The sequence below is a fragment of the Mobula hypostoma genome, chromosome 19 (assembly GCF_963921235.1).
Source record: "Mobula hypostoma chromosome 19, sMobHyp1.1, whole genome shotgun sequence".
Classification (NCBI taxonomy): Eukaryota; Metazoa; Chordata; class Chondrichthyes; order Myliobatiformes; family Myliobatidae; genus Mobula; species Mobula hypostoma.
This window is the reverse complement of record NC_086115.1, coordinates 58,544,680-58,688,858: the sequence shown is the minus strand read 5'-3', so window position 1 is coordinate 58,688,858 and position 144,179 is coordinate 58,544,680. Positions and strand designations below refer to the sequence as shown.

Here is a 144,179-nt window from a genome sequence, read left to right as displayed (position 1 = left end):
CTAACATTATCCAAATGAGGTAGAGGAATGAGTCTGTGTCAGTTACACGCTCAGCAGAGGTGATCTGTTGTTTCGCTATGTCCCAGAAGAGCTGCTGACTTTCTGTCCAACAGTTAAATGTATACCCCTAATCGTCCAATATTTCCAGAGATGATGGAAGTTACAGGCCTCAGATTTGTCCCACCTACCTGGAGCGTTGATGGTAATGCAGAATCAGGTTTATTATCACCGACATATGTCATGATTTTTTTTTTCTTTTGTAACAGCAGTACAATGCAAGGCATAACAAATCTGTAAGTTGCAATAATAAATACGTAGATAGATAAATAAATACATAGATGACTGAATGAATAAACAGTGCAAGAAAGGAGTAGTCAAGTAGGGTTCATGGGTTCACTGTCCATTCAGAAATCTGATGACAGAGGGGAAGAAGCTGTTCCTGAAATGTTGAGTGTGGGTCTTCAGGCTCTTGGATCTCTTCCTTGATGATAGTAATGAGAAGAGGCCGTGCCCTAGCTAGAGACGGTACTTAATGATGATGTGGTCTTCTCGAGGTAGTGCCTTTTGAAGATCTCCTTGATGGTGGGGAGAATGATGGCGATATATTCAATTTGATAAATTTATGGAATGAACTGGCTGAAGCTCATGTCATTAGCTGTTGAATTTCCGTCAGTGGCGGAACCTGGGAAATCCAAAGTGCACAATTCCCATTTGTTGATTGTACGTTGGGACTTGCTTTCGACAGCGGACCCTCTGTAATTGCAATTCAAAGACCAGATTCTCTGATGGACAGCTTGACAGGTTCGTCACTGGTGAGTTTCATTCTGAAATGGCCCAGCAGCTGATGCCTCCCTTTGTTTGGGGACACCACAGTGTGAAAGTTCTTTCAATAAAAGTTCCAACACTAGAGTTGATGAACTTGGGGAAGAAGCTACCTGAAGTCTCGGACCCTCAAAAGTTTGGCTTGGTTCTGCAGGAGACAGATGTCTACATGATTCAAGAGTCTTCACTGCATGTCAGAGTCAGAAGCAGGTTTAATACATTGTGGAATTTATTGTTAGAGAAAGTGCTATGAAGGTTTTCTATTTCAAACCTCCAGGAATTAACTAGTTTCTCACAACCTCCTTCTAAATGAGGTGGGACCTCTTTTCTTCAGAGGAGGCTGAGGACAAATTAAACGAGGCCTTTAATTAAATGATAAGGCAGCAGTAAATGTATGTTTTCACTTGCCAGGCAATTCAAATCTGAAGGAACATGAATGTTAGAATGTTTTAAACATTTGAACAGGCACAAGGGTAGGAAAGGAAATGGGCCAAATGGGATGAGCTCTGGTAGACAACTTGTTCAGCATGGCTGAGTTGGGCCAAAGGGCCTGTTTCATGCTATAGTACTGTATGACTCTGAAATAGTTGCAAATCAATCCAGAAAATAATTCAGGAGAAGCTTTCCTAACAATTTACTAAAATGCAGCAGAAACAATACATGGTACAATTCTTAAGCAAAACTGGTTTTGGCCCAGTCTGTCACCGGTAAAGCCCTCCGAACCATTGAGCACGTCTACATGAAACACTCTTGCAGGGAAGCAGCATCCATCATCAGGGACACCCACTACCCAGCACAGGCTCTCTTTTCACTGCTGCCATCAGGAAGAAGGTACAGGAGCCTTGGGACTCGTACCACCTGGTTCAGGAACAATTACCACCCCTCAACCATCAGGCTCTTGAGCCAGATGGGATAATTACACTCAACTTCACTTGCCCCATCCTTGGAATGTTCGTGCAACCAATAGACTGACTTTCAAGGACACTTCACCTCACGCTCTCGATATTTATTGCTTATTTATTTATTGTTTATTCTTTCTATATTTGGTTCCTTAAGGTTCTTATAGTCAGGGTGGTAATAAGGATAAGCTCCCACTACCTATTAAATGCTTCCAATGGCGTGCACCTCCAATAGCTTCTGGCAGCCATGTCCAGCTCTTGGCCTTCACATGTGGCTTAGCTACTGAGCCTATCAGAACCATTTCTACTGACAGGAGAAGGGGCAAAGGCCGGTTATTGGCACCTTAAAAGCAGTCACTTCAGGCAGATGGGGCTCGTCAGCCATGGTTAGCAGCTCATATAGGAGCAGAAAAACTCTGATCTCAAACCTCTGCTGCCTTGCAGCTTTACCCACTGACAGGGAAGGCCTCAGGAGTAATCCCTGAGGGAAAAGTACGGAGCAGGAGTCCCTAACGCAGTCCTACATTGAGTTCAATGCTGACTGGCAACTCCTGCAACACTGTTGGTACCAAACTGCATCAGTCTCTGCCTTTGGGTTCATCAGATGCATGGAGAGGGGAAGCCTGCTACATGGGCAACAGCTTTCTCCCCATATTGTACTGCCCTGGCTCGAGTATCTAGACAGCTAGGGTGCCACATCCATGGTCGACCCTGACCGACGAAGGCCTCACCCACTCTTTTTGTATTTGCACTGTTTGTTGTCTTCTGCCCGCTGGTTGAATGCCCTGGTTGGGCAATCTTTCATTGATTCTGGTATGGGTATTATTCTGTAGATTTGTTGAGTATGCCCGCAAGAGAATGGGTTGTATATGGTGTCATTTATGTACTTTGTAGTAACATTTACTTTGAACCTTGAACTTAGAAAATAATTCAGAAAAAAATTTCCCAATAAGCAACTAAGATACAGCAGAAACAATGCATGGTAGAATTCTACAGTAAAACTGGAACATTCAAAGGTTTCAAAGGTACATTTAATGTCAGAGAAATGTATACAATATACATCCTGAAATGCTTTTTCTTCACAACCATCCATGAAAACAAAGGAGCGCCCCCAAAGAATGAATGACAGTTAAATGTTAGAACCCCGAAGTCCCCCCCCCCAGCTTCCCTCCCTCCCACGCATAAGTGGCAACAAGCAACGATCCCCCACCCCATCGGCAAAAAAAAAGCATGGGCACCCACCACTGAGCACTCAAGCATCAGCAAAGCAACAGCAAAGACACAGACTTGCAGTACTCCAAAGACTACTCATTCACTCTGTATTTAACATACCACAGGCTCTCTCTCCCCCTAATAAGGGAGAAAGGGATGTCTCCGTTTCAGAGTGAGAAGGGAGACATAACAAACAACTCATTGGTTTACGATGTTAAAAGTCCATTGCGTAACTTTTTCTGAGCTCTGTGCCCAAAGATCTTTCGGTCTCTGGGCACACGGCCTTAGATCTTCCATCTTCCACAACACACCAATCTCCTGCCTGGACACCAACGTCAAATCCCCCCCATCTCCACAGCCACGAAATCTTGGACCTCTGAAGGTGAGCGAAGCTTTTAGGTTGTGCCCTTAGCGAGCCGAATAACAGCCAGTCATTAAACCCTGAGGGCGGGTCCCATTCCCGCAAAGAACATAGTCAGTGTGTAACTCCAGGGCAGGGTCTTCAAAAGAACCCTGAAAGGGAAAAATAGAGATATTAAAGATGAAAATAGAGCTGCCAGTAAAGGAGTCGCTGTTAGCCGTCGTTTTGGAGATAGTCAGCAATTAGGCAGCACCTGGGGAGGGAAATGTAGTCAGCAATGCAAGTTTGGAAGTTTTTGTTAACCCTGTTTCTCTTTCCATACACAGTAGCCTGACCTTCTGTGTGGTTCTGGCATCTGCTAATGTGGAAAATTTCAAGTGGCCTTTTCATCAGAACAGGAAGCAATTAGAGATAGTTTATGATGTGAGATGTAGAAGACACTAGTGAGGCTGCACTTGGGTATTATGTTCAGTTTCGGTCACCTTGTTATAGGCAAGATGTCATCAAGATGGAAAAAGCACAAGAAGAGAATGTTGCCAGGATTCAATGGCCTGAGTTATGGAAAGGTTGGAAAGGTTGGGCCTTTATCCCTTGGAATATAGGAGACTGAGGGGCAACTTTACTCTGGTGCATAAAATCACAAGGGGCAGAGACAGGATGAATTCACAGAGTCTAAGGAAATGGAACTAAACACTAGAGGGCATAGTTTTAAGATGAGAGATTAACAATTTAAAAGGGACCTGAGATATAACTTCTTCATGTAGAGTTTGGTGCATTATGAGGAACGAGCTGCCAGGGAGAGTTATTGAGGCTGGTATAATAATGACATTTAAAAGACCTTTAGTAATTATTGGGTTTGAAAAGGTTTAAAGCGGGGGTTCCCAGCCTATTTTATGCCATGGACCAATACCCTTAACACGTGGACCCGAGATTGAGAGCTCCTGGTTTGGAGGGATATGGGCCACATGTGGGCAAATGGCACTAGCCTAAATGGGAACATTGGTTGGCAAGAACAAGTTGGGTCAAAGGGTATATTTCTGTATTGTACTATTCTATGATTCTATAATGACAGATGCAAAGAATGAGGGAAGAACATGAAAGAACTAAAAGGGAGCTGTAGACAAAATGACAACAGAATTTTGTTAGTGACAGTTTTCAGTCATGGAGACATGCTGTAGTTATCTGTTATACGCTGTGGACATGTAGCAACACTGATCTCTACTGGATTCCTTTGCTATTGAAGGTCATGGGCTCAAGCCTGCAAGAAGCTCTCTTGTCTGCATGAGAGTCATTGAAAAGCACAGCACAGAAACTGGCCCTTTGTCCCATCTAGTCTGTGCCGAACCAGTTAAAATGCCCACTTCCATAACCTGCCCCGGGACCAAAGCCACTCATACCCCTAACATCCATACAATTATCCAAACTTCTCTTAAACATGGAAATTGAGCTCGCATGCACTGGCAGTTGGTTCCTCAATCTCATGACCTTTAAGTGAAAAAGTTTCCCCTCATGTTCTCCTTAAACCTTTCACCTTTCACTCTTAACCCATGACAACCTGTTCTTGTCCCACCCAACCTCAGTGGAAAAAGTCTTTTTGCATTTACCCTATCTATACCCCTCATAATTTTGTATACCTCTGTCAAATCTCCTCTCAATCTTCTATGTTCCATGGAAAAAAGTCCTAATCTATTCGATCTTTCCTTATAACTCAGGTTCTCCAGACCCAATATTCAGTAAACTTGCAACGTTGTGGAAAAGCCCTGAAACAGGGACTGACATATCTTATTTTGCTTCAGAATGATCCCCACATCTATGAATAAACACACTGGGAAAACCTCTAACAGCAATAGGACAGCTGGAACAGAGCGAACAATGCTCCTATGTTCTTTGTCCTGTTGATTCTTTATCTCTGACTAATCTTGCTCTTCTTTAAGCGGGATTTGGACAGGATTGACCAGTCAACATATCAAAAACTTAACAATCATTTATAGTACCTTCTCTGACAGTGGCATCAGAGGAACAAAGAGCTTTCAGAGTAATTTGGTTCCCATCCCATCTAGACCAATGCATCATGTTCTCATAGGGTGAATGACTTATAATTCATAGGCTGAAGTTACTATTCTATAAATGCGTTGAGTATGCCTGAAAGAAAACAAATCTCAGGGTTGTTCATGGTGACATTCATGTGCTTTGACAATAAAATTTACTTTGAACTTTGGTTGTTTGTGTGTAGTTTTGTGTTTCTTTGTATCTACTGTGAATGTCCTTGGAAAAATGAATCTCAGAGTGGTATATGGTGACATATGTATATTTTGATAATAAATTTACTTTGAACTTTGATATGATCTCTAACACATTTTTGAAATGGACAGAAGCTTCATGAAGGCATATATGCATCATTTTTCATATTCAACAGCAGATCTGCACTGAAATCAGATAGAAGATGATTTGGGCAAGACTGAAATTTTACAGGGTAAAACCAGTGTGTTATTTTGAGTATTGTATTCAGTGTGTAGGGAGTCTGGAAGTTCGACATGTGGTAAAACTCCAGACTTCAAAGGATGATTTGCTGCTTTGTTGCCTCTTAATAGTCTTTGAGCAATGTTTTGTTAATCGTTTCCAAAGTTCGAGAGTTCTATTCTGTGATGGTGACCTTAGGTTAATAGGGCTTCATGTAAATGATCCATAGCCAACAATTTTCATTTAATTTTGAACTACATCCTTATAACCATATAACAATTACAGCACGGAAACAGGCCATCTCGGCCCTTCTAGTCCATGCCAAGCGCTTACTCTCACCTAGTCCCACCGACCTGCACTCAGCCCATAACCCTCCATTCCTTTCCTATCCATATAGCTATCTAATTTTATTTTAAATGACAACATCGAACCTGCCTCAACCACTTCTGCTGGAAGCTTGTTCCACACAGCTACCACTCTCTGAGTAAAGAAGTTCCCTCTTATGTTACCCTTAAACTTTTGCCCTTTAACTCTCAACTCATATCCTCTTGCTTGAATCTCCCCCACTCTCAATGGAAAAAGCCTATCCATGTCAACTCTATCAATCTCCCTCATAATTTTAAATACTTCTATCAAGTCCCCACTCAGCCTTCTACGCTCCAAAGAATAAAGACCCAACTTGTTCAACCTTTCTCTGTAACTTAGGAGATGAAACCCAGGTAACATTCTAGTTAAATCTTCTCTGTACTCTCTCAATTTTGTTGACATCTTTTCTATAATTCAGTGACCAGAACTGTACACAATACTCCAAATTTGGCCTTACCAATGCCTTGTACAATTTCAACATTACATCCTAACTCCTATACTCAATGCTCTGATTTATAAAGGCCAGCATACCAAAAGCTTTCTTCACCACCCTATCCACATGAGATTCCACCTTCAGGGAACTATGCACCATTATGCCTAGATCCCTCTGTTATACTGCATTCTTCAATGCCCTACCATTTACCTTCTTTAATCTTCTGTCATCTATGTTTTTGGCACTGAGACAAGAGGGAGAGAGCTGTGTGAAATGGCACTGACTGTAAACTGTAACAGGTGTTGAGAGTGAATGCTATAAAGGACTTTTAAGGCTTAGTTGCCTCTCCTCAGTTATATTATAGGTTGCCTTGGTAGCTTAGCAGTTAGCTTGATGATATTACAAGTCTGAGTGTCAGAGTTCAGAGTTCAATCCCAGCATCCTCTGTAAGGAGGTTGTGTGTTCTCCTCATGGAATGCATGGGTTTCCTCCCCGTTCTCTGGTTTCCTCCCACAGTCCAAAGATGTACTAGTTGGTGGGTTAATTGTTCATTGTAAATTGTCCTATGATTAGGCTAGGGTTAAATCGGCGGGTTACTCAGTAACACGGCTCAACAGGTCTATTCTGCACTGTGTCATGAAAAGGCAAATTAAATAAATGAGCAGAGATTGCCATATTCCATCTTTATCAAGCATGGTGACAGGATTGTGAAATAATGAAAACAGAAGGAAGTTGCAGTGGATGCCTTGTGTTTTGGCATACCACTAAAGCAATTCAATAGATAACCCTGAATTCAAAATCACATAAATTGACAGTAACTTTTTGGACCCCATATCTCAGAAAGGATGCGTTGTCATTGGATAGAGTTCAGAGGAGGTTCACAAGGATGAATCCGGAAGGACGAGGTCAACATATGAGAAACGTCTGGCAGCTTTGAGTCTGTACTCACTGGATTTTAGAAGAATGTGTAGGGATCTCATTGAAGCCTACCAAATGTTGAAAGGACTAGATAGGCTGGATGTGGAGAGGATGTTCCCATTGGTGGAGGTATTGAGAACTAGAGGGCACAGCTTCAAAATTGAGGGGCGACCCTTTAAAAACAGAGGTAAGGGAGGAATTTTTTTTAGCCAGGAAATAGTGAATCTGTGGAATGCTCTGCCATAGACTGTGGTGGAGGCCAAGTCTGTGGGTATACTTGAGGTAGAAGTTGATAGTTTTCTGATCAGTCAGGGCATCAAAGAATATGGGGAGAAGACGGGTGTATAGGGTTGAATGCGATCTGTGATCAGCCATGACGGAATGGCGGAGCAGACTCGATGGGCTGAATGGCCTAATTCTGCTCCTATGTCTTATGGTCTAACTAAGACTGAGAACATTACGTTCAGGGTCACTTAGACTCATTTTGAACCTTTTTGCAGGGAACACATAGGAATTGACAATTAGAGCTGATTCAGACATAAATCTTTTTATTGTAAAAGTGTTCATATTATGCTTACATTACATGTTTTGCAATATGCAATAACTGTGGCATCTACTGGAGATTAGGAGAATTACAAACAACTCCAACACCTTAAAAGAGTGCAGATACTTTTTGGGAATTACTTCCTTCAGTTGTCTTTCTTGGTAATTCTGTAACGAAAATCACAGGAATTCATGCCAGTCAAGCTGTATTCTCGCATGAATGATATAACATATTAAAAGTATGCAAAAAAAAGGATTGACAATGATTTGGCAACATACACCTGACCGGAGACATTATCAACAATGGATGCAATTGTGAAATTAAAACCTGTAGAACAGAGTATTAAAAATCTCTGGTGAGCAGCAGGTACTGTGAAAGACCTGATCTTTGAGCCTTTAACGTTTAGCAGCTGTGCGTTAATGTGCTATAATTATCAGCATCCAGCTGGTGACTTGCTACTTCAGCTGCATAGCAAACTCCAAGCATTCGGCTGCTAGAGTACTGGTCCCACGGAGTGTCATCCAGCCTGCTGGTGGATTAAGGTTGGAAGCCCAACAAACCAGCACCCCACTAGTTGCAATAAGTACAGCAACATTAATCTATACCAATTGGGGTTCTTTTGACATCTAAATCAGGCCACTAGAAAAAAATCCAGAATAAATAAAAATGATAAAAGGGCATAATCGATACAATGGCTCAACTAACTAATTTTAAACTTGTAACTGCTGGAGTGTGTGTTAGCCTCTGCCCTAAATGAAATTTTGAAGTCTGAGGAAAGAATGTGCTACAGATTATATCCAGCACAGTGCTTCAAATCACTTGAGCTACAATCTGTCTAAAGATAAACATACAGCAGTACCTTTTCAAAAACTTTTGACTGTTCGTTCATGGTTCTCAATGATGTTAGTGTTCAATTATATCATTTAAAGACATAAAGCAGGGGTTCCCAACCTTAGTTAAGCCACGGACCAATACTATCAAGCAAGGGGTCCATGGGCCTCGGTTGGGAACACCTGCATAAAGCATAAATGTCACCAACTGTGTACTCAAACGTGCAGTGTACATCAACGAACAACCATTACGTTACATTTCAAGTGTAGGAAGGTCAGATATGAATTACCATTAAATCTTGAAATATCTGATTGATATCTCAACTGATCACTGAGCTCGAAGGGAGCTCGCAATGATCTGACATTACAATTATTTACAAGGTGCCATTTACAGACATTGTGTTTCTTTTAGAAAATAATACAATCCATAGAAATCATGTCATAATACTAGATTAATTTACCACTACAATATATATAAAAGATTTGAAACTGTAGATTCAAATTCCTAATCTTCATATAAAATCAATGCTTTAAACATCCACTGACTGCCTGCCTAAATTACAGTTATACATATATACGTCATTGCAATATTTACACTCTGGTGCAACTTGCAAGAGACAATTATAATCGATTGTATTTTCTATAGGCTTTATGCTATATATATAAAATCACAGTTTAAAGTTACAAATCTTGCTGAAGATTTCAATAGTGCTGTTAACATGCTGTTTGTTCTATAACATTTCCTGTATACTTTTAGAATATTGCTTTGGCATACAGTGGCAGTGAACACATTTTTTATATGTTTTTCATGACATCGGGATATCTTGCAGCGTTTCACCACAACTGAAGTTCTTTTGTTGTTTTGTTCTTGGCGTCGGAAGCTACAGCGCTCAGTGTGTGAATTGCAAAGTTTGGTATACTGTGCAAAACAAAGCTGAGCAGATAATTTGTTTGAACAACATCGGGTAAAGACACTGCCACGAGAGCTTTAATTATCTACGTAAAACAGCAGATGGCTTTCAACTTGTCATTTAAACAAATGGCAGCTTTACGCCTAAGTGTCAATTTCAATCACGGATTCAAAAAGACACAGAAAACATGCAGAATTCCAAACTAATGATTGGGTTGTTAGCTAATAAGTTTTGCTGCTTATTAAATTCCTTGATTTGGAGGATTTTCACAGAGCAATTGGATATCATCAAGATGCACGTTATTGCCCTAGCAGTCACCTTTTCACCAAATTGCTATCAGGGAGACGCTACAAGTCCATCACCAGGACTGCACATCATCTCTGAAGCTTCTTTCCTGTAGCTACCCAGCTTCTCAATAAAACTCACTCCGGTGTAATACCTGACTGTCCCTGCACAAAATCCGTGAAATGGTTCCTCCTGCTCTCCTTCTTTTGTTGATAATTGTTGAGTCTGTTCATATCTTCATATTTTTCAGTTTGATTGACACGCGCTAATTGCCAATTGCTCATGGCCGTTTGCACGATCGTCTTATTGACTGTTGTGTTGGCTGTTATGGTTTTGCCATCATCACTGAGACCTGACATCGTCATCCTGTCAGGAACCTCAAGGCAGGTGGTCATGGCAGGACTGACAGTTCTTTGGGAAGACCAGATCGAGGAGGCATTTGAGGCTGTTTGCACTGTTGTCTTGGTTGCTTTGTGTTGCCTGTTCTGTTATTGTCCTGTGTTTGATGCTTGGTACCGAACCACAAACAATTCTAGTTTGTTTCAGGGAGAAGATTCCAGACGGAGATGAGGAGAAACTGTTTTTTCCCAGAGAGTGGTGAATCTGTGGAATTCTCTGCCAAGGTAAGCAGTTGAGGCTTCCTCACTAAATATATTTAAGAAACAGTTAGATGGGTTTTTACATAGTAAGGGAATTAATGGTTATGGGGAAAGGCAGGTAGATGGAGCTGAGTTTACGGACAGATCAGCCATGATCTCATTGAATAGCAGGGCAGGCTCAGTGGGCCGGATGGCCTACTCCTGCTCCTATTTCTTATGTTCTTATGTTTCACATACTGGCAATAAAGTGATAGTAATTCTGAATGGGTAAAACAGCACCAAGGTCAGATCATCTCGGAACAGATCTAGGGCAGCAAGTGCTCATTACTACCAAGTCAGTTCTGTACTACATTTCAACATGAAAATACACTATTTTATCAACTACACCCTGGGAAATCATTTATGAAGGACAGTGACTATTAACTGTACATTTGCCAAGGAGTTATTGGAGGGAAAGACGCTGAGCAATTAAGCATGATGCTCCTGCTTATAATGATGTAAAGTGTCTTAGAAATGAACAGCACCTTTTAACAGCAGATATTAACACAACTTCTTTTGTTCTATTAAGTAAATGACATAAACTGCAACAAAGTGTTAAAGAAAGATTCCTTATTTGTCAAAGGCATACTGCCCAGATGTTGCACATTATTCAAAGTGGAACTTGCAAGTGGTGTCAATGAACTCAGACCGGGTGGAATGAAAGGACGACAAATGTTCCCAGAACTAAACGTTGCAGACGTGTTCATCATTAAATCAGTAGTGATCCACAAGATTCAGAAGAGTCTACCAGTTCAATTAATACTGATGAATGTCTGCTGGATAACATAAGGTAATTATTTCTGGCTTTGATGATGTTTTCATGGTGATGAGCTTGTGGGTGGTTCTTTGTGTAAATTAGCACTTTGTACAACCTTGCAAAAAGAAATTAAATATAATTAATTTGCATTAACATTCCTTAAACATAGTTTCAAAAACATCCATAAGATCGTAAAACCATAAGATATAGCAGCAGAGTTAGATGTTTTGGTCCATTGAATCAGCTCGGGCATTTCATCATAGCTGATCTATTTCCCTCTCAGTCCCAATCTCCTGCCTTCTCCCTGTATCCCTTTATGCCCTGACTAATCAAGAATCTATCAAACAGATTTCAGATGTTTTTAAACTTTCTCTTCAGCTGGATGATATTTGTTTTTCATTTCCTAGTCATTCAACGCACATCTTATTTGCTTTCTCACGAGTCCTGTCCCAATCACGGCCCTTCAGTAATGCATATGAGGTATGACTCTGAGGCTATTCCCATGGCCAGGTTTTAAGGACACAGACCAGTCCTGTACATCCATGGGTGGAAATGGTGTAATTCAAATAGATTACTTGCTTGGTGGAATAAAAGCAGGAAGGATGCACAAATGAAAAACAAAGGAAGCTGAAAGGAAAGTGCTTTCAGTCCAATAAACTTGTAACTCAGTGTCAATACTACTAAACACACACACTCTTCCCTGCGCACTAACGTTAAATGTGTGTGAACTTAGCAACACACACAAAATGCTAGGGGATCTCAGCAGATCAGGTAGCACATATGGAAATGAATAAACCGCTGCTGTTTCAGGCCGAGACCCTCGTTCGGGACTTAGAAGGAAAGGGGGAGAATACCAGTGTTGGGGGTAGGGAAGGAGGACAGCTAGAAGGTGACAGGTGAAGCCAGGTGGCTGGGAAAGATAAAGAATCAGATAGGAGAGGAGAGTGGACCACAGGATAAAGGGAAGGAGGAGGGGATCGGAGGAGACAAAAGGCAGGTGAGAACAGGTAAAAGGCCAGACTGTGTAATAGAAGAAGAGGGGAGGGGGAAGGGAAAAAAATTTTGTTAACTTATTAGTCTTTGGTTATACACTTGTTTCCATTGCCATAAGTGGAGCCATAGGTATGAAAGTAACGATAAGTGTCAGCCAAATCTAGCAAATGCATTAAACAGCAGCAATCAAAGGTAAACCTCTATCTTATAAATGTACCTTTGTTTATTTTCACTCAGACCGGGGTTCCCAACCGGAAGACCACGGACCTCTTGCTAATGGTTTTGGTCCATGGCATTAAAAGGGTTGGGAAGCCCTGATTAAGAGATAGAGCACAGTAACAGGCCCTTTTGTCCCATTGAGTCTGTGCTGTCCAATTACATACAATTAATCTTCAAAATGGTACGGTCTTTGGAATGTGGGAGGAAACCAGAGCACTCGGAGGAAACCCACATGGTTACAGGGAGAACGCAAGAAGAAATTGGTGGAAATTGAACCTGGGTCGCTGGCACTGTAATACTGTTAGGTTGCCTACTATCCCCAATTTCCCCTAATATTGTCCCTTCTGTATTAAGCAATGCTTCCACTTTTTGGGGAACACAGTACCTGGCAAAAATCTTAGGTACGTATATACGCTGGGGTGCCTAAGACTTTCGCAAAGTACTGTATTTGTCAAAATGGAGTGGAGAGCAAGTTTGTAAATCTGATAGGAGCAAAGGATGCTTGGAATGGTGAGGTCAAGTACCATGGGAGGATATGGGACTGGTGGCAGAGGAATGCCAGGGGCAGGGGTGGCACAGGTGCAGACACACCCAGCCCTGACATACCAAGCAAGGTAATTTGATTCCAAACTATTGGATTATTATTCATTACAGAATGTCTCTCCGGTACTTCCCACTCCATCCCCTCTCCCTTCCCCTTTTCGCAACCGTGATTCCCTCTCCCTGTCCCCTTCCCACTCTCAGTCCACAATAGAGATTCATATCAGAATCAGGTTTATCATCACTCACACGTGTCATGAAATCTGTTATTATTTTACAGCTTCAGTACAGTGCAATACATAAAATTATTACAGTCCTATGCAAAGGTCTTAGGCACCCTAACAATACATATATGCCTAAGACACTGTACTGTACATCCATTTTAACTAAACATACGAAAATTGCCACAAATAACACAATAGTTTTCTGGACAATAAAGTTCAAATGAACCAATTCCACTGCAGACAAGACATAGACACTTACTTTCATTAGTTCCTTCCTTAGATTTTCCTTATTTTTATTGTGGTCTGATGGAGCATCAGGCATTCGCAATATGGTGGCAAGCACCTAGGGGGAAGAAGCATTTCCTTTAACTTCCAGAAGAACATCCAACTTATTTCCCAATTAGCACAAAACAACATCTTTGAAGGTGGTTTAACTTCACACAGTTGAATCCTTTTGTCATCTGACCCCATTCTAATCTTCACCCTCCTGCACACTTAAGGCATAAACCCCTTTTTCCCTTTTGCTGATCACAATTCAATCTCTAGAAATCCTTTGTCAAAGGTTCCTCTGAAAATCTTCTTAACCTTCAACTCTTCTGGTAAGCTTTTGATTACCCAAATTTATCTTTCTTTGCTATAGGCATAGGGTTTCCATTTACCTGTCTGTGAAATTCTTCCAGTGAGTGGTCTCTCCGACCATCTTAACCCACTTGGCAGCTTCTCAGCTTCCCACACGGGGAAGCCTGGATGTACATATATACCCCTGTGCATTATCTAAGAGAAGATAGAACAATCTCCAGTTGTTGCACCAGTATGAACAATGACACCAGAAATCTCTGGATGTTTCAGTGCATCTCTGCCTGAGTGAAGGCACATCCATGAAAGGAGTTTAGGAGAAAAGACCAGAACTTGGAGACACCAGGCTTCAGCCTAATGAGACGGAACCTCCCTCTGGAACCTGACAAAGTGTAGGGCTTGTTCATACTAAGTACCTCAGGACACCTTCTCTGTGTGAGAGTAGACCACCTTAACAGCCTAGACCATGGGAATGCCTCCGGTCCCTGAAGATTGAGATGTCAGGGGCAGTTCCCTTATCCTACTGGAGAAAAAGTCCACGTGATTCTGTTTATTGTTTTCCAGGGATGAGGGTCATGATTTCCAAATTGGCATAGAGCGATGCAGTGTTCAGGAACCTAGGATATGTGTGTACTTACAACGAGGAACCACAAGCATACTGAAGAGGTCAACATTTTACAGTAGGATCAGACAGGAAAGGCCTGGTTTTAGGAGTGGAATGGTGGTGTTGGGATTATCATATTTTTCAAAACTTACTTCATTTTTACTAAAGCAATATCCAATACATAGTTTGACTGAAGAACAACCATTATTAAATCCACATAAAAAATGCAACATACCTCCTCTTCCATTGACTTGTTTAATAACATCTGCAGTTCCTCCACATTCTGGATCTGAAGTTTGTTAATTGCCACAATTTGATCTCCATGTTTAAGTGCACACTTCTCATCTGAATATGCGACACTGTGGGCAAGATGAAGAATTTATTAGGAGGCCTTTATGACACACTTGACAAAGTGACTGGCTAAAAAAGGACCATTAGGATTGGAGAGAAAATGTATTTGGGGGGCTGGTGACTTGTGTGAAATCAGCCACAAGGTGGCACCATTGCTCAGTTTCCCAGGCCATGATTCACCCTGGCTTTGTGTTGATGCTGTACATTGGGCATAGAACTATACAGCGCAAGAACAGGCCCTATGGCCCAGTGTGCTGAATCAATTAGATTAGTTATCAAATAGCCAACTAAAATAATTCTTTATGCCTACACCACCCCGCCAGCACTTTTCAGGCATCCGCCACTCTCTGTGTAAAAAAACTTGTCCCTTACATCTCCTTTGAAAATACCCCCTCTCACCTTAAATGCATGCTTTCTCGTATGAGACATTTCAACCCTGGGGAAAAGATACTGTCTGTCTACTCTGCCTGTGCCTTTCATAATCTTATAAACCTCTGTCAGATCTCCTCTCAGCCTCTGCTGGTCCACAGAAAACAACCCACATTCGTCCAACTGATGCACGATCAATTACTCCAAAAGACTGGAGGTAGAGTAAATACTGAAAGGCTTTTATTAACAGTAAATGGACCAACGTCCCTGCTGAGTATCTGTCCTGGACTGGGGGAGGAGCGATGGCACAATCGCCTTTATTCAGGGGTCTGTGGGAGGAGCCACAGGAGCAGTCAGCAGAGGGGCGTGTCCAGACAGGTAACCCAGTTACAACCTATATATATGGTTTACCACACCGATCTCTTGTTATAGCACATGCCCTCTAATCCAGGCAGCATCCTGGTAAATCTCCATGCACTCTCTCCAAAGCCTTGACATCTTTCCCATAATGGGGTGACCAGAACCGTACACAATACTCCAGATGTAACCTAACTAGAGTTTTATAAAACTACATCACAACTTTCTGACCTATAAGGCATGAGTTTATGGAACACTAAACTGCACTTTTTCCCTTGTTGTCTTGGAGACGTATGTTTGCCCGAGCAGAATGCACAGAGGAAAACTGAATAGGGTGAAGCAGCCTTCTACAAAAAATCCTGAATTTCGCTGCATTCATCTCAAATGGATGGAAAATCATGCAAATTTTATTGCGGCTGTACCTCTTATTTCCTGATTTCTTCTTTATGCAGAGTGTTGTGCACAAGAAGAACGTCTGCCACTTCCACATAGTCACTTACTTCATCTACAGTCTGCGCACAAGTCTTAGGTACATATATATAGCTAGGGTGTCCACGACTTTGGCACAGTACTGTGGTAATTTAATATATTGCTCTGTACTGCTGCCATTAAAAAAACAAAATTTCATGTCATATGTGATAAACCTGATTCTGATCTGGGTCTCTAACGTGGACTGAGAGTGGGAAGGGGGCAGGGAGAGGGGAGTCATGGTTGGGAAAAGGGGAAGGGAGAGAGGAAGGAGCGGGAAGCACCAGAGCGACATCTGTAATGATCAATAAACCAATTGTTTCGAATTGAATGACCTTGCCTGATGTCTCAGGGCTGGGTGTGCCTGTCCCCACACAACCCTCCGCCCCTAACGCTCCTTCTCTGCCACCTGACCCACACCCCGATCGTGGCACACCACCCTCGCCATTCCTTTGCACCCTGCCAGTTTTACAAACTCGCTCTCTGCCCCATGTTGACGATTACAGTTCTGTGAAAAAATCTCAGGCATCCTAACTATATACTAAGACCTTAACACAGTAAAACCCAAGACTTTAACACAGTACAGCATGTTCTTCATCCTTGACAGTCTGTCAAGCTGAAGAATGACAAATTATCAGTGTGAGCAATTTGCAGGTCGTATGAATGTCTTGTAACAAGAAACTTAACGGTATTCTGGTTGTCAGCACTGAAGCTAAACAGGAAATGAAATGTGCTGTTGCAAGCACATTTTGTAACACTCACAAAACAATATTCTGTGGACTGAATCTGTACTCCAATGGCATCAAATATTACCAAAATGCATAAGACTGCCATTGAGTCAGCTTCGTTCAAAACACCAATGCAGTCCAGGTCTCTGTACAGCTTTTCCCTCTTTGTACGCTGCAATATGGAAATATCCTCTTTTCTGAGCAATTCTGAACTACCATTTGTTTTAACCAAGTGAATATTATATATCTTTATTCATACCTTCATACAAAGTATTTTGCAACAACTTAGAAGGAACAATTTTTTTTATTTCATGACTTAGTTTGTGTTGGTCTTAAAAATTTCATGTTAGAAGAAGAAAAAAATCAGAAGTGACTTACCAAACTTTGTTCTGCACTTCTAAAAGTGAAAGATTGGTTTTGAAGTCCTGTTGGCAAACAGCAACGTTCAATTTTAGCAGCTTGGTTTCTTCTGTAATTTTGCTGAGAAATAAAGATTTGTAAATATTGAGAATAATCTAGTGCAAATATCATCAAAATAAGTTTGAGATTCGTGTTGACCTGAGAAAGCTAAAATCTGTTTTGAAAAGTCTCATAGATCATGTGTCCAAGTAATTAATTGTTGGACAATACAGTTCTGTAGTCAGCCACTGGGCGTACAGAGGAGTATGCACGACTGACTCATGTGATCTACAGATAGCTGAAGGTCGAGGTCCCTACATGCCTGTCTTGGAATTAGAGAACAAAGAATTTCATCAGTTACTTTTGTCAGGCGTGGATCCTGCCAAACATAATTAGTCCAATCTTGGCTAAAATTTACAACACGGTAGGAGGCAGTTCTGTCCATTAGGTCCAAGACACACCCGCCGCTATCTGCAAGGAGTTTGTGCATTCTCCTGGTATCTGGGTGGGTTTGTTCCAGGTGCTCCACTTTCCTCCCATAGTCCACAGTTCACAAGTTAATTAGTCATTGTAAATTGTCCCGTGATTATGCTAAGGTTAAATCAGGGTATGCTGGGCAACAGGATTAAACTACTCATAAACTACTCTTTCTTGCTTAGTCCTTTGAGAGAAATTTTTCATCAGAATCAGGTTTAAAATCACTGGCACATAGCGTAAAATTTGAGAAATTGAGCTTACTGCAAAATAGCAACATTAGTTGATATGAAGACAGTGGGATCAAAGAGGCTACCCTCATCTTAAATTACCCAACCTTTCCCAGGCAGAGAGAATTCCAACCAAGTGATATTACACCATTGCTGTGGAGAATTTGCGCCAGGGGAGGAAGGAAGAAGGCTTTCTTACCTAATCAATGCTTCCAAGGCCTCTTTGGTAGATTGTTTTCCCTTGTTTGATTCTTCGAGTGGTGACTGATAACAATGTTCATCGAGGGAGCCACCTGGAAACGCGTCATCGCTGAACGAAGAAACCCACCTGTCAGTCACATGTTCATAATGCACCGAGCTGCACTAAGTTCAATACCGTCTTAAACAATACATTAAGCCAGGGCTATTCCTTGCTAAATAAGCAAACTAATGTAAGTACATTCATCCCTACACACAAATATTTCAAAGTAAGCAATATTTGGAAAAGTGTAAATAATATTACGTTTCATTAATTTTGTACTTTGATGTTTAATTTTGTGTCTTTTTCCCGTTTTTGCGACTTGTTCTTTTTTTTGCATGTTGGAGATTTGATGTTTTTCTTTCAACGGGCTGTATACAGTGATAATAAATGTACTTTGAATCTTTGAATTATGATCTTCTAGGTTTTACCTTAACCATATACAAATTGTTGTGTGTCTGTTTTATTTAATGTCCTGTCATGTTCAAAAGAAATTTATTTATTGAGATACAGCATGAGATAATCCCTTTGAGCCAGCGGCAGGGCAACCCACCGCTTTAACCCTACCCTAAGCCAGACGGTCACAGGGCGAACGTGCAAACACCTTACAGGCAGCTATGGGAATTGAACCCAGGTCACTGGCAAAGTGTTGTGCTAACCACTTTGCTACCGTGCTGTGCCAAGGTAAGTGTTTTTGCTTACTGAGTTATGTCACAGCTGGGGTATTGCATTCATTTCTGGCCACCCCATTCTAGGAATGAATTTGAGGCTTTGGAGAGGATCTGGAAGAGGTTTACCAAGTTGCTGCCTGGATTAGAAGGCATGAGCTATAAAGAAAGGCTGGGTAACTTGCGGTGTTTTCTCCGAAGTAGTAGAGTTGAGGGGAGATCTGATAAAGGTTTAAGGTTCTGAGAGGCATAGTCAGCCCACGGTTGAAATATCTAATACTAGAGGTCATACACACAAGGTGAGAGAGGCTAAGTTCAAAGATGTGCAGGCCAACTTTAAAAAAAAAATTAAACACAGAGTGGTGGGTGCCTGGAATGCACTGCCCAGGTTGTGGTGGAGGGAGATACGATCGAGGTGATCAAAAGGCTCTTAGATGGACACCTGATTATGGAGCAAATGGAAAGATATGGCCATTGTGCAGGCAGAAGAGTTTAATTGGAAATTTGATTACTAATTTAATCAGTTTGGCACAGCATCGTGGGTCAAAGGGCCGGTTCTTGTATTGCACAATTCTACATTCTATGCTCCAAAGTCTAAAGCTCCAGGAGGTTTCACCAGTCCTGATAAATTATCACAAATCTGAAATGTTGAGTATTTCTGACAGTGTTACTATTTGTTGCAGATTTCTGACATCTGCAGTGTTTCTCTTCGAAAAAAAATGATAAAAACTTGTGGAAATATTAATTTCAATGTCATCTCACCACTGGGGTGCACAGATGAAGAAAGCAGTATTAAATCCGATATTTTCAAGGGTGATAAATGGTTCACACCCACACCGTGCAACTCCCTAGCATTCAATTGCAAACTTGCCTCAAATTAGAATGCCTATTGAAAAGTATCTCAAGTTATTTGCAAAGTATAAAATTATAACATGGTTTTATTGGTTATACAACTTGGATGGAGTGGCAGTGCTGGTAGTTTCTACAAGTAAACACTGATTACAAACATTATCAAAGTTCATTTATGTTGCCTTTAAGTACAATAAAATTGATGTAGAACTATCTAATGAATTTAACAGACTTGTATCAAAATGTTTCCTGGGATCTATCCATCATATGTATAACAGAGTAGCAAATGCAATTTGTGTTGTGTTTCAAATTTATTTCCATTAATAACTTTTGTTCCTGAGAATTTTCCATTGTCATACCCAAAAAGCCCAAATCTAATCTATTGCCCGATCCTGTACCATGATTTCCTAACTCATATCAGTTGTGCATTCTGTGCAGAAAGGAAAGTAATTACATCTCATTATTTACTGGAGTTTGAAACCAATTTACATATGAGTACTAAAAGGCATAAGATAGAGAACAGCCAAGTTGCTTGTAAATTGCATTTAGGGAGGCTGACTGCCCTCAAAGGTAAACAATGACTCTTAAGGTTGGGATCAATCTTGTCAGATATAATTATGTTAGAAGTACATACATTGCCTTGAGATTTAAATAATTGCTTTCATCAGAAGATCCAAGAGAGCTGATAGATGAAACCGAATCATGCCAGGCTTTACTGTAATAATAAAAACATTGAAATGTAGTTGGCTTAACTTTCAAAGTCTTAACCCCTATTTTTAATTTTATTTTTCACATAATCATCATCATCATGTGCCGTGTCATAGAAAAGTTTGCCAAGAACAATCATGGTCATGGAAAGACCATGATCGCCCATGTCATACGACACGGTACATAACAAACAAGTGGTTGCACTGTACTGCTGCCACAAAGCAAGCTAGCAAGGTACGTCAGTGCTAGAGCTGATTGCCCAACAAATGTTTAACTGTCACATTTGTTTGAAGATGAGAAAGGCCTCAAGCCCATTTCAGGAACAGGAGAAAATCTGCAGATGCTGGAAATCCAAGCAACACACACAAGATGCTGGAGGAACTCAGCAGGCCAGGCAGCATCTATGGAAAAGAGTAAACAGTCGACATTTCGGGCCCAGATCCATCAGCAGTACTGGAAAATAAAGATAAGGAGTCAGAGTAAAAAAGGGAGGAAGGAAGAAGGTGATAGATGAAACCGGGAGAGGGGAGGGTTGAAGTAAAGAGTTCGGAAGTTGATTAGTGAAAGAGATACAGGGCTGGAGAAGGGGTAATCTGAGAGGACAGAAGTCCATGAAAGAAAGAAAAGAGGGATGAGCACAAGAGGGATGTGATAGGCAGGTAAGGAGATAAGGTGAGAGACGGAAATGGGATTGGGGAATGGTGATGGAGTTGGGGGGGCTTTATCAGAAGTTCAAGAAATCGATGGTCATGCCATGAGGTTGGAGGCTACCCTGGATGGAATATACTGTGTTGTTTCTCCAACCTGAGTGTGGCCTCATTGTGATAGGAGAGGATGGACGGTCATGTCAGAAAGGGAATGGGAAGTGGAATTAAAATGGGTGGCCACTAGGAGATCTACTTTTTCTGGCGGACGGAGTGCAGGTGCTCAACGAAGTGGTCTCCCAATCTGCATAAGGTCTCCCCGATATACAGGAGGCCACACCAGGAGCACCGGATATAGTATATGACCCCAACAGATTCATGGGTGAAGGGAGGTGTAGGGGCAGGTGTAGTACTTATTCCGCTTGCAAGGATAAGTGCCAGGAGGGAGATCAGTGGGGAGGGACGAAAGGACAAGGCAATTGCGTAGGGAGCGATCCCTGTGGAAAGCAGAAAGTTGGGGGGGGAGGGGGAGGGAAGGATGTGCTTGGTGGTGGGATCCCGCTGGATATGTATGGCAGAAGTTACAGAGAACTATGTGCTGGACACGGAGGCTGGTGGGGTGGTAGGTGGTAGCCTATTTAAGGTATGGTCAGTGCTTTGAGATTTTATTTATTTTTGCTAATATGGCAGAAGGTGAACTTCCAACTTATGATGAAGTCGATCTTACAACAGGAAGGGCAAAGACAGAAGAGATACTCTTCAGAGATAAACAAAACGTAGTATGGTCATATTTTTGTTACTAATCAACTCAATTTTTAACAGTATCTTATATACCTGTTAAACAAGCACATTGTGATCTCCAAAACAAAGAACAAAGAAGGTGCTTGTTAGAACAAGAGACAACCTGCAGATGCTGGAAATCTGAGCGACACATACAAAATGCTGGAGGAACTCAGCAGGCCAGGAAGTACCTATGGAAAAAATTCCTGCTGAAGGGTTTTGGCCTGAAACGTCAACTGTACTTTTTTCCATAGACGCTGCCTGGCCTACTGAGTTCCTCCAGCATTTTGTGTGTATTGTTAGAACATATATATCTTTCTAATTACAGAGGCCTATTATGTTAACTACCGAAATTCTTTGATACTCACATTGTGGACATGGACTCATAGATCCCCGAGTCAGCCGATACCACTTTATTATTTCTCCAGTTCTAGATTTGTGTCAGGAAAAAAACTGAATTAGCTTCTAAAAAGTTAATAAAAATTAGCCACATTTTGCAAATATACTGTTAGCTTTTAAAATCTCCAACTATGTGACAAACCCAGAGACGTTCATATTCAAAACTGCTTGTTTAAGTGTTTTGAGTTTGGGCTAGTTACAGCGTTATGTCGATCAATCTTTGTTGAGTGTTAAGATATTGCCTAATGAATACATTCACCTTGGTGATCTGGTTTTTTAATGTATCAGTTTCCTGGCATAAATCCTGCAAAAAGAAATGCTATTTTTAAAATTTCTTGTGCAATGGATCTGAAGGAATTTTGGCAACTTCTAAGTAAGATGAGATTAAATATGGGGACAGGGACAGGCAGAGTTGTTGTGAAATGTTTCCTACGGAGGTATCAAATACAGAGTCACGGTGCTATCATTTAGCCTAATCCCAAATGGAATTAGAGAGGATAGTCTGTCCTCTAATTTCACTTTATTTCATCTGGTTTAACGCATTAATACAGTTTTCCCAGATGACAGAAATGATAGTCGACTCCTCCTGGTGGGGCTCTACCACCTCCTACCTGCAGGTGACTAAAGGCAACACAATAATGCCTCATTAAACATTAGTGGCAATTTACTCCCCATGACGAGGCGTACAAGAGCAAGATAGATCAGCTGGTTGAGTGGTGTCACAGGAACAACATCAGTAAGACCAAAGAATCGACTGTGGACTTCAGGCAGGGGAAGCTGCAGGAACACACATCAGTCCTCATTGAGGGACCAGCAGTGGAAAGTGTGAACAATTTCAAGTTCTTGGATCTATCCTGGGCGCAGCATATGGAAGCAGTTATAAAGCTGGCTTGACAGCAGCTGTACTTCACTAGGAATCCGTATATCATCGACAACTCTCAGAAACTTCTACAGACGTACCGGGGAGAGCATTCTAGCTGGTTGCACAGGAATGGAAAAAGCTGCAGAAAGTTGTAAACTCGGCCAGCTCCATCATGGGCACTAATCTCCCCAGCATCGAGGACATCTTCAAAAGGTGAAGCCTCAAAAAAGTTGGCATCCATCATTAATGACCCTCATCACCCAGGACCTGCCCTCTTCTCATTGCTACCATCTAGATGGAGGTACAGGAGCCTGAAGATACACCCTCAACGTTTCAGAAACAGCTTCTTCTCCTCCGTCATCAGATTTCTGAATGCGCAATGAACCTATGAACACCACCTCAATATATTTTCCTCCTTTTTTTGCACTATTTATTTGTTTATTATTGATTTTATTATTTGTATTGCATTGTGCTGCTGCCACAAAACAACAAATTTCATGACCTATGCCGGTGATAGTAAACCTGATTCTGATTCTTGCACATTTCAAATGTGTTGGGGCACTTTACATCTTTTACAATACATTTTGCAAATAATAAATTTTGAACCACAGTTTTGCCATTTAATGTTTCCAGATGACAGGATTTGGTAGTTTTGTAGATTAAGTAATTAATGAATATTAGTGAGAAGCTTCTATTGCTGTCATCTAATTGACCTGGAAGTGATTGACTTACCAGGCCTTTCCTGAGGGCAAAGATGTGCTGATCAGTTTGGTGAGCTGGAGTTGTGAATAAGCACTGACCAGATTGGTGAGGTGGAGTTATCAATAAGAACCATCAAGTAAGGATTGCTAATGTCCCTCCTTTGATACTTTGATGCTGATAAGCCAGTTGTGCTTTAACAACAATCCAGTAGCTTCACAGCCACAATTACAGACACCAGTTATGATTATTATTACTATTGCTTTTTCTTTTTGTGTTTGCAGTTTGTTGTTTTTTTACACACTGGTTATCTGTCCGAACTGTTGGGAATGTCTTTCAATGATTCTATTGTGTTTCTTATATTTACTATGAATGCCCACAAGGTTGTGTATGGTGAGAGATATGTACCTTGGTAATAAATTCACTTTGAACTTTGATTTGTTTTATTTAACTGATAGACGCAAACTCAAACTCAGGTTTCTGGATTGATAATTCATGGCTTTGGGTACTGGTTCAGTAATTTAACAGAAGTGTTAATATAACCACAGTGGGGGAAAAAACAAGTAGGTAAGGAGCAACATTTTTTTTAAGAAATCTGTCAAACTTACAGCGGTTACAATCTTCCTGGGTACATCATAGTGGGATGGTGGCTCTGAGGTAGGCAGTGAATAACTACGTAGCTTTTCTCTGCTGGCTGGTTCGGGTGTGGGCTGCAAGTAAGAAAAGATGAGAGAAGCAACTTATTGTTTTGATACCTTTGCAGAGCATATAGAACATTACAACATACGACAGGCTCTTTGGCCCATAATGTTGTACTGACCTTTTAACCTACTCCAAGATCAACCTAACCCTTCCCTCCTCCACAGCTCTGCAATTTTGTTTCATCCAGGTGCCTATTTAAGCTACTCATGTTATCATTTGGTGAGCTGAGGCCTGCGTTGGTCAGGGTTGACTATGGATATTGCCTCTAGCCGTCTAGATACACAAGCCAGCATAGAACGATATGGAGAGCAGGCTGTTGCCCATGTAGCAAGCTGCCACTCTCCATGCATCTGATGAACCCAAAGGAACGGCAGGGACCGATCCAGTTTGGTACCAGCAACGTCACAGGAGTTGCTAGTCAGCATTGAATTCAATGTAGGACTGCCTTAGGGACTCCAGTTCCGGATTTTTTCCTTTGGGTTTACTCCTGAAGCCTTCCCAATGGGTGGGGACAGCCGCAAGGCAGCGGAGGTTTGAGATCAAAGTTTTCCTTCTCCGAGATGAGCTGACAAGCCCCACCTGCCCAAGGTGACGGGTTTTAAGTTACCAGTAACCTGCCTTTGCCCTTTTCCGGTCAGTAGAAATGGTTCCACTAGGCTTAGAAGCCAAGTCACAAACGAAGGCCTTAAGCTGAACCTGGTTGTCAGAGGCTATTTGAGGTGCATTTACTAGGTAGTGAGAGCTTGTCCCATTACCACTGATTGCTATAACAACCTTAAGGAACCTGTAATCATTTAAGATAATTTCATAATTTAATACAATTGTCATCTTCTGTAACTGGCCTGTCATAGCAAAGCCAGCTGCTTTTGCAGAGTCCTCTCAACTTGGAACAGAACTTATAGAGTCACCGTACAGCATACAGATTCTTTGGCCAACCAGATCTATGCTGACCACTCACCTGTACTAGGGGCAATTTACAGCTGCCAATGAACCTTCCAAACCACACATCTTTGGGGCTTGGGAAGAAACTGGTGTGCCCGGGGGGGGGGGGGGGTAATGTGCAAACTCAATGTAGACAGTACAGTGGTCAGTCTTGAACCCTGGTTACTGCAGATGTAAGAAAGCAGATTCTACCAGTGCAGCACTGGCAAATGTTTAGAAAGAGGACAATTACACTACCTGTGATAACCTGTGTTGGGCACTCCTGGGAATGTCATAAGGTTGGTTGGAGTCTTCATTGAAAGTATATTCAACAAATGGTTTTGGATTATTTGTGGCCTTTTGTTGCTTGCATGCCTGAAAACAAGGATACATTAGTAATCTTTCAATGAAGTCTGTCCAGTGCTTCAAATTCATTCAAGTCTGTAGCACCTTCTGTGTTTTCAGCACCTGGTCAACTCAAAATGCTTTTACTGCAAGGTATGCTGTCTCAAAAGTTCAACACATTTCACCACATCTTCACTTCCAAAGAACTGCAGATTGAAATAATCAATTATCTCTAAATCTGTGCAAAATATGTCCATCGTTCATGCACGTAGAAGTGCTTCAGATACGAACATCTTAAAACATTTTTATAATTCTATTTTAGAGATATGGTGTGGGACAGGCCCTTCCCGCGCCACCCGGTAAACCACCTATTAAACTCCAGCCTAATTACAGGGCAACTTACAATGACCAATTAACCTCCCAACCGGTACGTCTTTGGAATGTGGGAGGAAACCAAAGCACCCAGAGGAAACCCACACGGTCACGGGGAGAACGTACAAACTCCTTACAGATGGCGCTGGAATTGAACACCAAACTCTGACACGTCGAGCTGTAATAGCGCCGCACTAACCACTATGCTTTTCGATGCTGAGGTATTTTTTGGTCTAAAAGGTAAATTGCCATTTCGGTCTTTGTAATATCTTTATGGTATCTATCTGCTGTTGTTAAACTGCAATCTGTTCACAGTGCACAAAGTTGACTGCAGACAATGTGCAAGTTATATATAATTTATGTTAACTTAAATGTATAACTTATATTTACCCTCATCTCGTAATGCTGCAGCAAAAAGATACTTTTCATAGCATGATGTAAGCATATGACAACAATAAACTTGAACTTGTGTTTTGAGTCCCAAACACAATGCTGTGGATGCTGGAGATTTTGAGCTGCACATACAAAATGCTGAAGGAACCCAGCAGCAGGTCAGGCAGCATCTATGTAGGGGAATATTTCCAGCTGAGATCCTTCATCAACCACCAAGAGGACCACAACCTTGTCGTTGGGTTTGGAGGCTTGTGTGCCTCAATGACCCGGAGAGCGATGTTGGCTGGAGTCAGGGCTTTATGCTTTGGCTCTTGGTAGGGTCACCCATGCCAAACAGGGCAAAGAGTAGAGGGTAGAGGCCAGACTCAGAGTGGTCCACCGTTCCTCCAGGTTTGGGGGGGGGGGGTCAGCTCAGCCAGCCCCATCACCGGCACAACTCTCCCTACCGTCGAGAACATCTTCAAGGGGGTACCTCAAGAATCCATTACTGAGCACCCTCACCATCCAAAACAAACTTAATGATACTGTCAGTGACATTAAACCCCATTCTGATTCAAGGCAAAATTATAATTGCTTCTAGAAGCATTCTAGAAATGTCTACTCATCACATGCAGATTTTACATTACTGAAAAGAGCCTCTGGTCCAACAAATTCATGTCACTCAAGCCTTCTTGCATCTTTCCTTCTCTAACCCTCTCACCCCACTCCTCTCTTATGATCAACCAACTTCTCCTTTAATGCACCTTTGGCATTCTTCTCATCTAAGTTCTCTTGAAGAAAATTCCATGTTTGCATCACTCTCAGTAATGAAGCTTCCTACGAATTCCTCAGGTAGGACGATGATGATTATTATGTGGGTTTTACTATTCTTTTTCCCTAAAGTGAAAAGCACCCTGAGAGTCTGCTGTTTGACCAACTTCATACACTCTGACAAGATGGAGTATGTTATCAAAGTAAATTATCCAGTTAATCAAATCATTGAGAAACACCTTCAACTAACTGGGTTAATATTAAAGAGCAACACCAAGTTACCCATTACCTTTTAACCTATGTATACTTCCTTGATACCAGTCACTTTGGGCAGATGGGGCTTGTCAGATGTGATTGGCAGCTCATCTGGGAGAAAGAAAACTCTGATCTCAAACCTCTGATGCCTTGGGGCTATATCCACTCACGGGGAAGGCTTCGGGAGGAAACCCCAAGGAAAAATACAGAGCTGGAGTCCCTAATGTAGTCCCATGTTGAGTTCAATGTTGACTGGCAACTCCTGAGATGCTGTTGGTGCCAAACTGTATCGGTCTTTGCTGTGCATTTGGGTTAATCAGATGTGTGGAGAGGGGAAGCTTGCTCTCCATACTGTACTGCCCTGGCTCGCATACCTAGACAGCTTGGATCCAACTTCCATGGTTGACCCTGAGGCCTCAGGTTTCCTTCCCAATGGCCATCAAGTAAGAAGTATCAGCACCATAGAATGCACAGAAATATACTGCATTGCCTGCTCTTGCTGCAAAGCTTCATCTATTGAGACACAGATTTCTTCAGCTTCATTTGGTGGTGTAAGTTGTGATTGTAAGTGTAAGTTCAGATTGGTATTCACAAGTTCACAGGAATTATTCTGTAGATAAGCATTATTTAAAACTTGAAAACCAAGCATCCTAGAAATCTAAAGTTTAAGCCTAGTTCATGTATTTATTTATTTTTCAGTTGTATAAAACATTGCAAAATCCCACAACCCTTGGCACTGGTTTCCTGGATAATAAAAATACCACCTCAGAGTGTTGGTATAAAATCAATTTAAATATACTTTAACCAATAATCATATCACTACTAGTTCATGCTAAATTATAGATACAAGTTGCACACATTATGGAAGCACCTGTAGCATTTTAATTGGTGTTAAGATGATTCTAAATGAAGAAGTGCATTTGAAACTTTTCACCACAGTTAGCTTTGCATGTGTCAATTTTTTTTTACCTGGATTTGGCTTTCACACATCTGAAGCACACTTGCAATTACTTGATGCAGAAGTTCTAAGGATACTCTGAGAATGAAAAGACACAGTTAAAAGAGGTAATCTACAGGAAATTCTCACCGTTACACATGTAGCGATACCATTCCACAGCCCTGGTTATTGCCAGTCTTCCCCTAACTTCATGACCTTTAAAAGCTTAGTTGATGGAAACTTCTGTGAACTTCCAATGACTTCCCCCATATATATGAGCCCATAATTCTGTCACTTTAATTCCAGGTGCGTATGCCTTGGAATTATTTACAGTCCACTTCTATATCAGTTTCTTTCTTTATCTATTTATTTATTTAGCGATACAACACTGAACAGGCCCTTCCAGCCCACTGAGCCAAGCTGCCCAGCAACCCACCTTTTTAAACCTAGAATAATCACAGGACAATTTACAATGACCACTTAACCCGCCAAGCAGTACACCTTTGGACTGTGGGAGAAAATTGAAGCACTTGGAGGAAACCCACACAGTCCTCGGGAGAATGTATAAACTCCTTACAGAATCTGAAATTGAACTCTAAACTCCAATGCCCTGAGCTGTAATAGTGTTGCACTAACCACTATGTTACCATGGTGTCTGGTTCTACTGTCACCCCAGTCCAGGGACCCAAGTTTGGGTCATGTCTGTCTGGCTCTTCATCTCATGTTCTCAATATTTCTTTTCTTTTTTTCTTTTTGTATTTGCTCAATTTGTTGTCTTTTGCACACCGGTTAGTTGTCTGTCCTGTTGGGTGTGGTCTTTCATTTATTCCATTGTGTTTCTTGGATTTATTGTGCATGCATGCAAGGAACTGAATCTCAGGGTTGTATAAGCTGACATATTTGTACTTTGATAATAAATTTAAGCTGTATTTTGAAGTTTGTTCATTTTTCTTGGAACCACATTGGTGCACTGATTTCCTTCCAAGTGGCTAATATAAATTCTGTCGTGTGAGAGACAAAAGAACGAAAGGTGATGTTGGAACAAAAAATAGCAAGTTGGAACTGCACTTGATAGAAGCTCTGTTAAGCAATGTCAGAGATGAAGCTGAAGGGCATTACTATTGTGTGTAAAAAATCTCCAAGATGTATTGGACCTGTTTTCAGTGTCATACTTAGAAAGTCACCAGCAAGTTAATTGGAGACAGGATCAAAGACATCGAGCAATATGATTTATTAGTACCATGGTTAACTGGTAAACTCGGATAAATTCTTAAGCTTCAGAATATTAGTCATGACAATGTTCTGCTGCACTGTATTTATATAATATTAGTTATATTATAAATTTTCACCCAAGTTTCTCAGAACATTCTGCATTTGTTGATATCGAAATGCAATCATTTTAGTTCTCAATACTCACCCTTCTCCGATTAAAAAGTATTCTCTTTCTTCGGTCTGCACAAGCATAACATTTTCAGAAGAACATTTAAAAAGTTTCTGTAGTGTATTCCATTTTGGATGGTAATCTGGTCTAATGCAAAACTCTTTAATGCTGTTTAAATAAAGAGAAATATATTAAAGATTACCAAATGTGGTTTGAGTGTTAGCTTTTGAACACATTAATAAAACTTTAATAATTAAAACAGCAATTAAATGTTAAGCAACACACACTAAATGCTGAAGGAACTCTGCAGGTCAGGCAGCATTAGTGGAAGTGATGTCAATACAGTCAACGTTTCTGGCTGAGACCCTTCGTCGGGACTGGGAGGGAAGGGGAAGATGCCAGAATTAAAAGGCGGGCGGAGGGGAAGGAGGACAAACTAGAGGGTGATAGCTGACGCCAGGTGGGAGGGAAAAGTAAAGGGCTGTAGAAGAAGGAATCTGATAGGAGAGTGGGCCATGGGAGAGAGGGAAGGAGGAGCGGGATAGGGAGTTGAGAAAATATGAGAGACCAGAGAGGGGAGTAGAAGAATTGGGGAGATGGGAGGGAAAAATTACTGGAAGAAGAAATCTATGTTCAGCCAATCAGATTGAAGACTACCTGGACAGAATTATGAGGTGTTGCTCCTCTACCCTGGGAGTGGCCTCATCATGGAACGATGTTGGAAGCGGAATGGGAATAGAATTAAAATGGTTGGCCACCGGGAAATTCCACTTTTGGCGGATGGAGAAGGTATTAAATGCTAAGGAATAATCTTGAGTTTTACCCTTCTAATTAAAGGTCAGTCATTCATCATCTTCTTCACATTTGCAATGGTGGACAGAATTTGAGAGGGCAGAAGTTAATTCTTGTTTTGTTATGTACAAAGTCTCTTCTGTCTCCGTAATAGCTATGTTGAAATATTTGTACATTAATGGTGTTTTCCAGGACATTAATTGAAGAGCATTTGCTAACACTGAAGGCAAGAGTAGTAGATTGGGTTTTCCTTAGCTGGAAATTTCTGTCACTTATCAGCCCAAACTTGTGTGTTACCAGATCCTGTTTTAATTAGGCATGGTTCTGTGCACAATAGAGAATCATGACATGGCTGGTGTACAGATTATTCCTGAACTAATGACAGTAGAATGGTCATTAATGTGGCAACTAGAAAACACTGTGCAATGGTCACTTCCCTGAGGAATTCTACACATAAACTGAGCGGTCACTTTATTAGTACAGCGGCTGGGAAATATAAATATATAATCAGCCAATCACGTGGCAGTAACTCAACGCTTAAAAGCGTGCAGGCATAGTCAAGAGGTTCAGTTGTTGTTCAGATCAAGCATCAGAATGGGGAAAGAAGTGTGATCTAAGTGACTTCGACCGTGGAATGTTTGTTGGTGCCAGATCGAGTGGTCTGAGGATCTCCGAAATTGCTGTTCACTTTCTGGGGTTTTCACTCACAAAAGTCACTAGAACAGGGGTTCCCAATCTCTTTAATGGTTCTCTACCAGAGGTCGAATGGCCCGTAGACCCCAGGTTGGGAATCGCTGCTCTAGAGTTACAGAGAATGGTGCAAAAAACAAAAAAAAAATCCAGTTCTATGGGTGAAAATGCCTTGTTAATGAGAGAGGTTAGATGAGAATGTCCAGACTGGTTCAAGCGGACTGGAAGGTAACAGTAATTCAAATAACCATGCATTACATGAGTGGTGTGCAGAAGAGCATCTCTGAATGCACAACACATCAAACCATGAAGTGGATGGGCTAGAGCAATGGAAGACCACGAATGTACACTCAGTGGCCACTTTATTAAGTAGGAGGTACAAATAATGTTACCTATTTTTCATGACACGAAGTGGGATGTAACACAGTCATTTCTCTTCAGCCTTTTCCAATGGCTTTAGGTTTATTTGGGCTTTCCAGTGTCAGGACCGAGCAAAAGATAGCAATACCCTTTCCTCCAACACTTTTTTTTTAAAACTCATGCATGTACTTGGGTCAGGGATAGCCAATCAGATTCAATATAGCAAGGATACTCCAATGGACTTACAGCTTTGGAAACTGTACTTAAAGCTTTTGAAAAGAAAGATGAAATATATCACAAGAGTACTAACTTTAGGATGCATCACTTGATCTAGAAATGGAGGATGGATTACATATGGAACATGTCTTGCAGTGAAAATAATATGTAGATCGGGATTAATAAGTTCTACCATGGATAGTCCCAAGCCAAGTTGTGAAAGGAGGAGGGTTAGGTATGCAGCTAGTAACCCCATCCCATAAAAACCCAGAGCTCCAGAAATGTTAACAGAAGCTCCAAAGACCTCATCTCTGGGAGAAGATGGGCTACACTTGTGATAACTTGAGAGACTGGCCCAGGACAGAGAACTCTGGTGAGTTGCTGATGGCAGCCTATGCTCCAGAAGGGGATGATGGCTTAAGTAGATAAGTCAGAATTAATACTGAAAACTGTCGGAGGAACCACTCTCAACTAAGTCGAAACTGAGAGTGCTGTCTCTGAGCAAAAGTTGATTGAGTAGCCACTTCAGGTTCAATCATCAAAATTTACCAGACAAATTAATAAAAGACAAACTGTTCTAAAGAGAACTTGGTATAGATATTCTATAAACCACAGCAGAACTTCAAAGCATGAAAAATAAATTAACTTTAATAACGTGTTCTTACTCTCTTATAGGTATCTTGCCCAGAGGCGGTGACTTTCGGCTCACTTCCTTGTTTTTGAAGTAACTCAGAACATGTTCTTCTTTTGATTTTGCCAGTATGAAATATCGTTTTTTCCATGATGACTAAGAAAAGAAAATAATGACTGAGTAAAGCCCAATCAACTCCGAGAGCAAGTTGGCTAGAAGCACACTTTGGTTACTTGGTGGCATTGGGGTAACAAGCCCAAGGTTTGCTCCTCACAGAGATTAATTTCAGAAAATGCAAATTTTACATCATGCTGTGGTAAATAAATGCTATACATTCACAATTTTGTCTCTTAGTTCTCCTTCTATGACAGTCCCCTGGAGTTGAGGATGACCTGCTTCCAGTGAGGTTCTGTCTTCTGAGGTGGGTGATGAAGACTGTTGTAAACTGCAGACCCTTCCACGAATAGGCAGGAAGTGACTGAGGGGGCGAGGTTGTAACATGCCGTGCTCTTTCCCCTCTAATACGGGGATTCTGCGCGCTCCTGATATATATCCTCCAGGTATTCAATGCAAACCTGAATGCTCCGGCACTTCGGGTGGTCATGGGCCGATGGTTCCCCAGAATCAGTGGGAATTTTGAACTTTATGGAAACTTTGAGCACATCCTGCAGTCCTTTTCTCTGTCTGCCTGCTAACCTCCTCCCACAAGCTCAGAATAAGGGTCGTGTTTTGGGAGTTTGGTGTCAAGCATGCAAGTGATATGGCCAGTCCAATGCTGTTGGTTTAGTGCTACAAAGGCCCCAGAGCTGGGGGTGTGGTTGGGAGAAAAGGCTGACACCGATTCATTTACCTTTTCAGGGAATTTGGAGGATTTTGCTGAGTGTTACTGGTATTGATCACATGCATGCCAGGGATTCCCAACCTTTTTTATGCCACTTACCAATAGCATTAAGCAAGGGGCCTATGGACACCAAGTTGGAAAGCCCTGCAGGTGCTTCAAGTATCAGAAGCCTAGAGGCCATCATTCACTGAAGCCAGACAGACCAACAGTCTTGTGTCAAGTAAGATCGTTTAACTTAGTCAACCAAATTTTCATAAACATCATATACTGGGTGAATGTTAAAACTGTACTGATATGGAAGTCACAAACAAGAGAAAATCTGCAGATGCTGGAAATTCAAGCAACACACACAAAATGCCAGAGGAACTCAGCAGGCCAGGCAGCATCTATGGAAAAGAGTACATTCGACGTTTCGAGCCCAAACCCTTCAGCTGGACTGGAGAAAAAAAGATGAGGAGTAGCGTTAAAAAGTGGGGGGGGGGGGAAGTGGAAGGAGAAACACAAAGTGATAGGTGGAATTGGGAGGGGGAGAGGTGAAGTACAGAGCTGGGAAGTTGATTGGTGAAAGAGATACAGGACTGGAGAAAGAGGATCTAATAAGAGAGGACTGAAGGCCCTAGAAGAAGGAAAAGAGAGGAGGAGCACCAGAGATGGTGAGAGAGGGTAAAGGGGATGGGGAATGGTGAAGGTGGGGGAGCCCATTACCAGAAGTTCAAGAAATTGATGTTCATGCCATCAGGTTGGAGGCAACCCAGACAGAATATAAGGTGTTGTTCCTCCAGCCTGTGTGGCCTCATTGTGACAGCAGAGGGCGCTGTGGATAGCCTTATCGAAATGGGAATAAGAAATGAAATTAAAATAAGTGGCCAGCGGACACCACCTCAGAATAGAGGGGCATCTTTCTAGAACAGAGGTGAGGAGGAATTTTAGCCAGAAAGTGGTGAGTCTGTGTAATTTGTTGTCACAGATGGCTGAGCAGGCCAAGTCATTAAGTATACTCAAGGCCACACTGGGAGCTCCAGATACAGTAGATGACCCCAACAGACTAACAGGTGAAGTGTCGCCTCACCTGGAAGGACTGTTTGGGGCCTTAAGTTGTGTTGAGGGAGGAGGTGTATGGGCAGATGTGGCACTTGTTCTGTTTGCAAAGATAAGTGCCAGGAGGGAGAGCAGTGAGGAGGGATGAATGGACAAGGGAGTCGCGTAGGGAGCAATCCCTGCAGAAGGCAGAAAGTGGGGGCGAGGGAAAGATGTGCTTGGTGGTGGGATCCCATTGGAGATTGCGGAAATTTCAAAGAATTATGTGCTGGACACAGAAGCTGGTGGGGTGGTATATGAGGACAAGAGGAACCCTATTCCTGGTAGGGTGGCGGAAGGATCGGGTGAGAGCAGACTTGCGTGAAATGAAAGAGATGCTGTTGAGGGCAGTGTTGATGATGGAGGAAGGGAACCTCCTTTCTTTGAAGAAGGAAGACATCCCTTTTGTTCTGAATTGAAAAGCTTCATCCTGAGAGCAGATGCGGCGGAGATGGAGGAATTGAGAGAAGGGAATGGCGTTTTTACATGTAACAGGGTGGGAGGAGGTATAGTCCAGGTAGCTGTGAGAGTCCGTAAGTTTACAAAAGACATCAGTAGATAAGCTATCTCCAGAGATAGAGACAGAGGAGATAGAGAATGGGGAGGGAGATGTTGGAAATCAACCAGATAAATTTGAGGGCAGGGTGGAAGTTGGAGGCAAAAGGAATGAAGTGAACGAGCTCAGCATGGGTGCAGAAAGCAGCACCAATGCAGTCATTGATGTAGCTATGGAAAAGTGGGGGACAGTTTCAAGTGTAGGCTTGGGACATAGATTGTTCCATTTAGCAAACAAAAAAGTAGGCATAGCTGGGACCCATGTGACTGTCCATGGCTACACCTTTTGTTTGAAGGAAGTGTTTTTGGTTATCAATATATTTTGTTGAGATTTTTTTGCAGAAATATTTAAAGACACCTTGTATGAAGGGGGAGTCTAAGACCAGATGACACAGCCTCAGAATACAGCAGCATCCTTCTAGAATGGAGACGAGGAGGAAATTCTTTAGCCAGAAAGTGGTGAATCTGTGGAAGTTGTTGCCACAGGTGGCTGAGGAGGCCAAGTCATTGGGTGTATTTAAGGCAGAGGTTGGTAGATTCTTGATTGTTCAGGACATGAAAGGATTTGGGGAGAAGGCAGGAAACTGGGGCTGAGGGAAAATAGATCAGCCATGATGAAATAGCAGAGCAGACTCGATGGGCCAAATGGCCTAATTCTGCTCCTGTATCTTATGGTCTTCTGGTTATTTTGTAAATTTAAATTCACTCCCTTCACCCTGTATTAACAGACATAACTGTTGCTGAAAGGCCAGTTCCTGTGCTGTACACTTCTGTAACTCGTGAAAGTGACAGGACAAAATTGGATAACTCAGGTAATATTCATTTCAGGTAATATTCCTGATTTTGCTGTGTGACATTGTGCAGTAGGTTATTCAAATTTAAGTTAAAAGTGGAATTCTGGCGCATATAATTAGAGTACATCAGAATCAGGATCAGGATTGTTATCACAGATTTATGTCCTGAAACTTGTACAGCAGTACAGTACAATACACAACATGTGCAATAAATTACAAGAAATAAATTTTTAAAATTACATCAGTAGTGCAAAAAAAGAGCAAAATTAGTGAGGTAATGTTCATGGGTTCTTTGTCTGTTCAGACACTCATATGGTGGAGGGAAAGGAACTGTCATTTCACTAAACTTTTTGTCCCTTTGTTTGATAGGACAACTTTTTCAATGGCTGTTCACTAAATTTTTAAGCGCATTGATGGGATGTTTTGCTAAAAGGTAATACTCTCTTCAATTTAAAGAAATATTTATTTGTTGAATAGGCTCTTCCATGCCCTTCGAGCCACACCACCCAGCAAACCCCTGATTAAATCCACGCCTAATCACAGGACACTTTACAACGACCAATTAACCCACCAACCAGTAAGTCTTTGGATTGCAGGAGAAAACAGGAGCACCTGGAGGAAACCCACGCGTTCACGCAGATAACATACAAACTCCTTACAGGCAGTGGCAGGAATTGAACCTGGGCCATCTGTACTGTAAGGTGTTCTGTTAACCACTACACTACTGTGCCAGGTTTTATGTATGAAAAAAAAAGATTTTTAAGTTTAAGAATACAGATTTCTACCGTATCACATTATACTCACATGGATTTTTGCTTGCAATTTAGCTGTACTTTCAATACCAGAAATATATTCATGAATGCTTAAAAAGCTGTCAAATATAACATCACAGTGAATATTTTGAATGTACCTGTGTTGCAAATTGATTCATAGGTGGTGACTTTATCAAATAGTCCTCATAGCAAATGTCATCCTCCTTGATGTCATTTCCCACGTAAAATGCTGAACTACCTATTTTGAAACATTGTAGCATTAATTTAACTGTATTTTATAAGATAACTATGTATTAGTACCATATCAAATAAAAAAATATTTTCAGCAGGTTTCACACTGGTTTACTTTCATGATAGTGCAGTCCAAAGCAAAGGAAAAAATAGTACCAAATTTCTAAACTTCTAAAATAGCATGGAATCTGTAAAATTTTAAGATCATGCCAAATCCCTTAAAGATTCAAAGTAAATTTATTATCATGCAGAATACTACTGTCAGAGATTCGTTCTCCCACAGGCAGCAGTGAAACAAGGAAGCACCATGGAAACCGTGTGATAAAACACCAAACACCCAATGTGTGGAAAAAAACCAAATTGTGCAAGTGGCCAAAAGCGAGCAAGAAATCTGGCCAAGTAGCACGAATATAATGCTCAGATTGTAAGAGTCTGGAATTACTAATGCAGACAGCAAAGTTTTTTTTAATCCCATCCCCAAGTGAGATTCTCAGTTCATTTTTGAAACGTTAGTCATTTTCAATGAAAGAGAGCAACAGTAGTTTTGGTGAAAATAGCACACGGAAAAGGTGGTGGTGAAGAAAGGATTCTCTGGTGTTCTCAGGTAGAATAAAAGTTTTCGATTACAATGCAAGCTAAATAATGTGATCAAGCATTTTTCAATGTGAGCCGAAGGGTCTGTATTGTGCTGTAGGTTTTTTAAGCATTTTTCTTTGAAAAATGGAAACCATTTAAAAATGTACCATAATTACCTTTTTTATTCATTTTTAAGAAGATTTTTACTATTCAAAATGATCTGGTGGGAGAAGAATAAAATGTGTCAGCAAACTCCAAGAATGTTAAACAGAAATATACAGTAGTTCTAAAAAAAATCCCAAGATCCAGTCAGTGCCAATATTTCAGATTGGTTCTTTACTAACAACAAGAACACAGTGAATTGAACTTGGTAACGTTCAACATTTATGGTTAAGTATTATATTTTATCAGTTTATACTATTTCCGATGGCGGGGTGGAAATGTACCTCTACCAAAGGAGGTGTAGTGGGCTCCTTCCCTCCATTAGCCTGCAGGTCACCCTTGGGCAAGGTGTAGCACCTGCTTCACCCCCCAGTCAGGGTCACGTGAAGTGATAAGAGCAGGTGGTGGATGGTCATACAAGCAGTTGGCACGTATCACAAGTCCTGGTTATGTGACAACTGATATCAGGCTGACAAACTCTGAAGAGTATTGATAAGGGCTGGGGTCACCTGTCCTGTAAAGACACTGCCCAGAAGAAGGCAATGGCAAGGCACTTCTGTAGAAAAGATTTACTAAGAGGAATCATAGTCAGGGACAGATAAAAGAATAAGAACAACAGTATGCAGGGGTCGTCCCCACAGGCAACAATCAGATGGAAGATCATGATTGCCCACATCTCAATTTCCCTCGGGATCAATAAAGTATATCTATCTATCTATATGACAAGGCACATAATGATGATGATGATACTACAACTTATACAAAGTCCAGTTAGGGTCAGAAATACCTAATTTAAAATACCTAACCTAAAATACCTAAGTTCAGAAGGGGGAAATATAGTCCGGGTGCTTAAAACACACCAGCCCAATTTGACGTCATTGAAAGGTGCAATCTTTTGTGTTGAACAGCTGCAATAATGATGCACAAGGTGTTACTGCTTCCACAGCAACATTGTGGACCAGTGTTGCTGGGACACAAGCCAGGGTCTGATCAACCCTGGCTGGATCGCTTGGGCAAGAGTGTCTGATGTTGGAAGAACTGAAACACCCGATGACCCCAGGTTACATCACTGATGATGTGTCCCAGTGCATATTTATATACATACATACATGGACATCTCTTTAGAACCCAGATGAGGAGGAATTTCTTTAGCCTGAGGGATTTTTATAGGAAAATGATAACCACACAGAAATGCTGTGAAGCTTGCAAATCACAGCAAGTAAACATGAACACATAGGAGAGCACAGAATCTTATTCTGATATTGTTTAGTTTTCCTGTTTTACTTCTTTTCCTACAAGAAAGCAAAATTCCTTCACTCAGGTCTCACCCAACGAATTTAAGAGTCCTAGTTGCGTGAAACAATTGTGATGATCGAGTGTGAGAGTGAGAGTGAGAGAGTGAGAGAGAGTGAGAGAGTGTGAGAGAGAGAGTGAGAGAGTGAGAGAGAGTGAGAGAGAGAGAGAGAGAGAGAGATGCAACTGACCCTCCTACTACATCGTTCAAGGTTCATGGTACATTTATGATCAAAGTATTATTCAGTATACAACTCGGAGAATCGTCGTCAAAACAAAACAGCCACAAAACAGTGAAAACCATGGAAACCGTTCAAAGAAAAACATCAACAAACCACCCTGCCAAAAAAAAATTAAGCATCGTTCGAACGATTTGGCCCTGGCCTGGAGGGCACCTGACAAGCAACTGGGTTTCCCAAACCACCATACAGCATAGACTGCTTAGAAGGTCGATCCAAACACACTTTATCGGCGCGCAGTTGTTAACATCAGGACACTAGAATACGATCGGCCGTGACAGCTCCCACTGTCCGAACACCACAGGCTTATTCTCTTCAGCTCCTGGCGCAAATCCCGAGCGAAGGTATTTTATTTCGTATTCAAGTGGACCGAGAGTGCCTGGACGAAGGAACCTCATTCTAGCCGCTTTATGCCACAGTGTTACAGCAATTGTTGCGGCACAGTCGGTGGGGTAGGTGCTAGGGTGTAAATTCGGCCCACTTAGTCTGTGCTAGCTGTCTGCGAAGCAATACGTTCCCTTACTCTTTCCCTGCAGGCCTGCAAGTTGTTTTTATCTCTACTGTCTTTGCAAATGTCTTTCGTTTCCAGCACACCTTGTCTTGCAGAGAAACGGACTGTTCAGTACTGAGTCTCACCTGGGATCAAACACATCGTTATGGAGAAACTCCCAACATTTTTCCTCAAGTGGGGGAGTCGGGAACACAAGGTCGTCTCCTTAGAATAGAGATGCGGAGGCATTTATTTACCAAGGGGCGATGAAACTGAGGCGGACAAGTCACTGGATGTGCTAAGTATATAGTTCTTAGTTAGGGCGTCAAAGGTTACGGAAAGAAGGCAGAAGAATGGGGTTAAGAGGGATAATACATCAACCATGGCGCAGCAGGCTCGATGAGACAAACAATTCTGCTCCTATGTCTTATCGTCAACACATCATCAGCCACTTTCTGATTTTGCACTTTCCCCGTTATTTAACCTGTGCAACATATACAACATTTAAAAAAAAACCTCTTCCCTCAATTTTCTGAAGAATTCTATAAAACCCCGTAAAGCCTCTCTCTGTGTTTAACCCCGTTTCGGGAGGCGGACTTGACAGCACTTACTGTACTGCGAGCTTTCCGCTCCCTCCGCTGAAGCCGGTATATTCCGTGCGTTGCAGTTCAGTCCCGAGCGATGCCGTGCGTACACCTCGCTAGAACTCTCGCTGCTCTTCTGACTGCGAACGAGCTTTTTAAGTTTTCTCAAAGGGGCATTCCACCCGGAAATCACACACCTCGGTGCTTTTTCTTTCTCCCCTCTCGGTCGACGTCAACTTGTAATCATTAATCAAATTCTGCAGCCCCAGGGCGTGACCGTCTCCAGTGACTTTGTCACAGTTAACAAGGGACCAAAAATACAGCTGGGGTTTGTTGGGCCACATCCAATAACCACACGGGAAAGAAGGGAATTTTTTTTTTAAAAAGTTTCTTGGTTCTACACATAGTTTGAAGTTCTCGGTATCGGTCAGAAGCCATTATGTCAGTCAACGCAAGTGTGGGAAATAGAGACAGTACTCGGGAATTTCATTTCCTTTGGCTTTTGGCCAATATGGATTGTATAATCCTGGCAATTCTGGACAATGTCTCGCACCTTCTGCACGCCACCTTGGCTGAACAGAGGAGCACTTTTAGTAACGCAAACACGAGAAAATTTGCAGATGCTGGAAATTCAAGCAACACGCATCAAAGTTGCTGGTGAATGCAGCAGGCCAGGCAGCATCTCTAGGAAGGGGTAAGTCGACGTTTCGGACCGAGACGCTTTGTCAGGACTAACTGAAAGAAGGTCTCGGCCTGAAACGTCGACACTACCTCTTCCTACAGATGCTGCCTGGCCTGCTGCGTTCACCAGCAACTTTGATGCGTGTTGCAGAACTTTTAGTTATAGACTAAGGCAACTGCGCTACTCCGAAGAGCACTATATGAGGTCATTCTTACCCTCAGCCATTAGGCTTTACAATGAGTCAACTTATAGCCGGGGAAGTGAGGACCGCCCCCCACCTCTTGTTAGATTGTTTCTGGTAACTTATTATTTTTATTCTTTCAACGTACAATATTTATAGCTGTGCACTTGTAATGCTACTGAGACACTGTAATTTCCTTTGGGATCAATAAAGTATCGACCTATCTATCTACTCTTCAGAGGTTGTCTGCCTGGCGTCAGTGGTGTCGCATAAGGAGGGATTGTGAGATGCACCGGCTGCTCACACGACCACCCACCACCTGCTCCCATGACTTCACGTGACTCTGATGGGGGGGGGCTAAACAGGTGCTACACCTTGTCCGAGGGTGACCTGCAGGCTAGCTGGGGGAAAGGGTGCAGGGGTGCCTTGGGCTTTACACTTTACACCTTCTTTGGTAGAGACTATCTGCACCTTACCACCCAAATTGCACTGTGTGTGTGTGTGTGTATCTAAATACGTAGTGGGAAAAGAGAGGAAACATGCTGAGGTGGTGTTCACGGGGTTCATTGTCCATTCAGAAATCTGCTGGCAGAGGGGAACAAGCTGTTCCTGAAATGTTGAGTACGTGTCCTCAGGTCCCTGAATCTCCTCCTTGGTGGAAGCAATGAGAAGAGGCCATGTCCTGTCCTGGTGTCCTTAATGACAGATGCTGCCTTTTTGAGATCTGAAATAAGGGGAAAAATATAGAGAACTCGGTGTTAATTTTTTCTCTCTCTCTCTCTCTGGATATGCTCCTCAGCTGCCGAGCACATCGAAGTTGAAGATGTTTATTGTCATATGCAGAGTGGTGGGGTGGAGATACGTCTCTGCCAGAGGTGTGAAACGCTGTTTCCCTCTGCTAGCCTTCAGGTCACCCTTGGGCAAGGTGTAGCACCTGTTTAGCCCAGATCAGGGTCACGTGAAGCCATGGGAACAGGTGCTGGGTGGTCGTATGAGCAGCTGATGCACATCACAAGTTCTGGTTATGTGACTGCTGATGCCAGGTAGACAGTGTCTGAAGGGTGTTGATAATGGCTGGGGTCACCCATCTTGTATGGACACTGCCCAGAAGAAGGCAATGGCAAACCACTCCTGTAGTAAAATTTACCTAGAACAATCATGGTCTTGAAAAGACCTACGTCATAAAACATGGCATATAATGAACAAACGACTTGTCATATGTACAAGTGTATGTGTGCACAGGTGCAATGAAAAACCGACTTGCAGCAGCTTCACTGACATACAGCATTCTTTAAGCAGCATTCATAAGTAAAGCATAAATTAAACAAAAAGAACACAATTAGATTTTTAAAAATATCCAAATGTAGTGAATAAGGTTTTGCAGGTTTGTTCAAGAACAGAATGGTTGTGGAATGTGGTGTGGGACTTCAGGCTTCTTTTCCTCCTGCCTGGTTATCGCTGTGAAAAGATGCCATGGCTGGATGCTTCCATAAGCAGCATACTCCACAAAATGATTTTCACACTGATAATCTTCCTTTGCACGTTAGATATTTTCAAAGCCCATGGTAGAAATAGAATATTTCACATGAAATTGTTGAATACCATTTTGACTGCTGCTGAGAGGAGTACTGCCTTTGAACCAAAAGATTATCAGTCCAACACTATTCTAGGATATAACTATACCAAATGTTCTCTTATTGTAATGATGGTATACTGATATCCATGAATTATTGTCTGTATTGGTATCTGGTGTGAAAGCATGAATGTCAGCCATATGATAATAGTCAAAAGGTAATAGTCTATGACGATGTATCCTTTTGATTTTAGTTGTGTGATAATATCTAGGACATGATGGGAGTTTCCAAAGGTGCAAAAAAAAAGCCTGATCCACCTTCTGGAATTTGCAACTAGCTCATTCTGTCCAGGTACTGCAGTTCAGGAATTGCTCCAGTATGGTCAGTGATGGCATCTTTGTGTGTGGTGTGTTTGTTGATGAGTTGAGACTGCTCTGAAATGAGACGTATTGTTGGGTGTCTCTCCCACAGTAGATTTTGAATGGACCCATCATTAGGTCATGTCTTCCATTTAGTAGTAAATTGTTTTAATGGGGTTGTGACATGCTTGATGAAGATTTCCTTTCTCTAAATCTGAGGGAACACTGTTCACCAGCTTTGTTAGCCAGCTGATGGTAATATAGACATGGCTTGTTATAGCTCTGCGTGCAGAGCCTTGGCATGTTGACTATCTATCTGTAAAAATCCCACACTCAAGGTGCAGAAGATCAAAGACATATGTTTTACCTCTCATTCCATTTGGTTTGTGGAGCTTCTTCAAGAAGTTTGTATTTATCTTCATCCTTTCCCTGGTTTCAAGTGCTGCTGGCAGACCCTGACCTGTGGCCATTGCCTTCCTTCAGTTGTAAACATGTGGCTGATAATGGAGCAAGGGACTGGAGCCACAAATGTTCATTTTCTGCTTCAGTATGTTGGCACTCTTAAAAAATTATTATTAAAAAATGTTCTATTAGTTTAAACATTAACTTGGAGATCTAGATAATATGGTGCTGCTTTAACAGATACCACCAGACACTACATTATCGATAAATTCCTGTTGAATTGAACTTTCTGGCTTTTATATATTTTGTGCATACTTTGATATCATAAGCAACAAAACATATATTTTTCTGGACTTAAAATATAAACCTTTAGACTTTTCTTAGGGCAAAATATTATCTATATTTGTTTTAACTTTAATTGTTTTGATATGGAGATATGCTGAAATCTGAAGGGGACTATTCTGAGCCTGGCCATTTTATGGAAAGCAAAACAGTATTTTTTGCTTCATGTCAAAGACTCTTCATCAGAACTGTGAAAGAGTGGAAACAAATTAGTGTTAAGTTCTGGAGCAGATGTCCATGGAGCTCTCAGTTAATGGTAGGTGTCCAAAAAGGTTGGGAACCTCTGTTCTAGAGAATGTGGGCAAAGGATGGGTAGGATGAAGGAGACATCTGTGACAAACGGGAATCCATGTTGCTCAGCTCTTGATGAATGATTGTGTTATGGTTGATGAGGACAGTCAGACAGTGTGAAAACCATGGAACATGTAAAAGCTGTGAACTGTGAGTCAGAGTGCAGGAAATTCCCAGCATATTAGGCATTCTTATAGTGAAGACATTCACCTTTAACTTTCTCTGGATCAAATGTCCAAAACTACACCTGTCTTCTTGTGGGAAACATGAAATAGTCCTTACTACAGTTCTGCACTGTCCCACTCAGCTTTGTTTCTGTATATTCACAAGTCTATTGGTATTACTTCCTGCACTTCTACAGAACTAGAAATTATTATTATTTCTCTACCAATGTCTATACCTGCTCATTCGTATGCTTCATCTCTGACTCACCCCATTCTCAATCTCTTTGTTTACACCATGGATGATCAGTTTAAAAACAAATATTGATCAATAGGCCCCAGGCTCCCTCAGCTAACCAGATTTCCCCTGAACCTGTCAACCTGTTCATTCACCCATTTTATCTCCATTATATCTGCATCAGTGATGAGATTTTGCTCGAGGGTGACCTGCAGGCTAGCAGACAGAAGGAGTGCCTTACACCTCATCTGATAGAGGCATATCTCCACCCTGCCAGCCTGTAATGTAGGCTGGCTTTTTTAAATTAATTAGATAAATAAAGCAAAGCAATGACAGAATACCTCTACTTGTCAGGATGAATGGTTTCCTAACCATTTGAAGAATGTTGAAAAGCCAGTCCTGTCTGCCAGGAACAGTGTAACAGTTACTGGCACTCCACTTTTTTTGTTCCTTTTGAAAACCTCGGACGTGAGGTGGCCTTTAAAATAATGTGTTTAAAACCTTATGGCCTTTCATGATTTTATTTAAAAACATGACCTGCCCAAATTCGTTCAGGGCGTGTGTCCTCTGACGACTTACTCCAGCTTTCTTCTCCAAAGTTACTGGTAAACACAGCAGATAGTTGCTGTGAAAAGCAAGTCAAGTAACTTAAACTCTTTGTTGATGAAGGATTAAGAAGGAAATTACTGAAGATCTGTAAAGAGGATGTGTAATGGGAAATAAGCAGATTTCAAGGATTCAGACCAATGAGGGAGAAAGAATACTTCAAATTTGCTATGGGGTATTTATTTAAAGGAGGGGTTCCTAACGTGAGGGTCCGTGGATGGATTCCTGGGTCACTGAACATAGGAAAAACTGCATTTTTTGCTTCACTAACCGCTAACTGAAAATTATAATTTCCTTCAATTATGAATGTAGGCAACAAACCACAGTAATATTAGCAGTATTTTATCACCAGTCACCAGATATTTTATATCATATGACATTTGTTACAAATATCTCAAATATCGTTAACTCATCACTACTTTGAAATCATGGTAGTTATTAGACCTGCCACTAAATCGAACGTAATCACAGTCCTCCTGTCTGCAGATGCTCATACGCAACACAGCTGGGCAACTATCGGGCAGCCCTGTGCCTAGTCCTTGTTCAACCACCAAACGGTGAAGTCGTGTATGGTCACATTTGCGACCCAGACATCCACGTTACTCTCCCAGTATTCCCTATTTACAATTGCTTGTTGATCAATGCGTAGAAGGAGGTGAGTCATTTTTTACTGTTTGTTAAAGTTTTGCCAAACCGGATAGTTCAAACGAGAATTCTTAACTCTCCGTAAGGCCGCGCAAACTTTTGTAACTCCAAGCGACTCCGTGGGCTTCGATAGCCAAATTCCAGAAAGGACTTGACGCCTGGGCTACCATGGTAATCCCTCTGTGTATCCGAGTTTCTAAAGGCCATTAAAAGTGTTAAAAGTTAGTATAAATTGTAAAACCTGCCTTATTTTACTTATCTGGCATACAAATTTCTTGAATATCCTTCACTTTGCTTAATTAACATACAGATTACTTACTTCTTTGCAGATTTATCAAACAAATTACTTGAAAACCATACAAAAATATTGAGTTTCAAAACATGTCAATTAAGTACATTGTTCTGAGAAGGTGTCCATAAGCTTCACCAGACTGCTAAAGGGATCATTGCATGAATAAGGTTAAGAGCTGCTGATTTAAAGTATATCAAGAGATAAGAAGGTAAGAAGAGTAAGTCTAAAACACAGTGTAGAAGGATTGATGAAAGAACAAGTTACATGCCCTTCTGTGTGGATTCCAATTTGATGACTAGTCGGGAGGATACCAAAGATCCTTGGAACACTCACAACACGCTGGAGGAACTCAGCAGGTCAGGCAGCATCCGTGGAAACAATCAGTCAATGTTTCAGGCCGGGACCCTTCATCTGTCCTGACGAAGGGTTCCGGCCCAAAATGTTGACTGATCATTTCCGCGGATGCTGCCCGACCTGCTGAGTTCCTCCAGCGTGTTGTGAGTGTTGCTTTGACCCCAGCAACTGCAGAGTATTTTGTGTCAAAGATCCTTGGCACTGATCCCGATTCTGTTCCGAAGAGAAGTCCAGTGAAGCTGTTCATTACTCACGCTATATACCTGTACGTCTTTTTTAATCTATGCATTCTGGTCAGCTACAATTCTTAAACTGGGCAGTTCAAATGAGAGATTGATGAGGGTAGGGCAGTGGATGTTGCCTACATGGATTGTAGTAAGGCCTTTGACAAAGCCCCTCATGGGAGGCTAATCCAGAAGATTAAGATGTATGGGATCCGCGGCAGGTTGGCCCTTTGGATTCAGATCTGGCTTGCGCATATAGTAGACAGAGGGTAGTGTTGAAGGGACCTGTGCTAGCTGGAGATCTGTAAATAGTGGTGTACTGCAGGGACCTGTGTGGGGACCTCTGCTATTTGTGATGTATGTTAATAACCTGGAAGAAAATTTAGATGGGTGGGTTAGTAAGTTTGTGGATGATACCAAGACTGGTGGAGTTGTGGACAGTGCAGAAGACTAGAAAAGGATACAGTGCAATATAGATTACTTGCCGATATGGGTGAGAAATGGCAGGTGGAGTTTAACCCAAATGCAAGGAAATAGTACATTGTTAAGGGCAAGATCCTTAACTGTGTTGTTGAGCAGATGGATCTTGAGATCCAAGTTCATAGCTCCAGGAAAGTGGCTACACACTGTTGATAAGGTGGTGAAGAGGCCAATGGAATGTTTGCTTTTTGGTCAAGGCAATGAGTCCAAAAATCAGGAGGTTATGTTGCAACTTTACAAGACTCTGGTTAGGCCACATCTGGAGTAATGCGGACAGTTCTGGTCGCCCCACTGTAGGAAGGATGTTGAGGCTTTAGAGAGGCTGCAGAAGAGGTTTACCAGGAAGCTGCCTGGTTTAGAGGGCATTTTGAATTTGTATTTATTTTATTTCTTACATCCAAGGGCGTAAAAATATTTTATGTTGCATCTCTGTCGCAATGTACAAGCAATAAGGAAGGGAAATATGGGAGGATGTTGCCCAAACACTAAGATTGTGTACATATTGTTTTGTATATGTGCGTACAGTCAGATATGCAATCAGATCAATGTGTATTGATTGATCTGGTGGCCTGGTGAAAGAAGCTGTCTGGGAGCCTGTTGGTCCTGGCCTCAATGCTGTGGTACAGTTTGCCAGATGGAAGCAGCTGAAACAGTTTGTGGTTAGGGTGACTGGAGTCTTGATGATCCTCTGGGCCCTTTTTACTCACCTGCTGCAGTAAATGTCCTGAAAAGAGAAAAGTTCGCATCTACAGATGCACTGGGCTGTCCGTACAGTGCCCTGCAATTGAAGGTAGTACAGTGCCTGTACCAGCTGGTGACACAGCCAGTCAGAATGCTGTCGACGATGCCCCTGTAGAAAATTCTGAGGATATGGGGACTCCTGCTGAACTTCCTCAACCTTCTGAGGTGAAAGAGGTGCTGCTGTGCTTTCTTCCACCACACAGCTGGTACGTACAGACCAGGACAGACCCTCGGTGATGTGTATACCGAGGAACTTGAAACTACTTACCCTCTCAAATGGTTGGTTGGTTGTTCGTCCATCGTTGGCGTCGATGAGGACCTCGACACCATTATGATGGTGTCGAGACTAGCGTGTGATTTGGATTTAAGTGAGGGAGAGTTGTGCAGCGTCAGCCTCACTCTCTCTTCCCAATTCCCGTCTGGATCCAGTGGCAAGACAGAGTCTAGACGGCTGGAGATGGGACTAGGCGCAGTGGATGACCAGGTCGTCTTCTGTGTCTTGTCCTGCTCTACACATTCCACGACACTTGCAGAGACCGCCTTCTTGACCGTTGAGCCTTCCATTGGTCTCGTCCGCTCAATCCGCCGGAGTCTGTCTTCACATGCTGGGATAGACAACTCCCTATCTCACTGAGGGTTTGAGACCCGTCGGCTACCCTCACCTGGTTTAGCCGGCTTGTCGAAGCCGTTGCCCGGGGCGTGGCCACTGTCTCATGCAAACAGCTACCCTCTCAAATACAGTCCCACTGATGTCAATAGCCTGTCTCTGTTCTTCCTGTAACCCATGATCAACTCCTTCGTTTTTTCAACATTGAGGGAGGGGTTCTCCTACATGTCTTTCTTTAGATAGCACTTCAATATATTGTTTAAGGAAACTTTCCTGAACACATTTGATAAACTCTATGCCTATCCAGTCCTCCTAAGGTATGGGAGTCCCAGTCTCACCATTATATGCCTCAAGGACTCAAGGACCCTATGAATCAAGACCCACTAATGCCTGTAAGGAGATCGTACGTTCTCACCGTGACTGCGTGCGTTTCCTCCGAGTGCTCTTGTTTCCTCCCACAGTCCAAAGACATACCAGTTATTAGGTTTATTGGTCATTGTAAATTGTCCTGTGATTAGGTTAGGGTCAAATAGGTGGGTTGCTGGGGGGGCGTGGCGCGAAGAGCTGGAAGACCTGGAGTAGATTTTAAAGGTCTTGTAAATTTGAAGAGTCTTATATATTGCAACACACACAAAATGCTGGAGGAACACAGCAGGCCAGACAGCATCTATGGAAAACAGTACAGTTAATGTTTTGAGCTGAGACCCTTCTTCAGGACTGGAAAGGAAGGGGAGAAGTCAGAGTGAGAAGGTGGGGGGAGGGCAGGAAGAAGTACAAGGTGGCAGGTGACAGGTGAAACTGGGAGAAGGGGAGGGGGTGAAGTAAAGGGCCGCGGTTCGTTGGTGAGAGAGATAAAGGGCTGGAGAAGGTGGAATCTGTTAGAAGAGAGCGGGTGACCATAGAAGAAAGGGAAGGAGGAGGACCATCAGAGGTAAGGTGATACAGTGAAAGACGGAGTCAGGAATGGGGAATGGTGAAGGCAGACGAGGAGGCCATGGACTGATGTGTCAGAATGGGAATGGAAAGTAGAATTGAAATGAGTGGCTACTGGGAGCTCCCACTTTTTGTCACAGATGGTGGCAAAGTGCTCAGCAAAGCGGTCTCCCAATCTACGTTGGGTCTCCCTGATATACAGGAGGCCACACCGGGAGCACCGGATACGGTAGATGACCCCAGCAGCCTCCTATACTGATCAGCTGAATAAATAAAATACCATATTTGGAATAGTTGATTTTCAGTATGAGAGTAATTGATTGTGAGTAGCAATAAATCATATTTACATTTCAGATCAATACTCCAGAGTACTTACAGTGAGTTTAGTTTGTATCTCACAACATTTCAGTTTGAAGGCCTTTCAGCAGATTTAGCATTCAGAGCTTGTTTTGATGAACAGTCTTCGACCTGTACATTTTAAATCAGTTTCTCCTTCAATTGATGCCTTCTGAGTTGCTGAGAATTTGCCCTTTATTGATTTTCAACACTTGTTCATATGCTGTGCACGGAAGAATAATAAAATTCCCCCAAAAGATCCCAAATTCAGATGGCTCACATTTCTGCGGCAGGTTTACATCCTCTTCAAAAATTAGGTCAGCAGCACTGGAGCAGAATTTGTTACTTAACCATCAGAGATGCTGACACTGCTTTATGTTATTTATAAAAACATGTCATAGCAATTTTGGATAAAGCTCAGATATGCAGAGGAGTGAAAATATCCGAAGGTTGTTTGCTGAACCATGTCGCCATCTTCTTGTGATCTTCCAGAAGTATATGAGATCACAGGAGGTGTAGATGGGGTGAATGCACGCGCCTTCTCTCAGAGTTGGGGTATCAAGACTAGGTAGTGTAGCGGTTGGCACAACACTCTTACAGCACAGGGTATTCCGGAATTCAGAATTCAATTCCAGCGGGGTTCAGTAAGGGGTCTCTATACGTCCTCCATGTGGAATGAATGGGTTTCCCCAACTGCTCTAGTTTCCTCCCACAGTCCAAAGACCTACCAGATATTAGCTGGCCATTGTAAATTGTTCTGTGATTAGGTTAGGTTTAATTGGGGTTGCTGGGGTAGGCGTGTCTCAAAGAGCTGACTCCGTGTTGTATCGATAAAACAAACAGACGGCATAGGTACAATATAAGGTGAGAGGGGAATGTTTTAATAAGAACATAAGGAGCATTTTTATTAAACCAGAGTTGGAAACAAATATGGAATGAGCCAAATCTGAAGATTAGCAACACTAAGTATCATTAATGTTACAAAATTTACAAAGTCATTTTACAATTTATTATAACTTATTTTATAGAAATAACTGCTATAGTTCAAGTTCTGCAGTAGCTCTGTCAAATAATACGGGTGCATGAAATCTATCCACCAATTCCTGATGGGTTCATTGTTGTAAACCAGTGATATCCTGCTGTCAATATTGCTGGAAGTGGGGAAAATATTCTGTGACAAACAGGAGAAAATCTGCAGATGCTGGAAATCCGAGCAACACACACAGAATTTTGGAGGAACTCAGCAGGTCAGGCAGCATCTAGGAAAAGAGTACAGTTGACGTTTCAGGCTGAGACCCTTCGGCAGGACTGGAGAGAAAAAGCTGAGGAGAAGATTTAAAAGGTGAAGGGAGGAGAGAGAGAAACACCGGGTGAGAGATGAAGCCTGGAGGGGGAAATTGATAAAAGAGATAGAAAGCCATGGAAGAAAGCAAAGGGGGGAGGAGCACCAGAGGGAGGAAATGGGTGGTCAAGGAGGTAAGGTGAGAGAGGGAAAAGAGAATGGGAAATGGTGAAGGAGAGGGGGGTGGGGCCATTACTGGAAGTTAGAGAAGTCGATGTTCATGCCATCAGGTTGGAGGCTACCCAAACAGAATATAAGGTGTTGTTCCTCCAACCTAAGTACGGCCTCATCACGACAGTGGAGGAGGCCATGATTAGACAACACACACAAAATGCTGGTGAACGCAGCAGGCCAGGCAGCATCTATAGGAAGAAGTACAGTCGACGTTTCGGGTGGAAACCCTTCGTCAGGACTAACGGGAAAAAGAGCTAGTAAGAGATTTGAAAGTGGGAGGGGGAGGGGGAGGTCCAAAATGATAGGAGAAGACAGGAGGGGGAGGGATGAATCCAAGAGCTGGGAAGTAGATTGGCAAAAGGGATACAAGGCTGGAGAAGTGGGAGTATCATGGGACGGAAGGCCTTTCGAGGAAGAAAGGGGGAGGGGAGCACCAGAGGAAGATGGAGAACAGGCAAGGAGTTATTGTGAGATGGAAAGAGAGGGAAAAATTAATAATAAGTAATAAATTGGGGATGGGGTAAGAAGGGAAGGCGGGGCATTAACAGAAGTTAGAGAAATCAATGTTCATGCCGATAGGTTAGAAGCTACCCAGACGGATTATAAGGTGTTGTTCCTCCAACCTGAGGGTGGCTTCATCTCAACAGTAGAGGAGGCCATGGATTGACATATCGGAATGGGAATGGGACATGGAATTAAAATGAGTGGCCACTGGGAGATCCTGCTTCCTCTGGTGGACAGAGCATAGGTGTTCAGCGAAGCGGTCTCCCAGTCTGTGTCGGGTCTCACCAATATATAGAAGGCCACACCGGGAGCACCTGACACAGTATATCACACAAGCCAACTTACAGGTGAAGTGTCGCCTCACCTGGAAGGACTGTCTGGGGCCCTGAATGGTGGTGAGGGAGGAAGTGTAAAAATCCTGAGCATGAGAAGTGTCACGAACATAGGTGGGAAGGGATTGAACAAGGGGGGATAAAACAGTGTCAAGGTATGCAGAAATGAGTTCGGTGGGGCAGGAGCCCTCGTTCAATCCATTCCAATGCATGTTCATGACACTTCTCATGATCTGTATTTTTTCAATAATTTCAAGTTCCCTGGCCCCCATCGTCTTATTTACACCATGGATGTCCAGTCCCTATATACCTCCATCCCCCACCAGGAAGCTCTCAAAGCTCTCCGCTTCTTTTTGGATTTAAGACCCAACCAGTTCCCCTCTACCACCACTCTTCTCCATCTAGCAGAATTGGTCCTTACTCTCAATAATTTCTCCTTTGGCTCCTCCCACTTCCTTCAATCTAAAGATGTAGCCATGGGCACCCGTATGGGACCCAGCTATGCCTGCCTTTTTGTTGGCTATGTGGAACAGTCTATGTTCCGTGCCTATACTGGTATCCGTCCCCCATTTTTCCTTCGCTACATTGATGACTGCATTGGCGCTGCTTCCTGCACGCATGCTGAGCTCGTTGACTTCATCAACTTTACCTCCAACTTCCGCCCTGCCCTCAAATTTACCTGGTCCATTTCTGACACCTCTCTCCCCTTCCTTGGTCTCTCTGTCTCTGTCTCTGGAGACAGCTTACCTACTGATGTTTACTATAAGCCCATGGACTCTCACAGCTACCTGGACTATTTCTCTTCCCACCCTGTCACCTGTAAAAATGTTATCCCCTTCTCTCAATTCCTCTGTCTCCGCCGCATCTGCTCTCAGGATGAGGCTTTTCATTCCAGGACGAAGGAGATGTCTTCCTTTTTTAAAGAAAGGGGCTTCCCTTCCTCCACCATCAACTCTGCCCTCAAACACATCTCTCTCATTTCACGTACCTCTGCTCTCACCCCATCCTCCCGCCACGCCACTAGAGATAGGGTTCCTCTTGTCCTCACCTACCACCCCATCAGCCTCTGTGTCCAACATATAATTCTCTGTAACTTCCGCCATCTACAACGGGATCCCACCACTAAGCACATCTTTCCCTCCCCCCCCTTTCTGCATTCCGCAGGGATCGCTCCCTACGTGACTCCCTTGTCCGTTTGTCCCCCCCACATCCCTTCCCACCGATCTCCCTCCTGGCACTTATCCTTGTAAGCAGAACAAGTGCTACACCTGCCCTTACACTTCCTCCCTACCACCATGCAGGGCCCCAAACAGTCCTTCCAGGTGAGGCATCACTTCACCTGTGAGTCGACTGGGGTGATATACTGCGTCCGGTGCTCTCAATGTGGCCTTCTATATATTGGCGAGACCCGTCGCAGACTGGGAGACCGTTTCGCTGAACACCTACGCTCTGTCCGCCAGAGGAAGCAGGATCTCCCAGTGGCCACACATTTTAATTCCACATCCCATTCCCATTCTGATATGTCAATCCATGGCTTCCTCTACTGTTGAGATGAAGCCACACTTAGGTTGGAGGAACAACACCTTATATTCTGTCTGGGTAGCCTCCAACCTGATGGCATGAACATTGATTTCTCTAACTTCCGTTAATGCCCCTCCTCCCCTTCTTACCCCATCCCTAATTTATTATTATTTATTATTATTATTTATTTTTTTCTCTCTCTTTCCCTCTCACAATAACTCCTTGCCTGTTCTCCATCCTCCTCTGGTGCTCCCCTCCCCCTTTCTTCCTCGAAAGGCCTTCCATCCCATGATACTCCCCCTTCTCCAGCCTTGTATCCCCTTTGCCAATCAACTTCCCAGCTCTTGGCTTTATCCCTCCCCCTCCTGTCTTCTCCTATCATTTTGGGTCTCTCCTTTCCCCTCCCACTTTCAAATCTCTTACTATCTCTTTTTTCTGTTAGTCCTGACAAAGGGTCTCGACCCGAAACGTTGACTGTACTTCTTCCTATAGATGCTGCCTGGCCTGCTGCGTTCCACCAGCATTTTGAGTGTGTTAATTGAATTTCCAGCATCTGCAGATGTTCTTGTGTTTACATGATTAGACATATCGCAATGGGAATGGGAAGTGGAATTAAAATGGGTGGCCACTGGGAGATCCCACTTTTTCAGTAGATGCTTGGTGAAGCAGTCTCCCAATTTTCTTTGGGTCTCACTGATATAGAGGACGCCACACTGGGAGCACCGGATACAGTAGGTGACCCCAACAGACTCACAGGTGAAGTGTTGCCTCACCTGGAAGGACTATTTGGGGCCCTGAATGGTATTGAGGGAGAGGTGTAGAGGCCGATGTAGCACTTGTTCCGCTTGCAAGATAAGTGCCAGGAGGGACTTATTCTGTGAACTTAGACTGCCATAAGTACACAATTATATTGCCAAGTTTGGCAATAATGTGAAATGGTCACTGATTAAGTACATCTGCGTTTTGTTGATCAACACTATAAAGGGTAACTCTTCTGACATATCTTGCACTTGAAAGTTGCAAAAGTAAACACGTAGCCAGGATCCAGATTTCATTACAAGCTTGATTTTATTTGGGATAGTTTGAAGAACCTGGGTTTTGCATACAATACTTTAATTATGTACCTCGAATTCAAGTTTTTCACACAGTTCCATGTATCATGTGCTGGATGCATCTGCGCCCTTACCAGGATCAGATTAGTAATTGCTGAGATGAGAGACTCACTGGACCTGAATGTTTATTTGGTTTGATAGTGTAATGGTTAGCACAACGCATCACAGTACCAGCAACCCTGGTTTAATTACTGCCGCTGGCTGTAGGGAGTTTGTACCTCCTCCCCGGGACTAAGTGGGTTTTTTCTGGGTGCTCCGGTTTCCTCCCACAGTCCAGAGACCTGCCCGTTGTTGGGTTAATTGGTCATTGTAAATTGACAATTTATTAGTTTTTAATCATCATCATAAATCAATAATATTTAAGAGACTTTGATAGGGCGACGTTCTGTCCCAACCTTCTCTCCCATCAGAGGTCACCAGGCTTCAACAGTATGCAGAGGTCTAGTCATCTGAAGTCTTGCCATATCTCACCTCTTGATTGTACGATCAGGAGACACAGGATGACTGGAGCGATACATCTATACCTGGTTAGTATTTGCTTGGAGAAAACATGGGGATTATTCTGAGCAGCAAGTGTATATCAAATATTCACATTACTTGGGTATCATTATCGTCATTATGTGCCATGTCATATGACGTGGGTGATCATCGTCTTTGACCATGATTATTCTTGGCAAATTTTTCTACTGAAGTGGTTTGCCATTGCCTTCTTCTGGGCAGTGTCTTTACAAGATGGGTGGCCCCAGCCATTATCAATACTCTGCCTGGTGTCACTGGTCACATAGCCAGGACTTGTGATGCACACCGGCTGTTCATATGACCATCCACCGCCTGCTCCCATGGCTTCACATGACCCTGATCGGGGGCTAAGCAGGTGCTACACCTTGCCCAAGGGTGACCTGCAGACTAGTGGAGGGAAGGAGCACCTTACACCTCCTTTGGTAGAGACGTATCTCCACCCCACCACCCTACTTAGGTATAGAACAATTAAAAATACCAAGCAGATTGTTTTGTATTAAAGTACATTTTTATTTGATTTGTTTTTACTTTGCTGGCTCCACCCATTGATAAATATTGCAATCATTATAAAGTCTTGTACGATAATGATTTTTGTTTCAGTACAATCACGGAGTTAGTGGGAGCCAATGACTGAAGTAGCAATCTACCTCACAAAGCCCATTCTGCAGATAATAAACTTAAGCAGAAGATATTGGAAATCAAAGGTCATAACTGATCTTCCCACCTATCCTAACTATCCCCTAATTTCCCTTGGTCTAAAATGGAATGAATTGGTAATGTGTTCAATTGGCAGTGCATCGTCCATTCGAGCAGCAATTCAGCTCCTCTCCACTCCAACATCACCAGATGAAGAAATGTCTCTGTTCCTGTTCTGAGACTCTATACCTAATTCCAAGTGCCCTCAGCCAGAGATCGCCCTTGAACACTAAATATTCCTTTTCAGCTCAACTCTCATTCATCTAAACTCCAAAAATTGGCAGGGTATTCCTGATGCAAATCTCTTGTGATTTTGAGCAGCATTGTAACATAATACTCAAAAGTATTTCATTAGAAACATAGAAAACCTACAGCACAATACAGGCCCTTCAGCCCACAATGCTGTGCCAAAGATATACTTACTTTAGAAATTACCTCGGGTTACCCACAGCCCGCTATTTTCCTAAGCTCCATGTACCTATCCAGGAGTCTCTTAAAAGACCCTACTGTACCCTATCGTACCATCGCCAGCACTCACCATTCTCTGTGTAAAGAACACCCCTGACTTCTCCTTTGTACCTACTTCCAAATTCTGTACCTTAAAACTGTGCCCTCTTGTGTTAGTTATTTCAGCCCTGGGGAAAAGCCTCTGACTATTGTGTGAAATGCCTTATTGTTGAAATTAAGTTCTGTATAAAAATCAATAATACAATCTCTTACTGGTATGACATCCTACTGATAATATAGAAACACAGAAACATAGAAAATAGGTGCAGGAGTAGGCCATTCGGCCCTTCGAGCCTGCACCGCCATTTATTATGATCATGGCTGATCATCCAACTCAGAACCCTGCACCAGCCTTCCCTCCATACCCCCTGATCCCCGTAGCCACAAGGGCCATATCTAACTCCGTCTTAAATATAGCCAATGAACTGGCCTCAACTGTTTCCTGTGGCAGAGAATTCCACAGATTCACCACTCTGTGTGACGAAGTTTTTCCTAATCTCGGTCCTAAAAGGCTTCCCCCTTATCCTCAAACTGTGACCCCTCGTTCTGGACTTCCCCAACATCGGGAAAAATCTTCCTGCATCTAGCCTGTCCAATCCCTTTAGGATTTTATATGTTTCAATCAGATCCCCCCTCAATCTTCTAAATTCCAATGAGTACAAGCCTAGTTCATCCAGTCTTTCTTCATATGGAAGTCCTGCCATCCCTGGAATCAATCTGGTGAACCTTCTTTGTACTCCCTCTATGGCAAGGATGTCTTTCCTCGGATTAGGGGACCAAAACTGCACACAATACTCCAGGCGTGGTCTCACCAAGGCCTTGTACAACTGCAGTAGTACCTCCCTGCTCCTGTACTCGAATCCTCTCGCTATAAATGCCAGCATACCATTCGCCTTTTTCACTGCCTGCTGTACCTGCATGCCCACTTTCAATGACTGGTGTATAATGACACCCAGGTCTCGTTGCACCTCCCCTTTTCCTAATCGGCCACCATTCAGATAATAATCTGTTTTCCTGTTTTTGCCACCAAAGTGGATAACTTCACATTTATCCACATTAAATTGCATCTGCCATGAATTTGCCCACTCACCCAACCTATCCAAGTCACTCTGCATCCTCTTAGCATCCTCCTCACAGCTAACACTGCCGCCCAGCTTCGTGTCATCCGCAAACTTGGAGATGCTGCATTTAATTCCCTCATCCAAGTCATTAATATATATTGTAAACAACTGGGGTCCCAGCATTGAGCCTTACGGTACCCCACTAGTCACTGCCTGCCATTCTGAAAAGGTCCCGTTTATTCCCACTCTTTGCTTCCTGTCTGCTAACCAATTCTCTATCCACATCAATACCTTACCCCCAATACCGTGTGCTTTAAGTTTGCACACTAATCTCCTGTGTGGGACCTTGTCAAAAGCCTTTTGAAAATCCAAATATACCACATCCACTGGTTCTCCCCTATCCACTCTACTAGATAAATCCTCAAAAAATTCTATGAGATTCGTCAGACATGATTTTCCTTTCACAAATCCATGCTGACTTTGTCCGATGATTTCACCGCTTTCCAAATGTGCTGTTATCACATCTTTGATAACTGACTCCAGCAGTTTCCCCACCACCGACATTAGGCTAACCGATCTATAATTCCCCGGTTTCTCTCACCCTCCTTTTTTAAAAAGTGGGGTTACATTAGCCACCCTCCAATCCTCAGGAACTAGTCCAGAATCTAACGAGTTTTGAAAAATTATCACTAATGCATCCACTATTTCTTGGGCTACTTCCTTAAGCACTCTGGGATGCAGATCATCTGGCCCTGGGGATTTATCTGCCTTCAATCCCTTCAATTTACCTAACACCACTTCCCTACTAACATGTATTTCGCTCAGTTCCTCCATCTCACTTGACCCTCTGTCCCTTACTATTTCTGGAAGATTATTTATGTCCTCCTTAGTGAAGACAGAACCAAAGTAATTATTCAATTGGTCTGCCATGTCCTTGCTCCCCATAATCAATTCACCTGTTTTTGTCTGTAGGGGACCTACATTTGTCTTTACCAGTCTTTTCCTTTTTACATATCTATAAAATCTTTTACAGTCAGATTTTATGTTCCCTGCCAGTTTTCTCTCATAATCTTTTTTCCCCTTCCTAATTAAGCCCTTTGTCCTCCTCTGCTGAACTCTGAATTTCTCCCAGTACTCAGGTGAGCCACTTTTTCTGGCTAATTTGTATGCTTCTTCTTTGGAATTGATACTATCCCTAATTTCTCTTGTCAGCCACGGGTGCACTACCTTCCTTGATTTATTCTTTTGCCAGACTGGGATGAACAATTGTTGTAGTTCATCCATGCAATCTTTAAATGCTTGCCATTGCATATCCACCATCAATCCTTTAAGTGTCATTTGCCAGTCTATCTTAGCTAATTCATGTCTCATACCTTCAAAGTTACCCCTCTTTAAGTTCAGAACCTTTGTTTCTGAATTAACTATGTCACTCTCCATCTTAATGAAGAATTCCACCATATTATGGTCACTCTTACCCAAGGGGCTTCTCACGACAAGATTGCTAATTGACCCTTCCTCATTGCTCAAAACCCAGTCCAGAATAGCCTGCTCTCTAGTTGGTTCCTCGACATGTTGGTTCAAAAAACCATCCCGCATACATTCCAAGAAATCCTCTTCCTCAGCACGTTTACCAATTTGGTTCACCCAATCTACATGTAGATTGAAGTCACCCATTATAACTGCTGTTCCTTTATTGCACACATTTCTAATTTCCTGTTTAATACCATCTCCGACCTCACTACTACTGTTAGGTGGCCTGTACACAACTCCCACCAGCGTTTTCTGCCCCTTAGTGTTATGCAGCTCTACCCATATCGATTCCACATCTTCCCGGTTTATGTCCTTCCTTTCTATTGCGTTAATCTCATCTTTAACCAGCAACGCCACCCCACCTCCTTTTCTTTCATGTCTATCCCTCCTGAATATTGAATATCCCTGAACATTGAGCTCCCATCCTTGGTCACCCTGGAGCCATGTCTCTGTGATCCCAACTATATCATAATCATTAATAACAATCTGCACTTTCAATTCATCCACCTTGTTACGAATGCTCCTTGCATTGACACACAAAGCCTTCAGGTGCTCTTTTACAGCTCTCTTAGCCCTTATACAATTATGTTGAAAAGTGGCCCTTTTGATGCTTGCCCTGGATTTGTCGGCCTGCCACTTTTACTTTTCTCCTTACTACTTTTTGCTTATACCCTCACTTTACACCCCTCTGTCTCTCTGCACTGGTTCCCATCCCTCTGTTGTGAACTAACCTCCTCTCGCCTAGCCTCTTTAATTTGATTCCCACCCCCCAACCATTCTAGTTTAAAGTCACCTCAGTAGCCCTCGCTAATCTCCCTGCCAGGATATTGGTCCCCCTAGGATTCAAGTGTAACCCGTCCTTTTTGTACAGGTCACGCCTGCGCCAAAAGAGGTCCCAATGATCCAAAAACTTGAATCCCTGCCTCCTGCTCCAATCCCTCAGCCACGCATTTATCCTCCACCTCATCGCATTCCTACTCTCACTGTCGCGTGGCACAGGCAGTAATCCCGAGATTACTACCTTTGCGGTCCTTTTTCTCAACTCCCTTCCTAGCTCCCTATATTCTCCTTTCAGGACCTCTTCCCTTTTCCTACCTACGTCATTGGTACCTATATGTACCACAACCTCTGGCTCCTCACCCTCCCACTTCAGGATATCTTGAACACGATCAGAAATATCCCGGACCCTGGCACCAGGGAGGCAAACTACTATCCGGGTCTCTGGACTGCGTCCACAGAATCGCCTATCTGACCCCCTTACTATCGAGTCCCCTATCACAACTGCCCTCCTCTTCCTTTCCCTACCCTTCTGAGCTACAGGGCCGGACTCTGTGCCGGAGGCACGGCCACTGTCGCTTCCCCCGGGTAAGCTGTCCCCCCCAACAGTACTCAAACAGGTGTACTTATTGTCAAGGGGCACAGCCACCGGGGTACTCTCTATTACCTGACTCTTCCCCTTCCCCCTCCTAACCGTGACCCACTTGTCTGCCTCCCGTGGCCCCGGTGTGACCACCTGCCTGTAACTCCTCTCTATCAGCTCCTCACTCTCCCTGACCAGACGAAGGTTATCGAGCTGCAGCTCCAGTTCCGTAACGCGGTCCCTTAGGAGCTGCATCTCGATGCACTTGGCGCAGATGTGGATGTCCGGGAGGCTTGGAGACTCCAGGGCCTCCCACATCCGACACCGAGAACAACAAACTGCCCTCACACTCATACTGCCCCTCTCCTCAAATAACAACAGAAAATGAATACCAAACCTTCCTCGCCTCGCCCGTTTCCGCCTAAACCCGTTGAGCCGAAGCCCTTAAGTCTTCACTCTGCTCCTGGCTCACTCCGCCGCCCGCAAACTACGCTGCCCACTGTATGAGGCTCTGTTCCTTTTAAATCTGCCGCGCTGCACTGCCCAACGTCACACGCCTGCGCAGTCCCGCCTCTCTGAACGCCAAGAATATTCCAAGAATTTATGTTGCCATGTTTAAAACCAGGGGAATCTTTAGAAATGGATATTTTAGATCATGGATTTGATAGCACTAAGGGCTGCTTTCTCAACAAACTTCTATCTATGCAGAAATAAATTTATGCTCACCCAAAACAATCCCAATAGACTTTGAACCCAGATTGGCTTAAAAGTAGAATGAGTATACTTCTCTGCAGACGTAAATGTATGATTAGTATTAGAAGTACCGCTGACCATCACTATCAATAAAGTCTTTATTTTATATGCAGTTTTTTCACAAATGTTTTATTTATTGCAACACTTGGGAAGTACAAATTGCTTAAAATGCACTGTACTGGAGATAATAGTTATCAATTCTGTAAAATGGAGGCAATGTAGATGGCTGTCATAGATAACCATCCTTACACCTCTGGAGAAGGAGGATGCTTATGTGAGGATGCTGTTCTTGGATTACAGTTCAGCATTCAACACCATAATTCCATCCAGGCTCGACAGGAAGCTCAGAGACCTCGGCTTTGACCCTGCCTTGTGCAGCTGGATCCTGGACTTCCTGTCAGATCACCAGCAGGTGGTAAGAATGGGCTCCCTCACCTCCACCCCTCTGACTCTCAATGCAGGAGCCCCTCAGGGCGGTGTACTAAGTCCTCTCCTTTACTCCCTGTATACCCATGTCTGTGTCGCCACCCACAGTTCTAAACTGCTAAATAAATTTGCCGACGACACTGCATTGATTGACCTAATCTCAAACAATAAGGAGGTAGCCTACAGGGAAGAAGTCATCTCTCTGACATAGTGGTGTCAAAAAAACCTTTCCCTCGACATTGCCAAAACACAGGACTACAGGAGGTATGGACACAGGCTAACCCCTATTGACATCAATGGATCTGAAGTTGAGAGGGTAAACAGCTTTAAGCTCCTCGGCATCCACAGCACCGAGGACCTCACATAGTCAGTCTGTACACACCAGCTGTGTGGTGAAAAAGGCACGACAGTGCCTCTCTCACCTCAGATGGTTGAGGAAGTTTGGAAACACAAACACAAGGAAATCTGCAGATGCTGGAATTTCAAGCATCACACATAAAAGTTGCTGGTGAACACAGCAGGCCAGGCAGCATCTATTGGAAGAGGTACAGTTGACGTTTCAGGCCGAGACCCTTCATCAGGAGTCGAAGGGTCTTGGCCCAAAATGTCGACTGTGCCTCTTCCAATAGATGCTGCCTGGCCTGCTGCGTTCACCAGCAACTTTTATGTGTGTTGGTTAAGGAAGTTTGGTATGGGCCCTCAAATCCAAAGAACTTTCTACAGGGGCACAACTGAGAGCATCTTGACTGGCTGCATCACTGCCTGGTATGGGAACTGTACCTCTCTTAATTGCAGGATTGTGCAGAGTGGTGTGGACAGCCCAGCACATCTGTAGATGTGAACTTCCCACTATTCAGGACATTTACAAAGACGGGTGTGTAAAAAGAGCCCAAAGAATCATTGGGGACCCGAGTTACCCCAACCACAATTATGAGTACCACAGCAGAAAAGCCAGGACCAACAGGTTCCCAGTCAGCTTCTTCTACCAGGCCATCAGACTGATTAACTCACGTTGATTTGAGTGAATTTCTATGTTACATTGACTGTTCTATTTATAATAAATTCCTATGATTGCATGTTGTACATTTAGATGATGTAATGTAAAGATTTTTACTCCTCATGTATGTGAAGGATGTAAGAAATAAAGTCAGTTCAATTCAGTAAGTTACTTCTAAAACATTAGTTGTGAAATCAAAGTAAACTAAGTAAGTATGTCATGGATTTGTGGATAAGTTAGGTTTGCTCATGCTGTTTTTTTCTTATATATGTTCTAATTGAAAGCATTTCAATATCTGAGAACTATTTGTCTATATACTGTATGACAACTTGCTGTATTTAAAAATATTGTGCACAATGTGTTAAATGAAATAGTTACCACAAACATGAGAGAATATGCAGATGCTGAAAATCCAAAGGAAATCCAGTCGTGATGAAAGATTTTGGCCTGAAACTTTGGCTGTTTACTCTTTCCCATAGATGCTACCTGACCTGCTGAGTTCACAAGATCTCAAGACAAAGGAGCAGAAGTAAGCCATTCGGCCCATCGAGTCTGCTCCGCCACTCCACCATGAATCCTTCAGCATTTTGTGTGTGTTGCTCATCTTAGTCTCCTTCCCTTCCGCCATCAGCTTTCTCAATGGCCCACAAGCCCATGAACACAACCTCATCATTCCTTTATTTATTTATTTTGTAAATTTATAATTATATTTAAGTATATTTATAATATAACTTATTTATAATTATATTTATAATATAACTTATGTCTTTGCACTATACTGTTCCCACAAAAACAAATCTCATGTCATAGAAGACAGTGATAAATTTCCTGATTCAGCAATCTGTGTATGTGTGTATACAATTAGTTCAATCATCTGGTGATTAGGCAACAAAAAAATTAGCCATAAAAAAGAAAATATGAAATGCACGTCTTGGGTTTGTTCTTGAATGCCTGATAATTGACTAATAGAAAAGGATTGTTATTTATTAACTTCTCAATGGGAAGACAAAGTGGCTGGCTGCTGTCAATTGGGCTGCAGTTAGTCTGTACATAACTTGGCTGAAGGCCATCTTCAAGCAGAACCAAGACCATTCTCAGAGGTCGAGTACTTGAAAATATTTCGCATGACATGAATCTCAAAACACGAGTGAACGAGCTGATCCAATCTCCACACAGAAATACCCAAGAAGATACAGAAATGCTCTGGTAATGTTGCTGTCATAATCAGAAGGTGGGGCAGCACAATGCTTTACTGTACCAGTGACACGGGTTCAATTCCCACCGTTGCCTGTGAGGAGTTTGTTTGTTCTCCCCGTGACCACATGGGTTTCCTCCAGGTGCTCCAGTTTCCTCCCATAGTCCAAAGATGTACTTAGTGGTGGGTAGGTTAATTGGTCATTGTAAATTGTCCTGTAATTAGGCAAGGATTAAATTGGCAGAGGACTAGGTGGCGTGGCTCGAAGGGCTGGAAGGTCCTATTCCGCGCTGTATCTCAATAAATAAATAAATTCCCTTTTCCAGTGATCTGACCCTGAAGTTTGGGCTGAAGACACGAGAAACAGCAGGTACCGGAATCTGGAACAAAAAAAGCCAAATTGCTGGACGACTGCTGTGGGCCAACGAGGCATCCGTGGAGGCGAAGGAATGCTGATGCTGTATCAGACTGGCACTGACAATGCTACCCTTTTATGAAACTGAAGGCCTGTCTGGTTCTTTTCTATGGAAGTACAAGTTCTACAATCTCTAATTACCTCAGGGTTACCAACCTAGGGTCCATGGACCCCTTGCTTAATGGTATTGGGCCATGGCATAAAAAAAGGTTGGGAACCCCTGAATCTACCTCAATAAAGAGGAGTTCTCTCTGGTTTCCAGAATAATGGTTATCCCTCAACCAGTGTCACTTAAAAACATTATCTAATCATTAGCACATTAATAGCAAAAGGGTAGTTATTTTTCTTGAATTATGACTGACAGGACTTCATAGATTCAAAATACGGAATATACAATTCAAAGTCCTCCTATGTGTTTCATGTAATCATCAAGCATGCAGCTTCAAATTCATTAAAAATCCTTGATAATAAATATCTTTCACAAACCAGAAATTAATGAACTATACTATTTTCTCAATACAAGCATTTTGAATAAGACTGTAAGACCTCCCGTAAGAGCAGAATGAGGCCATTTTCTCCATCATGGCTGATTTATTATCCATCTCAATACCTTTCTCCTGACTTGTCCCGTAACCTTTGACACCCCGACTAAGAGCTTATCAACCTCCACTTTAACTATACCCAATGACTTTGTCTGTGGCAATGGAATTCACAGATTCAGCACCATGTAGCTAAAGAATTTTTTCCTAATCTCTGTTCCATATGGATATCTCTCGATTCTGTGGCTGTGCAAAAGAGTGGTGGGGTGGAGATACTTCTCCACCAAAGGAGGTGTGTAAGACACACCTTCCTTCCACTAGCCAGCAGGTCACCCTTGGGGCAAGGTGTAGCACCTGTTTAGGCCCCTGATCAGGGTCACGTGAAGCCATGGGAGCAGGTGGTGGATGGTCGTATGAGCAGCTGGTGTATCTTACAAGTCCTGGTTCTGCAACCACTGACAGCAGGCAGACAATCTCTGAAGAGTATTGATAATGGCTGGGGTCACCCGTCTTGTCAAGACACTGCCCAGAAGAAGGCAATGGCAAACCACTTGTGTAGAATTGCCAAGAACAATCACGTTCATACGACACGGCGCATAATGATGTTAATGCTAACGATTAGGACAAATAACTAGCCTACTTCTGGGAGAAGAGATGAAATCTCAGTGCCTACACTATTGTTTGGCGGAACACAATCATGTTTCAAAACGTATGGCTACTTTAGATTTTTTTTTCATGACGTCTCCATCCTCAATGCAATATGGAATACCAAAGAAACTTGGCTCCCCTGTAATAGTTTGTAAGATTTTAATTTAGCAGTTTCAGATTGTGGTAGCACTCATAACATTGACCTGGGAGAATGAAATTATTCATATAACTTAAAATGGCCAGAATAAGTACACAAATTTTGTTAGACTGTCTATTAAGTATGTACGGCTTCAACCAACAGGCTCCTGAACCAGTGTGGATATCTTCAATCACCACTGCATGAACTGATCATTAGACACAAAACTACTGACACACTTTCAAGGACTCTACAAGTTGGATAGGTCACTGGGACCGGACAAGATGTACCCCAGGCTACTGTAGGAGGCGAGGAAGGAAATTGCTGAGACTCTGGCGATTATCTTTTGCATCATCAATAGGGATGGGAGAGGTTCCAGAGGATTGGAGGGCTGCAGATGTTGTTCCCTTATTCAAGAAAGGGAGTAGAGATAGCCCATGAAATTATAGACCAATGAGTCTTACTTCAGTGGTTGGTAAGCTGATGGAAAGGATACAGAGAGGCAGGATTTATGAACATTTGGAGAGGCATAATGTGATTAGGAACAATCAGTATGGCTTTGTTAAAGGCAGGTCGTGCCTTACGAACCTGATTGAATTTTTTGAGGATGTGACTAAACACATCAATGGAGGTAGAGCAGTAGATGTAGTGTATATGGATTTCAGCAAGGCATTTGATAAGGTACTCAATGCAAAGCTTATTGAGAAAGTAAGGAGGCATGGGATACAAGGGAACATTGCTTTGTGGATCCAGAATTGGCTTGCCCACAGAATGTAAAGAGTGGTTGTAGACGGGTCATATTCTGCATGAAGGTCGGTGACCAGTGGTGTGCCTCAGGAATCTGTTCTGCGACCCTTACTGTTTGTGATTTTTATAAATGACCTAGATGAGGAACTGGAGGGATGGGTTAGTAAATTTGCTGATGACACAAAGGTTGGGGGTGTTGTGGATAGCGTGGAGGACTGTCAGAGGTTACGGCGGGACATTGATAGGATGCAAAACTGGGCTAAGAAGTGGCAGATGGAGTGGCAAATAAGCGTGAGGTGGTTCATTTTGGTAGGTCAAATATGATGGCAAAATTTAGTATTAATGGTAAGACTCTTGTCAGTGTGGAGGATCAGAGGGATCTTGGGGTCTGAGTCCATAGGACACTCAAAGCAGCTGCGCAGGTTGACTCTGTGGTTAAGAAGGCATACAGTGTATTGGCCTTCATCAATCGTGGGATTGAGTTTAGGAGCTGAGAGGTAATGTTGCAGCTATATAGGACCCTGGTCAGACCCCACTTGGAGTACTGTGCTCAGTTCTGGTTGCCTCACTACAGGAAGGATGTGGAAACTATAGAAAGGGTGCAGAGGAGATTTATAAGGATGTTGCCTGGATTGGGGAGCATGCCTTATGAGAATAGGTTGAGTGAACTCAGCCTTTTTTCCTTGGAGTGACGGAGGATGAGAGGTGACCTGATAGAGGTGTACAAGATAATGAGAGGCATTGATCGTGTGGATAGTCAGAAGCTTTTCCCCAGGGCTGGATGGCTAGCACAAGAGGGCACAGTTTTAAGGTGCTTGGAAGCAGGTACAGAGGAAATGTTGGGGTAAGTTTTTTACACAGAGAGTGGTGAGTGCATGGAATGGGCTGCCGGCGACAGTGGTGGAGGTGGATACGATAGGGTCTTTTAAGAGGCTCCTGGATAGGTACATGGAACTTAGAAAATAGAGGGCTATGGGTAACCCTAGGTAATTTCTAAGGTAAGGAAATGTTCAGCACAGATTTGTGGGCCGAAGGGCCAAAATTATGCTGTAGGTTTTCAATGTTTCATGTTCTCAGAATTATTTATTTATTATTACTTGTTTCTTTTTGTATTTGCATGGTCTTTACTTGTGTGTACTATTTCATTGATTCTATTGTACTTTGTTCTACTGTGAATGCATCAAAGAAAATGAATATTAGGGTAATATTTGGTGACGCATACGTACTTTGATAATAAATTTGCTTTGAACTTTGAACTTTTGACTTTGAATTGAAACCAGATTATCCATTGGCATTTCCTGCTTTTACCAAGATAAATCATGCTCCCTGTTATGTTCTTTTCTAGTTATTAACCATAATAATAATTAAAATAAGGCAAACCTCTTTGCACAATTTTTGAAGCAAGTTTTTAGCATATTAAGAAAACAGGGCAGCATTCTATATTAGCAACATCAAACGACTGCGAGATAAAAGAACAGTTTTGTGTGCGTGTGTCTGTCTGTGAGTTCTATTTCCAATCCATTATTTGATGTTCATTAGTAAGTTCTGATATGGAGGGAAATTCTGTCAAGAAGTGTTCACATGCAATTAGATGAAGTAATTTGACTGTTTCAGATTCTGGAACAAAATATGTAAATTCTGGCAACATTAATGGGGTAAGAGATACTCTGCACGTTCTGGTGGATGGAAAGGTTTCTTGGTTTCTTGTGCTTGCAGTGAACAGCACTCGAAGGAACAGTGCAGGATTGAGATGTAAGAAACAGATTTCCCAACAATTCACTTAAAGAGTTCAACCTTGAGGTAAAGTCATAGAGCACCATAGCCTAGAAACAGGCCTTTCTGACCCATCTAATCCGTGCTGAACTGTTATTCTGCTAAATCCCATCGACCAGCACCTTGACCATAGCCCTCCCTACTCCTCCCATCCAAGTACTGAACCAATGTTAATCAAAACCACATCCACCAAACATATTAATTGAAATATTTCTAGAAGTTTAAAATTCGCAGCCCATTAATAAGTCTGTACTGTAAATCATACTGCTGACTTTGTCTAAAGTACTTTGGATCTTTAAGCAAAAAGTATAACAGATTAACGAGACAAATTCATGAGTCAGTTTGCACTATTCAGCTATATCAAGTGGCCATTTATAAACTGCATTGTGAAGTGATTCAGACAACATCAGAGAAGAGACATCATCAGTTTATGTCCCAATGTATGAAGTCCAGGTGAGAGAGAGAGAGAGAAAAAATAACCGATAAATTCACAGAGATAGCAAGTGTTTTCCCTGAATCTTACAGTTTCCTACAGCTCAATTTTAAATTATCACTCGAAAGAAAGACCTAAAAAGCAACTTAAATTTTACAATTCAACATTTCCCTGAAATACTAATGGAAAAATAGAGCTTCATTTCTGCTTAAAGTACAGTTCTTTTGTCAGCATGGAAACAATGCAGGGGATCTGCTTCTTCTCACTGAACCGGGGGTCTTCAGACCAAGACTCAAAGTGCATGGCCACCATGTAGTTGACCCTGGTTAAAATTTGCATGATCTCAAAATCCTTCCCATATTCTCTGAATGCATTGCACAGAGCCTGTGCAAACCAAGAGCCCTTGCCCGGATTCCTCCACGAGTAGTATCCTGCAATGATAGATAGGCATCATTCTCAAAAATGCTTCATACAAAAGTACAATAGTGTGAATTTTATAGACAGACAATTAACGAAACTAGCTCTCAACTGGATGATTAGAAAATATTTAAAAATATACTCATTCTCTAGATAGTAGTACAAGTTAATAATTAAAAATTCAGGCTCCTGTACCACCTCACTAATGGTAGCAATGAGAAGAAGGCATGTCCTGGGTGATGGGGGTCCTTAATGATGGATGCTGCTTCGCTCCTTGAAGATGTTCTGGATACTATGCAGACCAGTGCCCATGATGGAGCTGGCTAAGTTTGCAACTCTCTGCAGCTTTATTTCGATCCTGTGCAGTAGCCCCACACACCAGAGAGTGATGTAGGTTTGTACATTGGTTGTTCGCCAGTCTTCACCTCTGTGTAGTTTTTTGATTTTTTAGTATTTCTTTGTTCTACAATGAATGACTGCAAGAAAATGAATCCCAGGGTAGTTTTTGGTGATGCACATGCACTTTAATAATAAATTTACTTTGAATACCCCGACCTTAGCATCGGTAGTGTGGGGAATTCATCAATATAGTCCTTCTAATGCTCATGGTTGACTTATGAACCTACAAATTGGGAGCAGAAGTCCATCAATTGTTCCCTCATATCTGGTCTGGTCTCTTTGCAACTTCAATACTACATTGTATACCTGTATTCCTTAAAATCAAGAATTGATCTTAGACCATAAGGTACAGGAGCAGAATTAGATAGATACAGTGCCTATAAAAAGTATTCACCCCTTCCAGAAGTGTTTTGTTGTTTTACAACATTGAATCACAGTGAATTTAATTTGGTTTTTTTGGCACTGATCAACAGAAAAATACTTCTGTGTTAAAGAGAAAATATATCTACAAAGTGATCTAAATTAATTACAAATATAAAACACAAGATAACTGACTGCATAAGTATTCACCCCCTTCAAGTCAGTATTTAGTAGATGCACCTTTGACAGCAATTACAGACTTGAGTCTGTGTGGATAGGCTTCTATCAGCTTTGCATATCTGGATACTGCAATTTTTCCCCATTCTTCTTTACAAAACTGTTCAGCTCTGTCAGATTGCACAGCGTTCTTAAGTGATCAGCCCTTTACAAGGCCAGCCACAAATTCTAAATTGGATTGAGGTCTGGATTCTGACTTGGTCACTCCAGGACATTAACTTTGTTGTTTTTAAGCCATTCCTGTGTAGCTTTGGCTTTATGCCTGGGGTCATTGTCTTGCTGGAAAACAAATCTTCTCCCAATTTGCGACGCTCTTGCAGACTGCATTGGGTTTTCCTCCAGGATTTCCCTGTATTTTGCTGCATTCATTTTACCCTCTACCTTCACAAGCCTTCCAGGACCTGCTGCAGTGAAGCATCCCCACAGCATGATGCAGCTACCACCACGCTTCATGGTAGAGATGGTGGGTTTTTGATAATGTGCGGTGTTGCGCCAAACGTAGTGTTTAGTCTGATGGCAAAAAGCTCAATTTTGGTTTCATCAGACCATAGAACCTCCTTCCAGCTGACTTCAGAATCTCCCACAATGTCTAGCCAAGATTTCACGTGAGTTTTTTCAACAGTGGCTTTCTATTTGCTACTCTCCCACGAAGCTGTGACTGGTGAAGCACCCGGGCAACAGTTGTTGTACGTGCAGTCTCTCCCATCTCAGCCACTGAAGCTTGTAACTCCTCCAGAGTTGTCATAGGTCTCCTGGAGGCCTCCCTTACTAGTCCTCTTTTGGCACGGTCACTCAGTTTTTGAGGACATCCTGCTCTAGTCAGATTTACAGTTGTGCCATATTCATTCCATTTCTTGTTGATTGACTATTCTTGACCCATCTCCTGACCTGTGCATTTCAATAACCTTTTCACTGAGTTGCTTGGAGTGTTCTTTTACACAAAATACTCTGCAGATGCTGGGGTCAAAGCAACACTCACAACGCGCTGGAGGAACTCAGCAGGTCGGGCTGCATCCGTGGAAACGATCAGTCAACATTTTGGGCCGGAACGTTGGTCCTGACGAAGGGTTCCGACCCGAAACGTTGACTGTTCGTTTCCACGGATGCTGGCGACCTGCTGAGTTCCTCCAGCGTGTTGTGAGTGTTGGAGTGTTCTTTTGTCTTCATGGTGTAGGTTTTTCTAGGTGTAGTCCTCACCAGCAGTTGGACCTTCCAGATACAGGTGTATTTTTACTACAATCAATTGAAACACCTTGACTGCACATGGTGATCTCCATTTAATTAGTTATGTAACTTCTAAAATGAAGTGATGATTTGGTGTGTCATACTAAAGGGGGCGGATACTTATGCAATTAATTATTTTGTGTTTTATATTTGTAATTAATTTAAATCACTTTGACATGAAAGAGTCTTTTTTCTGTTGATTAGTGTCAAAAAGCCAAATTAATTTCACCATGATTTAATGTTGTAAAGCAACAAAATATGAAAACTTCCAAGGGGGATAACTACTTTTTATAGGCACTGTCGACACATTATTGATCCCAAAGGATATTACAGTATCACAGTAGCATTACAAGTGCACAGATATACAAATATTAGAAGCTAAGTAAGAAAGAATAAAAAATAAGTTCCCTCAAACAGTCTAACAGGAGGGGGTCAACACCTCCCTGGCTATAGATTGACTCATAGAGCTAATGGCCAAGGGTAAAAATGACCTCATATAACATTCCTTGGAGCAGCGCTATTGTCTTAGTCTATTACTAAAAGTGCTCCTCTATTCAGAGTGTGAGTAACATTGTTCGGATTTGCCAGGATTTTCCATAGGATCCCTTGTTCTACCACAGCCGCCAGTGTGTCCAGTTTGACTTCTCTAATGAAGCCAGCCTTTCTAATCAGTTTATTCAGCCTGTTGGCATTGCCTGTGTTGATGTCATTGCCCCAGCACACCACCACACAGAAAATTGTACTGGCAACAGTTAGGCCATTTGGTCCATTCTTAATCTTTCATTCCCTAATCTTATCAAGAACCTTGCTAGATTTTTCTTAAAATTATTCAAAGATTCTTCTTCCATCAGCCTTTGGGCGAGGGAATTCCAAAAACTCACGACCTTCAGATACAAAAAAAAAATTCGCCTCATCTCTGTCTTTAATGGGATCCACGCCATTGTTAAGCAGTGGTCCCTGGTTCTGTATTCTCTCACAAGAAGAAATATTCACAGCCATCCTGTCAAATTTTTTAGGGGCCTCTGTACTGGAGGGGGAAGAGTGGAGAATCCCCAGGGGTCTGTCTGGGTGGAGCATTTCAGTTACGAATAGAGACTGGGTAGAGGGTAGGATGTGTTTTCCTTGGAGTGGAGGCGGCAAGTTGTAGGGGAGGGAGGGAATGTGAGGGAGATATACAAGATTATAATAGGCATGAATATGAAAGACGGTAGGAAGCATTTTTCCATAGAATCAGTGTCCAAAACCAGTGGGCATAGATTTAGGATACAGAATAAAATTTCTAGAAGGGACCCAAGGAAGATTTACATCACCCAGCAGGTAGCTGGTATCTGGAAAGCCTAAATGGGTGTTGGAGGCAGGGACTTTCAGATGATTTAAGAAGCATTTCAGTTAAGCAATTGAATCACTAAGGCACAAATGGCTACATACCAACTGCTGGTGACTGGGATTAGTAGAGATAGGTACTTGAAGGTCAAAGTTCAAAGTAAATCTACTAACAAAGTACATATATGTCACCATATACAACCCTGAGATTCATTTTCTTGCAGTTATACTCAACAAATCTATGTTAGAATAGCAATCAATGAAAGGCTGCGCCAATCTGGGCGATCAACCACTGTGCAAAAGGCAACAAACTGCAAATATAAAAAGAAAGAAAAAATAATAATAATAAATAAATGAGCAATAAATATGAAGAACATGAGATGAAGAGTCCTTGAAAGTGAGGTTGTGGGAACATTTCAGTGATGGGGCAGGTTAAGCTGGTTACAAAGCCTGATGGCTGAGAGATAATAACTGTTCCTGAACCTGGTGGTGCAAGTCAGTATGGACTACTGAGCCATAGGGCCTAATTTTTGTGCTGCATGACTTTATCTTGTACATTTTAGCAAGTTCCCTCTCACAAACCCAGCCTGTACAATATTTCTTCACAAAATTGACTATGCATGGATATTGGGAGTGGCCAAAGCAGTACAGGTATTAACCTAGACTATTACTTAAAATCTAATGCATAATTAACTCTAGTACATGCATTACCTGGTACAGTAGAATATGCATACAAGAAGTCAGCCTCTACTGGGATTTTATATCGAGGATTTGCATCCGTTTCTACTTCGCCGGCGGAACCTGAGTCCGTTTGTACTCCCTCATCAAATTCTGAACCTCTACAAGCCTGAAACAAGCCAAGAAAAGCAGCGTCCATAATAATTTTACATAGTAAATTATGTAATGTAATTGACATGAAACTTCATCATCATTATGTGCCGTGTTGTATGACGTGGATGATCATGGTCTCCGTGACCTAGGTTGTTCTGGCAGATAAGTGGTTTGCTATTTGCTATTCTTCCGGGCAGTGTCTTTACAAGACGGGTGACCCCAGCCGTCTTCAATACTCTTCAGAGATTGTCTGCTTGGCATTAGTGGTTGCATAACCAGGACTTGTAATATGCACCTGCTGTTCACATGACCATCCGCCATCTGTCCCATGACTTTACGTGACCCTGATCGGGGGTGGGTGGAGGGCTAAGCAGGTGCCACACGTGGCCCGAGGGTGACCTGCAGGCTAGCAGAGGGAAGGAGCGCTTTACACCTCCTTTGGTTGAGACATAGCTCCATCCTGCCATTCTGACATGATACTTAGGGCTTCCAATTACATTGTACGAAGACTAACATACACATCCTAATAGGACTGAGAGTAGAAATCACCCACTTGCCAGCTCTAAAATATTCTGAAGTCAGTGAAACAAATTTTATTTGTTTATTTATTGAGATACAATGCGGAGCAGGCCCTTCCAGCCCTTCGAGCCACATCGCCCAGCAACCCCCTATTTAACCCAGGCCTAATCACGGGATGATTTACAATGACTAATTAACCTAACTGGTACGTCTTTGAACTGTGGGAGGAAACCAGAGCAGCGCGGGGAAACCCATGCAGTCACGGAGAGAACGTACAAACTCCTTACAGGCAGTGGTGGGAAATAAGCTGGCTTGCAGCTAACCACTACAATACCATGCTGCCCTTTGCTTTAGAGGCAAAGCACACGTAGCACGCAAGAGAAAGAACTTCTAGTACTTCTGTTCAAATGCAGTTTTCTCCATGTCAAATTAGCATAATTGAGTAATTTTAAGTACAAATTACTTTCAGTAGAACTAAGGTTCTGGCAGCCTCTTCCTACAAGCCACTTGCAGCAGGGACAGCGGCAGAGGCAGATACACTAGGGACATATATGAGACCCGTAGGTAGGCACACGGATGATAGAAAAGTGGAGAGCTATGTGCAAGGGAAGGTTTAAATTGATCTTGGAGTAGGTTAAAAGATTGGCACAACATCATTGGCCAAAGGGTGTCTACTGTACTGTACTGTTCTATGTTCTACATAAAGCTGGAAAGGTTCCCTTTCTAAATTCAGAACAATTGGGAGTTTTGGCTGTTCATCTTAGATCAACATTTAGTGTGTTCCAAAAACTACGCTGGAGCTTTTGCGCACAAAGATATTGAAAGGATCTGTGATGTACTGTACTTAGGATTACCAATGAAATGACCACTGCATACCAATCCATCCATAGAGTACACTCAGAGGCCACTTTAGTAGATACACTGGCTTATTAACACAAGTACCTAATCAGCCAGTCATGTGGCAGCAACTCAGTGCGTGCAGACAATGTCAAGAGGTTTAGGCATTGTTCAGACCAAACATCAGAATGGGGAAGGAATGTGATCTAAGTGAATTGGACTGTGGAATGGTTGTTGGCGCCAGACGGGGTGGCTCGAGTATCTCAGAAACTGCTGATCTCCTGGGGCTTTCATGAACAACAGTCTCTGGAGTTTACAGAGAATGGTAGGAAAAGCAAAAAAAATCCAGTGTGCGGCAGTTCTGTGGGCAAAAACACCTTGTTAATGAGGGAGGCCAGAGGAGAATGGCCAGACTGGCTCAGGCTGACAGGAAGGTGACAGTAATTCAAATAACCAAGTGCTACAACAGAGGTGTGCAGAACAGCATCTCTGAATGAACGACACATTGAACCTTCAAGTGGATGGGCTACAGCAGGGAAGACCACGAACATACATTATGTGGCCACTGAGGGTAGTTCAGTATGGTTTTTTTAAAACACACACCCAGTTACAGTTCTATATTGAGTTAATTATTAGTACTATGGTTTGAAAATCATACTGTATTATTTGCGATTAAACCAAATTCCAATTGAATTAATCAAGCACTATCAAGTTATAACTCAAGTAGTTTCTATTTTGAAATTAAAACAAATTTATTTTCTATAATGTCACCCAATTGACAGCAAATTTACTGATCTAGGGCTTACAGATGATTTTAAGTGTAAGTTCTGGGTAAGAGACCAAGATATAAAGTAGGTACAATGTGTGTCAGAGTCTCTATCATGCCCCAGACAATATATCCTTTGAAAGTCAAATTAAATTACTCTGTGACTATGATGTACATACTGGAATAAGTGGGTGACAGAGTGGAAATACGTCTCTACCAAAGGAGGTGTAAGGTGCTCCTTCCCCCCACTAGCCTGCAGGTCACACTTAGGCAGGGTACCATACCTATTTAGGCCCCCCACACCTAGATGGGGGTCAGGTGAAGCCATGGGAGCAGGTGGTGGATAGAAACATACAAACATAGAAAATAGGTGCAGGAGTAGGCCATTCGGCCCTTCGAGCCTGCACCGCCATTTATTATGATCATGGCTGATCATCCAACTCAGAACCCCGCCCCAGCCTTCCCTCCATACCCTCTGACCCCCGTAGCCACAAGGGCCATATCTAACTCCGTCTTAAATATAGCCAATGAACTGGCCTCAACTGTTTCCTGTGGCAGAGAATTCCACAGATTCACCACTCTCTGTGTGAAGAAGTTTTTCCTAATCTCGGTCCTAAAAGGCTTCCCCTCTATCCTCAAACTGTGACCCCTCGTTCTGGACATCCCCAACATCGGGAACAATCTTCCTGCATCTAGCCTGTCCAATCCCTTTAGGATCTTATAGGTTTCAATCAGATCCCCCCTCAATCTTCTAAATTCCAACGAGTACAAGCCCAATTCATCCAGTCTTTCTTCATATGGAAGTCCCGCCATCCCAGGAATCAATCTGGTGAACCTTCTTTGTACTCCCTCTATGGCAAAGATGTCTTTCCTCAGATTAGGGGACCAAAACTGCACACAATACTCCAGGTGTGGTCTCACCAAGGCCTTCTACAACTGCAGTAGTACCTCCCTGCTCCTGTACTCGAATCCTCTTGCTATAAATGCCAGCATACCATTCGCCTTTTTCACCACCTGCTATACCTGCATGCCCACTTTCAATGACTGGTGTATAATGACACCCAGGTCTCGTTGCACTTCCCTTTTCCTAATCGGCCACCATTCAGATAATAATCTGTTTTCCTATTTTTGCCACCAACGTGGATAACTTCACATTTATCCACATTAAATTGCATCTGCCATGAATTTGCCCACTCACCCAACCTATCCAAGTCACCCTGCATCCTCTTAGCATCCTTCTCACTGCTAACACTGCCACCCAGCTTCGTGTCATCCGCAAACTTGGAGATGCTGCATTTAATTCCCTCATCCAAGTCATTAATATATATTGTAAACAACTGGGGTCCCAGCACTGAGCCTTGCGGTACCCCACTAGTCACCGCCTGCCATTCTGAAAAGGTCCCGTTTATTCCCACTCTTTGCTTCCTGTCTGCTAACCAATTCTCCACCCACACCAATACCTTACCCCCAATACCGTGTGCTTTAAGTTTGCACACTAATCTCCTGTGTGGGATTTTCAAAAGCCTTTTGAAAATCCAAATATACCACATCCACTGGTTCTCCCCTATCCACTCTACTAGTTACATCCTCAAAAAATTCTATGAGATTCGTCAGACATGATTTTCCTTTCACAAATCCATGCTGACTTTGTCCGATCATTTCACCGCTTTCCAAATGTGCTGTTATCACATCCTTGATAACTGACTCCAGCAGTTTCCCCACCACCGACGTTAGGCTAACCGGTCTATAATTCCCCAGTTTCTCTCTCCCTCCTTTTTTAAAAAGTGGGGTTACATTAGCCACCCTCCAATCCTCAGGAACTAGTCCAGAATCTAACGAGTTTTGAAAAATTATCACTAATGCATCCACTATTTCTAGGGCTACTTCTTTAAGCACTCTAGGATGCAGACCATCTGGCCCTGTGGATTTATCTGCCTTCAATCCCTTCAATTTACCTAACACCACTTCCCTACTAACATGTATTTCGCTCAGTTCTTCCATCCCACTGGACCCTCTGTCCCTTACTATTTCTGGAAGATTATTTATGTCCTCCTTAGTGAAGACAGAACCAAAGTAACTATTCAATTGGTCTGCCATGTCCTTGCTCCCCATAATCAATTCACCTGTTTCTGTCTGCAGGGGACCTACATTTGTCTTTACCAGTCTTTTCCTTTTTACATATCTATAAAAGCTTTTACAGTCCGTTTTTATGTTCCCTGCCAGTTTTCTCTCATAATCTTTTTTCCCCTTCCTAATTAAGCCCTTTGTCCTCCTCTGCTGAACTCTGAATTTCTCCCAGTCCTCAGGTGAGCCACTTTCTCTGGCTAATTTGTATGCTTCTTCTTTGGAATTGATACTATCCCTAATTTCTCTTGTCAGCCACGGGTGCACTACCTTCCTTGATTTATTCTTTTGCCAAACTGGGATGAACAATTGTTGTAGTTCATCCATGCAACCTTTAAATGCTTGCCATTGCATATCCACCGTCAATCCTTTAAGTGTCATTTGCCAGTCTATCTTAGCTAATTCATGTCTCATACCTTCAAAGTTACCCCTCTTTAAGTTCAGAACCTTTGTTTCTGAATTAACTATGTCATCCTCCATATTAATGAAGAATTCCACCATATTATGGTCACTCTTACCCAAGGGGCCTCTCACGACAAGATCGCTAATTAACCCTTCCTCATTGCTCAAAACCCAGTCCAGAATAGCCTGCTCTCTAGTTGGTTCCTCGACATGTTGGTTCAAAAAACCATCCCGCATACACTCCAAGAAATCCTCTTCCTCAGCACCTTTACCAATTTGGTTCACCCAATCTACATGTAGATTGAAGTCACCCATTATAACTGCTGTTCCTTTATTGCACACATTTCTAATTTCCTGTTTAATACCATCTCCGACCTCACTACTACTGTTAGGTGGCCTGTACACAACTCCCACCAGCGTCTTCTGCCCCTTGGTGTTACGCAGCTCTACCCATATCGATTCCACATCTTCCCGGCTTATGTCCTTCCTTTCTATTGCGTTAATCTCTTCTTTAACCAGCAACACCACCCCACCTCCCCTTCCTTCATGTCTATCCCTCCTGAATATTGAATATCCCTGAACGTTGAGCTCCCATCCCTGGTCACCCTGGAGCCATGTCTCTGTGATCCCAACTATATCATAATCATTAATAACAATCTGCACTTTCAATTCATCCACCTTATTATGAATGCTCCTTGCATTGACACATAAAGCCTTCAGGCGCTCTTTTACAACTCTCTTAGCCCTTATACAATTATGTTGAAAAGTGGCCCTTTTTAATGCTTGCCCTGGATTTGTCGGCCTGCCACTTTTACTTTTCTCCTTTGTACTTTTTGCTTCTCCCCTCACTTTACACCCCTCTGTCTCTCTGCACTGGTTCCCATCCCTCTGTTGTGAACTAACCTCCTCACGCCTAGCCTCTTTAATTTGATTCCCACCCCCCAACCATTCTAGTTTAAAGTCACCTCAGTAGCCCCCGCTAATCTCCCTGCCAAGATATTGGTCCCCCTAGGATTCAAGTGTAACTTGTGAGATGCACCAGCTGCTCCCATGGCTTCCCGTGACCCTGATCGGGGGGCTTAGCAGGTACCACACCCTGCCCAAGGATGACCTGCAGGCTGGCAGAGGGAAGGAGCGCCTTACGCCTCCTTTGGTAGAGACGTATCTCCACCCTGCCACCCAATAATTTTGATTTCATTGCTGGATATCAAGAGACATTTGATCAAAATAAAAACCGAAACCAGCCTCCAATTACTGTAAATACCCTTCCAAAATGGTTCTCTATTGATAGAATCTTAGAATTCTTCCTTCTGTCTTTTATTAACCTCAAAGCACCTCGCAGCACTTGCAGGGACACTTAAAGGCCCTGTGGAAGTTTTAGTGAAACTTAGGCTGGTGAATGCCGGATTCATCTTTGCTCTAATCTGTAAATGGGAAATTCCAATTCCTTTTCTGCACTACAGGAAGAATTCAATCTCCTTCTGGTAAACAATTTTCCCCCTCTCTTTCCTCTATTCCCCACTCTGACCTTTTACCTCCCTTCCTCCTATGGTCCACCCTCCTCTCCTATCAGATTCCTTCCTCTCTAGCCCTTTACTTTCCCACCCACCTGGCTTCAACTATCACCTTCTAGCTAGCTTCCTTCCCCTCCCCCCCACCTTTTTAGACTTGTACCTTCCCCTTTCCTTTTCAGTCCTGAAGAAGGGTCTCGGTCCAAAACGTCAACTGTTCTCTGCCACAGCAAACTGTTGAGGCCAGTTCATTAGCTATGTTTAAAAGGAAGTTAGATATGGCCCTTGTGGCTACAGGGGTCAGGGGGTATGGAGGGAAGGCTGGGTTCTGAGTTGGATGATCAGCCATGATCATAATAAATGGCGGTGCAGGCTCGAAGGGCCGAATGGCCTACTCCTGCACCTATTTTCTATGTTTCTATGTTTCTATGTTTATTCATTTCCATAAACACTGCCTGACCTGCCGAGTTCCTCCAGCATCTTGTGTGTGTTGCTTTGGATTTCCAGCATCTGCAGACTTTTTGTGCTTATAGTATATCATACACCATTCCTACCACAGTAACAGACAATTTAAACACGTTCACTCAATAAATGAGTAAGGTCTTTTTGCAATGAAACTTATGGACATTAGTGTTACCTGAATGAAGAACAGTTTTGGTTTCCCTACGAGGGTCTTGCACACATCACCTCGAAAGAGAGAAGTGAGGGTCTTGATGGGCATTGGTCCATCGGTGCCGTAGATCTTCCCTTCATCGCCGTGGCTCAAAAGGATACAGGCAAAACATGCATTGTTGCTGTGGTTTTCCTGAGAAACTACAGATGCAACATATTTAGCTCCAAAAGTCAGGCACTCCAGAAGATGCTTTTTCTTTGGATAACCAAGTACCATTTTTCATACTGATCAGCATAAAATTAAATAGATCGTGTGGAATTAAAGGAGAAAAACAATCATATTATTGGCCCTGCTTTCCACATTGGACATGTCAGCATCAGTACATCCCAAATGCCTGATTACCTTTCTCAACAATCAATACTAAGGACAACTGCTACCCTTTAAAAGACCATCACAGACCACTTGCGGAAAAAGATTAGCTTATTGGTATCATAATTATTATACGGTTCCTTAAGGTTGTTATAGTCAGGGGAAGCAGTGGGATAACCTCCCACTACATATTAAATACGCTTAATGGTGTGTACCTCAAATAGCCTCTGATATTCAACTTCTCCACTTTTACGTGTGGCTTAGCTACTAAACGCAGTGGAGCCGTTTCTAGTTAGTGGCTCCTTAAAACCAGTCTTTTCAGGCAAATGGGGCTTGTTGGCCGTGGTTGGCAGCTCATCCAGGAGAAGGAAAACTCTGATCTCAAACCTCCACTGCCTCGCGGCTATAGCCACTCATAGTCGAAGCTGGAGTCCCTAAGGCAGTCATACATTTACTCACCATCCTGCAGTACTGTTCTCATCTGAGAACAAGTCTGGTCGTTTAAAACAATAACGTGGAAACCCAAAGAGCTAAAACACTTGAACAGATTTCCAGCGTCAATGTCGGTGCCGTTACGCACGTTCATTTCTAGAAAACACAACACATATGACCAGAATAGCTTAAGTTTTCAGAGTGCAAGATAACAAAGCTGAAAGTAATTTTATTATCAAAGTACATATATAACACCATATACTCTACAATCCAGAGATTCATTTCCTTGTGGGCATACTCAACAAATCTATAAATGAATAATAACCATAATTGAATCAATGAAAGACTGAACCAACTTGGGCTTTCAACCGGCGTGCAAAAGATGACAAACTATGCAAACATAAAAAGGAAGAAATAATAATAAATAAATAAGCAAAAAATATCAAGAACATGAGATGAATAGTCTTTGGAAGTGAGTCTGTAGGTTGTAGAAATATTTCAGTGATGGGGCAATAACTTACAATGGATAATCTATATTATAATAATTGTTATTTAATAAATAACTTACAAGGTGGCTATGCTATGTTGCCACTGAAATGTGTGACAACACTTGTGGGATGACCCCTGCACACTCTCAATGTATTGGTTGCTAACACCGCACTTCACGCTATGTTTCAATGTACTCTTGAAAACAAATTCATATCTTCGATCTTGAACTCCAAAAGTTATTGTGATTACGAGTATGATTGATACTAATCTTTGATCTTCAAGGAAGTGAAGTCTATGAATTTCAGCATAGCTTAAGCAGCCATTATTTAGAGATAGAATACTTGAGATAGGACCATTCAAAATAAGTTCATTACATTCAAAGAAGTGTTCACTAAACTCAAAGAAAATATAGTTTATAAAGCTACTGGACAGTTTGACAGCATGGTCCTTGTAAAGGTTATGAAGATTCTTTTTATGATTTTACTTTACTGGAAGCATTGCGGGCAAGGAGTTTCAGTTGTTTGTTTGGTCATGGTTTCTATTATAGGTAATTTAAACACAAACTTGAAATCTATCCAGAAGAACGAACACAAACAAACAGACAGACAGACAGACACACACACACACAAAATGCTGGCAGAACTCAGCAGGTCACACAGCATCCATGGAAATAAATAAAAGTCAACTTTTCGGGCCGAGACCCTTCTTCAGGACTGAAAAGGAAGGGGGAAGAAGAAGGTGGAGAGAGGGGGAGGAGGACAAGTTAGAAAGCGATCGGTGGAACCAGGTGGGTGGAAGAGAGGGGGATGAAGTAAGAAGTTAGGAGGTAATGGGTGGAAAAAGTAAAGAGGTAGAGAAGAATGAATCTGATAGGAGAGGAGTGTGGATCATGGGAGAAAGGGAAGGAAGAAGGGCCCCAGGGGGAGGTGATGGGCAGGTGACGAGAAGAGATAAGAGGCTAGAGTGGGGAAATGAAGAGGAGAAATGACCGGAAGCTGGAGAAATTACATTTACCAACCTTATTGTTATTTCTAAGTTATGCATGTTCTGGTTTTTCCTACTTATTCAACACAGTCCTGGGTTTGTGGGACCCCGGGATATGTGTACATTTTGCAAGGCATAGAAATATACAACATGGAGACAGGCTCTTTGGCTGAACTTGCTCATGCCAATGAAATGTCGTGTTGAACTCGTCCCATTTGGCCCACATCTCTCTAAACTTGTCCTAACTGTGAACTAGTCCAGATATTTAACATGGCATTTGTTCTTGCCTCTGGTGGTGGCTCACCACCCTCTGGGTGAAAAACCAGTCCTTCAGATACCCTTTAAATTTTTCCCATCTCACCTTCAACCCATGACTTCTAGTTATAGGCTCCCCCACCCTGTGTAACAAAAAACGTGACCATCCACCATTAGAATTGTTTTCTACAGAGAGGCAGGAAAGGTTGAAAACAGCTTCACGCACACACACACCCCTGTGGGTTTATTTACCTATTCTGTGACTTGCAGAACTGTGCAATAATCTTTGAATTTGTAATATGAACATTATGTAGATTAAAAATGATGACATTAAAAAAGCTGGCATACAAACAAAATCTCATTTACATAACCGGAAAATAAATTTATAATTATTTGCCTAATACGACGTGACCAATTTTTCTGCTCTAACAAATGGGGATTTATTTTCTCATTTCCATTTCCAGAAGCCAATGATTGGAAACAGTGAACAACAGGAATACTACACCTCTTATCTACAAGATAAAGTTCCAGTGCAATATCCCAGTGGAAGGTTCCTCCACCGTTCATGCTGCCCTGACTTGCATCTTCTCCATTTCCCAAACATTAGCACTCACCCCACCTTTCTGCTGCCTTATCAGTGATAGAGTTCCTCTTGACCTTACCTGCCACCCCATGAACCCCCACATCATCCTCTACAACTTCTGCCATCTCCAAAGTGATCCTACCACCAAACATATCCTTACCTCACCCTCTCTCTGCACTTTCCACTGGGATCGCTTCCTCCATGGCTTCCTTGTCCATTCATCCCTCCCGGCACTCATCCCTGTAAGCGGCCAAAGTGCTACAGCATCTCGCTCACCTTCATTCAGGGCCCCAAAAAGTCCTTCCAGGTGAGGCAACAATTCACCGGCCAACCTGCTGGGGTTATCTATTGTGTCTGGTGCTTTCGATGCGGCCTCTCTACATTGGTGAGACCTGTTGTAAATTGGGGGACTGCTTCATCGAGCACTTCTGCTCTATCCATCAAAACCAGAACTTCCTGGTGGCCAGACATTTTAATTCTGATCCCCATTCCGACTTGTTGGTCCACGGCCTTCTCTTGTGCCAAGATGAGGCCACCCTCAGGCTGGCCTCCACCTTCCCTTTTTCCTATGCTCATCTCTCCTCTCCTATCCTTCTCCAGCCCTTTATCTTCCCTACTCACCTGGCTTCACCTATCACCTTGTAGCTGTCCTCCTTCTCCTCCCCCCATCTTTTTATTCTGGCGTCTTCCCCCTTCTTTTCCAGTCCTGAAGATGGGTCTCGGCCTGAAATGTCAACTGTTTACCCATTTCCATAGATGCTGCCTGACCTGCTGAGTTCCTCCAGTATTTCCTGTGCGTTGCTAATGTAAGTACCAGGTACATGCATAACTCCATTTCACTATCCTGTTACTTTGCCTAGTGAGGCATTTAGACTTTGCTTGTACCCTCTTCACTAACTGGATGGCTCCTTTAGTCAAGTTTCATTTTCCTGGCATCAGGCGTTTTGGAGAAGAAATTGAGAGGATTTTCTTGTGGGAAACCTCACCACACAAGGTGATGCTGTGATTTAGGCCACACAGTCAAGCCTGGATATTATGCCTCGCTTTGCCTTAATTGGCTACCAAGTTACAAGACTCTATTTAAAAGATATACAGAATCATATTACCTCAAGTTTCAATGCCAATATTTTCAAGATCCAATTTGCTGTTTTTTCTCCATATCTCTGAGCAAAATAGTAAACCCTCTTTTCGAATTAAACCAAACCAACTTGAATGCAATTTCTGGGTCAGAAAGTTCTATACTTCTAACTGCCACACCACTCTATATTTTCTGAACTACTTTGGGAGAGAATCACATTTCAGAACAAAGTTCTATTTTTTTTTACATCTGCACAAACCAACCACTGCTCCGAGCAGGAAATTTTTACGTGGCCTGAAAACTGCACGACACTTTATATGTTTTTTTATATATATAATAAGTATTCTATGAATATTTAGAATTTAGAAAAAACACATTTTGATTTTATTTATTAATTGTGGAGTATAATGAAATACAGTACAACAAAGATAATCTTCCATATTTTGTAAATGTGTTCACGTCTGTCCTTATTACAAATCCTGTCTATTAACACTGTCCAGATTAATTTCGCATCCAGATGAAAGTTACATCTTAATCCTCATTAGATCACCCAAATGTTCCACCTCTAGTCTGTTCCTGGATTTAATTATTGTTACAATTTGTAACAGAGTTGTAACTTGAAACACTGACAATGTAAATATGCTGAAGCTCTGAAATGTTTCAAAGTAAAGGCGTGGGATATTTATTATTTAGAACATTTATGGATTCTATTCATTAACACATAATTCATTTGTTAGTCATGTGCTGTGCCGTATGACGTAGGCGATCATGGTCTTTCCATATGGTCTTGGCATATTTTTTCTACAGAAGAGGTTTGCCATTGCCTTCTCCTGGGCAGTGACTTTACAAGATGGGTGACCCCAGCCATTATCAATACTCTTCAAAGGCTTTACACCTCCTTTGGTACAGACATAGCTCCATCCTGCCACCCAACATGCAATTATTAACAGGGTATTTCACAATTACATTAACATAATTCCAAAAATTACATTAGCATAATTTGAAATTATATGATCATTACACAATAGCTGTGCTGTAATAAAAGCTACGTGCATGGGAGGATTTCAGTTACTGTGCGGCCCAGCTTAGAGGGAAGAGTGTTTGGGAGAGGTTCAGTTCTCAATTATTTTATGCTCTATATTTCTGAAAGGTAAGGATGAAAAATTAAGTTTGGAGTCTTTCATTCTGATATAGATAAGGATAGGTATGGCCCTTGTGGGCACATTTTAAATTGGAGTAGGGCAAATTACAAGGGCATTAGGCAGGAACTAAAAAGCGTTAATTGGGAACACCTTTTTGGGTCCTAGTTTATATTAGGGAAGTTGACCACAACCCTTTTATTTTTACACATTACCTCAATCTGATTGCACATCTGTTCCTCAGTGTCCCAGTGGTTCTTAGGGGTGAGGGGTGGGCTGTAGTACAATCCCACCAGTGTGATTGCACCTTTCCTATTCCTGAATTCTACCCAAATGGACTCAGTGTCCGACCTCTTCATTATGTCTCCCGAGTGTATCAGAAGTGTACTCTATTAAACCTGATTAGTAGTGCAGCTCCCCACTCCCTCTCTTATCTCCCCCTCTACCTTTTCTAAAACTGCAAAAACTTGGTACATTAATCACCCATTCCCGTCCTTCTCTCAACCAAGTTACAGTAATGGCGGCAACATCGTAGTTCCATGTAGTGATCCATGCTCTAAGTTCATCACCCTTACCCATAATAGTCCTAGCATTAAAATATACACACTTAACATTCCAACCCATCATACCCATTATTTCAATTTTGCTTTTCAATACTTTTCCTGACATCTATATTCTGGTCCGATCTTTCCCTTACTGACCTGTGGCTCCGGTACCCAGTCCCCTGCATAACTAGTTTAAACTCTCCCAACTAGTACCAGCAAACCTCCTGGCCAGGATATTGGTTTCCCTCCAGTTCAGGTGCAACCCGTCCCTTTTGTATAGGTCACTCCTTCCCCAGAAAAGATTCCAATGCTCCAAGAATTTGAAACTCTGTCTCCTGAACCATCTCTACAGCCTCTCATTCAACTGAGCTATCACCCCATTCCCCACTTAAAACCAAAATCTAAAACTTCAGGAATATGCTTTATATGTGTTAGACCAGGTCAGATTATCCAGTAGTGATACTGACTCTGTTTTTCTCCATCAGCACAATCTGATTTGACGGGCACGACCTGCTGCCCCACATTTTGCAGCTTCCAGATTACTTTGTCTATGTCAGGCATTCCCAATCTGGGGTCCATTGATTCTTTGGTTAATGGTAGGGGTCCAGGGCATAAAAAAGGTTGGGAACCTCTGGTCTAATTTTATATCCCTCAAGAACAAAGGATCATTAAAACGTCAAGATTTTTGTGATTTTATGAAAAAGCAGATTCAATTTTTTTTGGATACAAATTTTCATTCAGTGGAGGATAAATTTATATTATGGGATGCGATGAAAGCATATCTTAGGGGACAGATAATAAGTTATACGTCTAAAATTAAGAAAGAATATATGGCAGAACTAGATCAATTGGAAAAAGAGATTACAAGAATAGAAAAAGAATCACAAAGATATATGTCAGAAGAAAAACGAAGACAACTTGTCAATAAGAAGTTACAATATAATACGCTTCAGACATATAGAACAGAAAAAGCAATTGTAAGATCTAAACAAAGGTATTATGAGTTAGGTGAGAGAGCACATAAAATTCTTGCCTGGCAGTTGAAAACAGAACAAGCTTCCAAAACAATAAATGCAATTAGAACAAGGGCAAATAAAATATCTTATAAACCTCTTGAAATAAATGAAACTTTAAAAATTTTTTATTCTGAATTATATCAATCAGAATCCCAAAACGATGTTAATGAGATAGAAAGGTTTTTATCACAAGTTTCTCTTCCAAAATTGAATTTGGAAGAACAGAGGGGATTAGATATGCCTTTTACATTAAAAGAAGTGTAAGAAGCTTTAGGATCACTCCAAAGTAATAAATCTCCAGGAGAAGATGGTTTTCCACCTGAATTTTATAAAAATTTTTTTTTTTTTTTAACCTTTTCCATTTTTTTATATGTATAAAACTACAATTATTTATACATTCTTAAGTACACATTGAGATGATATAAAAGCAAAATAAACATTTAAATAGATAATTATGTACTGTGGTAAATCTAACCTATTAGGCTAAGTAAAGAAATTAGTTGTTAAGAAAAATGGTAATAATAGTTTCCATACAACCCTTCTGGACCATTTCCACTGGTCCAAAATGTTGCATACAAGCCTATATACCAACCATTGTAGGTGTTTATATCCCAATTTGTTCGTGCTTGTTCCTGCCCGCAGACATAATTATCCAATCCCTATGTACTTATTTACTTAATTTTTTCATTTTTTTTTATCCCTTTCCCAAATCTTTCCCTTTACTTGTGTTAATTCTCTATTTTCCAAAAAAAAAACAACAAACATTTAGACTAGGGGTGCTTACGTTAGCAATATTACTGTGTTGATGAGAAGAGCAATATAAATCATTAGGAGAGTCATCTAAAGTCTGCTCGCATTGGGGTTATATATTCAATCCATTTATTCCAGATTTGATAAAATGTTTCTTTTTGAGTTCTCAGGGAGTAGGTCAACTTTTCCATTTTAAATATTTCCAAGATAATTTCGTACCAATCTTCTAATGTAGGTGGTATTGGATTTAGCCATTTTCTAGTGATTGATTTCTTACTTGCCGCTAGGAGGGCCTGCAGCAACTTTATATCTTCCTTCTGTTCAAGGAACAATACATGCCCCAAATAGAGCGTCTCAAAGTTCAGAGGTATCTGGGACCTAAGTACCTTAACTAATGTTCTATGAATACCTTCCCAAAATAGACTTAGTTTAGGGCAATCCCAGAAAATATGAAAATGATTTGCCTCCTTGGAGCCGCACCTTCTCCAACACATCACATTTGTATCTTTATATTTATCCTGATATGGGGTCTTGAAGTATCTTATAATGTTTTTCCAACAATGTTCTCTCCAAGTCAAAGAATTAGTCGAGGACCATTGAAAGCTGCAGATTTTCCCCCAAGCCTCCTCTGAAAGTACCAACCCCGCTTCTTTCTCCCACTTCTCTTTAATATACAGTGTATTTACATTTTTAGCATGGGAGAGTGCATTATATAGGCGAGAAACTGATTTACTAGGTATTGAACTGCAAGCCGAATTCAGAATCTTGAAAAATTCTAATTCTACTGTTGATAGGTCTGTATATCTACAACTCTGGTTAACATAGTTTCGTATTTGAAGGTACCTAAAAAAGTCATTATGTTCTAGGCCATGTTTGTCCTGCAGGATTTGGAAACTTTGTAATACTCTTTTATCTATAAATGAGAGGTAGGTTGTAAGACCTTTCTTTATCCATAGCTCAAATCTTTTATCTCCTCTGTTGGGAAGGAATTCGGTATCGTATGCACACCATCTAAGAGTTTTAACATGTTATTAATTTCACATGAATTAACCACCTTCTGCCATACTTTTAATGTAAGATTATCCAAGCATTATTAAATTTTTCCAACTGGGCCATCAATCCTTTGTCAGCTATTGAGGCCTGAAGAGGAAAACTGTCAACTAATCCAAATTCTATTTCCTTCCATCTAGCCTTATATTCCCTATTACACCAATATAACAGAGGGGTTATCTGTGAGGCATAAAAATAATTTCTCAGGCAAGGAAGAACCATACCTCCTCTTTCCTTCCCTAACTGTAAGGTGTTATATCGAATTCTAGGTTTCCTTCCTTGCCAAATGAAGCGGGAAATCCATTTGTCCCATTCCCTGAATTGATTATCATCCACCTCCACTGGTAAAGTACGGAAAAGATATAATAACCGAGGAAGAATATTCATTTTTATAGTATTTATCCTTGAATTTAAACTTAAAAAGGGGATAAGATTCATCTATGCATATCTGCTTTTATCTCTGAGATTAATGGCCCATAATTTACCTGTGACAGTGTTGAAAGATCCTTCGGCAGGGTTATTCCTAAATATTTTAATGATTTAGCTTCCCACTTAAGATCGTATGTATCCTGCAATTTTTTGGATGGTGTATAATTTAGGGACATAACCTGCGTTTTCTTTACATTTATTTTATAACCTGATATTTTCCCAAAGTCATCCAACAGTGTAAACAATCCTATAAATGATTTTTCTGGTTCACTCAGATAGACCAAAACATCATCTGCGAATAACGCCACTTTCTGTTCAATCCCTGCCACCTTGATACCTTTTACGATTTCGCTCTGTCTTATTAGTTGGGCAAGTGGTTCAATATATAGCACAAAAAGGAGAGGAGAAATTGGGCATCCCTGTCTAGTGCTTCTCTCTAAAATGAAGGAGTCAGAGAGCTCCCCATTTATCTTAATTCGGGCTGTTGGGCTGTCATACAGAGTCTGAATTACTTTAATAAACCTTTCTTGAAAGCCGAATCTTCCTAACACTCTGTATAGGAATGCCCAACTAACCGAATCAAAAGCTTTCTCAGCGTCCAATCCTACTACCATTGTCTCTGTCTCGTTCTTATTAACCTGTTCTAATATGTGCAGAGTTCTCCTTATGTTGTCCTGTGTTTGTCTTTGTTGAATAAATCCAGTCTGGTCTAAATGGATTAGGCCAGGTAAAAGCTTTTCCAATCTGCGCCCTAATATAGATGTAAATAGTTTGTAATCTAAATTAAGAACACTAATTGGCCGATAATTGCCACATTCTAGTTTATCTTTACCCTCTTTAGGAATAACTGAAATAATCGCTTCTCTCCAGGAAGGTGGAGTTTCTCCTCTCTGCAAGATCCAATTAAAGGTGTTAAGTAGTAATGGGGCTAACTGTGTCTTCAGGGACTTGTACCACTCTGAGGTAAACCCATCAGAACCCGGGGACTTTCCAGCCTTTAACCTAGAGATGGCCACGTTCAGTTCTTTGACAGTTACTGGTTCTAATAAACTTTCATTTTGTAATCTGTAAGTTTAGGTAGATCTAAAAAATTCAATACACTGTCTATATAGGGCTCATTGGGGGCCCGGGGTTGGGAGTACAGCTCTCGATAATACGTTTCAAAACTCTCTTGAATTTTCCCTATTGTACTCTCCACAAGCTTTGTCTTTGGATTCTTTATTTTATGAATTGTATTGTCTGCTTGTTATTTTCGTAATTTATATGCTAATAATCTAGCTGATTTACCTCCTACTTCATAATTCTTTTGTCTCAGGTAAAGAAAATTTCTTTGAGTTTCCAACGTATAAATATCATCAATTTCACTTTGCAATTTCCTAATTTCCTGTTTTCGATTTGAATTACTTTTGTTGCTATCTCCAACTTGAAGTTGTTTTAACTTTCCTTGAAGGTCTGCTAATTTTTGTGCATTGATTTTTTTCATGTGAGTAGTAATGGAAATAATTTTCCCTCTCAGTACAGCTTTCAATGTATCCCATAAAATCACTGGTGATGTTTCTCCCGTGTCATTAAGGTCTAGATATTCTTTGATTTCTCCCCTTAATCTCTGCATTACTTTTGGGTTATTAAGTATATGTGAGTTTAGCCTCCATAGTGTTTTCCTCATTTTCCTTTCCAGGATTAGAGACATAGAGACTGGGCTATGATCCGACAGATCAATTGTTGCAATATTACAGTTTTTTATCCTGAGTCTATCTGTATTAAAGATAAAGAAATAGTCTATCCTTGAATAGGCTGAATGAGGGAAAGAGTAATATGTATAATCTTTACTAGTAGGGTGTAATTCCCTCCAGACATCTATAATTCCCAACTCCTCCATCAATGAATTCACTTTCCGAGTCAGAGGTTTATTCTGAGTAACTATTCTTGAAGAATCTAATATAGGATTTAATCTAATATTAAAATCCCCTCCACAAATTACTACCCCTCGAGAACTGACCATTAGGTCAAAAATGTGTCTATAAAATGACCATTCACTACCTGGAGGAGCAGAAACATTCAGCAATGTTATTTCTGTACCTTCTATTCTTCCTGTGATTTTTACAAACTGTCCTTCTTTGTCTCTAGTCTCTGAAATATGTTCATAATTAAGAGTACTTGATATTAAAGTAGCTACCCCTCTTTTGTGACTCAATTTATATGATGAATAAAATACATGCTTAAAGCCCATTCTTTTTAATTTTCCATGTTCAGATTGGCTCATATGTGTTTCCTGGAGGAAAGCTATTTGTGCCCTCTCTTTTTTCAATTTAGACATAATCTTATTTCTTTTAATTGGATTCAAAACCCCATTAACATTATAGGAAATTATTTTTACCAATCCAGTTTGCATTTTTCTCTAGTAGAAAAAAAGCACTCTCCTTTTCTAACCAAACAGTAAGCAATCCCTTCTCAACAGTAAACCAAGACATATAACCACACCCTAGACATTTCTGAACGTATAACATTTGAAAATTTTCCCCGACTTCCCACAGTGAGGCCTGAGCACCGACCCGCCTCAGTTCAGAGGGATAACCTCTATCTTCACCCTGTGTTAGAGGGCCCTCAGCAGTTTGAATAATCATAGAGAATTTTCTCCTATTTATGTCTCGACCATATTGCTATCATTCAAGTCATTCCGCCTAGATTATTTTCAGTTACCAGTTTTCATTTTACTTTTAAGTCCGATTTACTCTTTTCAGTCATTTCTCTTAATTAATCTGTATTCTCTGTACATTCGCGTCTGAATATTTGCAGCTTTTCCTTGTAGTTTGACGCTCTGGTTCGAGTGGAGCGTCCTCGCCCCACTAACTGCCACGACTTCTGCCGAATCCTCTCCAGTAGCGACTCCGGTTGGGTGATAACTTTAATAGGTAGTCCCTGGTCCGCCAGGTCCAACGTTGCCTCCCCCACCGTAGCGTAAGTTTTTGTCCCTTCGTCGTAAAAGACTCTCAGCCGAGCTGGATACAGGGTCTGGAATCTGATGTTGTTTTCCTTCAGGACTCTCCGTGTTTCCGTATATTCCTTCCATCTGGCAAGAATCCCCGGTGCGTAGTCGTGGTCTAAACTGATTTTACAGTTGTTCCACATGAAACCTTTCTTTTGCCAGGCTCTTTTAAGCACCTCTTCCTTCGTTCTGTAACTGAGAAATCTGATCAGAATCGATCTGGGCTGGGCGCCTGCCGGGGGCTGTGGTGCCAACGCGCGGTGAGCCCTTTCTATCTGTAGGTCTTTTGCGGCCGGTATATCAAGGTTCTCTCTAAGCAGCTTCTCCACGAAGGGAATCATCAATCCGGGTTTACCTTCGGTTCCTTCGGGAACTCCGTAGATCCTCACATTTTCCCTTCTCGAGCGGCCTTCTTGATCTATTAGTTTCCACTGGGGTTGGTCTTGTAGCTTCAGCATTTCTGCTATCACTTCCTCTGCATTTTGTAGCTTCTCTTCAATTCCAACAATCCTCGCTTCGGCTTCATCTATCCGCGAGTTAGTTTTTACTATTTCTCCTTTAATATCTTCCAGCTGTTTGCTGTTATCTTGTCGGAACTCGCGAATCTCTCCGAGAATCAAAGACAAAGTCACCGATTTCCCCTCATTATCTCCGTCCTGGCTTGCCGTGGGAGAGCTAGGCCCTTCGCCTTGCTGCGTCTCTTTATGTTTATCAGCCTTCGGAGCGGACTTTTTATTCTTGTTCTTAGACATCATCCTTGCCCCTTTTATTAATATAGTTATGCAATATTAAGTATTTGTCTAAATTCGATTTTGGGGCAGTTTACCTTCTTTTTTGTCGAGAGACCTTTTCCTTACGCCGCCATTCCCTTGATGACCCGGAAGTCCTCCGAATTTTATAAAAAATTTAAAGATTTATTATTTCCTCTTTTTATGGAACTAATACGTCAAGCAGAAAAAATACATAAACTTCCAGAATCTTTTTCAACAGCGATTGTAATAGTATTGCCAAAAAAGGACAGAGATCCTATGAAACCAACATCATACAGGCCTATTTCTTTATTGAATACGGATTATAAAATAATAGCAAAAATTTTATCGAATAGATTATCTAAGTATTTACCAAAATTAATGCATATGGATCAAACAGGATTTATTAAAAATAGACAACTGGCAGATAATGTAACTCGGCTACTCAGTATAATTCATTTGGCACAAAAAAGGGATGAGAAGAGTATAGTAGTAGCTTTGGATGCAGAAAAAGCATTTGATAGATTAGAATGGGATTTTTTATTTAAAGTATTAGAAAAATATGGGTTAGGAACATCTTTTATAAGTTGGATTAAAACTTTAAATTCTAACCCTAAAGTTAAAGTAGTGACAAACTCTCAAATTTCAACACCATTCCAGCTAAAAAGGTCAACTAGACAAGGTTGTCCATTATCACCTGCTCTATTTGTATTGGCGATAGAGCCATTCGCAGAACTAATTAGATTGGATCCAGATATTATGGGTTTTAGAGTTAACCAAGAGGAATATAAAATTAATCTTTTTGCCGATGATGTTTTGATCTATTTAGCAAACCCACAACATTCGTTACATAAATTATCTTCTAGATTGGATGAATATGGGAAGGTATCAGGTTACAAAATAAACTGGGATAAAAGTGAAATTTTATCTCTTACTAAAGGAGACTATAGTCAATGTCGATTAGTAACCCAATTTAGATGGCCGGTAAATGGTATAAAGTATTTAGGTATAAGACTTGATAGTGATGTAAAGAATTTATATAAATTTAATTATTTACCACTATTGAAAAAAATTCAAGAAGATCTTGACAAATGGATGATACTACCAATAACATTAGTAGGTAGAGTCAATGTTGTAAAAATGAATATATTTCCGAGATTACAGTATTTGTTTCAAACATTACCAATATAATTGCCACAGAAATTTTTTCAAGAGTTAAATAAATCTGTGAGAAAATTTCTTTGGAAAGGTAAAATGTCAAGAAAAATTGACATGTAAATTTAGGTTAGGAGGGTTACAACTTCCAAACTTTAAAAATTACTATAAAGCAAATCAACTTAGATTTATTGCATCTTTTTTCGATGATCAAAAACCAGCATGGATTAAAATAGAACTAGACAAGATAGGAGAAAATAAACCTGAAGATTTTATATATAAATGGGAATCTAAATGGATACGGGAAAAGAAAGAATCTCCTATATTAACACACTTGATTGATCTATGGAATAAGATAAATGTTGATAAGGAAACACAGAAATCTCTATTAGCAAGGAGACCTTTGTTTCAAAACAGACTTATTCCTTTTACAATGGACAATCAACTTTTATATAATTGGTACCAAAAAGGGATTAAATTTATAGGAGATTGTTTTGAGCGAGGTATATTGATGTCATTTGAACAATTAAAGGATAAATATAAAATATCTAATAATACTTTCTTTTGTTATTTTCAGTTAAGGGCTTACTTGATAGGTAAGCTGGGTCAAACAATGTTTTTGCCAAAAGCTAATGAAATTGAAATTTTAATTCAAAAAGGAAAAATTAAAAAATTTGTTTCTTGTATGTATAATTTGATTCAAGAACAGACAATTAAACAAGGAACCCATAAGTCAAAGCAAAAATGGGAAACAGATCTGAATATTAATATTGATGAAATAAATTGGTCAAGACTTTGTCTGGACAGTATGACAAATACATTAAATGTTCGACTTAGATTAGTACAATATAATTTTTTACACCAATTATATATTACACCACAAAAAATAAATAGATTAAACTCAAATCTATCTGATAAATGTTTTCGGTGTAATCAAGAAATTGGTACTTTTTTACATTCTACTTGGTCTTGTTTTAAAATTCAACCTTTTTGGATAAATTTAAGAATCTTATTGGAACAAATTACTGGAATTCAACTTCCACATAACCCTGTATTATTTCTATTAGGTGATATTGAAGGGATAAAACCGAAACTTAAATTGAATAAATATCAGAAAGAATTTATAAAAATTGCATTGGCAGTAGCTAAGAAGACTATAGCAGTTACTTGGAAATCTGATTTGTATTTAAGTATGGATCGTTGGAATAATGAAATGGCTAGCTCTATTCCACTTGAAAAAATTACTTATAATTTAAGAGATAATTATGTAACATTCTTGAATATTTGGCGCCCTTATTTACAAAAGATAGGATGTCATATTTAAGTGCTCCGACAAAGAATTTGGTTACTTGGGGAAAGTAACGAATAATTATACCAAATTTATTTTGAATCCCATGGAGCATGTGGAAACCTTCCAATACCCAGGCGGCTCTTATTTTTTTCTTTCTTTCTTTTAGGTAGGACTACATACGGGGGGGGGGGAGGGTTAAGGGGAGGGGGGGTAGATTTTATCTTTTCATGTATTCTTTTTGAAAATTTAATAAAAATTATATAATAAAAAAAGAACAAAGGATCATGTAACAGTTAGTCTGGCAGGGAGGGAGATGGAGAGTGGGAGGGAGAGGGATGGAGAGAGGGAGGGAGAGGGATGGAGGGAGGGAGATGGAGAGTAGGAGGGAGAGGGATGGAGATGGAGAGTGGGAGGGAGGGAGATGGAGAGAGGGAGGGAGAGGGATGGAGGGAGGGAGATGGAGAGTGGGAGGGAGAGGGATGGAGAGAGAGAGGGAGGGAGATGGAGAGAAGGAGGGAGGGAGATGGAGAGAGGGAGAGGGATGGAGAGAGGGAGGGAGAGGGATGGAGAGAAGGAGGGAGAGGGATGGAGAGAGGGCAGAAGAGGGAGGCAGAGGGATGGAGAGATAAATAAATAGATAACTTTGCTTACCAAATTCAGTTAATGCAACTTAGCAATCTCTCAAAACACAGTGAAATGTTACAAAAGTAATACCATACCTGTTACATCATCAAAATGCTTATTATTAATAATAATGCATTTTCCTAGTGTTTTGTAGTTCATATCGTACAGATGTGTGGGTGCAACAATCCGTGTGTGACGATCAGCTATTTCAGGATCCTGCCGTTGTTCATCTTTTGTTTTTTTCTTGCTGTATGGAAAATAGAGAAAATCCATGAGGAGAAATCACACTAACATGCTGTTTGTCCAGCCCCTCTTCGTACTAATTGACCTTGTTGCGATTGAGATATTTAGCTGCTATGATGAAGGTACATTTAGCCTGGCCCATTTGAATGTTCCGCTTCGCCACATCATGAGGCTGGTTAATTGCACTTCAGAATGCTTGCCCCATTTGCTCTACTTATTCGTTTCTTTAGGGAAAGGCCATGGTAAAAAAAAAGAAAATTAACTGGCATAACTCCTACACCAAAACGTTGATTTGATTTTATGTGAAATTACAGCGATGAGGAGGAATTTCTTTAGCCAGAGGGTGGTGAATCTGTGGAATTCGTTGCCACAGATGGATGTGGAGACCAAGCCATTGGGTATATTTAAAACAGAATTGGATAGGTTCTTGATTAGTCAGAATGTCCAAGGTTAAAGGGAGAAGGCAGGAGATTGGTTTGTGAGGAGAGTATAAATCAGCCATGATTGAATGGTGGAGCAAACCCAATGAGCCAAACTGCCCAATTTTTCTGCTCCTATGTCTTATGGTCTGCATTAATCATGAGCTTATCACCTGATTCGCTTGCCAATTGCATTGAGGGAAATAATGCCAAGAGAATCCAGTGTGCCCTAATATTAGGGGTGGAGGTGCTGTGGAAGGGAGGAAGGACAATGGCAATCCGAGTTCTTGGACATAAACGGCAAACTTTAGAAGCGTCTATATTCAAAGTGATCAGAATGCCCAGTACTCTGGTCTCAGTGGGGTTGTGCTGCTGAAAGAGTGTGGGGATCATAGCCATAGTCATAGTCATACTTTATTGATCCCGAGGGAAATTGGGTTTCGTTACAGTTGCACCATAAATAGTAATAAAACCATAAATAATTGAATAGTAATATGTAAATTATGCCAGGAAATAAGTCCAGGACCAGCCCATTGGGAAGAGTTGTAAAGTTTGATGGCCACAGGCAGGAATGACTTCCTATGATACTCAGTGTTGCATCTCAGTGGAATGAGTCTCTGGCTGAATGTACTCCTGTGCCCACCCAGTACATTATGTAGTGGATGGGAGACATCGTCCAAGATGGCATGCAACTTGGACAGCATCCTCTTTTCAGACACCACCATGAGAGAGTCCAGTTCCATCCCCACAACATCACTGGCCTTACGAATGAGTTTGTTGATTCTGTTGGTGTCTGCTACCCTCAGCCTGCTGCCCCAGCACACAACAGTAAACATGATAGCACTGACCACCACAGACTCGTGGTACATCCTCAGCATCGTCCGACAGACGTTAAAGGACCTCAGTCTCCTCAGGAAATAGAGACGGCTCTGACCCTTCTTGTAGACAGCCTCAGTGTCCTTTGACCAGTCCAGTTTATTGTCAATTCATTTCCCCAGGTATTTGTAATCCTCCACCATGTCCACACTGACCCCTGGATGGAAACAAGGGTCACCGGTGCCTTAGCTCTCTTCAGGTCTATCACCAGCTCCTTAGGCTTTTTCACATTAAGCTGCAGATAATTCTGCTCACACCATGTGACAAAGTTTCCTACTGTAGCCCTGTACTCAGCCTCATCTCCCTTGCTGATGCATCCAACTATGGCAGAGTCTTCAGAAAACTTCTGAAGATGGCAAGACTCTGTGCAGTAGTTGAAGTCCAAGGTGTAAATGGTGAAGAGAAAGGGACACAAGACAGTCCCCTGTGGAGTCCCAGTGCTGCTGATCACTCTGTCGGACACACAGTGTTGCAAGCACACGTACTGTGGTCTGCCAGTCAGGTAATCAATAACCTATGACACCAGGGAAGCATCCACCTGCATCGCTGTCAGCTTCTTCCCCAGCGGAGCAGGGCGGATGGTGTTGAACGCACTGGAGAAGTCAAAAAACATGACCCTCACAGTGCTCGCAGTGAGAGGCATCAGAACCTAAGAATACTTGGGTGAAGAACAAATGCTGGGAGATCTACAGAGATTAATACTGGAGATGTGTTAAATCATGGGACAGTGCATTTGTAAATGAAAGTCCCTTTATATCCTTCAAAACCCTTAGAATGGTACTTTCCATGCATTTGGTACCTGCCCCTGCACAACGTCCTTGTCTTCCTGTGGGAGAAAAAACATGCTTTTTCCTGACAGCATCACAATAGATGTAGGCGAAGGAAGAAGCGATCCATTCCAATACTCTGCTGGAAAGAGTCTGGGATTGCCGTCCAAGTTTCTATGCACTGTTACAGAGGAATGTTGGACAGGGAATGACATTAGGAGCCCAAGGTTAAAGGAGTCCTGATGGTGAATCTTGACCCGAAATGTCGATTATCCTCTCACTGCTTGACCCACTGAGTTGCACCAGCAGTCTGTTTTGTGCTCCAGATCCCAGCATCTGCAGTCTTGCATGTCTCCAAGGGTAAAGCATGGCCCAATGTTACATGGTCCAGTTCTCAGAGCGAGGCAAGGCAACCCAGAAATGGTCCATTATCAGTCATGATAATGCAAAGCAAACACAATATGAACTTCAAGTAGTAAGTTCCTTGGAAGTATTTCCTACATTTCCAGATGTTGCCGGGTGTATAATGTCCAATAACATTAGACAACAAAGATTTTGCTTCCTGAATACTTTTGGGAATATCTTAATGGATTTTGGGCTGCTGATCGTGAAAATCACCATGAAGTTTCCTTATCATGCACTGTTTAAAAAAATGCCTATTTTTTTAAAAATATAGAAAAATATATTTGAATTATGAATTCATAATTCAAGTCAATTAAAATGTTGCCCACAATGTAGGCTGAAAAGTTTTCTATCTTGTCCAGGCAAGCATAGGTAGGGTGGATACTACATGGCAGGACAGATTTTAAAAAGGCTATAATTTTCCGTGAAGGATTTTAATATTTGAGTACTGTAAATGTTTTACAGAACAACTGATACCAAGATGAAGAAAGGTACTTTTCTTCCACAAATCAAACAGATCATCAGTGATAGGCAATTTGACAAATTTTTAGTGGGGTGGAGAAAAATGCATGGAAGGTATTCAAGGATGTGGTTGAAAGTTTTCTCGGCAGCTACAGAGCACCTGTACAAACTATGTGCAGCTGTTTGACAACATGCTTCAAGCATATAAAACCATGAAGTGCAACATGTCACTAAAGATTCTTTTTCTGCATTCCCATTTAGACTTCTTCCCTGCAAATCTTGGTGCTCTCAGTGATGAGCATGGTGAAAGGTTTCACCAGGACGATGCGGTCATGGAGAAACGATATCAGGGCAACTGGAATCCATCAATGCTGGCTGATTATTGTTCAAAACTTAAGCGAGAAGCCTCAGACACTGTGCAAATGAAAATCATCAACAAAGCATTTTTAGCTGAGTTGAACTATTGCAAAGCATCAGCAGTGTTATGCAGTTAAAAGCAATATATTAATAAAAGTTATTGTCTTGTTTCTCCAAATTTCTACATGATACAAGTAGTCTGAAATTATATTTGTGTTTGGCTTCAAGCGGTCTATCACAAACAAAAAACAATTCTGAGGAAGTGACAGTTTCGAAAAACATGTTGTCTAGTGTTATTGGACATGGTTAGAAGTGTTTCTGATTCCTGGTTACTCCTTTGTTCATTGCTATTTTGTGATTTTGATCAGTGCAGACTGGCTCTGTGGCTTGTAGTCACTGAACAACACAGCACTAAACTGAACTGAACTGAACATTCCCAAACTGCTTCAAGGATTCTGTGTGCTTTTCGCTTGTTTTTTGCCATTTTCTCGATTTGTTCATATTTGCGTGTTGAGTGTTTCAGGCTTTCTTTCAACGGGTTCCATGGTGTTTCTCTGTTCTGTAACTGTCTGTGCGAAGATAAATCTCAGGTTTGTATACTGCATACATTGATAATAAATGTACTTTTGACTTTGAATTATTAGGTCAAAGAGCTTGTGTGAAACAAATAGCAGAATTTTTTTAAAAAATGTGATTCAATTTTTCAGTATCCGGGCAATGATAAAAAAGACCGTATTTACTGTTTGTCCCTAACTGTCTTTGAGAACGAGGCAGTGAGCCACCTGCCTACATTGCTGCAGTCCCACAATGCTGTTGAGTAGAAGGTTCCAGAATATACACCCAGTGATGATAAAGAGTAGGTGACACATTGGTAAGTTAGGGATGGCTTGTAACTTAGATTACACAAAGAAACAGAGCAGTGTAATACTGTGGCCTCAGAGGAAAGAGACCAAGATGAAAGCTCTTAAATTTTATCATCTGTTCCAGGAAACCTGCTATGATCAATTTCCACTCCAATATTGGACAGTCGACTAGGTTGATAATTTGTCTTGATTTCTCCTGATGTAGTCCGATGTGGAACAATAACAGGGCTTTCCAGAAATATTACTGTATTGGAAAAAGTCCAAATTAATCTTCTCTTAAGTGACCTTATTCCAAAGTAAGAACATAAGAGTGGAATTACTGATGAGGAAAAACTTGACATTTCATATCTTTTCATCTTGAAATAGTCACTCCCCACATGGAACAAGGAAGAAATTTCTCCTCCCCAGTCCTAAGTTAATGGCTGTGACATTCTGTTTTTTATTTTTAAGACCACAAAGCAACACCAGAGGGGATAACTTCACTCAACATCAGGGGCTCACCCCCTTTTTTATGGCATGGAGCCTTACCATTAATGAAGGGGTCTGTGGACCCCAGCTTGGGCACCCCTGACCTAGATGTTCCCAGAGTCTATGGACTCACTTTCAAGGACTCTTCATCTCACGTTCTCGATATTTTTTGCATTTTTCTTTTTTATTTACACAGTCTGCTGTCCAGTGCACGCTAGCTGTTTGGCCGTCCAGTTAGATGCAGTCTTTCACTGATTCTATTTAATTGCTTAGATTTACTGTGTATGCCTGTAAGAAAATGAATCTCAGGGTTGTGTCTGGTGACTCATATGTACTTTGGACTTTTGAGTGCCATTCAGTTAGATCATGCCGTGCATAAGCCTTTCACTGTATCATGACAAAAATAAACCAATACAAACACAAGGGAGTTGTGAGGAAAATTATACATAAAAAAAACTCCTGATCTCGAATTTGCTGCCTCAAGACGATGGCGGAAACAGAATCAAAAAGGGATCTGAAGAGGCAGATAAAAGACTGATTTGCAGTACAATAGGGAAAGAGCAGGGAAGTGGGGCGAGATGGATTGCGGTGTATATTCGGCATGGATTGGGTAGGCTGAATAAAATCCTGCATTTTAGCAACTCTGGCATTCTTTTCTTCCATTGGAACTAAGTAATGATTCCTTGCAGCCTTTTCCAAGGTCATTCTATGAATCGAGAGCAAGTAAAGCGGTCCAGCTCTTTTTGACATACAGAAATCTGAGATGAAAATGTGGAAAATGTGGTCCTGACGAAGGGTCTCGGCCCGAAATGCCGACTGTACCTCTTCCTAGAGATGCTGCCTGGCCTGCTGCGTTCACCAGCAACTTTGATGTGTGTTGCTTGAATTTCCAGCATCTGCAGATTTCCTCGTGTTTGAAAATGTGGAATGTTTTGCCAAGAGGCAGGAGAGCGTATAGTCCAGTTGTTTAGGATTAGGATGAAGGGATAACTTCATTCAACACTCGTCCCATCATTGAAATGTTCGCACTCTCTTCATCTCATATTCTCAATATTTACTGCAATTTATTTATGTTTGCATTTGCAACTTGCTGTCTTCTGCACTCTGGTTGAACGCCCTAGTTGGGCAGTCTTTCACTGATTCTGTTATAGTTACTATTCTATAGATTTGTTGAGTATGCCCATAAGAAAATGAATCTCAGGGTTGTATATGGTGATGTATATGCATGTACATTGAACTTTGAGAAATCTCTTTAGTTACAGGACTGAGTTTTGTACCACAGAGCCCAGAGAATGCTCAATTCCACAGTGTAGGCTGATGCATACTGGACACTGTGGGGTGATTCAGGGCAGGCTTAACGAGCTGTATGACTTCCTCATGGTATTATGTTTCCAGACAAAGCATTGTTTAGAACAGTTCCCAGTAAAGCAATGCATTCCTTATTCCTCCACTTCCAAGCTCTCTCCAGGGATCTATAAATATACACACACCATGATCCTCCAAGTGCTCGATAAATGTTTTACATGACAGAAAATCATGGATTCCGACTGCAGTGGTTCAAGAGAGCTTCAGTATCAGCTTGGGGTAGCAATTACAGAAAGGGATTCCCATGTCTGGTGTATAAATAAAGTGAATGAAAAATATTCCTGTTCATCACATTGGACACTGTTATATCCATATAACAATTACAGCACGGAAACAGGCTATCTTGGCCCTTCTAGTCCGTGCTGAACTCTTACTCTCACCTAGTCCTACCGACCTGCACTCAGCCCATGACCCTCCATTCCTTTCCTGTCCATATAGCTATCCAATTTTTTTTTAAATGACAAAATCGAACCTGCCTCTACCACTTCTACTGGAAGCTCGTTCCACACAGCTACCACTCTCTGAGTAAAGAAGTTCCCCCTCGTGTTACCCCTAAACTTTTGCCCCTTAACTCTCAACTCATGTCCTCTTGTTTGAATCTCCCCCACTCTCAATGGAAAAAGCCTATCTACGTCAACTCTATCTATCTCCCTCATAATTTTAAATACTTCTATCAAGTCCCCACTCAGCCTTCTACGCTCTAAAGAATAAAGACCTAACTTGTTTAACCTTTATGGAGCACTTTAGTCACAGAGAACAGCCACTTCATCTTCACATGACATCTGTTTCAATGGATTTTCAGGAAAACTATGAGCAATGGGTTCTCGGAATGGCCATGTGGCCTGGTGTTTCGATATCTCCAGGTGCAGTCTGGAAGACGTGTGCCTTCGATGAGACCCGGTCTTTTGCTGATGTCACCGATAGAAGCGTCATGGGAAACTAAAACTTCGAGACAGCAGGCAGCATGTTTGCTAATCGCTAGCCGCTGTTGGAAGAAAACCTTTGCACTCGAGCAGTCCTCTCTCTTCCGATGGTGAGTGAGAGCCTGTCGGTCCTTGTGTTGGGGAGCTCAGAGAAGCGACTCAATAGACAATAGACAATAGACAATAGGTGCAGGAGTAGGCCATTTGGCCCTTCAAGCCAGCACTGCCGTTCACTGTGATCATGGCTGATCATCCACAATCAGTATCCAGTTCCTGCCTTATCCCCATAACCTTTGATTCCGCTTTCTTTAAGAGCTCTATCCATCTCTTTCTCGAAAGCATCCAGAGACTTGGCCTCCATAGCCTTCTGGGGCAGAGCATTCCATATATCCATCACTCTCTGGGTGAAAAAGTATTTCCTCAACTCCGTTCTAAATGGCCTACCCCTTATTCTTACACTGTGGCCTCTGGTTCTGGACTCACCCATCAGCAGGAACATGCTTCCTGCCTCCAGCGTGTCCAATCCCTTAATAATCTTATATGTTTCAATAAGATCCCCTCTCAGCCTTCTAAATTCCAGAGTATACAAGCCCAGTCGCTCCAATCTTTCGACTTATGACAGTCCCGCCATCCCGGGAATTAACCTCGCACTCCCTCAATAGCAAGAATGTCCTTCCTCAAATTTGGAGACCAAAACTGCACACAGTACTCCAGGTGTGGTCTCACCAGGATCCTGTACAGCTGCAGAAGGACCTCTTTGCTCTTATACTCAATTCTCCTTGTTATGAAGACCAGCATGCCATTAGCTTTCTTCACTGCCTGCTGTACTTGCATGCTTGCTTTCAGTGACTGATGTAGAAGAAAACCTAGATCTCGTTGTACTTCCCCTCTTCCTAAGGCAGAAGATTGTTGCATCAGAACAGTGCTCTCATTGTTGCAGGAGCATTTTCTCTCTCCCTCTCTAGTGAGGGATGGACTGTTGTTTTTGCTGGACTGCAGATCAAAGTCTCTTTCGGGGCTTTTGCTATTGCTTGCATGGTGGGGGGCGGTGAGAAAATCGGTGCTTTTACTGGTGCAAGTGGATTGAGGGGAGAGGGAGGGTAAAGGCTTCTGCTGCTGCTTGTGTGGGGGGGAGGTGGGGCTTTGGGGTTCTGATGTTTCTGCCATTCATTCTTTGGGTTTTTTTTTGTTTGTGGGTGTCCGTGAAGAGTAAGAATTTCAGGTTGTATTCTGCATACATTCTCTGAAATTAAACTGAACCATTTGAACCGCCAAGTCATGCGTCTTGCTGCAGTGTTTCCCACCTCCCATTTCAATTTCCTCACTGGAATTTAACCTTTAAATCTCATTGGTAAAGCTTCTCATTACAATCCACAGTTTGGTTAAAAATGATAAACATCCATGATTTTCTGTCAAGTATAACATTTTGGAGCACTTGGAGTCTATACTTGAAGAGAGCTTGGAAGTGGAGGCACAAGGAATGCATTGTTTTACTGTGCACGATTAAGAAATAAAATGCCAGTTAAAACACAGTAGCCTTTGATGATCCAAACAAAACTCACTGGAAAAAGCAATATGCAATGGGTTTGCACTGAGTATAGATTTTATTAAAATATTCATGTTAGAATTGTGTTGGTCTAAGTTGACCCAGGTTAGAATTATTGCATGTGCGCTGTGCTGTTGATCAGTATTTGGTATTTCATTCTCAGACAGTTCGATAGCATATTTGACACCGTTATTTTATTGGTATTGCTTGTCCAATGTCCAAACTGGGAATGGCTTCTTTGGTTAACTAAACAAATAATTGCTGGGAAGAGACGCATGGAAATGAACTTTTCAGGCCACAAAGTGCATGCCAACTATCAAGCATCCACTTACACAAAGTTTATTCTCCCCACTGATCTACACGTCAAGGCAAATTTGCTATTTAACTGACCAACATGCATGTATTTGGGATTGGCAAGACTTACTGTCCATTGTAGAGAAATGACTACCGAAGCGATGTGCATTTGTGGTAATTGGCAAAAGAATTTAGAGATAGTGGCGGAGGGAATACGAAATCTGAAACTGGGTTGGAAAGGCGGGGATCACCATTGCATTTATAAAGCCCTTGAAGGAGCATGATTAACTTTTACAGTACAATGTTGAAGGTTTCCTACTCTCTAATAAACTTCTGCAAATCTGTGGGAAATATCTATTTCTGTCTACTATTCAAACAAATTAATTAAACATTTAGCTCTGTATTTTTAAAGGATCAACTAATTGAGAAGATTCCCCCCTCCTCCCACAGGTAATGTGCTAAAGCCAAATGCACTAGACCAACTAAGAACCACCCAAGTATCAGCTTGACACATCTATGAGTGTATCCTGGCTTCCTTTTCCAAACATGTAATTGTTTGACAAATTTGACAAAAGCATTAAGATTTTAAAAAGAAACCAGTTTAACTTAATCAACTGATCCTTTTAACACCAGTCTAACATCATGACACAGGCACAAAACACAACTTGGAAAAAATATTAGCAGGGATCTTCAATATTTTGTACTAGAATTCACACAGGGACTTTCTCATTTTCAACCTTTTGCACAGTTGCTAGATACATTATTTCACAAACATTCAGAACTTGCACTTCTATAGAAAAGGCAACCGGCACACGGAACCACCGAGTCTTCTCAGTACAGAACCAGGATATTGTGTTATATTTGTGACCAGAAACATGGGAATGGAATTGGCTATCATTTCTGTGATGGAAATGAAAGCCTTCAGGCACAGGGACTTGCTCATTTTTGAAGTTTGGCAAAGCCGCTAAATTAAATGTGTTAGATATATTCTAAAATGGATCAAAGAATACTTCAGCAATAAAACACTACAGATGACCTCTTACACTACTATCGTAGACCTGTCCCTCATGTTGTCTGTTTTGTAGTAATGACTTGTTTCTGAAATCTTTTTGTCTCCCAGTTCCTTTATAGCCTTATATAATTTACACTTGTGTTGTCCTACCTACATGCCACTGATGCTGCTATGCAAATATTTTACATTGCAGCCATACCTCACCCTAGTTATACAGGTGACAAACACAAATTAACTCAAGGGAATTCCACAGTATTATTGTACAGGAAGTTAATGTACCAATGTCGAGTGACAAAAGATGAAAGCAGTTAGGTGATCCAATTTGAACAGCCAGGTAAAAGGCTAACTCAATACGAAATCACATAAATCTAGTGGAGAACTAAGAAGTCTGTTTTTCAAATTATTATTTAAGATAATACACTCAGAAAATTTACAGTGTGGCAAGTCTTTTTTTAATAACAGAAATCCTACTGCATTACTAACTGTTAACTTCAGAAAAGGTAAGACGAGGGAACACAAACCAATCCTCAGAGGAATTAGAAGTGGAGAGTGCGAGCAATTTCAAGACCCTGGTGTCAATATTTCTGAGGATCTAACCAGGTCCCAACCTATTGCAGCTAAAATGGTGGCAAGACAGTGGTTATATTTCATTTGGTTTGTCACCTAAAACACTCAAACTTCTACAGATGTACTGTGGAGAGCATTCTGGCTAGCTGCATTACTGTCTGATGTGGGGCGGTGGGGTGGGAGGGGGCTACTGCACAGGATTGAAATAAACTGCAGAGAGTTGTAAACTCAGTCAGCTCCATCATGGGCACCAGCCTCTGTAATATTCAGGACATCTTCAAGGAGTGACTCCTCAAAAGGACAGTGTCCATCGTTTATGACCCTCATCATCCAGGTCATGCCTTGTTCTCAGTGCTAACATCAGGGTGGAGGTACAGAAGCCTGAAGGCACACACTTAACGATACAAAAATAGCTTCTTCCCCTCTGCCATCTGATTTCTTAACGGACATTGAACCCATGAACACTACCTCACCACTTTTTTTTTGTTTTTGTACTACTTATTTAATTTAAACATTTAATATACATGTATATACTTCCAACAATTCAGTTTTTTCTCTCTATATTTATCAAGCATTGTACTGCTGCTGCAAAAGTAACAAATTGCACGACATATGCCAACGATATTAAACCTGATTCTGACATTGCTGTATTTAATGAACATTGCATTTATTCAGATAATGGGTCCATGATAGATTGGAGTTGAGCCTCCACATGATTGAAAACATTCACTGAAGTTTATGAAGAGGTTGGGCCTAACACTCGGAATTCATCATAAGTATGTTCTCCACAAACCTGATCTCAATGTAAAACAATGAAGGTCCACAGCAAGCTCTTTGAAAACATGCATCTACTCCCACAACACTGTCTCTGAAGAATCCTCCACATCTATTAGAAAGATGGTTGAACCAACGTCAATGTCCAACATACACAGCCTTCAGTCCCTAGTTGGCTCCTTTGGATGAGAAAACTCATTTCCAAGTTTGGCACTAGGCTCCCAAAACAGATCTTCCATTCAGAGTTCTGGCAAAGGGCAAAATTATCAAAATAAAAATAAGGATCTTTTCAAAGTCTTTCTTGTAAGATTTAAAAAGCAACACCCGCATTTATCCCTGGAAATCCTTAGCCCTTGACTGTTCAAGGCAGCAGAGAAGCATTTGAAATATTTCAAAGAGCTTCAAGAATAAGGAAGCTCAGGGTAAATAACAGAAACCTCATTTATTTACCTGACCTCTACATACACACACACCCACACACACAGTGCCAAAAAATGTATTCACTCCCCCTTGAAAGTTTTCATGTTTTATTGTTTTACAACATTGAATCACAGTGGATTTAATTTGGGTTTTTTGACACTGATTAACAGAAAAGGGTTTCATGTCACAGTGAAAACAGATCTCTACAAAGTGAACTGAATTAATTAAAATATAAAACTATATATAGTTAAAATAAAATTAAGTAGTGCAAGATTCAGAAATAAAACAAAAGTAGTGAGGTAGTATTCATGGGTTCAATGTCCATTTCGGAATCAGATGGCAGAGGGGAAGAAGCTGTTCCTGAATCGCTGAGCGTGTGCCTTCAGGCTTCTGTACCTCTTTCCCGATGGTAACAATGTGAAGAGGGCATGTTCTGGATGGTGGGGATCCTTAATGTTGGACACTGCCTTACTGAAGCACTGTCCCTTGACGATGTCTTGGAGGCTAGCACCCACAAGGGTTATTAAATTAAATTTTCTTTTAACATATTTACTTTTTATTGCCATTCATAGCTTTTATTGTGATGTATTGCAATGTACTACTGCCATAAAACAAATTTCACAACACATGTCAATGATATCAAACCTGATTCTGATCTCAATAGGCCACCTAAGAATATGATATTGCAATCCAATATATAATGAACGTTTTTATTAAGCAAGTGTTACTGCTTTTAATTACTCACCACTTTGCAAGCCACAAAGTAACATTTTTATAGTGATACTCGCTCAAATTATTTCTTTTGATATTATAGTCACAAAATCTTGCGGGAGAAGTAGATCCTTCTTCCTGTCATGTCAGGGGCCCATTGACCCTAATGCTCTCTCAATCACATTTTTCATTCTTCTCATCAACTAACTCTCCAATTCTACCAATTACTTGCACTACTGGCATTTAGGGCAGCAAAGAAGGTTCTCCATCTCTGGCAGTGTTCAGGGCTTCCTTCATCGTGTCAGTAGCTCTGTTTTCACTGCTGTCAATCATGCAAGTCCCAGGTAGATACTCAGGAATACTGTCACACTCAGATGTAGAAGGGTTCTTCATTGGTAAAACAAAATTGTTATGGAAACAGCAGTCAGGGTCATTAGCCCTGAGATGAACCCCCAAACCTGGAGGACCAGTGGACCACTCTTAGTTTGTCTTACTGTTTGACCTGTTTGATATGGGTGACCCCACCAAGAGCCAAAGCATAAAGTCCTGGCTCCTACCAGCTCTCCGGGTCACTGAGGCACGCAAGCCTCCAGACCACAACAAGGTTCTTGAAGGAATCACCTAGATTTTGGGTGTCATTTACAATGGCTATGAAGTAGTCAAACCCATAATTAGTTAGCCTACTCCCCCAGACATCTATCCAATAGGACTGCACTTTCCTCAATGTAATTTGCCACTATTTGGTCACAAACTTCAAATCATGTTAAATGCTGTTGAAAAGACAGTATACCACATTTTGCCTTTATTCACTGAACAACCTATCAAAGTTAATATGACCATTACAGATGGCCAGTACATCAAATATTCAAATTATTTCTGGGTATTTAAGTATTTTCTGCCAAGTTAGATATTCAGTGGGTGGAGCTGGGAATGACATCAAAATAATCTAAACCCAGGTAAGGAATTGTTCCGCCCCACTGACTCAGAGTAGTCTTTACCTCCTAAACTACAAAGTGGAGTATCAAAACAGCAGTGCTTCCTTTCAAATTGTAAAGAGAGTCCACAGATTTATTTATGTACTGAGCCACAGCCCTTCCAGTTCTGCCACCCATCAACCCCCAGTTTAATCCTAGCCTAATCTCAGGACTGCTTATGGGGAGAACATACAAACTCCTTCCAGGCAGCAACAGGAACTAAACCTGGGCCACTTGTATTGTAAAGCTCTGGGCTAACCACTACGCTACTCTGCCATCTGCAGATGCCGGAAATCCAAAACAACAAGCAGTTGACGTTTCTGGCCGAGACCCTTCTTTGGGACCGAAAAGGAAGGGGGAAGACACCAGAATAAAAAGGCGGAGGGAGGGGGAGGAGGATAGTTAGAAGGTGATAGGTGAAGCCAGGTGGGCAGGAAAGATAAAAGGGCTGGAAAGGAAAGAATCTGATTGGAGAGGAGTGTGGACCATACAAGAAAAGGAAGGAGTGGACCCAGGGGAGGTGATAGTTAGGTGAGAGGAGGTAAGAGGCTAACTGGAGAATAGAAGAGGGGAGGGGGAAGGGATTTCTCTTTAGCTTAAAGAGAAATGGATATTCATTCCATCAGGTTGAAGGCGACCCAGACGGAATATAAGGTCTTGCTCCTTGATCCTGAGGGTGGCCTCAAGAGGAGGCCATGGACTGTCGTGCCAGAACGGGAAAGGGAATAAGAATTAAAATGTTCGGCCGCGGGGAAGTTCCGCTTTTGTAGTTTGGTGCAGAGGCGTTCGACGAAGAGGTCCCCCAATTGATTGAGGATGGGTCTCAGCAATGTACAGGAGGCTGCATCAGGAGCACCAGACACAATAGAAGACCCCAGAAGATTTGCAGGTGAAATGCTGTCTCTCCTGGAAGGACTGTATGGGGCCCTGAATAAAAGGGAGGAAGGAGGTAAATGGTCAGCTGTAGCATTTTGGCTGCTTGCAGGGAAAAGTGCTGGGAGGAAGATATGTCGGAATGGATGAATGGTCAAGGGTCCTTGCAAAGGAGACCATGCACAGAAGTTAAAAATATAACTGAAAAAAAAACAAAGGGGAATTAAATTCACTAGTCCCGGCAAACAAAGGTGTTGGAATGGTGACACATGATTAGGCCTTGTCTGTTTACATAGAAACATAGAAAATAGGTGCAGGAGTAGGCCATTCGGCCCTTCGAGCCTGCACCACCATTCAGTATGATCATGGCTGATCATCCAACTCAGAACCCTGTACCTGCCTTCTCTCCATACCCCCTGATCCCTTTAGCCACAAGGGCCATATCTAACTCCCTCTTAAATATAGCCAATGACCTGGCCTCAACTGTTTCCTGTGGCAGAGAATTCCACAGATTCACCACTCTCTGTGTGAAGAAGTTTTTCCTCATCTCGGTCCTAAAAGGCTTCCCCTTTATCCTCAAACTGTGACCCCTCGTTCTGGACTTCCCAACATCGGGAACAATCTTCCTACATCTAGCCTGTCTAATCCCTTTAGAATTTTATACGTGTTAATAAGATCCCCCCTCAATCTTCTAAATTCCAGCGAGTATAAGCCTAGTCGATCCAGTCTTTCATCATATGAAAGTCCTGGCATCCCAGGAATCAATCTGGTGAACCTTCTTTGTACTCTCTCTATGGCAAGAATGTCTTTCTTCAGATTAGGGGACCAAAACTGCACACAATACTCCAGGTGTGGTCTCACCAAGGCCTTGTACAACTGCAGTAGAACCTCCTTACTCCTGTACTCGAATCCTCTTGCCATGAATGCCAGCATACCATTCGCCTTTTTCACCACCTGCTGTACCTGCATGCCCACTTTCAATGACTGGTGTACAATGACACCCAGGTCTCGTTGCACCTCCCCTTTTCCTAATCGACCACCATTCAGATAATAATCTGTTTTCCTGTTCTTGCCACCAAAGTGGATAACCTCACATTTATCCACATTAAATTGCATCTGCCATGAATTTGCCCATTCACCTAACCCAGGGGTCCCCAACCTTTTTTGCACTGCGGACCGGTTTCATATTGACAATATTCTTGCGGATCGGCCGACTGGGGGTGGGTAGGGTTGCCAACGAACAAGAGTAGCAGTCAAATGTTTTGTTTATCCAAAAGACTACAATGACCATGAAGCCTTGCGCAGACACCAATACGCATGCGCGTCATGACCTGCCGGTTCCTCCCCCCCCCCCGCCAAGCAAATCCTTTTTGGCAATTCTGTTCGTGGGGGTGGGTGTTAATCACTACCGGAATATAGGTGATAAGTGGGTAATACACTCAATTTTGTTTCTAGAAATGTTTATCTAACGAATTTAATATTAAACATGCAGCGCATATTTTCCTCGCATGGATATAATGATGTCAATTATCAGGGGAGCTTGAAGTAAGTGTTGAAAGAACTTCCAGTAGAAGTGACAGAAGCAGGTTCGATATGATCATTTAAAGAAAAATTAGATAGGTATATGGATAGGAAAGGAATGGAGGGTTATGGGTTGAGTGCAGGTCGGCGGGACTAGGTGAGAGTAGCGTTCAGCACGGACTAGAAGGGCCGAGATCGCCTGTTTCCATGCTGTAATTGTTATATGGTTATATAGGTCACTTATAAGTCAATAGCATCATAACATTTTAAGTAATATTTGGATATTAAATGCACAGCACATATTTTCCCCGTATGAATATATAAAATCATTGCAACACACCAATATCGCTGAATCAGTGGGGAGCCCTGGGCTTGTTTCCCTGCAACAACACGGCCCCATCGAGGGGTGATGGGAGACAGCGATACTCGAAGGGGGTTCCTGATGTCCAGTCTGTTCCGCAGTTTAGTTTTCGTTGCATTCATTGCAGAAAACTCCGCTTCGCAGAAAAATGCTGGAAATGAAAGCAACGTTTTCAGTGCTTTCGTGGCTATCTCAGGATATTTAGCCTTGACTTTGATCCAAAATGCCGAGAGATGTTATGTCAAACGTACTTTCCAGCCCATCGTCATTTGCAAGCTCGAGGAGTTGATCGCCTTCCCGTCCTGACACGGATAACGGGCGGGTCATGACCTCGCATGTGTAATGGCTGATCAGTGGCCATGACAGAGAATGAGGAAAGGTGCAGCTGACCAAATCATATCGCTTCCTCGCAGCCCGGTAGCACATGCTCTGCGGCCCGGTACCGGTCTGCGGCCCGGTGGTTGGGGACCGCTGACCTAACCTATTCAAGTCACCCTGCAGCTTCTTAGCATCCTCCTCACAGCTAACACTGCTGTTTGGTGGAGTGCAAGGAGCACAACAAGCCTGGGCACCCAGGGGCTCACTGTGGGCATAATGAGCTTCACTTAAGACTAGTCTCATCATCATCATCAGGTGCCATGCCCAGAGTGAGCTTTGACTACCTTGGCCCACACACTCTTGTTTCGGGTCAAGTGGATCAATTCGTTAATATTCATTTCCAGTTCTCTGGCTGCTGTCTCCATCATCATTTGTCTTTGCCTTCCTTTTGCTTTCTTCCCTTCAATCTTTCTCATAATTACCGTGCATTCTAACTCCTCTTTCCTAATCACATGTCCAATGAAGTTACGTTGCCTTTTTATGATCTCATACATTATTGTTCTTTTTGTGTTTGCTCTGTTCATGACATCCTCATTAGATATTTGTTTTGTCCATGATATTCTTTGCATTCTCCTCAAAAACCACAATCTCTGCCGCTTCAATTCATTTCCTCATGTTACAAGATATTGTCCAACATTCTGATCCATATAACATAACTGGATAAACGTAACATTTCAGTACTCTGAGGCAGGTTGTCATGCCTAGTTTAGTATTGGTCAGTATACTCTTCATTCTCATAAAGGTGTCTTTTGTCATCTCTATTCTTCTTTTGATGTCCATGTCGCACCCGCCATCTGATGTCACCCAGCTTCCTAAGTAGCAAAAGTTCTGTACTTGTTTTATGTCTTTCCCATTTATTTTCAGCCTGCAGGATAGGATTCTCCTTCTTTTTGGATATCACCATACATTCTGTCTTTTTGCAATTGATAGATCGACCCATTTTTGCACTTTCTTCAACAATTGTATCAAATAAGTTTTATAGTTCTTCCTCCGTACTTGCAATTAACACAGTGTCATCTGCATATCTGAAATTATTGATGTTTTCACTGCCAACTTTGATTCCCAAAATATCTTATTTTTTGCAATATTGTTTCACTGTACACAGGAGAAAACACACTCTTGTCTAATGCCTCTCTTGATTTTCGTAAACTGACTCACTTCTCCATCTATTCTTACAGCGGCAGTTTGTTCCCAGTACAGATTTCTGATTAGGCGGAAGTCTTTCGAATCTAGATCTAGGGTTTCCTGCAATATTTCAAATAACTTATTGTGCTTCACTTTATCAAATGCTTTTGTGTAGTTGATAAAACTAACAAATCTTTTTGCACTTGAATAGCTTATTCTGATAGTATCCTTAACATCAATATCACATTTCTTGTACCTTTATCTTTCACAAAACCACATTGTTCTTTACCTATTTCAGCTTGTGTCTTACTTTTAGCCCTTGTCATCAAAATTCTTAGAAGTATCTGAGAAGGCTAGTCTACCCAACCTGAAACGATGGGCGGGTGGATACAGCATGAAATCAGACCCTTCGGCCCAACACATCCATGCTGACCATGATGCACCAGTAAACTAGTCCCATTTATCCGCATTTGTCCCATATTCCTCTAACACCTCCTATCCATGTACTAATCCAAATGTCTTTTAAATGTTGTTATTGTACCTACTTTAACCGCTTCCCGGGCGGTTCATTCCACACATGCACCAACATCTGTGTCAAGACACTGTCTCCCTCATAGCTCGTTTTTACATTGTTCACCCCTTACCTTAAATGTATTCACCCTTGTTTTTGCGTCCCTTCTCTGAGTGCTCACCCTATCAATACTCCTCGTGATTACAGTTGGAGGTCCTGGCTGAGTGCTCTATGAATGAAGGAAATGTGGGGAGTGGGGAAGAATAAAGCAATACACACCCCCCCCCACCACCCCGCGGAGGAACACAGCAGGGAAGGCAGCATCCATTTAGAGAAGTCGACATTTTGGGCTGAAATCTTTCATCAGGACTCACCAGTGTAAGACCATAAGACATAAGAACAGAATGAAGCCATTCAGCCCATCAAATCTGCTCCACCATTTCATCATAGCTGATCCATTTCCTTCTCAATTCCATTCTCCTGCCTTCTCCACAAAACCCTCCATGCCATGACTAATCAAGACCCTATCTACCTCCGCCTTAAATATACCCAATGACCTGGCCTCCACAGCCACATGTAGCAACAAGTTCCATAGATTCACCACCCTCTGATTCCTCATTATCTGTTCTAAGGAGGAGGAGGAGAAGATGGCAGCACGACGCAGCGCGCGCGGCCTCTCCGATGAAATGATATCGTATTTGTTAAATAGGGGCCGTGCACAATTCTGATTTGATGGAGACAGACGCGAGAGCACGGAGGAACATCTGGAGAAACTTCTGAAATGCCCAGTTCGCTGCCGCTGCTACTGTACAATCGAGAATCTCCGGAGGGAAGGCCCCAAATCCTTCGCTCTTCCTGTTGCTGGCGGTCGGGGATGGGGTCAAAGCGCTCAGCAGAGATGATGCTTGCTGTCGGAGGGCTGGTCGGAGGCTCGAAGTTTTCGGACGACTCAGATTCAGACTGTGGTCGAGTGCTTCCAGGGTGCTGCATCGGCAAGTTTGCGGCACTGGTAGCTCATGGCAGGAAGCGAGTTTTCTTCCTTCTCCTGTCTGCGTGAGATGATGGGACTAGCGAGAGACTTTGAACTTTCTTTTCCACAGTGATCGCTCCCTCCGTGATTCCCTTGTCCATTCATCCCTCTCCACTAATCTCTCTCCTGGCACTTTTCCCAGCAAACGGCCAAAGTTCCACACCTGCCCCTGGGGAGAGGAAAATGTTCATGCCATCAGGTTGGAGGCTACCCAGATGGAATTTAAGGTGTTGCTCCTCCATCCTGAGGGTACCTCATTGTGGCACACGGACCCACATGTCACAACAGGAAAGGGAATCTGGATTTAAAGGGTTTTGCCAGTGGGAAGTTTCGCTTCTGAGGGATGGTGCAGAGGTGCTCAACAAAGCAGTCCCCTAATTTACGACGGGTCTCACCAATGTAGAGGAGGCCACATCAAAAACACTGGACACAATGGACTGTTTGGGTCCCTAAATGAAGGCGAGGGAGGAGGTGGAGGGGCAGGTGTGGAACTTTGGCCGTTTGCAGGGAAAAGTGCCAGGAGAGAGATTGGTGGAGAGGGATGAATGGACAAGGGAATCACGGAGGGAGCGATCACTGTGAAAAGGTGTGTGTGTGTTTGTGTGTGAGTGAGTGAGTGAGAGAGACATGTTGGGTGGTGGAATTCATACTCTGAACTGTCTACACCTGAACAGCTGCAGAATTTCAGCAACCGGCAAATAAACTGCAAGAAAGATGACCTATGTGGATATTGAGTTGTTGAATTGGGAAAAGAACTTGAGACCCCACTGGGATGAACAAGTAAAATCAGAATCAAGTTTAATATCACCGGCATATGTCGGGAAATCTGTTGTTATGCTGCAGCAGTACAATACTATACATAACTAATTTAAAAACTGCATTACAGTGTGAAGTGTTTGATGGTCTTTTTAAAATTTTTTGGGGTTTCTTGTTTTGTGGCTGCCTGTAAGGAGATGAATCCCAAGGTTGTATAATCTACAGATACTTCTATAATAAATGTACTTTGAAATAAATTATGTATATGTTAAATTAAAAAAGTAGTGCAAAAATAGAAAAAAAAGTGAGGTAGTTAGTGTTCGCAGGTTCATTGTCAATTCATAAATCTGATGTGGAGAGGAAGAAGCTGTTTCTGTAACGTTGAGTGTGTGTGTCTTCAAGCTCCTGTACCCCCTCCCTAACGGTAGCAATGGGAAGAGGGTATGTCCTGGTTGATGGGGGTCCTTAACAATGGTTGCCGCCTTTTTGAGGACGTCCTTGAAGACGTCCAGGAAGCTGGGGAGGCTAGTGCCCTTGATGGAGCTGACTGAGTTGACACTATATACTCTGCTGATGCAAGCATAATACAATTCTACATGACTCCAGGCGATGGGACATTTACTTGGCACATCACATTGTTTATATATTGCTCCCCCTTCAATAAATCTATGCATTACAGGTACTTTAGTGTAATGCAGCAAAACACAAAAGACAAGTTCACAATTGCCTGGAACCAGTCTAACATAAACACCATCAAGCAGCCTATCAGCATGAATGAATGCACAGATTTCCTGCTGGATGACTCCCCTTGCTTACTGTAAAAACCATCCATTCTCATACATGCAAATATCTCACCGTCAGGGAAAGTCCCGATCGGAGAAACAATGAAATAAAGGTGCACGTGAACAGTTGTTCAGCTAACCAAAATCGCTCTCAGATGTGTAATTGGACCTTATCTTTGGCACAGCAAGTATATTTGGAATTTGATTGCTTTGTAAAGCAAATTCTCCCTACCAAGAGTCATTTTCTGCATCACAATGAGTTTCTCTAAAGGATCCCAACAGACAAAAGTAGAAACGAAGAGAACCCTCAAGTCTATTCGTACAAAGGAGAATAGGAGAGTGAAGAATGGGAACTTTGGCTACGTCCACACTACACCAGATAATTTTGAAAACGAAGCTTTTTCTCTTCGTTTTGACCCTCCGTCCACGCTAAAGCGGCGTTTTCATCCCCCGAAAACGGAGATTTTCAGAAACGGTCTCCAGAGTGAATAAATCTGAAAACGCATAGTAATAGAAATAGTATTTACTATTTATGGTGCAACTGTAACGAAAACCAATTTCCCCCTGGGATAAATAAAGTATGACTATGACTATGACTATGACAATGACTAATATCCGTTGCAGTGTGGACAGGGTAAATGGAGAGATTTAAAAACGCTGTCATGACAACACCACAACAACAATGCTTTTTCTGCTTCTGCTTGGTACTGTGCAAGCACTGCCATACGGCTGTTATAACGCGCAGTCGGTGTGAACGGCGTGAGAGTTAAATTGCAAAGTGAGCTTTTTTGACTACAGGATTTAAAAACGCTGTCATGACGTGCCGGAACAGATGGTCGCAGCGCGGCATTTCGTTGTTTTCTTGAACGCAACCCCCCACATAACCTAACAATTTCAGAACAGATGGCAACGAGACTGAAGCCAGAAGAGTTAGAAATGTACTCACCAAATACTTTGACCCATAGCTTACTGAATAAATAAGTATACTCACTTTGCCCTGTTTTCTGTCCTTGCTTGTATGAAGGTGGTTTACCTATTTATGCAAGTACCTCTCTGACAATATATGTGTAACAGCCTAATGTAACATTGTATGGAAATACAAGATAACACTGATGCAGACATGTTTTATACACTTAACAAGGTGCTTTATTAATGCCACAGAGTTAGTCAGTTTTTCAATGTTCGTCGTCAGCCGGGTCATACTGTCTGTGAACTCCCTGTCGGTTGCCTCCATACGCTCCAGTATTTGTTTTTTTAGTTTTAAGTCCTCCTGCGTGAGAGCCAAGAGCAATTCCTTTGAAGTTTTTCTACTCTGTAACTGGACAAACGCGCACCAAGTATACCGTTTCCTCTTCGCTTGTTTTCTGTGTGTCCTGCGCATGTCCAGTAGAGGAGATTCGCCCAAATATCCGTGTTAGTGTGGACAGAGATATTTTGAAAAACGCTTAGTGTGTACGCCTGTTGTTTTTACTCGAAACCGGCGTTTTCAAAATTATCCGGCGTAGTTTTGAAAACGCCAGTTTCGCGTAAAAAGGATAGGCGTCCACACCAGGCGTTTTTGAAAATGCCTCCGTCCACATTAACACGGGTATTTGGGTGAATCTCCTCCTACTGGGCATGCGCAGGACACATCTATAGAAAACAAGCGAAGAGGATACGGTATACTTGGTGCGCATTTGTCCAGTTACGGTCTAGAAAATCTGAAAAGGAAATTGCCAAACGATGGACAGCTGTTGGCTCTCACGCAGGAGGACTTAAAACTAGAAAAACAAATACTGGAGCGTATGGAGGCAACCGACAGGGAGTTCACGAACAGTATGACCCGGCTGACAACGAACATTGAAAAGCTGACTAACTCAATGCAATGATGAGGAATATGATGGCTCCCGCCCCCCCCCCCCGAGTACTTTTCACCACCACAATACCAGCCTCACAGCCACTACAATAGCTACACATACGGACACACAGACCCCCAGGTGGCCCCACCAACATCTTCCCCACTCCCACAGAGGGGTCACCCTGGAAACATTTCCTACAGCCACAGTCTCTTCACCGATGAAAGGGATGACAGGTTTTTTAAAACCTCCGGTTACCCCGTACACACTACAATGCCCAGCCGGCGTTTTCAGGTTTAAACACTCTGGAGAGCGTTTTAGAAAAGCTCTGTTTTCGGGGGAGGAAGACACCGCTTCAGTGTGGACGGAGGGTCAAAACGAAGAGAAAAGGCTTCGGTTACGGATTTATCTGGTCTAGTGTGGACGTAGCCTTAGTCTTTGGGGTGGGAATGCAGAAAGAGAGAGGGAGAAGAAATAGACCATTGAGCCCTCTCCCTTTCACCCAACCAGTTCCAAAAATAATCCTTTAATCTTACATCAGCTACTGAAATATCTGAACTACTGAAATGACCTGGCTGTTGCTCAAGACAATACTTCCTAAAACTGACAAACTTAGTTTAATTGAAAGATGCCCAAATTTAACTGATTGTGTTTTGTGTAACTATTCTGTAGAGCCAGTCTTAAATCTGACATGGAATTATATAAATTATTTGTAATAGGCACTTGCTGAAATAGGAAGGCTTGCTTTCTTCAGGTATTTGTTGGGTGATTAGGTTGGATTTAACTCTATGAGTCAAAGATTCAAAGTAATTTATTATCAAAGTATAGTTTGTTATTGCCTGTTATGCAGCTGGCATTTCGGGCAGCAATGAAGGTCCTCTACCTCTGTCTGTCCATGGCCCAGGTATGGCTCAGGGTACTGATTTCTGCCTCTGTGCTACGGCGCCAAGTTTTCCTTGGACTCCTGCATTTCCTCTGCCCTTCAGGGGTCCAATGAAGTGCTGCCTTGATGATGGAGCTGGCCTCCCTTCTCATCACTTGCCCAAACCATCTCCAACGTTTCCTCATGTTGATTGTGGCCATGTCCTCTTGGTGACACTGAGGTAGTAGGCAATGCTTGAAGATCTTCCTCGGCCAGAAAATACGGAGGATCTTGGTGTGGAATGGCGACAGCTTGGCAAGGTCACTCCCTGTCACGCGCCAGCATTCTGACCCGTACAAGAGTGTGGACAGAACACAGCTCCGAAACTTGGTTAATCCCCATTGGTTATCATAGTACATATGCAGTATACAACCCTGAGACTCGTCTTCCCCATAGACAGCCATGAAACAAAGAAACACAACGGAACCCACTCAAAGAAAACATCAAACATCCATGTGCAAAAAATAACAAATCAAAAACAAAAAACAAGTGAGAAAACACAGAATATAAAACAGCAAACAAAAAGTCGTTGAAATAGTCCAGGCATATTCAGTTCAGCTCAATATAGCGCTGTGTAGTTCGTTGACTGCAGCCCCCAGAGCCAGTCCGGCCCGATCAAAATCAAACAAAAAAGCAACAGAGCGACCAGAGGCCAGGAACACATCACAACGTGAGCTAGAGTCCAATCCACAAACTGCAATCAAACCTTGCCCAAGACCCCGTCACCTTCCTCCAGCAGCATCAAGCAAGAGGGAGAAAGAGACCAGTCAAACGCACGCACCTTCCTCTGGGAGCAGCCAGCTAGAGCGAGAGAGAGAGAGAGAGAGAGACTGGTCACCCATAGGCACATGGCACTGATCACCCACTCACAGTCTGCTCTCATCCTTGCCGACTCTAATCTCCCAGCGCCTCAATCAGTGAGATCAGCGAATAACGTAGTCGATTACGGGTCTGCGCCCCATCTCCAGGCCATGCACTTTGCTGTAAACCTCACCGAACCCCCCTCAGCGACAGAAAAGCATCAGATTGCTCAATCGGCCTGAAAACACACCCTCAAAACATAGACCACAAGCTCCAACCGCAGCAGAAACGCATTTGAAAGAAAGTGAAGCAGCAAAAGAAGTGGGATTGTGAACTGACCGAAGGATGGTGCCTTCGGTCACGTTGTTCGCTGGGTGCCGGTGCTTTAACATTATCGCTAACACCGCCCCAGAGCCATTGCGCTGACTTTGTTAGCTGGGACTGAAGACATAAAAGTCTTCTGGAAATGAGCAATACTATTTGTGAAAAAACAGAACATTGCCAGATGCCTGGTGGATGGAACGTAGTCAATGGAGCTGCTCAGAGCCAATAGAGGATTAAATAGTCAATCTCTCAATCTATTCTAACCACAAGTTCTATTAACCTCTTGTTAAACTGAAAGCATCAAAGCTCTGCTGCCTGTGCAAAATTCAATTCCAATTGACAAGATTAACTCTTGGTAAAGCTGTGCCTTACCTTTTTATAAAGTCATCAATCTTATTTGCATGCATCTTCACATCCTCTATATGACCTTATTAATCTCTTGGGCCACAAGCACCTTTTGAGATATATCTGTGATCCTCCATACCTGCTCTTTAGCACATTCCTATACTCCACTTTGGTAGCACTTCCAGCTGCCAAGATCCTTCATGCCAGATTTAATATAGAACAGTTCTTAGGCTCACAATGTGTGTCGACCTATCCAAATCTAATCCACATCACTTTAAACTTCCCTCCTTCACAGCCCATGTCTATCTAATATTCCCTTAAACATTTTTATCATGGCAGCCTCTATCACAACCCCGAGCAGTGTGTTCTAGGCACCCACCACTCTCTAAAAACCCACCTCTGACTTCTTCCCTGAACTTTCTCCACACACCTTAAAAAGATGTCTTTTGTGTTGGTCGTTGCCGCCCTGGGAAAAAGACTGTGGCTGTCTGCTCTTTTCTATGTCTCTCATAATCCCACACACCTCTATCAAGTCACCATTCATCCTCCCTCATTCCAAAGAGAAAAGCCCCAGCTGGCTTGACCTTTCCTTCACACATAAATCATAGTCAAAAGAATAAAACAATAACTAAAATAGGAGAATAGCTTTTATGCTGAAGAGCTGCTTTTTTCACATCAAAACTCCAATTATCAGAAGAGTGGTACTCTAAAACGTAAAATAGTTTCCCCATGCATTTTCAAGAGGTCGTTTATGAAGATCTCTCTCAATGCCGTCCCCAGGAAGAAGGTACAAGAACCACAGGACTTGCTCCGCTGGGTTCCGGAACAGTCATCAGGCTTTTAAACCAAAGGGGACAACTTCACTCAATTCACTTGCCTCATCACTGAAACGTTGCCTCCAACCTATCGACTTAGTTTCAAGGACTCTTCATCTCAGGTTCTTGATATTTTTTGCTATTTACTTATATTATTTTTTCTTCCTTTTGCATTTGCAGTTTGTTGTGTTCTGTACAACAATGTTGAATGCCCTAGCTGGGCAGTCATTCATTGATTCTATTAGTTACTATTCTATAAATTTGTTAAGTATGCCCACAGGAAAATGAATCTTAGGATTGGATATGGTAACGTATATATACTTTGATAATAAATGTACTTTGAACTTTAAACATTGAAACATGACTTGATTAGAGATAAACATAAAACTTTAAAGCCGATCAATGCATTCTACTGTCTCTCTCTCAATGTTTTTAAATACGCAATTTGTTTATAGCTTTTGAACTATAGAGACTCTGCATATTTCTGCTCATTCCGATCATCTTCTATTACAGCAGCAGGGAGATGGGCTTCCTTTGGAAAGCATCTGCAGTTTAATTATTGGCCCCTGTCATTTCTGTACTGTGACAGGAAATACCACTATGGCGCAAGATTTCTTAAGTAGGAAGTTAAGGAGAGCTCCCTCACAAAAAAAAAATCCCCCTCTTCTGGCAGTCTGTGGGATGAGAGAAATCATGGATCCCAGTATATTGGATAGATAGAGCAAGAAATTCTATAGCAGTGTTGCAACTATAAAACAAAAATGCTACTTTACATAAACTGTACAAAAATTAAATGGAGTATTTATTAAACCCTCTCTGGATTAGATATTGTCAAATTTATTGAGGTCTGGTAACAATAGCTGTTAAGTACTGCTAAGAAGCTCCTGATTAATACCATTCAGAACTTAATAATCCAGGATATAGTCCAGGAAAAGAATGTAACATCGAAACAGTGAGCTTGTTCAGGAGCGACCTCCCTCTCCCTCGGCACTGAAGGGAGAGCCTGTTTGACATCCTGAAGCGTTAGGTTATGCACTGTAGTTTTCTGGTGGACTCTAGATCAAGGTCTCTATGGGGGCTTTGTTATTGCTTGCTTGGTAGAGGGAGGGGGTCGGTGCTTTAGCTGCAGCAAGAGTGGGGGAGGGGAGGGTTGATATTTTTGTTGCTGTTTGTGCATGGGGAGGGGTTTTGAAGCTCTGATGTTTCTGTCATTCATTCTTTGAGTTTTTTTGTTTCGCGGATGTCTGCGAAGAGTAAGAATTTCAGGCTGTGTACTGCACACATTCTCTAATATTAAATCGAACCATCGAACCACATAGTTGGCAGTTTTCTCTCTACTGAACTAAATAAAATGTTACTGTTAAAATAGTTAGGTCACCCGTCAATTAATAATGAGAATTTAATTTTATAATGCAGTTATTGAAGAGTTGTTGCAACTTAAGTAATACTTTAATGTAGCAAAGGAACAAGGTTGATTCACAGAACCATCAAGCAACATGTGACACACAGAGCATGCAAGGCCTTGGTAGGATTGAGGACCAACAGCTTGGTTAACGAAATGCAAGAGGAACTCGGCAAGACAGGCAGCATCCATGGAGAGGAATAAATTGTCAATGTTTCGGACCAACACCAAAATAAAGTCCAGAGCAACACACACACACAAAATGCTGGAGGAACTCAGCAGGTCAGGCAGCATCGATGGAGAGGAAACAGTGGTCATTTTGGGCCACAGACAGTCAATGTAACGCTACCGTGGACGGTCCCAAACCTGGCTGCAAGAGCAGGAGAGTTGGACCTGGGGCTGGTAACCCCATCCTGTAAAATCCATCACCACAAAAATGCAAACCGAAGCTCCAAAGACCCCATCTGAGGGACAGGAATGATCTCAAACGGGTTACTAAATGTCTGGTCCAGGACAGAGGACTCCGACAAGACCTGAAACACCAAAGAGACATGTCTTAAGGAGCATCTTAAGGGAAAGAAAAAATCAGGTGAGGCTTGAGGAAGGGATTTTAAAAGCATCGGACTTCAGCAGCTGGAAGATTGGCCTCCATCAGTGGAGCAATTTATTGCAGGGAAGAGCAGGGTAGTCCTGATTTTTGGAGGACTGTAGGCCTTGAGGAGAACATGGGATAGAAAGAGGTAATGTTAGGGAGAGATTTGAAAGCAAAATATATTCTGAGTTAACTGAGAGCTTAGTGTTGGATGAATGGTAGAGTCTAAGACAACCGAATGCAGTGGCAAAGACATTGACAGACTTGCTCATTTTAATAAACTGACTCTTACAGTTTCAACACCTCAGCTAGAACCATTGCATGTCCTGAATTTATTGGGGAAAGATGGGTAGGAGGCTGGACAACTGAGCTGACATTCCACAGCTGGGAAAGATCTGGTATCGCAAAGCTAGACCTCAGCACAGACTCAGGCTCTGTAGGGCTGAGGCTTTGCCCTCAGAAAAACGGAGGCACTATTGGGAGCAGAGGCACTTCCCATCAAAGCTGTGAGGTTTTAAAGTTTTTGAATACAGTACTCACAAATATTAAAATGGCTGTAAATAATGTTTAAAAAAATTAATAGTTAAAATGTCAGAACATTTACAATGAACTGAAGGAAAATAACTTTTAAAAAGCACATAACTTCCTTGTTCTCCAGAGAGAAAATGTTTTGTTGAGGTGATATTCCACTCCAATGCATCGCTGGGAAATTCCAGCTGGTCATCGCCTCACCGCTGCAGTTCAGATACATGAGATAATGGCAAATTGTGCTAGCACATTTTATGTCGAATAAAGACGCATGTTGCTTAAAACATAAGAAACACCCTTTACTTCTTTTCAGCAATTTTTTGAGAGTTTAACATGCCAGATGTACAAGTACCTGTCACTCAGATTCATAAAGGACCTGCCTGCTTGCAAGGACTAATGAACCACAGGCTGGTATAATTCAGCCCAACTGTGTGCCCCTTCTGGCCTGGCCGATTTCACTGTCAAGTTCAACATCATTCATAAGTAAAACACACTAATTTCTGTGATAACGGTCCAATCTCCTCTTCATGGAAAACATGAGGAGAAACTCCTTCACTCAAAGGTTTGTAAGAGTGTGGAATGAGCTGCTAGCACAAGTGATACATGCAAGCCTGATTTCAACATTTGAGAGAAGTTTGGATGAGTGGGATATGGATGGCTACGGTCCCGGTGCAGGTCGATGGCAGTAGGTAGTTTACAATGTTCGGCATGAACTAGACGGGCTGAAAGGCCTGTTTCTGTGCCATACTTTTCGATGACTCTGTGACGATGACGTTTGTATTTAAGGAACCACTCAGAATTAAGTCTCTGCAATGTTGCACAACAACTAGTGAACTTAGTTTCTTCACAAAAAGAAACGCGTAGAGGGTGAAATCGTCCCCGCACTTCCTCCATGATTTTGTATTCAAAGTACAAACCCTCCTGCTTGATGTGTTCTCAGAGCCAGACCTTTCAACCTTCTAAGATGTTTTCCTTTCAAAAGGTATTGCTTGGTAATCCCATTGTATTGTGCTACACTGCCCACTACTGCAGGAAAATGGTACTTCACCCTGAAAAGGTTCCTGGATCTTGGTTGACTAATTTAAGTAGTGGAAGATGTTCAAAGTACATTTACCATCAAAGTATGTGTACTGTACACAACCTTGAGATTTGTCTCCTTACAGCAGCCACAAAACAAAGAACTGATTAAAAAAGAACTGTCAAACACCCAAAGTGCAAAGAGAAAAAAAATCAAATAAAAGTAAGCAAGTAGCATTCAGAATAAAAGTTAGTCTACAGACACGAAGTCCAGAGCAAACCACAGCTTCAGTTCAACGCAGTCGCGGAACTCTCAGACACGGAGCCGGGAGCAGCCAGAGCCTCAGCTAAGATGTAACACATCTTATAAAGTGGACATTTTACCAGGTTTTTGCAAGGAGCAGGCTGGATTCGAACCTAGGACCCCTTGCCTCGAAGTCCAGTGTGGATACCACTATACCACTGGCCAGCTTACTAGAAGTATTAAACCATACTGAACCATAACAATAAAACTGGGTTGACTATAACAATAATATTGATCATTTTGGCTGTTGTAGTGTCTTCTAAAAACTTGCTTAGAGTAAGAAAAGGGTTGTGGATGAAGGTTCCCGGCCTGAAATGTCAGCTGTATTCCTTTCCATAGCTGCTGCTTGACCTGCTGAATTCCTCCAGCATTTTGTATGTATCACTCCGAATTTCCAGCATCTGCAGAATCTCATGTTTAGAACAAGAGATTCAAATTATTTTAACGATGCCTTTTGGCAACAGTATATAGATCTGAACAAGCTCACAGCCGGCTCCGGCATCTCCGTCGCCGATGGCCGCAACAGGCAACCCCGAGGCACAAGGGCCTTGTCCGCGCAACAACTGAGGGCACGCAGATCCTGTGCCGCCGGTGTTACCAATGAACCGGTGAATTGGGCAACAGCCATTCCACATTACTGACGTCCAACGGGGTCTTACGATCACAGTAAAAATGTCCAAGGCAACCATTTCCAGTGTTCATTGGACTGCGTCTCCTTCCCGAAGTGGGTGAAGCAGGCTGCAACATGGTGTGCAAAATCCAGTTCCACTGCTGTTGAGCAATTTGCAAGCAGGTTAGACTTGCCATACTTGATACCCAGCAACGTCTGACGATTACAAAGACAAAGGACGAAAAACTGTACCTTCATTTGGGTCCAGAGGCAAATGGCAGTTGAATAAACTATATTATTCCTTGAACTTTCAAAACCAACAGACATAAAACTATCTAATAATATAACATACTGTTAGTTTGAGAAAGCAGATCAGTAGTTATTTGGGAGAGTAATTCAGAAACATTTTTGTGATGTGGCAGGATGACAGTAATTTTAATTCAGCAGCTGTGTGTGGAGAATATCTTCCATAAATTGTGGCAAAGCTGTCGTCATTGGGAAAGAGTGAGGAAGACAGATGAAGAGGACAGCCTTTTGAGGCAGGCCTTGCCATGAGCTGGCATCAGTCCAATTCACTCTTGTAAAGAGGAAGTGATGTGTGCTGTAGCTTATAACATTGTAAATTTGACGGCACAGTTATCATCTCAGGAACTGTAACACCAACCAGAGCACATGAAAAGTCTAAGATCTCATACCTGCATTCCACATTAATTGGCACTCCACTCTGCATCTGAGAATCTTTTTGCGGCTATTTGAAACAGAAACAGACCAGAAAGCTGACATGCCCCACCATGACACTGTGTGACACTGAATAATGGGCAAGTGAGGCCACTCAACATGTACAAATCCCCCGAGTCAGCAGCAGGTCACACTGGACTTTTCTATAGAACTATTCAGAGGGCTCCCTGTGACTTAACAACCTGCTGATGTCATCCAGGCCTCTTACATCTTTGCCGACAATCACTATGCTGATGGAGACTATTTTCTCAATAGTAAATCGGGTGAAGAAAGCCTTAAATGTAAAATCACATGAATTTTAACAGAGAGGGAGGATAGACAGTTTGTGACATTATTGAATTTACAAATATTTTTTCTATATTTGCATGAACAAGAAACACATTCTTAGCTTACACTTGTCAATAAGTGAAGTATTTCAAAAAGGAAATAACGCGAACCCGTCTTTCAGTGTTTATTAGAAATGCAGAGCAGAACAGGCCTTTCTGGCCCTATGTGTCGTGTTGCCCAGCAACCCACCTACTTAATTTTAGCCTAATCACGGGACAATTTACAATAACCAATTAACCCTACTAACCAGTCAGTCTTTGGACTGTGGGGGAAACGGGAACACCTGGAGGAAACGTACACAGTTCACGGAGGAATGTACAAACTCTTACGGACGGCGCTAACTCTGGAATGCCCACTGCACTAATGACTATACTCCCGTGTGGCACATCAAAATGTAAGAATTACGATTGGCAACTACAGATCAAGTCAAATCATCTGCACCATACAATGACTCCTGATACAGTCAGTGAAAACTAATCATTGTTGTTTAAGTCTAGCTGTCAGCCTTTGACACAATGTAGGCAAAGTTAAGAAAGTTTGCAGTGAAGGAATATGAAAGGGTTCCAGTCATATACCTTTTAAGAGATAACTAATAAATTTTGAAGCACGAGGAAGATACAGGCTGGAGGATGATGCAAGGACTACTGGGGTACTTTAGAAAAGATAAAAGATTATCTTTATTTGTCACATGTGCATTGAAACATACAGTGCAATGTGTCGCAGGCGTCAAATCAAATCAGCGAGGATTATGCTGGGGGCAGCCAGGCTTCCAGCACCAACACAGCTTCCCTACAACTTGCTAACCTTAACCCAAGGGAACCGGAGAACAGGGAGGAAACGCACGCGCTTGCAGAGAGAATGTCCAAACTCCTTACAGAGAGCTTCAGGAATCAAATGGTGATCACTGGCACTGTTAACAGTTACACCACTGTGCCACCACATTGGGAATAGGGCATTGCTGGCAACCCCAGTGTATTGCACCCATCCATCTGAAGTTGTCGTAGCCAGCTTCCTGAAACATTGTATGCAGGTGAAGCTACTGCCATAATGCTGTTGGGTATGGGATTTAGACTGCTAAGCTGTCAGCATGGTTCCCAGCCAACGAATGCTACAATGAAAAAGAAACTAATTCACTTGGTGTTAGTTTTTGATGGCTAATGCAACTATGCCAAGTCAATGGTATACCAAAATGTGCGCTCTGGTTTTACGAAACTCACGCATTTGCTAGCAGTTGAGCAAACATCTGATAATGTCGTCTAACATACGCTGAGTAAAGAAGAGGCAAAGAGACAATGATGATGATGATGGTATCTGTCTGTTTCGAAGGACAATGGGTGTGCGCGGTTTCAGTCCATTGTAGAGCTGACCTCTCCAGGGCACAAGCCTGGGCAGAAGATATGGAGCACCTGGGACGTCCAGTCGTCAAGATCCTGCTCTCAGCCTCACCAGTGTAGTCCGAAGGAGAGCTTATGAAGCAATAGGTTTGGCACTAGCTTGGCTGCAGGAGCTGCCGGAAGGATGTCCAATGACGTCCAGCCACCTTCGGGGTTCCACTCCAGACTTGCTGTCTGGGCGTACACTCGGAGCCTTTGTCTCTGCCGAGGCTGCCCACAAGGCCGAGGATTGCTGGGGATCTGGTTCACCAGCACCAGGGCGTGTCCACACACCGGTGGGCCTGCGTGCTAAGTGTGCAGGGGCCAGACCTCCTCCCCATCCTCTGTAGTTCAGCCCAAGACCGAAAGGAGCTTGGTTTCCGTGTGTCACCACAGAGACAATAAAAGAGCAGAAATTTCAAACGTAACCGAACTGGTATTGACTGTTAGCAGCTACAGTCACATCAACATCGTGACACCATATTGTCAAACTGAGATTTTTCAGGATTCTATACAATTCAAAGCAATGCAGAAGATAGTAAAATATTTCCCCTACCGAGCCTGATAAGTCTACTTAATGTCAGTGAGATATGACCAAGTCACCCTTGATTATTGTACCCTAGTCTGTGAATCACATGGCATTAATCATTCAAAGGGTCTAAATAATAAAAACACAGAGCAACCAAGTTGGTTGTTTTGCTTCCCACATATGGACAGGTCTGTCCCCAAACACATCTCCAAGACAAACCACACAAGATGCTGGAGGAACTCAGCAGGTCAGTCAGCATCATTTTACACCAGGACCCTTCTTCAGGGCTGGAGAGGAAGTGGGAAGACGGCAGAATAAAAAGATGGAGGGAGGGGAAGGAGGATAGCTAGATGGTAGGTTGGAAAGATAAAGGGCTGGCAATGAAAGAAACTAATAGGAGAGGAGAGTGGACCATAGGAGAAAGGGAAGGAGGAGGTATGGGCAGGTGAGAAGTGGTTAGAAGCCAGAGAAGGGAATAGAAGAGAAAGGACAGAGGAGGGAATCTTTTTACTGGAAGGAGACATCGATATTCATGTCATCAGGTTGGAGGGAATATAGATGTTGTTCTTCCACCCTGAGGGTGGCCTCATCTTGGCGCATGGACTGATGTTTTCTGCTTCTGTCCATAGTGAATCAGCTGAATAAATGGTTGGGATACAAGATGTACAAAACGATTGGGTATTCATTTGTCAGACTGTTTTGATATCTGTTCAACCAGCAATCAGTTCATATTGTCGCTCTCTGCTTTTTAGGTATTTTTTTTTAGTGTTATTGCATCATGCTGTGTGACAGGATCCTTTACATCTTCTGATCTAAATGCATCTTGATTATCATCTGGTTATGACAGATTGGATGGATGTCTCTCTGACCTCGTTCTAAATACTGTAAACATTAATGCCATCATTTCACTGTTGTTGCACTAACTGAATCACTAGTTCACCAACTTACTTTTGTTTAAATTATTCATTTCATATTTCCTGTCATCTTTGTCCATTTTTACACTTCAGTTTGATTCTTCACCTTGGCTTCCATATAATTTATGCAAGTTATATTTTGATAGATACCTAGCAGAGACTGACTTCAAAAGATAGAATAATTCTCCTTAGCAACACACACAAAATGCTGCTGGAACTCAGCAGGTCAGGAAGCATCTTTTGCTCTGGGCTGAGAAGGAAGGGGGAAGATGACAGAATAAAAAGGTGGGGGGAGAGGAGGGAGGACTAGATAGGTGATAAGTGAAGCCAGGTGAGTAGGAAAGATAAAGCGCTGGAGAGGAAGGAATGTGATAGGAGAGGAGAGTGGACCTCAGGAGAAAGGGAAGGAGGACGGGACCCAGGGGGAGGTAATAGACAGGTGAGAAAAGGTAAAAGGAAGAGGGGGAAGGGATTTTTTTTTTTAACTAGGAGAAATTGATATTCATACCAGTTGGTTAGAGGCTAGCCAAAAGGAATATAAGGTGTTGCACCTACACCGAGGGTGGCCTCATTGTGGCACAAGAGACGGCCATGGACCAACACGTCAGAACAGGAATGGGAATCAGATCAAAATGTTTGGCCACCAGGAACTCTCCTTGCCTGGAGAAACGGTAATACTGATGACCATTTTTAATTAAAATGAAAAAGCAAAAAGCTGCAGATGAAGTAAATCTGTCAATGTTTAAAACCATCAGTGAGTCAATCAGAGTTAATGTTTCCAGTCTATAGAGAATCGAAGAGTTGAAACGTTAACACTTCTTCCTCACTACAAAAGCTGCCTGATCTTCTGAGTATTTGCAACGGTCACTGCTTTTATTTCTATTTTTCGCTGCTTTTTTCACAAAATTATTGGATTGTGTGAAGAGATAAGCAAAGTTTACAACTTACTTGAGAAATGTGAATCTTGATGATCTATCTGGCCTTGCATCCACAGTATCCCCCAGCGCATCGTCATCCTGTTCCATAACATGGGCGGAATGCTCTTCCTCCTTTTCCTCCATATCTGGTTCATAATAAAGTGGACGACGTTAAGTGTATCTGAATACTCATTTGAATGTTTAGAAGTATAATAATTGAAACTGATGATATATATTCTTCTGCAAATCTGGGTAATTATAAATATATTCAAATAAATTTCTAATTTAAATGCACATCCAAACACCAAAATAATACCAATCATACTAATGTCATCTAAATGCACAGCACTGCGTTACATCTGCAATTTAAGGTGGTGGTGAATACTGGTAGCTCAGGTTGAGGCATTTGATGTTGCAGTGTTCACTCAGCTTGACAATTATTTTTGCAGACATTTCATCTCCAATCTCCAGTGTGCAGTTTTTGGTGTTTCCTGATATGAATAGACACCATCCACAATCCCCCTAAGGGCCAAAGAAACAGAAGCCACTAACATTCAAAGGTCAACTGAAGGGGTAGCCAATCAGGGCCGAGGCAAGCGAATGGGTGCACATATACATGTGAACACTCCCAGAGAGGAACGCCAACAATTGTGCACTGTTGTCACCTCCACTGGTGATGGAACGTCTCCAAGCTAATTGCCAAGCTCGGCAAACAACACAACATCAAGCACCTGCATTTCTAACTGAGGTACAACACGAATCTTTACACAGTGAAGGAGTGGATTGGATGTTTTACTCCCAATGGCTTAATCCTTCATACATCGCTAATATTTTTTCCTGATCTGCCTTATTATGACCAAATATCCCCAGTGTGTTTCCAGGAAATATCAATATGTAGCAAATAGCTGGGATAATCTATTTTCATCATCATTACACACTGTGACGTATGACGTGGCGATCACAGTCTTCTGACTATGATTGTTCTTAGCAAATGTTTCTGCAGAAGTGGTTTGCCTTTGCCTCCTTCTGGGCAGTGTCTTTACAGAGATTGTCTGTTTGGTGTCAGTGATTATAACCAGGAATTGTGATATACACCAGCTGCTCAAATGACCATCCACCACCTGCTCCCATGGATTCATGGGACCCTGATCTGGGGGTGGGGGTGGGGAGGGGCGGGAGGCAGGGGTGCAAAGCAGGTGCCACACTGCGCAAGGATGACTTGCAGGAGGGCAGAGGGAAGGAGCATTTTTCACCCCCTATGGTAGCAACGTACCTTCACACTACCACCCAAATCTCTTTTACCTGATCCAAATAGAAGCACCTTAGCATATAATTCAGATTGATATCACAGCACAGCACCCTCAACACAGTCAAATATTGGAAAAGACCGAAGTACTACATTCAAATCAATATACACAAATGAGGAAATGCTAGTCATATATCCCTCCTTTAGACATTCACAGAGACTGGATGACCCCAGTATTTTAAACTTTTTTTCCCTATTCTTAGTTCAGATTTCTAACATCTACAGTTTGGAAGGTAATGGAGAATCTGTGAAATTTATAGTTTATTGCACTGGCCAACACAATTATACCCTCAGTTCTAATCAACAGGCTCCAAAACCTCGGCCTCACTACCTCCCTCTGCAACTGGATCTCTGACTCCAAACCTGGACCTCTGTACTCCCTCCACATCAGGAGATCACAGTTAGTGTTGTTGGCCATGGAGAATGTAAAATATGGAAGAAAACATTAAACTGGAATGGGTGAAGGGCAGTGGAAGTAGACAAACCAATTGTCTTTGTTCTCACCATGTGCTTGGAGGAGATGGAGACACCCATTTTGTGAGACTGTCTTGGCAGTCCCCTCCCCCCATTTTGTGGACCCTGAATTGGTTTTTACTCTGGGATAATCCAATCAGAGCAATTAGCTGTGGATACAAGGACCTTCAGCTAATAACCTGAAAACAGTTCTCTGACAAGTAGCTACATTTGAACTGATAAGAAATTAATATAAGGGTGGACACTTCGATTGTGCTATCAGCGACATCTCCGGAGAATCACCATCAAGAGGAAGAAATCCCCATGCCAGGGGCCGGGAGAAGGAAGGATCGATCTTCTAGCTAATAGGAGATCCCCTATTTTGGTGTTATAAATTGGAGGGGTGGTCTGAGTGAGTATTGGTACAGAGGGAACAGTAGAATTCATGGTCTAAGTTGTTGGCCCAAGGTCAACATAGCTACATTGTTGTTTGTGCAGGGACAATAAAGTGTGAGCTTCGATTAATTACGAGTTGCATTGTGAGTTTCCTAACCTAGCTCTGTTGATGAATGGTCAACATGTTTTAGTGTTCCTGGGTGGACTCAGAAAAAAAGAATAGAGGTCTGAGACCCTCGTTTCAAGTTGAATCATCCACATGGTTAGGATATTAAAATGGAAAAAGGAGAGGACAAGAAAAACCCAGAGGGTTTGGAGGAAATATTTTCTTAAATATTTATTAAGAAGTTAGCCTGACTATGAGGTGTGGATAGGAAAGACAGAGTGGAGGGTCAGGAACCCTAGATGATGCATTGTGGAAAGCAGTTAGTGAGAAGAAATCGGAGAAACTGCTAGTATTTAAAAAAGCTGTTATAATGGTATGTAGGTGGGAAGGCCTAATTGAAATGAGGAGAGAAAAACTGAAACTGGCAGAGGAATTGAGTAAGTGTAAGGAAGAGATAGAAAGAGAAAGGAAAGAACAAAGGGTGGTGAATTTGTGGAATTTGTTGCCACATGCAGTTGTGGAGGCCAGGTCATTGGGTGTATTTAGGCAGAGGTTGATAGGTTCTTAATTAGACATGGCATCAAAGGTTACGGGGAGAAGGCTGGGAACTGGGGTTGAGCAGGGGGGGCTTAAAAAAGGGTCAGCCATGATTGAATGGTAGAGCAGACTCGATGGGTCAGATGGCCTAATTCTGCTCCTATGTCTTATGGTCTAACATGGAACTTCTGAGGGAGCAGGGTCAGGTGACTTTGATCCACGTGCCTCAGTGTGATCTCATAACAAGGGAAAAGGAGGAACCTGAAGAGTGTAAAAAGGTGAATACAGAAGTCTAGAATTGGAAAAGTCAGTGTCAGGAATTACAGACTGCTATGAATGTCATGCAGAAATCAGCAGCTGAAAAGAAAGGAGCACCAACCACATCAAATGGTTAAAACCAATCGAAAAGCTGCAAGGTCAACTCTCAGCCCAGACAGAGAAGAGTGATGTGTGTATTTGGTACGATGTAGATTGGGGTGATTTAGCCTATGAGGATGATCGGGGAAGTGGTTTGCCTCCCTATGAATTTTTCCAAGAGGGAGTGGAACCTGCATTACCCGCAGCCCCAATGGAGCCCGTGGTAATGGAGAGAGTGCACGAAACACCACAGCCGGGGCAGCGGTTGTAACATGGTATTCTACCCCTTTCCATGTGGCCCAACTGACTGCGATAGCTGCGAATATACCAAAGTGAGGACTAGGAGACGACCCTCAGGAACTTTTCCAGTGCATTCAGCAGCATAGGATAATTCATGGTTCAGGTGAAGCACAGGAACTGGAGTTAACCCTTCTATGTTTAACTTCAGTATTAAACTCAGCCCTACTGGAGGATCAGGCCCAAGGCCAGGGGACACTGGGTGATTTACAGGAAGTGATATTGGAATCTGCAGGGGCTAATCGAGGTGACTCGGTGGAGGCTTTGCTCAAGTACAGACAGTGCAAAGGGGAGCACCCCTCTGCATTTGTAACCAGGTTGTGGCCGGTTTTCTCGGGTGTTCATGGTCCTAATTTGGATAGACGAACTATCAGATTTCTTAATGGACATTGAACCCAAGAACATTACCTCACTATTTTTCCCTTCTCCTTGTGCACTAATCGTGTGTGTGTATGTATATAAAATACATTATACAACTTATGATGTGGGCACGTGGCCAAGTGCTTAAGGCATTGGACTAGCTACCTGAAGGTCGTGAGTTCGAGCCCCAGCCGAGGGAACGTGTTCTGTCCTTGAGCAAGGCACTTAACCACACATTGCTCTGCGACGACACTGGTGCCAAGCTGTATGGGTCCTAATGCCCTTCCCTTGGACAACATTGGTGTCATGGAGAGGGGAGACTTGCAGCATGGGCAACTGCCGGCCTTCCATACAACCTTGCCTAGGCCTGCACCCTGGAGAGTGAAGATTCTCCAGGTGCAGATCCATGGTCTCGCAAGACTAACGGATGACGGATGCCTTTACTTACAACTTATGATAGAAATATATATCATAAGTGTGTGTGTGTGTGTGTGTGTGTGTGTGTGTGTGTGTGTGTGTATATATATGTAACCAGATACTACCTGAGATTCATTTTCTTACAGGAGAAAAAAATACAACAGAATTTGACAAAAACATACACAATCAGACAAAGACTGACAAACTATGAATGTGCAAAAGAAAACAAATTGTGCAAATAGAAATGTTAGAGGACAAGAGTTCTAAAAAGTCCTTGAAAGTGATCCTGTAGTTTGTAGAGTCAGTTCAAAGTAATGGGGAATGAAGTTATCCACACCATTTCAGGTAGTTGTAGGACAATAACTGTTCCTGAACCTGTTAGTGTATGTCCTGAGGCTTCTGTACCTCCTGTCTGATGGTAGTAGCGAGAAGAGGGCATGACCTGGATGGTGAGAGTCTTTGATAATAGATGCTACTTTCTTGTGGCAGTGCTCCTTGTAAATGTACTCAATGGTGAGGAGGGCTTTGCCTGTGATGGATTGGGCTGCATCCATATCCACCATTTTCTGTGGAACTTTCCGTTCCTGGGAATTGGTGTTTCCACACCAGCCCATGAGCCAACTAGTTGGGATACTCTCCGCTGTGTATCTAAAGAAGTTTGTCAGAATTTCTGGTGACATGCCACATCTTCACAATCTTCCAAGAAAGAGGCACTGTCGTGCTTTCGTTGTGATGACACTTGAATGCTGGTCTCAAGACAGAGCCTCTGATATGTTAATGTTAAGAAGATTAAAGCTACTAACCCTCTCCACCTCCGTTCCCCAAATGAGAACTGGCTTATGGACCGCCAGCTTCTTCCTCCTGTGGTCAATAATCAGTTCTGGTTTTGTTGGTGTTGAGTGAAAGCTTGTCATCGGGGCACCATTCAACCAGTCCCCCTCCTATATGCCAGCTCATCATCACTTCTGATTCGGCCAAAAGCCGTGGCGTCGTCAGCAAACATAGATACGGCACTGGAGCTGGACAGCCACACAATGATGAGTGTAGAGTGAGTAGAGCAAGGTGCAAGCACACAACCCTCTGCGTGGTGAGTGTGATGTGGAGCAGATGGTGCCAACCTGTACTAACTGGGGTCTGCCAGTGTGGAAATCAAGAATCCAATTCCACAGGGAGGTATCGAGACCTAGGTCTTGGCGCATAGTGAGGACGATGGTATTAAATGCTGAGCTGTAGTCAATAAAGAGCATCCAAACATGAGCATCTTCGTTGTCCAGGTGCTACTGGATGATTACCATGTTTAGCTTGGGCAGCACTATGATTGATGCCCCCGTGAAGCAGGTAGGTACCTCAGACTGCTGAAACAAGAGGTTAAAGATGTTTGTAAACACTCCAGTCAGTTGATCAGCATTAATTTTCACTACTCGGCCATGTACGCCGTCTAGGCCTGATGCTTTCCACGGGTTCATCCTCCTGAAAGATGCTCCTACATCAGCCTCAGATCACAAAGTCATAAGGGGTTGTGGGTTCTGGAAATGGGCGGCAACCATTTGCCTCATTCTCTGTTACCTAGTGCGCTTATCTAATGAGTTTATAACCAAGGCAAATTTACAAAGTTCTGCAGCTTTTTCCAATCCTGTGCAGAGTCCCCTCCATACAGTGATGCAACCCGTTAGAATGCTCTCCACGTTATATCTGTGAGTTTCTGATGACATACCAAGTCTCTTCAAACTCCTTATGAAATATAGCCACAGTCGGGCCATCTTTGTAATTGCATCAATTTTCAAAGAGGTTGACAGCCAACAACTTGAAACTACTCACCATTTCCACTTCTGATCCTTGATAAGGACTGGTGTGCGTTCCTCAACTTGCTCCTCCTGAAGTCCCCAATCAATTCCTTGGCCTTACTGACCTTGTGTGCAAGGTTGTGTTGTGACACCACTCAACCAGCTGATCTATCTCACTCTTGTACACCTCCTTGTCAACATCGGAAATTCTGTCAACAATCTGCAAATGGCATTTGAGCAGTGCCCAGGCACACAGTCGTGGGTGTAGAGAGTGGAGCAGTGGGCTAAGCACATACCCTTGGAGTGAGCCAGTGTTGATTTTCAGCGAGGTGGAGGTGTTATTTCCGGTCCGTGCTGTTGACCATTTGTCAACGGAATTAGGTTAGGAAACTCATTATGCAGCTTTTAATTAATTGAAGCTCTCATCAATTTATTGTCTCTGCACAAACAACTACGTAACTATGTTGACCTCGGGCCAACAACTTAGAACATGGATTCTACCGCTCACCCTGTGACAATACTCAGACCACTTGTGCAATTTATAACACTGAAATAGGGGACCTCCCTTTGGGCAAGTATTTGATCCTTTCTTCTCCCAGCCCCTGGCTTGGGAGTTTCTTCCTCTCGAAGGTGATTCTCCAGAGTTATCGCTGATAGCACAATTGAAGTGTCCACCTTTATATTCATTTCTTATCAATTCAAATGTAGCGTTCCAGTGCTATTGGAGATAAATCACCTGGTTGACCCTTAACACCTTTTTATTGGCTCTGGTTCAGGGCTACAGCCAACATTGTTCTAAGGTTTCTGCTCCCCAGCTTCGTGTCTTTGCTCCTTTCAACTCTGACTGGTTCAAACCAGCCAAACTAGGTGACCAGGACACTGAGTCCAAAGAGATTACAGATTGTTTCTCTGGTAGGTCTGTCATTTTACATAATATAGCTACTCGTCAGAGAATGGTCTCAGATTCAGCAGGTCATTGGCTGAAGCTTCTTGTGTCCACATTCAATTGCTCTGATTAGGTTATCCCCAAACAAGAATCAGTTCATCATCCACAAAATGGTGGGGAGAGGGACTACAAAGACAGCCTCACAAAATGGGCATCTGCACCTCCTTCAAGCATGTGGCAAGAACAAAGAGAATTGGTTTGTCTACTTCCACTGTTCTTGAACCATTGGAGTTTGACATTTTCTGTCGTATTGTAAATCAGCCACTGCCAACATCTCCCCCCATTGTCTAGCAATAGCTTCATTATGGTAAATAACTCTATACCACTCTGATGTAAAATAAAAGATAGGGCAAAGAGCAGTAGGTACATATCTAAGTAAGCCCTCAGCAGTATCACTGATATACATACACACCTCCAGTTGAATAGGTGGTTTTGCAAAAGGTTTGGGTAATACTTGCCCAGTCAAAACTAAGTCCCGTAAAACGTTAAACACTGCAAGTTGCAACTTAAAGATTCCTTCTTGTAAGGTATGCTTGAAGTAGCAATGTAATAAGTATCACCCATCAAGCAAACTTTAGGAATATCCTGTTATTGACAGGTAAAATAGATCGTGAATAATCATTAGAGCAACCCCACAACCTGTTAACGCATTCTTAATTAAATTCTCTTGACAAATACAATATTCCCCCTTTTGATGACAAGAACCAAATTCACTCCCTTTGTAGATCCAAAACTCATCACACAACAAAGGATAAGCAACGATTGGCAAGTGCACTTGGAGACCCCGTAGGTAAGTCCAGATACAGTCGTCAATCTCCACTGGAACCCTGGACATTACATTGAGGGTAAGGTGGTTGATCTTTCATCCTTTGCTACATCCTGACCATTTCGAATCCATCTGGGTTGTGGGCAATCCCTGGCAAAATGACCTTTGTGTCTGCAATTGAAACATTTCTTTGGGGATCCGGTATTCATAACAGGGGGAATGCAAGCATCTGACTGTGTCCTTGACCACCCTCTCTACTAGGTGGCGCTGTCGAGCACAACCGCAAACCCTGATAGGCAACATGTCTTTTAAAAAAGTTGGGAACACCTGATTTATGGGAAAGCTGATGTATTGTCCAATTGCATTTGGACATCTTGATAAATCCAATAAACCCAACCCACAAAAATTAGCAATAAAATTCTTAACTTCACGATGTAGCCATTATTAAGATGCAATACATACATGTAGTTTAGAAACAATATCTTTTTGAAAAATCGCAAAATGCCAGCAAATTTGCAGAAGTGCAAAAGTAATAGGCAACACATTTTGAATTGTGCCATAAATGGCATGTTCTGTTTGAACCACAGAAACCATATCACTGACACTATGGCAAGTTAAAACACATTTCCCCTTTAAAGAACTGAATTATTTATGTGTCAATATGCTGTCTCTAGAATCTGTCCTAATCTATAATTTAAATAGTAATTTTCAGTTTATACAATATCACCGTCAGTGCATAAGTGGTCCTCAAGTACTGAGTAACCATTTTCTATCATTAAAAGTATTGCTCAGTTATAAACCAGACATACATTTTATATGGCGAATGGGTGCTGTGCAGAAAAAGTAAGCACTACTCCGAAACAGTCCCTCAAGGTACTACTGTTTGGAATATGTAACCTGTAGGAGTTACACAGTCTGCTCCTGGTGGCCAAATGTTTCAGTTCCAATTCTCACTCCCGTTCCGACGTATCGGTCCATGGCCTCCTGAGGCCACTCTCAGGGTGGAGGAGCAACACTTCATATTCTCTGAGTACCCTCCAACCTGATGGCATGAAAATCAATTTCTCCTTCCGGTGAATAAATCCCCCCCCCCCACTTTCTTTATTACCCAATCTGACCTTTTACTTCTTCTCACCTGCCTATTTCTTCAAGCTGGGTCCCCTCCTCCTTCCCTTTCTCCCATGGTCCACTCTCCCCTCCTATCAGATTCCTTCTTCTCCAGCCTTTGACCTTTCCCATCCATCTGGCTTCACCCATCACCTTCCAGCTAGTGTCCTGCCCCTCCCCCCACCTTTTTAACTCCAGCAATTGCTTCTTCCCGCCTTGCTTCTCAGTCCTGAAGAAGGGTCTTGACCAGAAATGTTGACCGTTTATTCATTTCCATAGATGCGGTCTCACCAGCTGAGCTCCTCCAGTCTCTTGTGTGCATTGTTTTGCACCAACTATATTTCAAAGTTCAAAATAAATTTATTATGGAAGGACCTGTGAGTTATTGCATACTAGATTCATTTTCATTCATTTTCTCGCAGGCATTTACAGGAAAATAAAGAAATACAATAGAACTTATGAAAAAGTTCTAAAATATAACATAGAGCATCAAACAACCATTGTGCCAAAGAAGACAAATCATGCAAAAATCAAAAAAATAAATAAATAATAGAAAACTTGAATATTCCTAAAGTACAGGGGTTCCCAACCTTTTCTATGCCATGAACCAGTAAGAAGGGTTCTCTACTCCACAGATTGGGAACCCCTGCTATAGTAGGACTCAGCTACAAACTGCCCTGGGTGAGGAATGGGTTGTAGTTTAATAAAAATAGAGAAGTTGATTAAGTCCATAAGTCAGAAAATACACAAAATGCACTTGCTATGTTAACCATGCCTCCATAGTATTGTAACGAATGGCATCAAAAACAGATAGGAGAGGCAGACAGAAAGAAAACTAGTTCTGCCTTTCGGAGGAACAAAAGTATACATGCACTTTGGGCCTTTGGCTTTAATAATATGATGGAAACTAGTTCATTATAGCAGTGTCCATAGATCGGCCATTCTTAACCAGTCTGGATGTTCTACTACTCGGAAAGTGCTTCCAAAACAGGAAGCAATAGCAACTATGTAGGATTTACAAAGAGAAAGAGAGACGACAGATTTATCTTTTTAAAATCAGAGAAATAATTATTTCCATTACATTTCAATCCATACTACTGAATGCATTGTTAAAAGCCCCAAATTTACAGAAGAACTGACATCAATAGGACACATCGACATGCCAACCCTCACTGAAAAGCTCAATATTATCATTCTTTCAGTTATTTAAAAGGTTATTAATATTAATAGGCCAGAAATTTAGAGTGCATGATAAACCTAGCTTTGGGAGAAATCACGTGACCACTTTAATTCATTGTATGATTGTATCTTTCCTAAATATTTATGTGGGGTGTCCTCTACTTACATATTTGTTTCTAAAGTAACCAAGTTTAAAAATTATCGTTCTGAATGAATGTTGATTCAGAGTTCTCTGAACTTGTTCGGATAAATCTTAACTTTAAAAAAGATATCTCTATAAATCTGCAGTTCCTGCCACGGTACTGTAAATGGTCACGTGACGACGGGGAGCCAAGCACCCCTGCCTGCGTGATTGACAGAGATAAAAGCCAATCAGCTCCAACCTTTGTTCCGGGGGCCTGTCCCTTCCACTAATGTCGTTTTGCCCGAATGTGTTATCTTTGCTGGTTAAGGCGTGTAGCTTTTATCTGCTTGGGCATAATTTTAGTCAACAAACTTCTCGGCGACCTTGAAACCAGAATAACTTTGTTCCTCTGGGCGTTAAAAGTTCCAGACGGGATTTCGCCATATTCTCTCTCCACTCCCGACAGGGGCCAATATCCCCAGTTCGGGTATTGATAAAACATGGACATTTCGGGGGAGAGAAAGGAGTCAAGACAACAAAATTAGATTATAATAAACATACGTTTTTCCTTAAAAAGTAATCATTTCACTATACATGACCAGTCACAAACATCCAGCGACAGTGGACAAAGGAAGTGCAGTTGAGGGCGCAGTAGCGCGGCTGCTAGTACTTCCGAGCAGCTATCAAAATCAGGCGGAATGCGGGAGAAAAGACAGTAAAAGTTTTCGCAGTACCTTCGTCTAGCCCGTGTGAGAGAGGCGCAAAGTCCAAGAGCAGACAAAAAAAAAGTTGGTTCCTACTTCGGACGCTGCTGAGCAGATTGCTACAAGTTGTCTCGGATGCTGAGAGATGAGGAAACGGCGAGAACTGAACCTGACTGGCTGCGGTTCCCGCCCTGCGAGCCGTTCAAATAGCAGACAATTTCACAACGTAGTCTTATTTAGGAAAGAGAAAGCGGAAATGTAGAACAAGATTTAGTGTCAATATTTTGTGTTAGAATCTCTTGAACTCTAAACTAATTTGAAGGGCACTTTCTAAAATAAAAATGAAGTTAATCTGCAGAGATTGGCCGGAGTTGAATGTAAATCATTTCTATGGCAGTCCGATATCCGGTCGGGGCCTCGAATTGAGCGAGATCACTGAACCGCAAATTGCTACCTTGGAAAATTCACCTTCCTTTTATTTGCCTCGTGGAATAAGGGGGAAATTAAAATTATCTCTCCGAGAACATGAGATAATTCCTTATCTGGTTCAGCCCGGGATACTTTACTGGTTATTCAGAAAACTAGCGTTGTTTAACTATTTGTACGTTTAATTATTAGCACGAGAGATCAAACTTCAAAATATATATATGTCACCATGTACAACCCTAAGATTCATCTTTTGTTGCTATATTGAATAAATCTATAGAATAATAACCATAATAGTATCAATGAAAGACCTCACAACTAGGGTATTCAACCAGAGTGCGGAAGACAACAAAGCTGTGCAAAAACAAAAAGAAAGAAATATAATAAAAAATAAACAATAAATATTGAGAACATGAGATGAAGAGTCCTTGAAAGTGATTCCGTAGGTTGTGGGAACAATTCGATGGTGGGGCAAGTGAAATTGGGTAAAGTTATCTGCTTTGGATCAAGAGCCTGATGATTGAGGGGTAGTGACTGTTCCTGAACCTGGTGGTGTAGGTCCTGAAATTGGAAGCTCTGCAAATGTTCTTGAACAAAATGACCCACGTGTTTTTTTTTACTGTACTTTGTTTTACCAATTTTCCAAGGAGCTTTATCGATGTTTGATTCGGCTTGGACCTGGAGGAGGGAAGGGGTGAGGTCGTAAATTGAACCATGTTTTCTGGCAACATAGAAAAATGCCATGTGGCCTGTGGAATAAATACCAGTTCTCAGAGCAATCTCATCTCTCCATTTACTTTGCTGTAACCTGTTCCCTCAACATCACGACACTGATTTCCCTTCCACATATCGAGAGTAGGGACTATTTACAGTGGCCAATTAATTTCCAATAAGACCTTTTGACAAAGGAAAATTAAGCTATTCGGCCCATTCAGTCTGCTCTGCCATTCCATCGTGGCTGATTAATTATCCCTCTTAATCCCATTCTCCTGCTTTTTCCCCAAACACTTAGACACCCTGACTAATCAAGAATCTATCAACCTCTGCTTTAAATATATTAAATAACTTGGCCTGCACAGCTAGCTGGCTAAAAAAATTTCTCCTCATCTCCATTCTAAATGAATGCCCCTCTATTCTGAGGCTGTGACCTCTGGATCTAGACTCCCCCATGACAGGAGATATCCTCCCCTCATCCACTCTATCCAGACCTTTCAATTTTCAATAGGTTTCTGAGAATCCGTTCCCCCCCCCCCACCATCATTCTTCTAAACTCTACCAAGTAGAGGACTAGAGCCATCAAATATTCCTCATATGTTAACCCTTTCTTTCCAGGAATCGTTCTCGTGAACTTTCTCAGGACCCACTCCAATGCCAACACATCTTTTCTTAGATAACGGGGCCCAAAACTACTCACAATACTCTTAGGTGCAGTTGAACCAATACATCTTTATTTTTATATTCTAGTCATCTCAATATGAATACTAACATCACATTTGCCTTCCTTACCACAAACTCAACCTGCAAGTTAACCTTTAGGGAATCCTGCACAAGGACTCCCAAGTCCCCTTGCAGCACTGGTTTTAGAATTTTCTCTCTGTTTAGAAAACTGTCTATGCATTTATTCCTTCTATCAAAGTGCATGACCATACACTTCCCTGGTGGTGCAGAACACCAGTAGTGACTGGCAGCCAACCAGAAAAGGCCTCCTTTATTCCCACTCTTTGCCAGCTGCCAGTCAGCCAATCTTTTATCTATGCCAGTATCTTTCCTGTACCATGGGCTCTTATCTTATTAAGCAGCCTCATATGCAGCACCTTAATCAAAGACTTCTGAAAATCCAAGTAAACAACACACACTGACTTTTCTTTGTCTATCCTGCTCGCTGTTTCCCCCCAAAAATCCAACAGATTTGTCAGGCAAGGTTTCCCCCTAAGGAGACTATGCTGACTTTGGCCTATTTTATCATGTGCCTGCAAGTACCCTGCAAACTCACCCTTATTAATGGACTATG

At 42.1% G+C, this 144,179-nt stretch overlaps 2 protein-coding genes across 4 annotated transcripts; both read right to left on the bottom strand.

Annotated features, from left to right (window-relative positions):
- Positions 1-8,004: 8,004 nt before the first annotated feature.
- Positions 8,005-40,413, bottom strand: LOC134359076 (pleckstrin homology domain-containing family S member 1-like). 3 transcript variants are annotated; one of them, XM_063071986.1, is made up of 15 exons: positions 40,203-40,410; positions 37,584-37,627; positions 36,738-36,838; positions 32,595-32,716; positions 29,908-30,039; positions 28,523-28,589; positions 25,697-25,813; positions 24,424-24,525; positions 22,224-22,285; positions 20,358-20,438; positions 18,168-18,278; positions 17,244-17,345; positions 14,828-14,951; positions 13,672-13,755; positions 8,005-11,551 (listed from the first exon to the last, which is right to left on the bottom strand). In XM_063071986.1, exons 2-15 carry the CDS (start codon positions 37,594-37,596, stop codon positions 11,498-11,500), a joined length of 1,272 nt encoding a protein of 423 aa, XP_062928056.1. In that variant the 5' UTR covers positions 37,597-37,627; positions 40,203-40,410; the 3' UTR covers positions 8,005-11,497. The 3 variants fall into 3 exon arrangements, with proteins under 3 accessions (XP_062928056.1, XP_062928058.1, XP_062928057.1); XM_063071988.1 differs by lacking the exon at positions 25,697-25,813 and having other exon boundaries at positions 40,203-40,413; XM_063071987.1 differs by lacking the exon at positions 37,584-37,627.
- Positions 40,414-62,116: 21,703 nt separating this feature from the next.
- On the bottom strand, positions 62,117-142,130 carry casp7 (caspase 7, apoptosis-related cysteine peptidase). Its single transcript, XM_063071989.1, has 7 exons — positions 141,773-142,130; positions 130,935-131,049; positions 95,926-96,077; positions 80,735-80,863; positions 79,931-80,106; positions 73,015-73,150; positions 62,117-68,774 (listed from the first exon to the last, which is right to left on the bottom strand). The coding sequence occupies exons 2-7, from the start codon at positions 131,045-131,047 to the stop codon at positions 68,542-68,544; spliced, it is 939 nt and encodes a 312-aa protein (XP_062928059.1). The 5' UTR covers positions 131,048-131,049; positions 141,773-142,130; the 3' UTR covers positions 62,117-68,541.
- Positions 142,131-144,179: the final 2,049 nt, after the last annotated feature.

What these genes read in the sequence shown, in the direction of transcription:
- casp7 (XM_063071989.1), bottom strand. Translation starts at nt 131,047, where the DNA reads ATGGAGGAAAAGGAGGAAGAGCATTCCGCCCATGTTATGGAACAGGAT. An exon ending in GAGAACAGTACTGCAGGATG is followed by an intron (nt 80,107 to 80,734) that starts GTGAGTAAATGT and finishes TTGCATCTGTAG; the next exon opens with TTTCTCAGGAAAACCACAGC. An exon ending in CAAAACTGTTCTTCATTCAG is followed by an intron (nt 73,151 to 79,930) that starts GTAACACTAATG and finishes GGCTTGTTTCAG; the next exon opens with GCTTGTAGAGGTTCAGAATT.
- LOC134359076 (XM_063071986.1), bottom strand. An exon ending in TACTTTTTAATCGGAGAAGG is followed by an intron (nt 28,590 to 29,907) that starts GTGAGTATTGAG and finishes TTTCATTCTCAG; the next exon opens with AGTATCCTTAGAACTTCTGC. An exon ending in TATGAGTCCATGTCCACAAT is followed by an intron (nt 20,439 to 22,223) that starts GTGAGTATCAAA and finishes TTATTATTACAG; the next exon opens with TAAAGCCTGGCATGATTCGG.